Source organism: Peromyscus californicus, unplaced genomic scaffold (genome assembly GCF_007827085.1).
Source record: "Peromyscus californicus insignis strain IS unplaced genomic scaffold, ASM782708v3 Scaffold_13__1_contigs__length_99412109, whole genome shotgun sequence".
NCBI lineage: Eukaryota > Metazoa > Chordata > Mammalia > Rodentia > Cricetidae > Peromyscus > Peromyscus californicus.
Window position 1 is genome coordinate 3,131,374 of NW_026294424.1, and position 140,708 is coordinate 3,272,081.

The window sequence follows — 140,708 nt, forward strand, 5'->3', positions numbered from 1 at the left end:
CAGTTCTGTCTTAGCTGTCCAGTTATGCCTGGTAGGCCGACCAGACAAACTGGGAAGGCTGCCTGTGTGTGGTGTGTGACCTTACCTACAGAAGCGTGACGATCATTGTCATTATTGTGACTGAAGAGAGAGGCTGAGGGCCAGTAAGATAGCCAGGGCTCCTGGGTGTCAGTCTGCCAGGGGGCTTGTGCTACCCATGGGCAGGAGCTGGGTACTGAGAAGAAGGACTCACAGATTTGCAAAAGAAGCCAAGTGACTGTTCAGAAGCAGAAGCACAGATCCGAGAGGGACACAGCAAAGTGACAAGCAGGCCACAAGTGAGGACACTCAAAGGTGCGTTATTCTTGGGGCTTCTGTTACGACCTTCAAGAGGAGAATCTGGTTACCAAGGAGCATGGCTTGGGTGGTTCTCTACTTTGACTGATTGGTTGGGTCATATATTCATTTTTCCCACTGCTCAATCCCCTCCCATAATATATCTGATTTTTAATCATACATATGCCCAATTATGCATAGGCATACAATGGTAAATAGGGAATTCTCCCTAAAAGTTCACTTGAGGCCAGGAGGTAGTGGCGCACGCCTTTAATCTCAGCACTCAGGAGGCAGAACCAGGCGGATCTCTGTGAGTTCGAGGCCAGCCTGGTCTACAGAGTGAGTTCTAGGACAGGCACCAAAACTACACAGAGAAACCCTGTCTTGAAAAACCAAAAAAAAAAAAAAAAAAAAGTTCACTTGAAGACAGTTTGCCTTACGCACATGTACCTCAAACCAGTTCAGACTGGATGGACCTTTTCTTTCTGTACCCATATACATTGAGAATATAGGATAAAATTTTCCTACATTTGATTGTTGTTAGGGACAGAGACGCTTACCTCACTTTCCAGAGAGGGGTGTACATGTAGCTTGATGCAGGTGGAGTCTGAGGTTGCTAGATGCATTGTATGGTGAAGGGTGTATGCACAGTGTGTGCAGGCAATGGAGCTAAACTGTGTTATTAGAAGAGGCTGGTGCATATCCCAAACCAAAGTGGAATTTCAGGCTGCTAAGGTATTCCTATGCTTGCCTGTCTCTGTTGTAGCAAAGAGCCTCAGGCTGGGAGCATAAACACCAAGAATTACCAGCTCACAGCCTGGAGACCAGAAGTTCAAGAGTCGGGTAGGCGGGCAGATTACCTACCTAATTGAAATGTATCTGTGTATACCTAAAAAACTTAACTAACATGACTATAAATTTGATTATCATAGATGACTATTAATCTGTATTTCTTAATTATACATTACAATTTTAAATGAGTTGCATAAACATAATACCTCAAACAAGAGTAGAAATATATATATAGTATAATAAAATTAACTTTTAAGTTTATATCATAAATTAAAATCCATAGCAATGAAAAACATTTCAAACAAGTTGTTGCTCTTTAAAAGTAGATTCAATAATCTACCCTTTTCTCCTATCATATCTACATTACTGCTGAAGCCTCTCTCCTGTCTTGCAGAGAGCCATCTTCTCAGTGTCCCCACAAGGCCTTCCCTCTATGTGTTTGTCCTGAACGTCCTCTTCTTATGAGGACTCCATGGGGTTAGAGCAGGGCTTAACTTAGTGACCTCATTCAGACTCAGCAAACCCTGTGGCCACTCAGCTAGGGACCTTGGCCTGGGACTTTTGAGTGTGAATCTAGACACAACTCAGCTTCTCTAGCAGTCTCCATGGTCTTTAACCTGGGGAAAGACATGGGCCAGGGCCCCATAGTGCTATGGCCGCAGAGGACCCAGGACCCTGGGAACCTTTGCTTCCCCATCTTCTTTCAGGACAGTCTGTCCATGCTGACCCTGTAAACATTGCATTTCTGATGAAAAAGTATCATGGCAGTTGTGAGCCAAGGAGTATCACAAAGTCACTGCAAATATGCCAAACCACTTCAAGAAGAGCCCTATTCCACATCATCACAGCAATAATTAATTCCCAGAAGAGGTTCCCAGCACAAGTTGTGAAATGATCATTTACTTTCCCAGCCACCAGAGGATAGAGGTAAGCTTCCCTCAGGCCTCCCGTGATCAGGAGGCTATGCTTATTCCAGGGAGGAACTCGGTCATAAGTCTCCCAGTAAAACCCAGAAAGTTCCATAGGCTCACTGCCTTGAAGCTGTATCACTGGGGCTGTAGCCCTGGGGTGAACTTGAACAAATCAGTTTCTTTGGGTCCTGCTTCCTTCCTACATAAAACAAAGCCACAGGGAACCCTTTCAGACTGAGTGAGGAAATCCAGACCCAGAAAGACAAGCATGGTATGTACTCACTCATAAGTGGATATTAGCTGTAGAAATCTTTTGTATCTGTTGAAGAAATCTAGACAAGAAGTTAATAAGGCAGGGTGTAGCTAGTAAGATTAAGAAAAGGAGAAGAAGGGTTAAGAAGGGTAGTGTCTGGTTCCATATTGGACTCTCAGTGATGCACTGGCCAGAGGCATCAAGCTGTTTCTTACATTTTTGAAGATCCATCTGGAGTTGCTGGATCTTATCTTTTACTGTACGTCACTGGTTGACATAGAAGCAACATTCCTCCCTGAGGAAGAGACAAAGACCTCCTCTCTCTGCATAGGAGGTAAGGCCCAGTGAAGGAGAGATGGATAAGGAAGTTATAGGGAACTGAATCAGCCTCTGACAGCCTGATACAGAGTAATTTACTGACCCTATTAGGATGGGCCGTTGGTTGGAGGTGAGGGTCTCTTAGATGATAAACATCCATATGTAAGAAGTACCCCAGACAGGTGTAGATAAGAAGAAATAGAGGAAAAAGCAAGTTTAGATATAGAAGTTTTTGGATCACTTGTTTGTTCAGTGGCAGAAGCTGTCATCATTGAAAATCGAGCATGCCAGTTTTGCGTTTGAACTGCACTGAGGCCAGAGTGAGGCTTTAATAAAATTAGAGCCTGTGGAGGAAGAGGGGATGGGTTGAAAAGTGAACTCCACTGGAGGGGGTTTCTATAAGCTCCAAACGGGAGCTGAGAGACAGAAGAGACAAGGTTGCAGAGGGCTAAGCAGAAAGCTAGGGGAAGATGGCCAGAAAACAGAGAGGGTTCCAATAGGGCGAGAGGAGCAAGTATCTTAATAAATAGTTTCCCACATGGTGAGGCCGCGGAGGGTGTGGACGGCTCCAGGAGCCAGAGAGAGGACATTTATCAAGTAGGCGAGGAGAGATGGATGCTGAGAGCAGGTGGAGGGAAGAAGCAAGCTGAAGAATTTGAAACCAAATATGATCAGCGGTAGAAGCCAGCAGAGCAAATGGTCTGCACACATCTTAAGAGTCAAATCAGCAACTGTTTTGAATGTTAAGACATGGGCACTACAGGGTGAAGGGGAACTACTGCTGAGTTGGTAAGTCAGAGATGCTGAACCAAGCAGTAGGTTCCATTGGTTTGTGTTATTTTTAACTGGGAAAATGGGGGTATTAAAGAGAAAAGTGGGGAGCAGAAGATTCTTTAAGAGGTCAGAGATGAGAGGCTTTGGAGAGAAAGTGGGTATTGAGCCTGGGTTATATATTTGGTGGGTTTTGTAGCTGAATGATGAGAGGAAGGTGATGTTTGACTATCGAGGGGTTTTAGGTGTCCCATACCCAGGGATCTCCCTGAGAGGCCAGTAAGGGAAAAGGTGTGTCAGATCGTGTGATTTGGAGGAGAAGGAGGAAGGGGATGGCTGTCGAGTCTGGGGTCAAGTGGATGGGGGAACAAAAGAAATAGAGGCTCCCACTTTGACCAAGAGGTCCTTTCCCAGCGAGAGGATGGGACAGGTTGGCACCATTAGGAAGGAATGGGTGAGGGAAATACCCCTAAAGATACAGCTCAGTGCTGGGGTTTGGTGAACCTGGTGAGGCTGACTTCCTACTCTGACAACAGAAGAAAGAGAAGGAGAAGTGGGTCCCCAGAACTCTGTCAGGACCAAAGAAGTGGGCCCAGCGTCCAGAAGGAAGGAGATGGATCGCCCCGATACTGTGATAACTACCTGAGGCTTGCTGTCTGAGATGGTGGTGGCTGGGCCAAGGGAGCCCAGGCCCCTCCGTGATCCATGGCCAGACCAAGGAGGTAGAATGAAGGGCAAGCTGGGCTTCATGTCCTCATGCTGTGAGTAACATAGGGAAAATCAACACCCCGATGCCCTTCTTGATGGCACCTTGGACATGGTCTGGGTGGTTTGTGAGGGTTCAGGCCCAGGCCCAGTGACCCTCCTGACCACATTTGAAAGGAGGACATAGAGATTTTCGGGCTTTAGGAGACCAGGGAGCCTGGGCTTTTGCTTTGGCTGGCTGAGAAGCCTTAGCCACCATCAGGCATTTTTGTTTTGGGGCCTTTTCATCTCTCCATGGTACAACTTGAAGGCCACAGTTAATACTTCTGCCTGTGTAATCAGGGGTTCTCTCTCTAGCTGTTTAGGTTTGGTCCTAATATCAGGAAACTCTGGGAGAAGAAAGAGTCATAAGGAGTTGCTTCCCATCTGGGGTCTCAGGATCCAGATTGGTATATTTTAAGAGGGCCTTTGGAAGGTGGTCTAGGAATTGAGATGGATTTTCATGCCTTTCCTGGATGACTCCCTTGGATTTTTTCATAATCTACCACCTTAAGGGCAGCCTTGCAGAGACCAGTGAGGTGGTAACTTAAAAATTGGTTCCTAGCTAGGATGTCTCCTGGGGTACTGTAATCCCATTCAGGGTCCTGGTTGGGGACTGCCCTAACCCTAACTGGGTGGGTGTCATCAGTTTGGTGGATTTCATCTGCATGGGCCATAGCTTAGTCCCAGACTCACCTGCATTCCTCTGGGAGATTGTTGGCGAGAATTATATAAACATCATGCAAGGTGAGGTTGTAAGATTGCGTAATATACTGAATACCTGATTGGTTAACACAGAGCAGGGCCTTACACAGGCTAGTCTGAATACTCTACTTCAATGCCACATCCTCAGCCCTGACTGGGAGGGTATCCTATCACTGAGGAGGGAGAAAGAGAAACCAGAGAGGTTGGAGAGGAAGAGAGGGACTGTGAGTTGAGGCTGATGGGGGGGGGGGGGGCTTGTTAGTGTGATCGAAAATAGTGGAGGAATCATCTGGTTTGGGCTTCACAGCTAGGAGGAGTTGTTTCCTCCCTGGTTGGTTTATCCCCAAATGTCATCACACCACATGGATCCTTTAAGATTCCCTAAGAATAGATTTTTAAGTATCAATCCCAGTCTTACAGATTTTTCAGATTTGTAACCTTACCCAATATGCTTATAGATCTTGAGGTCTCAAGATTTATACCTTAGCCAAAGTTTTAGAGAGTTAGAACAAAACCAAGCAGGGACAGGATCCATCCTTCAAAAGCATGCCTCAGTGACTTGTTTCTTTTAACTGGGCCCTACCTCCTAATGGTTCCCTCACCTCCCATAATGCTGTCAAATTATGACGTCATCAGTGGATCCTTCAGAAGGGAGAGCACTTGAGAGTCAGTTGCTTGGCCACGCCCCTCTGAACTCTGCTGTATCAGGGACCTAGCCTTCAACATGGCAGCTTCCAGGATACAGCTCACATTCAAACAGTAATCCCATGCCTCTACATGTCCCCAAAGGGTAGCATTGCTGCCCTCAGTGACAAAGGTCAGGACATTGAGCAGAGGCCCCTGCAGCATTCCAGGGTCCACTCCAGTGCTGCCACACTACACAGATTCTATGGAACAGAGATGCCTTTAAAGCCCTCTGGAAATGACATTGTTCATTTAATAGGTCTAGAAAGGAGAGGCGGCTTTTGGCTTCTCATTTCTTATGATGGTTTTTAAAGAATTTGAACTCCAACAATAACAGTATGAAAAACACATCTTCCCCTGGCCAAACACTCCATCGGGTCATATCCAATTCCAGCATTATTCTGTAGCCATCTACACCTCTTGCCCACTACAGATCTGGCTCCAACCCTCTATCCTCTGCTTACCACTAAACACCCCATCCATGGTCATAAGGGGCAGCACAGGCAGCTCTATGCATGAGTAGAGACTACATACAACCCCTGCCCTGCTACAAGAGTCAACCAGGAAGAGAAGAAGGTATGGTCAAAGCAGTCTCTCTCTCTCTCTCTCTCTCTCTCTCTCTCTCTCACGCACGCACGCACACACACACACACACACACACACACACACACACACAGAGGAAATGATGACAGCTCAGGTCTCCCATGAGGGGGGAGTATGTATTCCTTGCACATTCCATGATGAGACCACAGTGTACCTAGGGCATAGTACCAAAGTGGTCCACCTTTCTCTCCAGCATCTGGACCCATTCACATCACTCCTCTACTAATTATTTGTTCATTCCTTTGTGCATTCATTCACTTAATCATTTATTTACTCACACATTCACCCACTCATCACCTAGCTACCCACCCACAAATCTTTCATCAATCCATTCACCCATCAACCAATGTGTCTACTCATCTACCTATCCATTCACCCATCCACCCAGTCATGCACCATTGACTCATTTACCTATCCCAACCACCCACACATCCACTCACCTACCTACTCTTATCTGTCCATCCGTTCACCCACCCATCCAGATTCTCCTTATTTACATGCACGGCCCATGTGTGCAACCTTTTGCTGGAGACAGATGATTAACACCCTCACTTCAATGGACTTCTACCCAGTGAGATCAATCCCAAAGCAACCAGAAGATGGGCTCCTGTGTTCCATGTTGTTGGAGGGGGTATGTCAACAATTCCTTTTAGCTATTGGGTCACAGGAAAGTGATGGGCTGCCATGGCTCTGATGCCAGGTGGATGGTCAGTCCTCCTTATACCCTTGCAACCATGTCCACCCAAGGAGACATGTATGAAAAGCGGGGTGGGGGGGCAGGGGGGTGCCAGGTCCTTAGGTGCTAGCCTAGACTGGAAAGGCTGTTCCCCAAAGATCAGTGTAGATATGACAGTCAGCCAGAGACAGAGCTGAAGACCAGGGCTACTGCTCAGGGCAGGCCTCAGGACACATAGCCTTCTTAGTAGGAACCACATAGAACACATCATTTGGCAACTCTGGTTCTAGAAGAAGCTCAGCTCCATGGTGGGCATGGGGGAAGCTGAGGGCAGAGCTATGTGTACTAGACAAGAAGAAAAATAGCACAAGGCAGGGCCACTCATCTCCCTCTACTTTGGGTCTCCATCAGATCCAAAGGTAGGCCCTCCCTGTCCTAGGACCATTGGCTGCTGACTTCTTCCCCAGATTCAGGCCTGGAAGCCAAACTGCCCAAGGATGTGGAAAGAATGGGCATTCCTCTGGCTCAAGTTCAGTCCAGTGGGCCATAGGTCTTTCCTGTGTCCCAGATTGTGTTTGGGATGTTGGCACACATTGTCTCAATCAGTCCATACTAGTCAGTGGGATGGCACTTGGTAGTTTTAATACAGAGGAAGTGAAGTGCAGAAAGGTCAGCGTGACCGTAGCAAGTGATCAAGCTTGGATTTGGACCTGGGCCTCCTGCCCAGGCCACGAGCCCACTCTTCCTGTAGCTACACCTCTCCCAGGGGCTGAAAGGAAGGGTGTCTACCTGGACAGTATCCCCTCCTCAGAGGATGACAGCATAGAGAAATCCTCCTAAAAGTTTAAAAACCTTGTTCTGGATCAACAAATTTTTAAATTTTGAATAAACATTAGGGCTTTTGCATAAACATTAGGGTCTTTTGCAAACTGAATTAAAAATTCTGCAGAGCAAAGTGACCAACAGATTATTAGGTGGTGAGCGGGGCTCATTCTGGGATTTTGTTTTCATGCCCTGAAGCACCCAGCCTTGTAAGTCTATCCATGGTCTCCTCCCACAAAGCAAACAGCACACTGGTCCCTGCTTGACTGTATTAAAACACTCTTGTGAACCCCATCAAAAGGACAAGCGGACTCCACTCCAAGCCCAGCACCAGTGGCTCAGCACCAAGCCACCCAGGAAGGAGTGCCGCCCTCAGTGTCATGAGCCTAAGTGTAAGCACAGGGGCCATCTCATACTTTGACTTCCCTTCATGCATGCATGCCTTTCCTGCTGATCCTCCCTTGACCACTGTACTGGAAACTTCTCTGAGCATCACATGGCAAACTGAGTCACTTTCCCGGCAGCTGCTATGATGAGGGCGAGGGGCGGTGGAGGAGGTGGTGATATAGAAACTTCCTTGAGTCAGTACTTGCACTTGCCTGGGAACAGGGCAGCTGAGCATTCCTGGGAAGCCACAGGGGACTCTGGATGGATTCTTCCCTGGAGCCGCCCTGACCTCTTGGACTTAAGATCTAAGCCCTGAGCCTGAAGGAAATGCCCTGATGTATGTTTCAGTGACAGCAAGTGGCTGCCGAGTAGGATCAGGACACAGCAGAGACTGCTCCAGGGTCACTCGGCAGCTGGAGTAACTGAGAGTAAGGATACTTCTGTCCCAAAGGAACAGAGGCACCTCTGTGGGTGCCTGTGCTGGGCTCACCTGCTGGGAGCAGCTAGGATGCTGGTAGCCAGAAGGCAGCTGCAGAGGAACAGAGTCCAGTGAGACACAACACTCACAAGCAGGCAGAGAAGTTTTGCCACTCACTAAAGGCAGCAAGTGTAACAGAAGGCAGGGCCCAAGGGCACTGGTAGCCAAGGCTCAGTAAGGCAGCCAGGGGAGATGGGTCCTCTCCCAGACATGACCACCTTGCATTACACAGGGGCTCTGAGGATGCTCTGCTCTGGCACCATGCAGCTCATGGAGTTTAAGAGTTGCAGAATATTATCTGGGCGGGAGGGCTGCACCTGGGCACTCCAGATGTCTCCTCTTAGAACACTGTATGCTCTCCACCTTCCACCTGAGACCTGCAGGCACAGGGGGACAGCCGGGTCAGTGAGGCCCCCCAGGACCTAGTGCTCAGAGCCTCAGCCTGCAGCTGTCCTACCCCTTTACTCTGCAACACTCGCGGGCTAGTTTCGGTCTTTGCTCTGTGACATCCCACATGCTGGCTCAAGAATCGGGTCCATAGAGGTGGCCCAGCCGAGACAAGGGGCTCCTCAGAGACAACGAGGCCACTCCCCCTGCCCCAGCATTGGAGTCAGTCTCTACAGCTTACCCTTAGCTCTGAGACAGTGACCAGAGTCCTTTGAAATGGTTAACTTATTTCTCACAGTGTTGTTGAGGACCGGCCCCCACCATTATGTACCCCAGGAACTCTTGAAAAATGAGGGATAAGAGACTTAGAAATAGGAGAGAAACAGAGAGAAAACACGGGATAGGCTTAGGTGGCCCTGGATCCTTATCCACTAGCCCAGAACTTTATTCCAAAGGTCTATTTGTAACAATGCCAAGGGGTGGAGCAAAAGACCTCCCCCTTGCTAGTTACAGTCACCTGGTACCCAGGCCCATGGTCCACTCAACCTCTTATGCAGTCCTGCTGGGTACAGCCACTAGGAAACTGAGTGGGCTCCAACACAGTGTCACCCAAACCCACCAAATGGTGAGGCTGGTAGAGGTTTTCCACCACTAGATACTGAAGTTAGTCTATGTACATGCCCCTAGCAAAGGTCAAAGGGCATTCCAATGTCACATGATGACACTGAAATTCCTGAGCACAACACAGAGAAATAGAAAGTTGGAATCCTTGGAAAATCAGCCATAGGACTGGAGACATGGCTCAGCAGTTAAAAGCACTGGCTACTCCTTGTAAAGGACCTGGGTTTGATTCCCAGTACCAACATGGCAGCTAATTGTCTGCAATTCTGGTTCCAGGGCATTTGACACCCTCTTTTGACTTCTGTGGGTACCAGGTAGGGATGTGGTACACAGACATGCATGCAGGCAAAACTCCCATATACACAAAACAAAATAAAAATAAGTAAGACAGACTGAAGAAACAGCCCGGATGGAAAGACAACCTTCCTATAAAGACAGACTTTCTCCTGGCGTTGGCCTGTCAGGTAAGCAGAACCTCCAAATGAATCCCAAAGAACCCTTTGGATCTGTGGGCTGGAGAAGTCAAGTTCAATTACCCAAGGGATTTCTGAAAAAGGTAAGAGATGAGCCTTTCCTTGCCACACTGAAAACAGAAAGTTGAGGACCAGAATACTGGAAGCAAGAGATGCTAAGAGGCAGGCAGATCTCCGAGGTCCAGGCCAGCCTAGTCTACACAGAGAAACTCTGTCTCAAAAAACAAACAAACAACAAAAGAGGGGGTGGGCAGCTAATGTGAAAGGGACAATACAACACAGAGGCACAGGAACACAAGAGGGAGTCTCACCTTCAATGACTCAAGAATTCAGGCCTGTGCATGATTCAACAAGCTGGCCATCTCAGTCTATCTGATCCCGACCACTCCCCTGTCAATAAATCCTGAAATGTACCCAACGACAAATTCATGAAAATGAAAACGATCCTGGCCTGAGATGAATTCCGATGTGTGACTTCCAAGGCTGGAGCACACATGCTTCCTGGGCTTTCAGGGTAGAAATAGTTCTTGCTTTAAAGCTTAAGCTATTTGAAGTCAATTGAGAAAGCTAACACATTGCAAGGCAAATGATGAAGGAAAAGAATTGACAAAGACTATCTAAGGTTTTCTACTTTCCATATATAAAAATGCTTTACAGATAGACTGGTGTGGTGGTTCACGCCTTGAATCCCAGCATTTGGGCAGAGGCGGGCAGATCTCTGTGAGTTTGAAGCTAGCCTGTTCTACAAAGCAAGTTCCAGGGTAGGCTGGGCTATGGAGACAGACCCTGTCTGAAAACCAAACTAAGAAACAAACAATTTACAGACACAACACTTGAGTTTGACTGCTCCCTTAGACAAAGAACGAAACCGGGAGCTAAGGGGATTGATTGCTCAGTGGGAAAAGGGCTGGTCACAGAAGCATGGAGATGTGGGTCAGAGCCCCAGAGCCCACATCCAGCTGTGTGTGGTCATGTGTGTCTACAGTCAGAGCTTCTACAGCAAGGTGGCAGGGAGGGACTCACATTCACGTGCTGTGCACAGTGACTCTAACGGTGGAAAGGAGGACTGGCCCCAGAGGTCATCCTCTGACCTCTACACGTACTCCGGGGTACACACATACCTGTATTCACACATACAAAATGCACACGCACCTAAATATTTTTAAAATAATCTAAGAACAGGTGCTACCACAGGGCAGCAAGAACAAATGGGGATGCATTGTAAGGTGAGAGAGGACATACAGGGGACCCACTGAGGCAGTATCAAGGGCAGATGGGAAGGTTTGCCGGCTGCTGGGAAATGCTTCCACCCTGAGGACGTGAAGAACCTGCCTTCCTGGGGAAGCCGCTGGGGAGGAGGCTGACCGAGTGCATCTCTTGCCAGCCTCTGACTTGTGAGCTCTCACCGATGTGCTGGTGTTTGTGCTTACACAATGCAAGCAACAAGGTGCCTTTCCTTACGTTGAGACTGGCCGCTGCTCATCCTGTCTCTACTCTTCTATGGCAACTTGGTATTCAAAGTCCTACAGCAGAGGGTACAGAGTGAGTCCCAGCAAGCCCCTTCTAAGAGCTAGCCAGAGCTAGCCACATGCAAGGACATAACAGGTGTGTCTGTGTCAGGCATAGTGAGATCAGAGTGCAAGCTTCCAGCCTCAGGTCTCTCAGGAAGAGGCTGATAACCTTGGAGGTCCATGTGGTTTGGTGGAGGAAACAGCCACACCATCCTTACAAGTGGGAAAAGATACCCCTACACACACACACACACACACACACACACACACACACACACACACACACACACACACACACAGCATCTAATAGGATGCATGCTAACATGACACCTGGTGATGCAAAGCCAGGCGATGATGGAGATCCCTGGGAGAGGCAAGAGGACCACACAACACAGGTCACTCCCACTGCTCCAGCTTCTCCTGGGTGGAGGGAACTTGACAGGAGCTAACAGACACAGAACAGGCTCTGTGCCTTGTGACCAAAGTAAATGAGTAAGGTGTGAGGTCGCCAGGAACGTGTTTTCTTCTTCGAACTCGGCTGTTGCCCAACAGCACCCAGACACAAGAGGAGAAATCAGGGCTTCAATTTCAACACTTTATTGCAATTATTCAAGTTTTTACTGCTGTTTATAAATGTTTCATTTTTTAAGGGACCTTTACAAGTCTGTCTTAATAATGTGGCTCCTGCCCACAGGCCTGTTTCACATGCCACCAGCCTCACCCTCAGAACAGGAGTGGAGCACATGCACCCTGGCAGTGACTAAGGATACAGGCTTCATCCTTGCAAGGCATGTGATGCCTGCAAGCTAACAGGACATCCATCGAAGTCTGGGTGTCCAGAGAGCCAGTCTCTGCCCCAGGGACAAAGACATACCCAATGGGTGGATATGAAAACACACACACACATTTTTAAAAAATCCATCAAGTCCTCTTTGTGCCTGCACATAAGCTCTCGGGTGTGTGAACATGCAATAGAGCATGGTCAACCCACCAGTGGCCACTCTTAAAAGAAAACTGACCCTTCCTCCCCCAGAAGTTATCACTGCTGATACATTTTTCATCACTTCAACTCTGTGGGCATCGGAGCCACCAATGGAAGCTCTGCAGTCAGACTGCTTCACCCCGGGAACCACGTGACTTATCTTAATGCCACACTCTACCGACCTTAGCCACTTCTGTGACATGCTGGTCAGCCTCCAATCAGACAGGATAGTAAACCAAGCTCCCCCCCCCCAACACACACAAAAACCAAGTCACCCACACAGGTGACTGAGGTGACCACTGTGCGGCAGGAGGGGTAAGCACAAACCCCAAGAGCTGGCAGGACCCAAGGAGACCTAAGACTTAGTCCTCCCTGTTGGGAAAAGCCACAGATCCAAGTGGAGGGGATCATCTGTGAACACATGGTTCCCATGTTCCACAGGGACTCCAGTTGGCGGTCCCCAGAGCCCACCCATGCCACTGGGCTGGAGTGGAACTCTGGGAGGGGGCTGAGCCAGGGCGGGGGGTGGGGAGGTTGACCAAGAGCAAGGTGCTGAAGACAGAGACTCGGGCTCAGCAAGCACCTGGGGCTCAGAACAGCCCATCGGAAAGGCTAAGAGGACAGGATCCTTCCTACAGCGGGAAAGGACGGCAGCACGGCCCCCATAGCTCTCAGAAGCACTAGGGTCTGGCGGTGGCCATGTAGCAGGGTCATGTCATGTGTGAATTTGCTGAGGGATGCTAGGTGGGGACAGATGGCACCGGGCATTGCCCCTGTTTTAGAAATAAAAGGACTGAAACCACTGCCACCCTGTCACTGACACAGTGGGGATGTCATGGTGAATAGGCTAGATGTCCCCACCACCATGCCCTTCCCCTGTGGGAGCCCTTCCTCGGTGGGAGCCCTTCCCCTGTGGGAGCCCTTCCTCTGTGGGGGCACTTCCTCTGTGGGGGCACTTCCTCTGTGGGGGCACTTCCTCTGTGGGGGCACTTCCTCAGTGGGAGCCCTTCCTCTGTGGAACCCTTCCTCTGTGGGATCCCTTCATCTACAGGGGCACTTCCTCAGGGAAACTTCTGGTGCCACCAAAATAAGTAATAAAGCAGTTTTCCCATAAAAATCTTCAAATGACATCATTCTCATGCTCCATGGTACAGAGCCATAAGTGACAAGTAAACAGAGGTATGGCCACAGCACAGAAGGGTTAAAGAATCAGAAGGCAGAATAGAGACTAGAGCTTTGCAAAAATCTCCCATGGACCCCAAAGTTCCCGAGCAGAAGCCTTCATTGTGAGCCCTGACTTTTCCTTCCTATCTGTATCCCAAGAGAGCATGGGTAAAATCCTTCACTAAAATCCCAAGACCCTCAGGGAGACACACTGTGCAAACTCCCTGACCCTGTACATGAGACATGACCTGTCCCCATTTGAAGTTGGGGGTGACAGGTTGACTAGGGACCAGGAAGAGGCATGGTGTGCATGGTTTTCAGCGTGGGTATCTTGGTGTCCTGGGTCCAGGCCTCTGGATCAGCCGCTTCTGCTGTGGCCGCCTCTCCCATCATGTCTACAGCTGGGACTTCAGCCTGCTGGCCAAGGGTTTGTTGGTAGTGAACTCAGGCCACCAGGTGGCACGCTCCAACACACCGTCCTGCTGCAGGACAGCTGCCCACAGGTTTTTATAGAGCTGCAGGGAGAAGCAAAGGCAGTAACTGGCAGAGGGTAAGTGGCCAGTGTGATTCCCTCTGGTTTTGTGAGGACAGGAAATATCCCACTGTCACTTTTTTGGAAATGTTAGGATGATGTATGTTTAATTTATATAAGCCTTTAATTTTTTTTAGTAGGAAGTAATTAAGGAAATTTAATTATAAAGTGCCATAAAAGCATTTCTGATGGGAACCATCCCCTTGTGAGATGTCCCTCCCTGGGAATTCTTTGTCCATGGTGGCCACCCCTACATCCGCATAGGCTCGTTGCCCCCACCCCTACCCTCACCTCCCACATTTGCCAGGACATGTTCTGTCTTCTCTGAGACCTGTCCCCAGCTACCCTACACCTCAGAAAGTACAAGCCAGGAGACCAGGGCAGCTGCCCCCCCCCCCCGCCCCCGCACTGCAGACCTGGCCTGCCCCCCCATGGAGTGTGAACTTGACCACATTTCACAATGCTGAGCACTCTGCTCTCTCAGATCCCCCCTGAGTCTGCGCATTGGAAGTCATGTCTACCTATGAGAGCTGGGTCAGAGCACCACTTCCTTATGCTGGGAGCGTGTACAGTTAGTCATCCTGCCAGGCACTGCCTCGGGCTACGAGATGAGCTGCAGCACTCAGAGCCAGAAGTCCCCCTCCATCTAGGGACAGCTCCTCTCCACCTCCAGCAGTTCCAGAGGGCATGTGCTGCAGCTCCTTCTGCAGGCGACAGGCCCCTGCATGGAGTGTCCTACAATACAGGTCCTTCTTACAAATGCCTGAGAAGCCTGTCTGCCTGGAGGGATCCAAGGGAGGCAAGCTCCACTCCTTGGTGCTCTGTCCATACCAAGTCCTTTGTCCATCAACTCTAACACCAGGGCCCAGACCTCCGCCCATGACTGGCTCTGCTGTGCATGGGCCCCTTGGCAGGCTTCTCTGCATCCTGGGCTCTTAGAAAAATGACGTGGTAACACAGTGGGCCATTGCCCTGCCTGCAAATGCTCTGATGCATCTGGGAACTCTTTGCCCAGTCCTGTCTGCTCCTGGATGCCCACCCTAATGCACATGCAGCCTGAGTGTGCCAATCTTGGGGTTCAGAACCACCCCCCAACAGGCCCCTCATAGGCTTGTGAAGCACTGAGTCCAGTGCTCTTAAAGACAGTGGGTTCCATGCCCTTACTATTGCCCTCCATCTCACAGGTGGCCACCATGGTCCTGGGGTGGGTAGGAGTTAAACCCATCCCACAGCTCACAACCATCAGACCTCAAGCACATGGCTGAAACACCCCACAGTGTCATGCTGCCAGAATAATGGGGGCATTGCCCCGTGGGTAACAGGGTACTGTGAAATGCCAGGCTGTGAGCGCCTTCCTACATGGCCATCACCTTGTGGTAGGGTGTCACACAGGAAGTGACTTCTGAGCTGGCAGGGCCACCTGGCAGAAGGATGGATGTTTGTTTGTGTGAGGGGGACAGAGCTGGCAGGGCTTAGGCCAGGCTGAGTGGACAGAGGGTGCTCCAGACAGTGGCGCAGCATATGCAAGGGCCTTGTGATGGGAACCAGCCCGGCACACTAGAACAGAGGGGAGAATGGGGTCTGGGGTTGGAGGGCCACAGCAGCACAGTATAAAATGGCAGAAGAAACAGAGGTCGGTATGGCAGGGCAGGAGGGTGCAGGGTGCCTGGCTGCTGGCGGGTGGGACACCCTGTGGATCGAGAGACCTAAGCCCACTAACTGCTTCTGCACAAACCATTCTAGAATTTGGTGGCAAGTGGGCATTAGGAAGTTAAGTGAGGGCTGTGGGGCTGTACAGGTAGGCACAGAGGGGCAGCGGCCCCCAGAGTTGGGATGGTTAAGGGGTAGTCAGCTGGGGTTGGAGGCAGGCTAGAGGAGAAACTGAAGATGCTCAAGGCTTTAAAAAGGAGAAAGCAGATTGTCTGATCTGAAAGGCCAGGGCCAGGGTGGCTAATGGTGTCTGTGACTGAGCTGCAGGGCCCATGTGGAGAGCAGGCAGGGAGGGGTGAGGAGGCTGAGACCTCAGTCTTCACAGAGGAACTGTATGTCACCCCAGGGCAGCAGTGTGACTTCCCTGTTCCATAGGGTAAAGGGCCATCAGGAATGGGAACCCAAGACTACAGAGCTGGAGTGGCAAAGAGCTGTGACACCACCTGATTTCTCTTGTCCCCAGAAAGCCCTCCAAGTGTGATAAGTTCTAGGAAGGCACCCAAGACTGCTCACTACCTTAGGACCCGCACAGACTCCGGCCAAGCCTCGGTGGCCGCAGGGGGCCACTCCCCTTACCTCACCATCAGCTCTGCCAATTGGGGAGCCCAGAACAAAGTCAGAAGGGGCGATCACGTCCACCAGAGCCACCGCATCATCTTTCAGCTGTTGGGAAACAAAGTCCGTCTACTTGGCGACACCCTACGGTCTCCAGGGCAACCGTGGAGTAACAGAGCCACTCAGCTGGTTGCTACAGTGCACTGGAAACCTGAGCAGGCGCACAGCGCTCTGAGGCCTCACCGGCCTCCTCGGTTATGGACTCCCTGGGTGTTTGCATATTTCCACCATGTCGCCATTCACTCAGGACGGCCAGCGTTTGCTATTGCAGCTAGGCTGCGAGGCTGGCAGAGGTGATGAGTGCAGCTTGTTAGCATGTCCCAGGAGGCTCATCCCAGCCTATGGCCAATCTGGCCACTGCTGTTCTGAAGCAGGAAAGGAAGTCCAGAAGCCACAAGGGCAAAAAGTGCTCCTGAGCTCCTGGGAAAGCTATCACACTTGCAGTTGAGACGGCGGTTCCGTGACCCCCGCTTCCTCACACATACTATTATGGAGCCCCACAGAGCAATTGGCTGTGGAGACGCCCAAGGATTTTCTTGAAATGCAAACAATTTTTTTTTCTTCAAATAACTCCTGCCAAGCACACTGAAGTTTAAGTTAACATTTGGGTGATGGCAGAACATGGGTGAACAGCCTCAGGATAACAGTGGGGGCCCACACGGTGCGGACAAAGAGGATCCCAACAGAGGTGAGGTGCCTCACCTGCTCACACAGTGCCAAGATGGCGTCCTCCATCGCTCTTCCTGCTGGTTCTCCAGAAATGTAGCCACCTGCAAGCACAACCTTGTCAACGGCACTTCAGAAGTGGCTTTTCCACTCAGCCCCATTAGGCGTTTTGGCCAGAGGTGTCAGGGTATCCCGGCACTGACCAGCCTACTGTGATGTCTCAGAAGAAACCTGCGGGCTCAGGGCCAGTTCTGAGGGGCCTTGCTCCCAGGCATGGGTCCGGCCTGGCTAAGAAGCTGGGAGGGAGGCAAGGCCCTGAGGCTCAGGGCTGGGTGGAATCCTACCACAGGAGGAACAAGGAATACACAGGTAGGCAGGTGTCGGCATCAGACTACACGGGTGTCCAGATGCACTGCCGGGTAGATGTGAGGAGCTGGCAGCCAAGAGGGGGCATGGGGCTGTGGGGTGTGGGGCACGCAGGCCTCTGAAGCCACCAGGGGACAGAGTAGGACACCCACCCTGCCCCTTGGTGTCACCTCAAGCCCACAGCAGCCTTCCTGTAGAAGCTCTACAGTGGTCTGTGCAGCTGGGAATATATTGGTGACAGGAGCTACGCCTGTGACGATTTTCACTAACGAGAAAGGTACCTAGTCACTAGGCCTTCTCAGACTGAGGTCTAAGCGCCAGCCTCACCTCGGTAGAGCAGGGCCATGTGCCGGCTCAGGGACCAGAGGCTGTAGAGCATGCTGAGCCGCCTAAGCACGGCCTGCAGAGATGGAGGCACGCTGGAGCTGTGTGTGTGCGTGTGGAATCGCTGTACCACAGTGAGCTCTAGGAAGACCAGGGCCAGGGGCCGGCAATAGTACACCTGCAAACAGAACAGAGGCTTGGTGTGTGCTGGAGGCAGCCGATCACTGTGACCGCACAACTGGGTCTCGTATGAAGAGAGAATACAGGGACCTGTAGACTCAAAACACAGATCTCCAAGTTGAAGCTAAGCCCCGCAAAGGGAAAGCTATAACATTTACACACTCCAAGACAGCCCACGTTCACTTGGCCCCATGCCCAACTCCTAAGAGACTAGAGGCCCAACAGGCTGTCACTACAGTACTGTGACACCAGCAAGTGGTTCCAGGGCATAGGACCTGTCCTCTTGTGTGCCTAGGATGGTGTAGGAACACAGGTCCTACTGGACAGGGCTAAGGATACACTGTTGTCCAGGGCTCCCAAAATGCAGAGCCCCTGTTCCGATACTGCGTGTGAGATTGGCGAGCGGCCGCAGGTCCTGTGGGATTCCCCTCTCTCGACACAGACTGGTCACCTCCCTAGAGAGGCTAGCCACCAAAGACCCCTTGGGCAGCCTTCTCTGATAACCGAACCGATTGCTGACGACCGTGAGAACATCTTTCCCGGCCCCCAGTGCAATGCCTCACCGGAACTTTTCAATCCACAGAGGATTAAAATGCACACATGTGAGGCTTGACTGTGAACCCAAGCACAGGCTGTTTCTGGGGGTGTGGGGGGACACCAAGCCAGGTGGCCGGGGAGTAGAAGGCACTGTGGCCCTTCCCAACTGAAGATGGTGGCTGAGAAGTGCTGAACAGAGGGGTAGGAAGGGGTGAGGGGTGGGCTGCGGAGGTGCTGCCCGACCGAGAGCCCTGACTGTGGGCCCTTGCCCTCCCTCCCCACACCCCACTCCAGCTGCTGCTCTTCTGGTTCCCAGCAGCCACTCTTGGCACTGTCAACCTGGCATCCTTCATCTCTCCCACAGGCGGCAAGGCTGGCAGTCATGGCCTTACAGGGTGGCTGACATCATGGCCCGCAACTGCCCGGGCGCTGACATCTCACAAGAGACACCAGAGCAAGCCGGACAGACGCAAACTGGGAAACGGACCTACCTGGCTGCTGTTTCTTGCTTCAAAGTCGCTGCCTCTGGACTTTTTCTCTTGACAGAATTTCTGATGACTCCCTTGGAGCAGGTAGCAGACAAGCCAGCGGTATGCTGCCAGGGGGGCTTTGGAGGGGACACAGGCAACAACTGAGAACGCCTGTCACCACACCCGTAAGCCTGGGCAGACAGCACCGCCGGCCACGTGTACCCTGGCGGTCTTCATGAGGACGGTAGAGGACGGGCGTCTTGCGGACAGGGAAATCTAGCACTGAGGGTAGCTGCCCGAGGCCCTCTACCAGGTGGCGTTGACAGGGTGGGTGTAACTGACAGCATTTCCACACTGTCATTGCAGCTTTGTGACTGCAGATCACAGGGCCACTCAGTCAGCTAAGACACAGTGACTGCCTTTCAGGGGCACTGAGGCCTACATGGGCATCAGGGTGCCTAACTGCCAAGGGTGGCCAGGGGCTGAGAGGATGGGCGCCTGTATTCCCATCCTCAGCCTCACTGGTCAGCTAGAGGGCTGTAGGTTGGCACTTGCCCTGCCAAGGCCTCAGCCTAGCATGCTGCTCCCTACAAGCTCCCCCTGGCAGCAGAAAGCCAGCTCCAGAGGCGGGGGGGGGGGGGGGGCGGACTGAGGTGGGTTACTGGGACCTAGCCAGCCAAATGGCAGAGAGGCAGAAGCGGGGCTTATCCTTCCTGCCACACCTGAGCTGACTTCCCACACTACTCAGGACACAGGGCACTGGTGAACTAGGAGGGCACACAGCCATGGACGGGAGATAGGTTCTGACCAGCCACGTGGTGGGGTCTATGCTCCACATCCTACATGCAGAGGGAAGCTGCGGCGGAAAGGTAGGACGCTGTGACTTCAGTCTCAGGTGTTCTAAGAGCAGGTGAGGCAGGGCTGGGGTCTGGAGTGGTACACCCTTCTCAGGGTCCTTCCAGGTATGCTGCAAACAGGTGGTCCCCAAATGTCTACCGGGTTCTGACCCCTGGAATTCGTGACTGGCTTTAAAAAAAGGGTCTGTGCAGTGGGAAGAAGTAGCTAATAAAGCGGTCACCCTGGATTGGGGCAGGCCTCAAATCCAACAACAAGGGTCCTTATTTGGAGGACACAAAGGATATCTTGCAACAACAGAGGCAGAGGGTGGAGTGTCATAGCCACAAACCAAGGGTGCCTGGAACCCCCAGGATCAGGGAGAGGCAAGGAAGGGAACTTGACTTTGGATATCTACTTTTACACTGTAAGACAGTGGATATCTGGTTCTTTCAATACCCAGACAGCCTCAGGACAGGATCCAGGGCTGCCTGACGGTCACCCTTGAACCTTAAATGTCATCCTTAGCATGTCAAACACCTGCATCAACTTCTGGAGGCCACAGCCGAGGCTGGGGTAATGCCCATCCATTCTTAGTTCATGAGGCTCACTGTTTAGGATCAAGTCCTGGGCAGCAGGAAAGGTGGGTACCACAGAGACCTTTCCAAGATTTATGGACAGCAACTAAACCAAGGAAATGTTGCAAGCCAGAAAAGCACCTGCCCCCATCAATGGTCACCCAGGTGTAAGTGCCACAGTCCCTCCCTGTGGCCAGATGCACTCCTGGCAGGAAAAGGAAAATGCCAGACAATGGAGGGGAGAAGGCTAGTACCTGCTGAGTCCAGCCAGTCAGCTTGGCTGGAGCCCATGAACTTCTGGTCCAAGATTCCAGGATAGGCTTCCAGAAAGTCCACTGTCTTGAGAGGGCTTGTGAAGGCAGCTCCATCTAGAGCACACACTTCAGTGACTTAGGAGAAAGACAAGGAGGCCCCACCCACAGAGCCTGGCCTGCTAGCTCATCCATCTCTGGATAGGTGCCTCTACTCTGCCTGCACCCAGGAAGCCCCTCTGCCACCAGGTGATGACCTTTATTCGCCCTGCAGATGGCCCATCTTTGCTTTAGCTTTTTATTTTATTTTATTTTTGGTTTTTCGAGACAGGGTTTCTCTGTGTAGCTTTGCGCCTTTCCTGGGACTCACTTGGTAGCCCAGGCTGGCCTCGAACTCACAGAGATCCACCTGGCTCTGCCTCCCGAGTGCTGGGATTAAAGGCATTCGCCACCCCCGCCTGGCAGCTTTTTATTTTTGAGATAGTGTTTTGGTTTGGTTTGGTTTTGGGAGACAAGGTTTCTCTGTGTAGCCTTGGCTGTTCTGGAACTCACTCTATAGACCAGGCTCTGCACAAACTCACAGAGATCCGTCTGCCTCCCAAGTGGTAAGATTAAAGGCATGCATGGGCCACCACTGCCCGGTGAGACAATGTCTTGCCTCTACCTTGAGAAGCTCCCTCCTTGGCCCCCTGAGTACTGAGATTATGGGACTGTGCCACCATGCCTGGCTTGAGGACACATCCTGACACAAGCTTAGAATCCCCCGAGACTGAGAGAGTCCTGTGCCTGCTGAGCTCAGCTCCTACGGAGCTGCCCACCTTGGAGCCGGCGCTCCAGGAAGCTGAGCAGGTAATTGCTGGTCTGTTGCAGCAGGACGTTGTTGTCACCTTCATAGGTGCAGTTTGGATCATTGTCATTTCTGAGGTCACCAAGCCGATTCACTGGAAGAAAAAATGCTACATTGTCACTCAAGATGCTCTGAGAGATGCCCCTCCCACAGGCCCACCCAGGCAGGGGCAGGAAGTGCTCGCCTCCATGCCCCTTGGCCCACATCTGCTGGCTGTTCCCCATCCTTAGGGAAGAAAAGTCACCTCCAGGTAGACTGTGGGATGGCACAAGAACACTCAATGCAGGGTTGGTGACAGTGAGGACCTAGGACTGTCACCTTCCTGCCTGTTGGGATTACCCGAGGAATCACCTAGCAGAGCTTCCCCAGAGCGTGGGGACCACTCCAGAGACAGGACATGGGGCTACTCTTCTATAGCTAAATGAAGCCTTAAAAAGCCAATGTCTAACCTGAGATTGCTTTCCCAGGGCCTGCGTGCACTTCATGAGATGTGCTTTGCCCGGGGCCTGCAACCTCTCAGGCCTTCCTCCGATGGAAAACACTCCCTCTGAGGCAGATGGAGGAGCCAGCCCAGCTCCCGGCTCCTCCACACTACAGCTAACACACGAGGTAAAGGTCTGGGGTGGATCTCCCGGGGGACCAGACAGCTGGCACGTAACCTCGATGTGACTCTTTACATTCCTGTTGACTTTGCTCCTTGCATCCTGGTAAGTCATGAGCCATGAGTCGGTCATGTTTGTCTATCGTGCTTCAAGATGTAATTTCCTTATTCTATTTAAAACCAGAATGCAGCTAAACTGTTTATGTGTTTTTGTGAGTCATAACAACAACTAAAAGCCCTACTGAGAACATTGTAGAAAGGACAAAAACACGTACACAAATAAATAACTCAAGACACGGCCACTGCGAGTCAGTGCCAGTAAGAGAGAGCGTGCAGGGGAGTGGAGGCTAGACCAGAACATGCTGCGTGGCCAGGGCAGGCTACTGGGAGCATCAAATCCAGACTGTCACAGGAACGTCCACAGCTCCACAGCAGCCTGCATCATCTCTCTGGCCACTGAAGGGTTGGCAGTTCCACGCTGTCTGCATCAGCAGTGGCCATCTTTGAGCAGCTAGCTATTAGTCATTTCTGATGTGAATAGCAGAGGTCCTGCAGGTGAGTGGCAGAGCGTGGAGGTCAGAGTAACCATTCTGAATTAATGGTAGAAAAGTATTACCCGGCCACTGCTCTGCTATAATACAGTTAGTACTGTATACTACAGTGATATAGGCCAGGCCCTCTAATCAGATATATGCACTGACTCCTCGGAAGAACCCACATGCTGTGTGTATAATTCCACCATCTTTTAATTAGAAAGCTGAGACACAGTGAGGGTAACCTGTCCCGTTACCATGGAGACCACGCCAGGCTCTGACTGGACCAGCTGGTTGTTCACCCCCAGTCATGTACTAGCTGCCTGTGTGCTGTGATGCTCGGCATCAGTAAGGCTCATCTTATCCAGGTTTCAGAACTACATTAAAACCAGTGCTGGTTCCCTACCAAGTCATCAGCCAAATGTCGCACTGAAATAACCTGCTAATTCCACTCAGCTGCATGCTGGGATCACACACATTTCACACTTCCTCATTATTCCAAATTCTGACCAGGAAGCCTGAAGCCTCAAAAAGTGAGATCTGACTAGGACAGGGGTTGGTGAACTTGCCCTGTGACAGGCCAGAGGGTAAACATTTGAGGTCTCTGTCATGAGGACTTAGCACTGCCACTTACGTATGGAAACAGGCAGAGAAAGGGTGTTCCTGAGTGTGTACGGCTGAGAGAAAGTGTGTGCCTGAGTGGGTATGGCTGTGAGAAAGTGTGTGCCTGAGTGGGTATGGCTGTGAGAAAGTGTGTGCCTGAGTGGGTATGGCTGTGAGAAAGTGTGTGCCTGAGTGGGTATGGCTGAGAGAAAGTGTGTGCCTGACTGGGCACAGCTGCATTCCAACAAAAATCTTATCAGAAAAATCAGCTGCACTTTGTGGAACCCTGGTCTAACAGGCCATGGGAGGGAACTGAGGATCAAAAACTGCCCCAAACTTACCGGCCAGATAGCCGTGTCCCCCACATGCCTCGCGGCACTCCTGGATCCCCTGTTGGGCTGTCCAGGAGGCTAGGGGCTTGCCAGCTGATGCCAGGGCATGGATCTCACGTCCAAGCTCTGCCTGTGGAGAGAACCCAGTGAGAAGAGGTGAAGACAGACTCACAATGCAAGTCAGTCCCCAGCTTCAGCACTAGTGTCAAAGAAAGGAAACCCACTGTACTGAAAAGGGGTCAGAACGCACTCGGGAACAGAGACCAGGTGGACAGCACCCCACGGCACAGGTTCACAGCATGAAAACGAGTGCATCTCGCCTCTATGTGGATAATCTGTCTCAAGGGCCGCATACCCACTACAGACGGCTGGAGAATGCCTATTACTTGGTTCCCACAAAGTTCATGGATGCATACTGACCATGCCCATCTGCAGAAGGCCACAAATCAGGGGCAGAGATTGGCACAACACTGTACAACCAATGCAGCCCTCTGAGGAGAGGGAGGGCTAGGACCATGCTCGTGCAGATGTTTGGTGAGGGCTTGGCAGCATGGGCACTCCTGGGCCTTCCTTCCTGAAGCTCACATCTGCTTCATACACATCCTCATTTCTACTTCACTGAAGGCAACGCCTGCTACACAAAACTATCCATTTAGCCAGCACTGTCTGTCTGAACTGAGGAGAGTTTCAGTTGCTACTGTGCCTGGCCGGGTTCAACCACATGGTTTCAGAAAGAAAAGACAGGCAGGTTACAGACTCACTAGGGAAAGCATGGTGGCCCCACCATGTCAGCAGCACCCCTAAGGAGCCTGTGCCTTTCCAGAGAACCATGCCAGAATGTGCAACGCTCCACCTCTCACTCCAGATCTGGGCTGGGCATCCCAATGCAGCTCTTCTGACCGACTGTTTAGGATAGAGTACGCAGCCGCAGTCTGCAGCACTTCTCATCCGCTTCTAGACCCATGTCTTTTGTTCACATCTGATTTCCACTCGGGGGGTAGCACAAGGAGGAACAAACACCCACCCCTAGGCTACCAACAGAGAAGCCGGCAACGGACTTCCCTGTGAGGAGCAGCTGAGCCAGTGGGGCTGCATGCTCACTCACTTCGGGCACAAATCCTGGGCTGTCAACTTGGAGAGAGTGGATTCAGAACTCTGTAGAGTTGTTTACGAAAAGACAAGAGCTGAGACATCCTCTGAGGGGTGGCAACGCACAGTGTGGAAACATTGTGCTCTCAGAAGCTGTGAGCTCTGCTCTGCCAGCACCTCCCTAGGAAATGGGGGGATGGATGTAGCCCAAACTGCAAGTCACTGGGCAAGCCAAACCCCAAGCCGGTGGGGCAGCTGAAGGAATTCCCACAGGCTCTCTTCCCACAGCCAGCTGCTTGTGTTTGGCTCCAGGGCTGAAAAGGGGCGGCTCAACCTTGGCAACGGTAAAACAGATGCTCACCTGCCTGGCACTGTGGTTTCCCTCGAGCAGGCCATACTGGAGCCCTATCAGGTCCAAGAAAAGTGTCTTAGAGAAGTGGTCCAAGGCATAGGCAGCTGCCAGGTATGGAAGTAGGCGCCATTGCTGAGGGAAACAAGACACACGACAGGTACTCAAGAGGGGCTGGCCCGGTCAGCCAGTCTACACTGACCCTGGGAACCTGGAGCCAGCTTCCTCAGGAAGGAAGGAAACCCACCGCTGGTGCCAGTTCAGTTCAAGACAGGCATCGATTTTTAATGCTTATTTTATGTGCATGAATGTTTTGCCCGCATGTACTAGATATATGCACTTCATGTGCACCTGGTACCCAAGAAGGGCAGAAGAAGGTAGCAGATTCCCCAGGACCTGGAGTCACAGATGGTTGTGAGCCACCATAACGTGCTGAGAATCAAACCCAGGTCCTCTGGAGGAGCAGCAAGTGCTTTAAACCACCAAGCCATCTCTTCAGCTTGCACCATACTTCTTGAATCCATGAAAGGTGATCAGTCCCCCTGGGGTGGGGGGACCCACACACCACACCTGACACACGTGGCATACACCCCCTGCTGGATGGACAAATGGAGGAGGAGATGAATGGGCTAGAGGGGACAGGTGGCGCCGAAAGGGACCCACTGAGCCGCCACCACGGCTGTTCCACGTGTGCAAAGTGTCAGGCATGATGTCAGGGGTTTCCACGTGCCTACTCTGTAAGCCTTCTGCAGCCCCAGGAAGGGGCAGCATCAGCGAGGGCTTTGGTTAGAGCTCCTTAGCCACTGGGCTGCCCTTGGCACCCAGAGTGGTCAACATGGGAACAAGGCTGACAGCATAGTAGGGCACACGGACCATCCAGGCAGAGTGACACCTTTCTTAAAAATATTTGCTTCCTAAACAGCGCAGTGCCAACATAAGAGGAAAGTGAAGAGAAAGGGTAATTCTGTCTCATTTCCTCGGACTGTCACTCGGACACTTAATGCAGCACTCAGCACAAGACCTAAGCCAGATTTAGCAACCAGGTCACCTACCTGACCCTTGTCCCCATAAAGACTGCCCCTCTGGCTACAAAGGGCACCCAATAGGACACCTTGAATAGGACAGGCAGTGGGGCTCTGACTGCACAGGGCAGGCAGTGGGGATCACAGCGGGTGGCTATGATGTGCCCCTTTCCACTTGTGGCCTCTCTGCTTTGCCCTGTTGCTGCCTCTGAGGATGCGAGGCTGGGTACCACTTCTGCTTTAAATGCCGGAGTGTTTAAAGGGCTGTGCTCACCTGCTGCTTCCAGAAATGACTTCCTCAGGGCCATTTCTTAGGGATGGGACAGATAAGTCAAAGAATGTAGCCTGACCCAGAACAGCATCACCTGCCAGGGCAGGGTGACCTCATCTGCACATTGAGCAGGCTTGCACCTGCCACCAGCATCCTTGGCTCTCCTCTGCCCGTGTGCCTCCTTTTGAGCATACATAGGCCTTTTTCATTAAAAGCCACCCCAAGGCCCTGGTGCCTGGCAGGTGCACTCTTGCCTACTGTCGGATTCTCAGGGCAGCCCCTAAGAACTCTCACCAACTCCCAGGGACCAAGAAGAGCAGAGAGCAGGAAATGATGCAGAGGGCCAGTACCTGCAGTGGATATTCAAGGACAGGAATTTCTTCCTCATCTGTGGGTCCAAACTGACACCGCGTGGCTGAGAATCGGATCGCTATGGACATGGCCAGCTTCAGGTTGACCACGGACATGCCAATAATGGAGATGCGTCCTGAGGACAGACTGCCCAAGGATGCTCCGAAACGTTGCCGGACATCCTGGGGAAGAAAAGCAGTGTCACATGTCAGCCAGATGTTATGCAGCCTCAGAGGATGCCCCAAAGATGAAGGTGTACCCCAGATGCATTGTGAGTAGAGGAGAGGCCTCCCAGCTGCCCAAGGAGGGAGCTCTGAGTAGAGAAGCACTGTGACTGAGCTGTGTGGGCTCCTTTTCTTTGTGACCTGCCAACTGTCCACCTGAGGGCACTGTGCCCTGCCTTTTCCTGGATGGGCACCAGAATGCGGGGTGGTCCAGCAGGGGCCTCCACATCCAACAGGCACTCTGCTGGGGCAATGGCTCCTTAGACCCCAGCTGCCAAGCCCGTGTTCCAGCCTTCACTGTCAACTCCACATCCATCCTGCTCTTCACCGTTAGGCAGAAGCTGTGCTCAGTGGTGGTGTGGGACAGCCTGGTGTCCTTGCTCCCTGTCCCCTGCTGCCGCTCTGTTTGGGTCCTTCTTCCAAAACAGTGTAGTGTTTGTATGACAGTCTTCCAGACAGGGAACAGCTGTCACACTCTCATGTAGAGAAGACAGTTTTGTTGGCATTAAAAGTGTTCAAATTTGCCAGGAGATGGTGGTATACGCCTTTAATCCTAGCACTTGGGAGACAGAGGCAGGCAGATTTCTGAGTTCGAGGCCAGCTTGGTCTACAAGAGTAAGTTCCAGGGCAGCCAGGGCTACACAGAGAAACTCTGTTTTGAAAAAGCAAAACAACCAACCAAAACGTTCACATTCAGTGGCACACCGGAGGGACAGAGGTAACGTGGTGGTTATTCACCTGCATCCGACAGCATGGTTTCTGAACTTTCTCTCTAATGGCCCTGTTTTTTCCTTGTGTGTCAGTAGATAGCGTTTCCTTCATTTCCTCTTTGGAACAACACAGATACTCTTCAGGAGTCTTTCTTTCTCTAGCTGGGGACATTTGTCTGTCACTTCCCTGAGCCTTGCTGTGGTAGGCAGGACACTCACCTCTCCAGTACCTCCCACTGCATTCTTTCTTCCAAGCCTCTGACATTATGGTAAATTGTAATTGGTTGTTTTCGTACTGTTCTGTCTTACGTGGCTACTTGGCTCACAGGGCTAATTTCCTCTCAAGTAATTTAGTTGCATTCATTCTTGCATTCCACCAGGCAAAGGGTGAGGGTTGTCTGAGGAGTGTCCTTCCTGGGAGGATCCTCCTGAAACTTCTCCTCTGAGGGTCAGCCACCTGCCCACCTGCCCACCACTCCCGAGCTGTGGGCATGGTTCATCTCCATCGACAGCCTGGCCATTCTCCACTATCACATCTGGTTACCCCATCTGGACACAGCTTTGCAAGTGGCCTCCTATGGTGCTATGAGTGAAAATGGCCCCCACAGGCTCATGTGTTTGAATACTATCGGTGGAACTGTTTGGGAAGGATGGCCTTGTTAGAACAGGTGTGTCACTGAGGGGGCAGGCTTTGGGGTTTTAAAACACACCATTCCCAGTGTGTCTCTCTGTCTTGTGAATCCAGATGTGAGCTCTCAGCCGTTCCTGCTGCCACACCTTTGCTCTGCCACCACAGGCTCTAACCTTTTGAAACTTCACTTTCCAAATTAAACCCTTCTTTATAAGTTGTCTTGGTCATAGTGTCTTATCACAGCAATAGTAACCAAGACAGCTTCCATCTAGATGCTCTGGGAGAGTAGCCCCCTACCCAAGCAGACATGGATACCCAGGCATAGCCAGAAAATGCTGCCAGATCCAGGTCACCCCTGCCCACCAACACTGTGGCTAAGTTCCTTCTCTGCTGAGGGCACCAAACCCTACCGAGTTTGATGTGTGGTATACCTAGGACCAGCTGCTCCTAGGGTGATCGCCAACACATAAAGACAAGACACTTGAGAAGTTCTGTCCACAGATACCCACAGCCCACTGGTACCTTAAAGGGGGTGCTGTAAGTGCCCTCGGAGGTGACATTCCCAGTCCAGTCCAGGAGGTTCTGTCGAGGAATTCGAACTTTGTGGAACATGGCAAATCTGTGCAGGAGAAAAGGTGAGCTTCCATCATGCAAGTCCTACAAGAGCCTGTAACATGGTTCCTGACCTTTCCTCTTCTCCCCAAGAGCAGCTTTAGGTAACATCCCCCCCAAAGACCAGGGGCATGTGTGACGGAGCCATGCGTGGCCCATCATGGCCCAGCTCTTTATTCCCCAGGATGGAGGTGCTCCCATGTCACTGGCAAAGAGAAGCTCCACTATCCACCTGTGCACAGCAAAGGTCACACACCACAGACAGAAGGTCTGGAGTTGGTTCTAAAGACTGCCACCACTGGTCCTCAGACTTCAGTCTCAAACCAGAATCCCCAGTACAGAGAGAGAAAACCGGCAGATGGTGCTTTAAAAATGCTAAATGAAACGGAAGAACCTGCAGTCCAGTCTACTGCTTGGGAACAGTGATCTGCTTCCCCTGAGCAGCTGGGGAAAGGGTCCAACAGGCGTTGCTAGGGACACTGGGCACTGGCAATCCAAGGCGTTCTTACAATGGCTTAAGGAAGAAGCTTGTGCAAAGTTACAAATCTATGTCAGCTTCAAAATGAAACACACTTGAAAATTTCAGCGGTTCCTGTAGCAGCGTGTCCGGCGGCTAAGCCGCTAGGCACACACAGAGGACCTCATCAGTCACCAGCGACCATCTGTGACGGTGGTAGGCAGCCTGCTGCTCCTCACCCACATCTGACTTCCTTTAGTCCCTGGTTGAGGCAGCCCCCTCCACCTGAGTTGCCCTCAGTAAACAGCAGGCAAAAGCAAAGTATTTCACAAAGGACACACCCTACTCAAGACTACCATGTTTGTGACACTCCCACCCGGCCAGGCTCTCTAATGACCTGTGGCCCTCCCTGCCTCTGCCCGAGAACCCTGGGTCTCCCTCAGAGTGAAGCAAGCTGCCATCTTCTCTAGGAAGTTCACACCATTTTCCAGCCATCCCGCAAGGATCACAAGGCAGACCTCTCTCCAGGACACCAGTGGGTGGTCCTAGTCAGAGTAATCACTCGGTTGTCCCTGTTCCCCAGGAAGCCATGCTCCTGCAGCAGATTCTTGGAATTGCCATATTTTTCTTACAAGTCTACAGTACCTGGCCCCTACCAGGAACTTAGGGAAAAGGAATGGAGTGTTGGGGTAGGAGGGAATCCTCCAAGGTGAAGGAGCCATCCCCACAAAACCATGTCCCGGGAAGACACAGCAGCCCTTCCCAGTACCCACAGGACAGAGCTAAGTAGAGCCCCGGGGTGGCAGACTTCCGCGCAGTACACCCAGCTAACAGAGCGCACTGTGTCTGGCAGCCACCTGGCCCGCGCCCAGCCTGCAGGCCGCAAACAATGCCCCATTTTTAAGAAAACCCAGCCTCAGTGCCAAGCCCGAGGTGCTCCAACTGTTTACTTGAAAGCCAAGGAATGCTTTTCAAGTACAATGTTGTCAACGGAAAGCACTTTTTAAGGAGTGGAAAATCTTCCCCCTTTCTGCCACAGAGGTAGAATGAGTCTGAACACACTCATGCTTGTGAAGTCTCCACTCTCGTTTAAGAGAGCAAATCTCACAAATGTTCTCTGGGTCACTTTTATATCCACAGAAATGGCCAGATGGGTCCAACTGGAGGGCTACTGGCACACCACGATTACGTTCTCCAGAGGGCAGGGGACGTGTGGACAGCAGAGGGTGACAGTGGGACACAGGGATGTGCACATAGGTGTGGTATGGGATGTGTGATAAAGGGCACGGGGAGGTTCAAGTAGGTGTGCGTGGGAGTATATGAATGGGGGGCTGAGGCAGCTCAGGGGTGTGTGTGTGTGTGCGTGTGTGTATGTGTGTGTGTGCGTGTGTGTGTGTGCGTGTGTGTATGTGTGTGTGTGCATGTGTGTGTGTGCGTGTGTGCGTGCGTGCGTGCGTGTGTGTGTGAATAACAGGACGGTGACACAGGATATCTCTGTGACATAAGGCATGTGGCATGGGGAAAGATGGAGTAGGGGGCTAGGGAGAGTGCCGTAAGCATGTGTGGATGGCACAGGGCAGTGACACGGGACATGTATATAACATGGGGCACAGGGTGGGAGTGTGGCAGGCATGTCGGAAGGGTGTAGAGTGTTTGTATCATATAACTTCTACCCTGGGTGTCCTGCTGCAAATTCCAGTAACTTCCTTCTCTGGAGGCCCCTCGGGAACCACCAGCGCAGCCCCACCTGGAGCAGATCCTCATCCTGGGCTCCTCGGCCTCTTCAGGGAGGACTCCCCAGGCCCAAAGGCCCAGCCTCACTATGATAACTACTGTGAGCACCTTGAGGGTTTGGCTCAGTGTCTCCTGGAAAGATCCTTGTCTTTAGAATGTTTGATTGAAAGTGCCCACGCAGCTGACTCTGCTCTGGATTCCCAGATAGTCTCGACAGGTTTGGGAATCTCATGAAAGAACAAAAGTTAACTTAGAAATGGACCCCAGTTTAAAAGCAGCACTAACTTACAGTGCTGCTCATTGAATTGAGGCCTAAGACCAGCAGAGCAGCCACTCAGTTCTGGAGCTCTAGCGTCCTCTGCTGGTAGCCTGTGGTCAGTGCAGGCAGGAAGCTTGCTTTAGTTTCTTCCAAAGACCCAGAGGCTTCTCCTATGGCCAAGCATGACAGAGAGGGCACAACAGGCCACTGGACTAGCCTGCTTTGCTGGAACAGATGCTCAGGCTGCCCTGCAGCGTCTCCATGGTGACTCTCAACCGAGACTTTGCCACACCTATATGCTGAGGCTCCTGTAAACGTCTGATTTGGTGCCTGTGAGATGCGTCCCAGGAGACTACCCATTCTCTAAAAACAGGTGCTGCTGTGATGGGGCCAAGTACAAGCTCTCTGTTATGTTCCAAAGTTACTCTAACTGCTCTAATCTGTAGGCCAGGAGGAACAGCAGACAGAGGCCCTGGGACCACTGGCTACATGTTACAATGCACCACCAGCACAAGCCAAGGCTAGCCAGGCTGCACACAGAGCCCTCAGCAGAGGAGGTGACGCTCTATGACTTCTGAGCCCTGATCTTTCTCCTTAAGTTTATTCTGCTAGGTACTGGTGCTTCTGGCCTCCTCCACACTGTCTGCTGCTGACCTGCAGACTCAGGAGGCCTAAGCCCTCCCCTGGCCTTGCCCTAGCCTTCTGGTGATGGGCAGACAGTGGAGTGTCCAGGAGAACCCAAATACACACAGAACTGAGTTGGCAAACACCCTTAACACAGCACAGGACACAGTGCTTGGGGATACCCTGTTTTGGCCTCCTCCATAGTCATGAGTTATCTCATAGACAGACAGGGGTCTAAGTGCACTGGGCCAGGCATCCTGGAGCCAGGTGGAGCCTGTTCACACTGACCCAGGAGAAGGCAGGAAGGCAACCCAGGCTGCTCAGCGGGTCCCTTGAGGGCTAGGCAAAGAAGCTGGACTAGAAATGATATGGATGACAGTGAGCCCTACCCTGTTGGATGCCACTCAGCTGCCGCCGCCAATCTAGGTCTCAAAGACAGATGCTCAGAGACACGGAGAACCCTCAGGAGCTGGCTTTACCACTGTTCCTCCACCTGGGATACCATAAACCTCAAACCACCCAGCTGTCCTACTGACCACGGGGACTCAGCCTGGTTAAGGAGTTAGCGAAGGTCCTTCCAGGCTCAGTCCAACCCACGGTTTTCACTCTCATCCAAGTGCTCAGTGCACACTGCTACAGATCAGCCCTGTTTCTGAGCAGCCCTAGGATGGGCGTCAAAAGCACCTCGATGACCATCACATGCCCAGCACTTTGCCAACTACTGCCTCAGGGACTCAAAGCAAATATTCACAGCAGACTTCACAGTGAACAGCTAAGGCCAACCATCAAGAGACCTCACAGAGGAAGGAAGGTCCGACATAGTTGGGCACCCCCACCCCCACCCCTGCTGCCAGCCTGAGGTTTCCCCCAGGCAGCAGGGGGCAGCCACAGACTGACCCGAGAGCTGGGAGAGTCACACTCTGAGAAGCTGACCCAGGGGGTGCTAGGGCAAGGTGGACCTCTGGGAATTGAGACTATGCGGGCCATGGCTGTTGCTCAAAGAAGTTCAGTGTTGGTGTCTACCATATCCAAGCCGGGCTCTGAGAAGCCCACACTTCTCAGTAGCCAGCTCCAGCCTAGGAAAATTCCTGGGGCCCCAGGGAGGTAGCATGTGTCTGATGAGGCCCGTGGCACTCACCCATTATCCAGGCCATTCTGCCCCAGCTTCTTCCCTATGTCGCCCACCAGCACCCCTGGCATGGGGAGCAGGGTCTTCGGGTCCCGAATCTGTACAAAGCCACGGGGAATAATGGCCAGTTAGTCTTTCAGCAGACAAGGTAGCATGTCCAGACAAGCTGACCGCCGACAGGAGTGACTCTGAACAGCTCTGGGTCACACTGGGTTCCCTAGAGTGATATGTCCAGGTCTGGGGATGGAGCCTTCTGTGGAAAATGGACCTCTGCAGCTATAATAAGGCAGAAACTTCAACACAAGATCACCTGGACTCCTGGGTGGCCCTAAATCCATGGTAAGTGTCCTTACAAAAGGGGACAGACTCACAGAGAAGCAGTGTGGTAATGAGGCAGACGCTGACCTGACATGGCGACCAGTGAAGGAAGCCGGCAGCTGAGGAAGGTAGGGGAGAACTTCCTGAGCCGTCAACAAGTACACTGATTCCTGACTCCAGCTCTAGAGCCCAGTGGCTCTCGTGGCTTAGTCCCGGCTACGGTGTGTCACTACACAAGCCACAGGGCGGGTTGAGGGCCCACACTGTTTAGGGGACATAGAGATATTCTGGTCATGCCTCAGACAGAGGACCCGCAGTGGGGTTCCAGCGTAACGACAAAATGGCTGTGCACATATGTGCTGTGGGAAGGACAGTCAGGACAAGCTATGTCAATCTCACCTCCCCAGTGGGTGACCACTAAACACGACAGGAATGCAGGCCTGACTGGCTGGAGACTCCTGACCTAGGGGCTCCGTGAAGAAGACGGGTTTCATTCCCCATGAAGCATGATTGCCAACCTTAGAGCAGAGTCCCCACTGCTTCTCTCCCCTCCAGGGGATGGGGCAATGTCTAGGGATGCTGCTGTTCGAGATGACAGACATCGTCAGCACGCAGTAGTAAGGAGCAACCACCGCTGCTGCTTACCCACCCAGAAAACACAGGACATCTCAGGCCAGAGGGCTGGAAGCACCGGGGTGGGGACACCCTGCTCTAAAGACACTTGGAGTCTGCGAACACAGCCCAGGGTACACTAAGGGTTTAGAATGTAGGAGACCTTGGGTCCAAACCCCAGAACCAAAGGAAAAAACTGGGAGAGCGGGAGGGTGGGTTGGTTGAACCTAGGCATGTGGAACTTAGCTCTTTGTATAAGTCACTAGCTTTTAGTTTGTGGATCTGATTTTTATTTAACTTTAATACATACATATATATATATATATATATATATATATATATATATACACGTATATATATATATATATATATATATACACGTATATATATATATATATAATACTAAGGCTAAAACTCAACCATAAGGCAGCTTTTAATTTTCTATAATCTTACAGTAAAGATTTAGACACAAACATTTTAGAAACCTTTTGAAAAAATGCCATAAAAACCAAACAATTAGAGAGATAGTGGAGATGACCAGGAAGAACCAAGGCTTGGCTCCTGGTCCCCAGAGGTAAATGGTTTGGTCATCAGCCCATGGTGCTGTGGGGAGGTGGGATAAGGCAAAAAGAAATCAGGCCGTTGGGAGTGTGTCCTTGAAGAGGCTACTGAGACACTGGCCGCTTCCTGTTTTTTTCTCATTTTGTCCCCAGACACAGCTTATTCAGCTCCATACCCCTGCCAGGATCCTGGGCTGCTCCAGGCCCACAGCAGCGCCAGTGCCAGAAGACCGTGGGCCGACACTTCAAAAACTGAGCAGGCTAACCCTTTCCTCCTCTGAAGTTACCCTGTTAGGACTTTAGTCACAGCAGCAGAAAGCTAACAGGAGCAGCAACTAACAGGGCAGAAACAGTTGGCATTTTTTCAAATAACGAAACAAACAAACCCACTAGTGGGAGCCGCGGATGGCTCAGCAGTTCTGGCAGAGACCATGGGTTTGGGTCCCAGCATGCATATCAGACAGCTCACAACCAACTGTACTTCCAGGTCTATGGCACCTGACGCCCTCTTCTGGCCTCCACAGGGACTGCATGCACATGGTGCACAGCACTCACAGACACATAAATTAAAAATAAATAAATCTTTTAAAAAATATATGAGCCAGGTGGTAGTGGCGCACGCCTTTAATCCCAACACTCGGGAGGCGGAGCCAGGCGAATCTCTGTGAGTTCGAGGCCAGCCTGGGCTACCAAGTGAGTTCCAGGAAAGGTGCCAAAGCTACACAGAGAAACCCTATCTCAAAAAGCAAAAACAAAACAAACAAACAAAAAAAATTATAAGACTAGGGCCAGTTTCCAGTTCATCTGGAAAGAATTCCAATCTAAGGCCATGCCTAACTCATAAATATTAATTGTGCAAATTCACCTGTCCATTTCCCATGATAAGTGTCAACCCTTCAGGGCAGCCTGGGCTGTGCCCTCTACACAGAGGCTCTGCTGGAGAGGAATGGCACGCTGCCCTGAGTACAGGCGTTCTGCTGGAGGGGGGGTGGTGAGATGTCACTGAGCTTCTCTACACAGGCCAGATTTGCCTCAAACTCACAATCCTGCCTCAGCCTCCGGAGTGCTGGGATGACAGATGTGTGCCATGGTGACAGGCCTGCTGGGTGCTTTTAGCACACTCACGGAGCAGCGTTGCAGCCCTGTGGTCTGAAAGTGAGGCATGCTGCAGGAAGCCGAGTACCAGCACAAACCCAGAGGTACAAACAAGTCTGTGCTTGACAGCACCATCACCATGCCTGTGGCTGCAGGTAACCGTCTACCTGGGGCCAGCCCCACCCAGGTCTTACCTGCACCAGGAAGGAATGCAGCCCGTGGCACTGGCCATCTGGCATGTGCAGCTGAGCAAACACCACCGCGTGCGTCGCTGTCTTGCCCATGTTGCCTACCCAAAATTTGGCAGCCTCGAAATCCGGGGACTGTAAGATGAACTCCTGTGAGGGGAGATGGCAGCATTCTAATCAGCAGCTGAGACCAGAGAATGGCTTTACCTCTGCACCAGGCTGACTCCTATGCTCCAAGCCTCTGAGCCAACAGTGAAAATGGACTGAACATTTTATTTCCTGTGTGGGCCAAGCTGACTTTATTTTTCTTCCAGGGTCACCTTACAGGGGAAATGGAAAATGAGACTCAGTCTCTCACACAGTGAACTGCTGGCTGGCGCTCGCCCGAGGAGGCTGACACTGGCCACACTCTGCCAGCAGAGGTCTGTTTTCTTTCTTGCCACATCCTCTCCTGACTGCTAATGAACGGTGCCCGCTTTCCATCTGTCACTTGGAATATATGGGCACCTGCAGAGAGCACTGTCCCTTTGAAAGGAACTTTGGGAATGAACAAGCGAGGCATCAACTGTACACGAGCTAGGGCCACCACACGTCATTGGCAGGGGTGTCTCTGGCTCTGTTGAGTCAGCAGTTTCCCTACAGCCTAAGGTATGGCCCCAGGGCCCTCTGCTACCAGTCAGCACGGGCTTCCCACCCATAGAAGATCCATAGAAACCACAGGCACCAGAGTGCAGTGGGACAGACAGGGCCAAGGAGTCAGAAAGACCAAGAGGAAAATCTTGGTCAAGAAGCAGGCAATGAACTGTGGGGGCCTATGTGCTGGCAGGTATGACAGCCTGCATGGCGGTCCCTCTCTCACTTGCCCCTGCCCTGGCAGGGCTGCACATGGTATGATCTGTTCCACTTCCACCATACAGCAGCTCAGGCCAGAGTCCAGCCAGCCACGTGGGCGAATCAGTGAGCAAGCGTTGAACACTGACCTTTATTTTCTGCACGCAGACCCTCTCTACCACACCCCAGCTAATGGGGAGGGGTGAGGCTCCCAATAGCACACAAAGGAAGGTGGCAGCAGGGCACAATCCTCAGACAAGTGGAGAAAGGGGGCTTCCACACCCCATGCGGCACCGGCCATCCCCGACATTTGAGACCCATGTCCCTCCCACCCTGCACACTAGGAGCTCCTGGAGAACCGGTTGTGGCCTGTCCCCAGTGTCTCCCTGCAGAAGGCAGCGTACACACAGAGCAGTGCCCAGCAATGCCCCACCAGTGGTCAGCAACGTGGGTGTCACAAGGATGCCAGAAACATGGCAAGGAGCAGAGATCTAGGCAGCAATGGGCAGACAGGCTGCTCAGCCACCTAAAGCCTGTGACCATGTAGGCAAGGCAGGCCCCAGGGCTGAGGTTGGGAAGAACTGTCCTCTGGAACACTTCATGAAGCGTGAGTATCTGGCCCTCTATGCTCCCCATACCCGTCTGCTCAGCATGGAAGGTAAAGGCTTCAAGCCTCAGCACAAGGCGCTCTCAGAGGCATCTGACATCGACCTCTAATGAGAGTGTGTAAGGGGCCAACACTCTTGATTAATTATTGTTCATTCACAACATATCATGTGTCCCACCCAGGGTCCAGGGGAATCTGGAACCTACCTGGGTGGCAGGATCGTAGTGAGCTGTGGTTCGCATGGCCTTGGTGTTACTCCCATGACTCAGTTCAGTCAGAGCAAAACAGCCAAAAATCTAAACAGAAAAGCACAAAGTGACACCAGGTGAGAGATGTGCTCCTGTCTGTATTCCTGCAGGGATCTTTCCATCAGGATCCCCGGAGGACTAAAACCAGGAGCCCAGGCACACCTCTTCCAGTCTATGTAACCAGACTATGGCAAGACCGAGAAATCCTGCTGCATTGGCTACCACTCCCACCTGCCGGCAGCAGCCTGTGTTTAGTATAGGCTGCAAAGACTTTCATAGTCCGAGGAGGCCACAGGGTCAGGAAAGCTAAGTCCACAGCCAGACAGAGTGGGCAAGGAAGAGTGCCAGCCTGAGAGCACTTAGAGAAGCAGGGCCTGGCCTCCCAGGCCTCTCCTGTGGCCTGCCTGTCCACGGCTAAGTGTGGTGATGGCACTGGTCTCACAGCTCACCATGGGCGACTCACCTCCATGTTATAGATCTTCTTAAGGTACTTGAAACGCTGCTCAGAACCAGAACTGAAAATTGTGGATCCAAAAACCTGAAATGTAACACATTTCAGGTAGGGTGGGAGTGGGGGTGGGGGTGAGGGTGGGGGTAGGGTAGGGGCAGAGGTGGGGGGGGGTCTTGCTGTTTCTGGCTCAGGGCAGGCACACCTCACACCTACCCCGCACACTCTTCACCTCACCTCTCCCTACGGGACTGTACATTTTGGATAAATATATTTTATCCAAGAACCCATGGGTACAAATCTGCACCGAAAGCTGAAAATCTGGTCTTGTCACTGAATCTTAAATCCTGAATATTTTAGGAGCCAATGTGGCTGCAGTTTCTGCCTGATGTGTGTGGCCCTGGGTGGACATGGGTTCCCTGCTCTCTACCACACACTCACCAACATGTGGAGGACACATTTGTTAGCCAGGGACCAGTCGTACATGCCCAGGCAGGTAATCAACGCTGGGATCTTCAGGGGTTCCTTCAACAGGTCGTCCATGTGGAAGAAGCCATACTCGAAGATCCGCTTGCAACGAAGGAAGTTCAGTTCCCGCTGCTTCTCTAGAGGCAGATCGGTCCCATACGAGCGGGCAAAGAGAGGGTCATTCTCCAAAGCCTCGAAGATGGTTTTCTGTAACACAGCGGACAGGGTGCCACCTTGAAGGCCAAAGGTGGGGTTTCACGTGCTCTTATGTCTTTGTTTTCTCTCGGGGCCGTGGCTGCCTGGGACCCAGTCTGACCCGGAATCCCCCAGATGAGAGCATCCATCCCAGTTGAGAGGACACAGGAATTCCAAAATCTTGTCCACTCCTTCCTTCTGGCATCCTGGGGCCCAACGTGGGGTCAGAGGAGACAGACCCACACTGTCCCAAGACCTACCCATCCTACAGAGCTTCAGGGCCAGAAAAGCCACCGGGCTTCAGAACTTCAATGTCACTTCTGTCGGGGAATAAAGACACAACCAGACTCCCTGCGGACCTCACCTTGAACTGGAGCACATCTTCGCCATCCCAGAAGAGCAGCAGCTCCTTGGAGCTGAAGGAAGCTCTTGCTCGGTAGGCACTCAGGGGGCCCTTGGGGGTGTCTGGCCATAAAGCACCATCTCTTCCTTCTGGGGTGGATCCCATGGTATTGTCAACCTGCACAGAGAACCAAACCTGCCACGTGACACCCCTGTGAACAGCCATACCATGTCAGAACAAGAGCCAAGCCAGCAGCTCCAAAGCAACAGCAGCAGAGGAGGCAGAGCATCAGCATGGAGGCACCGATGTCCAGAAGGGAGGGTGAGGCAGCACTCCCCTCCTGGACCGCCCTCCTGAATAGGCAGTGAGGACACAAGGCGAGCCGAACCATCTGCAGAAGGGTGGGAAGGAGGGCCAGGTAAACAGGCCGTGACAAGCCAGGTAGCTGTGGACAGTCCCGCCTGCGGCTCACTCTCTTGTTACAACTGCCTGCCTAAGGACACTGTGGTCTTTGGGGTAGCAGGAAGTTCAAGTCCCTCATGGATCACTAGGCTCAGAGCCAGGGAGCTTCCCCTCTGGAATCTGGCCATTTACAACACACGATGTCCCTGCTCACTCGGACATAGGCCACTGGACACAGAAGCTGTGACTCCTGTTGGTCTGTACTGTTGGTCTATACTCAACACTTAGGCATCCCACTCACAGAGCAGGTAGGTGCTTTTCACCAAAGGACTGTTCTGGAATTCTCTGGATAAACTGGGTCCTCTTGCAGAGATCTGATTCATCATGGCATAGAGGCAAAGGACCTATGCTCTGGCCAATGAGAATCTGAGAGTCATATCCAGGCAAGGAGGCCCAAGCACCTTTGGGATCCACTGAGAGGACTGTTGAAATGATCCAGGGCTGGACTCCAGGGGAGATCACAGTGCTAGTCATGTGGCAGGGAGAGCAGGGACATAGCATGGCTGAGCACCTGCCCTCACAGATCAAGTCCTACAAGACCCTCCTCAACTCTGAGCCAAGAAAGTGGTCCCCACAGAAACATGAGCCACTAAATCCAAGGCCTCTGCAAGGGAGGAAACACAGTCAAAGACGAGCAAGAGCCCAAAGGAGAGGCGAGGGGAGGAGAAGAGAGTAAGTCCAGGGATAAAACCATGTCCCTGTAAAGACTGACAGGACCGAAAACTTCCACCATCTGCTCCCAGGAAAGAGAAAGCTCAGATCCTGGTCAGGAGACAGAGGGGACATCAGGACCCATCACAAACCAGAGGCACTCCAGGAACACAGAAGTGGGAGTTAGCTCACGGAGACAGTAAGAGGAAAGAGGCCATGGAGAAAACTACCAGCTATCCACATAGGCTACAGCGGAAAAGGACACAAGGTTAAAAGGGAATGTACGGGCTAAAACAACGAAGCCAGGGCTGGAGAGATGGCCGGCCCAGAGTTTAGAAGCGCTTCCTATTCTTGCAGAGGACATGGATTTGGTTTCTAGTATCGCTATAATTAACAAGGCAATTCCACGGAGTTTATCTGGTAATCAAGAGAGGTTTATTTCTGGGGTAGCTTAGAGCCAAGAAGAGGTCGGTTACAGGATCCAGGTGAGATGAGGTACAGTCCAGCCTCCAGGACCACAAGGGATAGAGAGAGAGAGAGAGAGAGAGAGAGAGAGAGAGAGAGAGAGAGAGAGAACAAAACATGTACACACCTTGGGTCTTAAGGGGTCTCCTCTCGACCACGCCCCAGGGGCAGGTCATAGGCAAGTGTGGCAGTTACTTGCTGTCACACTAGGGGCAGCGTTTCAAGGTCAAGGCTGGAACAGCTACCCACTACATCTCCCCGCTTTTGTCTAAAAAGAAAGTTCTGACCTAATACAAAACTATATAAAATAGGAATGATTACCAAATATTGTCCAGGAGGAATAAAGTATAATGACCTAGACAAGATGAAATACATCAACAAGAACACCACCAAACAAGAGACACATACTAAAATCCAGAGAAGTCTGGAACATAGGTAAATGGCACGTTACAGAGATCATTCCAAAAGATGTCCTACCCACATGGTGTATATACATACACACAGGTGAACACACACATAAAATATATATGATATATTACACACACACACACACACACACACACACACACACACACACACACACACACATCCCATACCAGGAATGTGCTGTACACCTGTAATCTCAGCACTTCTGAGGCAGACTGGGCTACATGAGACCATGACTGAAGAAAAGCAACCTTTGCACATGCTGCCATTGGCTCCTGACCTAGCACACCACAGTAATTCAGTGAGGAGCAGCAGTCCTTCCAACAACTGTGGAGAGCTCCTTGTGAAAGGACAAGGTTCTCACAGACACAAACACTACCTCGCCATGACATAGACCCACATGTACAAACTAGACCTATCAAACTCTCAGAAGATGATGGGGAAGCCAATCTCTGTAATCTTATCAAACTCTCAGAAGATGATGGAGAAGTCAATCTCTGTAATTTTATCAAACTCTCAGAAGATGATGGAGAAGCCAATCTCTGTAATCTTATCAAACTCTCAGAAGATGATGGGGTAGCCAATCTCTGTAATCTTATCAAACTCTCAGAAGATGATGGGGAAGCCAATCTCTGCAATCTTATCAAACTCTCAGAAGATGATGGAGAAGCCAATCTCTGTAATCTTATCAAACTCTCAGAAGATGATGGGGAAGCCAATCTCTGTAATCTTATCAAACTCTCAGAAGATGATGGGGAAGCCAATCTCTGTAATCTCAGCTTTACAAAATATTCTTGGCTAAGGCATGTGATGGCTAATCCTGACTGCCAGCTTGAGTGCATCTACAATCCACTCAAACGCAAACCTCTGGTCATTCCTGTTCAGATCATCTGAAGCAAGAGAGGCCCTTCTGGTGCACCTCCCAGATAAAGGGACATGGAAGGAAACTTCTTTTTGCCTGCTTGCTCTCACTCTCACTGGCAAGTTCATCTACCCTGTTGCTGAGGCATTCCTTCCCCAGCACTAGAACCAGCTTTTTCAGGATTCCAACAAAGATTAAACCAGGAGCTCCCCAGGAATCCTCCAGGACTACAACCCCAAACTGGGACTGCTGAGCTATCCAGCCTTGTGGCTAGAGCAGCTACTGGATCTCAGAGACAGCCATTGTTATACTATCTAGGCTACATCTTGTAAGCCAATCTAATAAATTATATATTTAGTTTACATATATATATATATATATATATATATATATATATGAATATCTATTGAAAGGACTGCCATCGGCACAGGACACACCAAGACCAAGTTCTCAACACAAAGGAGGTTTATTTGCCCAGAGGGACAAAGACAGGGGATAGGAGACAAGAGAGAGGGGAGAAAAGGGGCAAGGGAGAGGGGAAAGGGATAGAGAGGATACGGATGTGGCCCATAGGCAAATGGCAGTTTATAAAGGGTAAAAGGGAAACCCTGTGTTAGGATGAGGTGTTTATTTTGATTGGACAGGTTAATTAGGGTAGTCAAAAGGGGGCTTTTGATTGCTGGACTTCAATACTTTGATAGCTGGATCTTGGTGGTCAGCCTCAGGGGAAGCAGGTGGCCAAATAAGGGTATAGACCTTGTTTCTTAACAACAGGGAGGATAGTGAAAGGCAAAACCTGTTGGCATCATGTTTGCCATGCTTGGGCCTGCTAGACCCCTTCCTTTATATTCATGCGATCAGTTATTTTCCTTTAGAGAACGCTGACTAATACAGGCCATCACAGGCAACAAGAGAAAGTGGATTTCTTAATTAAAAACATCTGTGGCAAAGGAGCAACATGTGTTGCTCTAGATCCCAGATCCTCGCCAACTCCCAGAGGTCCCGTGCCACCAGAGGTCACCAACACAACTACACTGTGGTACAGATGTCACAAACACAGCCCGCAGAGCCAGGTTGCCTTGGCTCCAATCCCAATGATACAGTTTACCAGTCCAGCAACCTTACCGAGTTGCTGCACCACCTGTTTCTCAGAAGCAAGGATGTGGGCACACAGGACAATATCTGCCTAGAAGGTTCCTGGGATGCAAATCAGGCACTTGGGATGCTTTCTGGGGTAAATGGCAGCTTCGATATCATTGTTCTGACACAGTTTCCTCCAGTCTTTCCCTCTATTTAAAATAAAACACGAGGCCTTAGTTTTGGTCTGAAGTCCTGTATGTACAGCCCCAACAGACCAGACCCAATCAACACTAACATTACACGTTGCATTATCAGACTGAAACTTTTAGGCCGCCTGGGAGATTCCTCTCTGCTTCACTCTTCAACAAAGTAGCTGGTGACTGCACCCTCACCAGTCTGTTTCTAGTCTCTGTTCCTCTTGTTTCTGCTTTACAAATTCAGTTTCACACCGGGCATAATGCACTAGTCTACTGTCCTGACTACGGCCAAGACTCATGGGCCAGGAGAATCGAGTTCAAAGCCAGCCTGGACAACTGAGACCGTTAGGGAGAATTAAGGTCTCGGGTGTACAGTGGCAGTCCACTTCCTAAGAATTCAAGTCCAGAGTTCAATGCACCTGAGAAGTACGAATAGTACTTCCTGCCCAGGCCCAGTGTAGTCCGTAAACACTACAAACAAATTCAATCTACAGCTAACTTTGCTCAAATTCTGTCTTAAGAGAGCCCCCTGCAGATTCTAAAAGCTGCAGTCAGCTCTTTCATTGGAGAGCATGACCTCCGGGCAGAGTGCAAACTCCAGCAGGCCCCCGTCCTTCCCTGAACCTCCCGGGTCCCGCATGTCCTCACCGCCGGGATCCAGCTTGGGGTCCCCGGTGCTAGTCACCCCGGCGTCCTGCGCACTCTGTTGATCAGGAGTGTCCGGGTGTCTGAGGGCGGGGCAGGCTGGAGAAGTCGGCCCCACCTCCCTCGACCCATCCTGGAGCGTGACGTCATCCCTCCAAGCCGCTCTCCTTCCTTCGCTCCAAGTCGCAGCAGGCTCGTGCTACGTCATCATTCGGTGCCGACCCGTAGCCAGGGAAATGTGGCTGCTTCGGAAGGCTCCGCTCAGATGCGGTTCCGGGTTTGGAGTTACAGGTTTCGTCGCGGTCGCTCTCGGCCTGGTTAGAGCCCTCGGGCTTACTCAGAAACTGCCCTTGAGAGTGTAATTTTGAACTTTTCTTGTAATGCCAGGGAAGCCGAGGTAGGAGGATCATGAGTTTCAAGCCAGGCTGGCTGACAAGATCATGTCAAGTAAATAAATCAGTCTGTCACTCTCAGCTCTGACCTGGTTTGCTTCAAGAACTCTTGGTAGCATTTGCCCACCTGTCCTCCAGCTCCTCTCAACTCTGTGGTCCCCTCCTGGGTCTTTGGACACTGCCTAGCCTGTGTGTGACAGAGAACTAACTCATTGGACACCTCTGTGTTGATCCCGAGGGACAATGAGACTGCAGGATGGGGGTGAGAGGAAGAACTGGACCATGCCTTCCTCAGCTGCAGACAGTGCTAAGGTCATCAAAGGAAAGAAAGGGTTTTGCCCTTGCCTCATTAGCTACTTCCTGATAAGCCCCCCCACCCCACCCCAAGGCTGCAGGTGGGATGGCTCTTTGGATGATTCCGCTGAGAGCAACCTGGCAGTGTCTACCTACAGGAGCCCTGCCAGCAGACCCCACCCCTGCTCCCTGGTTGCTCACTTTTGCCTCCATCTCATTCTACAGACCTGTCATGCCACCCCCTCCTTTTCTCGTCACTTGTTCTGTTGGCTGCACATTTGTGTCTGTTATGGGTGTGGTGTTTGAGACAGTCTCATGTAGCCTGGGCTGGCACCAAATTTGCCATGTAGCTCAGGATGGCCTTGAATTCTGACCCTTCTGCCTTTGTCTTCCAAGTGTTGAGAATACAGGCATGTGCCAATGCACTTGGCTGTGCATTGTTAAAGTTTACTCCCACACTCTGGTTACTTGTCTCTCCACATACCTTCCCTGTCACTACCACACCCCCATAAGTTCAAGACTCACAGGAAACTGATGGGGGAACAGTCACGGCAACACTCAGTGGAGAACATGGGGTGAGGATTCAGCACCAACCATGGCTGGTGAAGGCTCTGCCAGGGCCAGCCACACCAGCCCTCTTCTAGTTGTGAACTCCTGTACAGTAGTGGGTAGCCCAAAAGAGTGCTGGGTTGTAAGATGCACACACAAATGTTGAAGTTTAATCTTTGTGAATGTTCCCAGTGTAAACCAATGGAGGGAGAAAGCCTACTGTAAACACAACCATTCAATCCAATGGTTGTCAACCTAAAGCAGACTCACGCTCTCAGGAGTCAAAGAGCTTTTGTGGCCGGGTGGTGGTGGCACATACCTTTAATCCCAGCACTCGGGAGGCAGAGGCAGGTGGATCTCTGTGAGTTCAAGGCCAGCATGGTCTATAGAGTGAGTTCCAGGACAGGCTCCAAAGCTACACAGAGAAATCCTGTCTCGAAAAACCAAACCCAGAGAGAGAGAGAGAGAGAGAGAGAGAGAGAGAGAGAGAGAGCGCTTCTGTGGACCTAGGAGAGCATTGCCATCTGGCCATGCTTGGCCTGACTAATCATAGCATATCTGATGATCAGGTGACCAAAGGGAAGTTCACACAAACCATCTGTTAAAAGAGCTTGCTGCAGGATTTGGCATTAGCTCATTGGTGAAGATATATGATGTGTTTGTGTAGGATGTTTACCTGGATTTCTGCAATCTTCTCCCCATAAGCCATGCTTTAGGCAAACTTGAGCGGGCAGGAGGGAGGTGAAAAGCCATGCCTTTCGACATAGAAGTGATAGGAACCCTGAGAAAGCCCAGACTATCAGGGCAAGCATGGTTAGGCTTTTGGCCAACACTCAGTGGAGAACATGGGGTGAGGATTCAGCACCAACAATGGCTGGTGAAGGCTCTGCCAGGACCAGCCACACCAGCCCTCTTCTAGTTGTGAACTCCTGTACAGTAGTGGGTGTAAGATGCACACACACACAAATGTTGAGGTGCACAAAAGAGAAGGAAAAGAAAACAAATGCTTCGTGCCAAACCACAGATCTGAGTTCAGTGAGTTCTTGTATCTCAGGACCAAGCGTTGCAACAGGGACACAAGGCCAGAAATGGAAACAGAATCAGTTTATTTTAAAACGGGAGAAGAACTGGAGAGCTGGCTCGGCAGTTCAAAGTGGGTCTGTGGTGATATTTTATTTGCGCACCCCAATAAAACTTACCTGGGGATCAGAGAACAGAGCCAGTCACCAAATTAGACACAGAGGTCAGGCAGTGATGGCACACACCTTTAACCCTGTCATTAATCCTATCACTCAGGAGGCAGAGATCCATCCAGATCTCTGTGAATTCAAGGCCACACTAGGGACAGAGCCAGGCATGGTGGCACACACTTTTAATCCCAACACTTGAGATCTCATGCCTTTGCTTGGGAAACACACAGGCCTTTAATCCCAGGAGGTAATATGGCAGGACACAGAAAGGTATATAAGGCATGAGTAAACAGGAAGTCTCGCTCTGGAGGCTGAGGAGTTGGTGTGGTGAGGTTGGCTGTGGCTTGTTCTGTTTCTCTGATCTTCCAAGTTTCACCCCAATATCTGGCTCCAGGTTGTTTTTTTTATTAATAAGACCATTCAGCAATTCATCTTACATGAATCTCCTTATTTCTGGGTACTTTCTGATAAGTGGCCCAGAAAGAAGATCTAAGAAAGAATGTGTTGCCTGCCTGGCCAGTGGCATCCTCAGAGGGCAGACAGAAAAATTCCTCACCACCACTATGGCCACACTGGTCCTGGCCAGGCAGTTCTCAGACCCCTGTCTAGCCTTGCTATGTTACTAGGAAACTTTGGTAGCAGAAAGACCTTACCTCAAAAACAGACAGACAAAACCCCCAAAATAACAAATAACTACTTTATATTCTAATAGCAACTAAAATGAGAAGTGATGGCCAGCTTTATACCAGCAGCCCCAAGCCAGTGAAGCCTTTTCTGTAAACAATCATTCCCTCCAGAAAACTTTGCCCTTTACTTTTGGCAATACCAACAAATATGTGCATGAGCTGGTGTTCCCCATTGTGAAAGCCGCCGTGACCTGGACAGTCGGGTATTCTGGAGTCTGGCCTTTGGGAAAAGGCACAGATTTCTCTTTAAATTACTTGTCACTGAGTTTTCTCTCTCAGCACCTTTGAGATTAGGGGAGCCACAGTGAGTCACTAGCTTCTCTCTGTGTCTTTGCATCCCTTCTACACACACACACACACACACACACACACACACACACACACACACACACCTTTCACCTTACTTTCCAGGCTCAATGGATCCTGACTTGTGGGTCAGCCTCTTCTGCCAGCTGGCAGTTTCTCAGGGACAGTCTGCTTAGCTCTGTCTCTTCAGTCCCACCCACATCTGCAGCTACCATTGGTCACCGTTGATCTTTGGCTGTTGCAGCACAGCTAATGACCTTGAATAGGTTGGTATTACCACGCATCAGGCTGAGGCCCTTGGCTTTAACTGTATAAAAATCATGAGGAGACAAAAGGTTCTTCAAGGGCTGTCTGGTTTCGATGGCTTTTGTGTCCCTTAGTTTATGCTAACAGTGAGGTTATGGCAGCACAGGGCATGAGCAGCAACAAGTTGCGCCCTCTAGTGTTACATCTGTGTAGGACTTGGGACCCTGAGTCCTACAATGACAATTGTTACAGCTCTTATATATCGGTCTAGAGTGTCAGAATTCCACGCCTTTCCTAGCACTAGTGTTACAGCTCCTGGGTGTAGGGTGTCTGAGACCCTTCACTCTCAAGTCTCTGAAAAGCAGCCTTTAGCTTTTTCCTGGCTCTTTACAGCCTTCCATCCTTCAGCCTCAGCTCTGCACACACTCTTTATTCCTGATGTTCTGGTTTCTGCCCCAGCTACCCTCTGACTTTGCAACTGCCTCTGTTGCTATGACCACTGTCGTGACTGTGGCCACTGCAATGCTTTGCTGTTTTTCATGATGTCCTCATTGATGTTACAGTTGCTACCACCATCAATTCTCTGCTACTCACCCACTGCCAGCTCCTGCCATCCCTCTGCTGTCCCCACAGCTCCACTCCGCCACTCCTGCAGCTCCACTGCGGTTGTCATGGCTGCTGCTCTACCGTCTCCTTCAGGAGCTTCAATTTGCTTCAGCAGCAAGCAATTGGAATTGTTGTATGGCTGCTTCAAAGCCTCCATGGATCAGCCTGGTTCCCTGAGGGTCATCGTGAAACCCAGGAGCAGCAACAAGGTGAAATGTTTGCCCATACGGGTGTTGCCAACAGGTGGGGAGGTGAGGTTAAGGGGTGAGAGCTTGGCTCTTTGGACCACAGAGCAAAAGGCATGCTGTTCAGTGTGCTCCAACAAAAACACAGCTATCACCTTAAAGGGCTAAGAGATAGCTTAGTCTGGAGTCAAATATGAGTGACTATGGTTTAAATACCATGTTTCAACGTGATGAGTTCCATGCCGTTTTTACAGTAACAGAATCCATAAAGTATTTTTAAAATAAACTTGCACGTATGATCAGGTAGGTGGGTTAAAAAATTTGGGGAAATCGCTGATGACATTCTTAGCCTTCATGTCAGTGGAAGCTAATAAATAGTTTGTACATTCCAAAAGGATTTAACAAATACTTTGTTGGGGACCTCAGGTGCCAAGCCTCTGCTGTCGATTTCTTATGTTTTCGGATGACAGCCTTAGCTTTTGGGTTGGCAGAAGCTAATGTTCTGCCATGTTAATATATTTCAGAGCTTTCACTTTTAGTCAAGGATTTGGGCTCAGACACGAGATAGGCAATATACGGCTATGAAAGGGCCAAATAATCACTCTAGGTAATGCTGGCTTTGGATCTGCCTTCCAATTCTAAACAATCACGAAATTCTAGTCACCCAGCCTTGTAGAATCCTCCACATAAGTGTGGCTTTCTGCTGGGAGTCTCTGTTACGTCTTGTTTGCCCTCCCCATACTTCTCTCTGTGTTACTGTTAGCTTTGCCCTGGGAGAGGTAGGACCTATGGGGCCAAATTTTATTTGGGGGGCGTAAGATGGATGTACTGCTCCAGGAAAGCAAGTCAGAGGGCCAGTGCTGAGCGTTCAGCTGGAAAGGATCCCTGGAGATTCAGTTCAAGGAGGCCGATGCTCCGATGCTTCTCGTCGCCCTCGTCACTGCTGGGTGCAGGAGCCCCACCAGACGGTACCGCCCACTGTACAAAACAGAGTGGGCTTCCGGCTCTAACTCCGTGACGTCAGCGCGCTGCCGGCGCGTCATCTCAGCGCGCCGAGCACGCAGAGATGGCGGAGCTGGGCAGAGTGCGGCTGTGCGACCCTGGTGCTCTGCTTCCCACGGGCTTCTGGGCCGCCGTGGCCGTGTGGCTGGAGAGGCCGCAGGTGGCCAACAAGCGGCTGTGCGGCGCCCGCACGGAGGCCCGCGGGAGCGCTTTCCGGCCCCGCGCCCAGCCGGAGAAAGGACCGCGGCGGGGACAGGGACCCGGGCTGGAGGGGCATGATGCGGGAGAACCCGGACAAGCTTCTCCCGAGGGAGAGCCAGGGTTAGGACCTAGAGCGGGCCGCGAAGGCGACGCCTCCGCAGCTGACCTGGACTCTCTGTGGGACCGAGTCTCTCAAAGCCTCGTCCACGACAATCCGGAAATGCTGGCCTTCCTCTCTGGACCCGCGTTGGATTCTCAGCCTGAAGCCCCGCAGAAGCTCGACCTGGTTCTCAGAACCGTCATCCCGAAAGCGAGCCCTCACTGCCCGCTTACAGAGCCGAAGAAAGAACTTGTGGTGCAAGGTGGGAGCGTAGTGGGAAGAGCACGAATAGATTGAAAAGCGTTTGCTTATTTAGACAGGGCCATATATGGCCTGGAATTTGCTATGTGGACCAGACTGGTCTTGAACTCACAGAGATCTGCCTGCCTCTGCCTCCCAAGTGCTTGGATTAAAGACGTGTACTAACGTGTCCAGTCTGAAATGCATTTATTCACAAGGCTCTAACATAGCTGTAGGTCCTGTGTCTTTGCAACGTACAGAGGCCATGGGCATTGTATGGCTTTAAGAGATCTGTGGGAATGTGTGTCCTTAGTAGAGAATGGGATTGTTGAGCAGATGCTGGGGGGTCTGGAAGGCTTCAGCGACAGGTGAAGGATGGGCTGGGTGTTGGAGGATACTTTAGCATCTGTAGAGGTAGCTGAGGGGGAAGCTGTTCCTGGACAGATGACCAGTGACTGAGCCTAGTGAATACCACATATTCCTGAGTATTGAGCCTGGATGGATGGCAGCCCAGTGGTGGTTGTACTTCAGACGTGAACTTTTTGAGTATTCCTAGCCTTGAGATGTCAGAGGATCCCTGCTTTCAACTTAACCCCCACAGTGTGTTGACTTTCTAGTTACCTCTGTAGCAGATTACTGCAAATGTAATGGCTGGTCAGACAAATTGGTCCTTGCTCAAAGCTCTGTGGGTCAGAATCCTGGTGGACTCTGCTGGTTTCTAAGCACTGGACTCTTGCAAGGTCCAAATCCACAAGCTGGCTGGCAGGGCTCTTCCCAGGAGTCTCTGGGAAAGACTGGGCCTCCAAGCTCATCCAGGCTGTCAGGGTCCAGTGCTTAGGGTTGTAGAACTGGGTCAGTGTTCTGCTCCTAGAGGCCTCTTTGATTCTTTTGGCCTGCCCCTACATCTTTATGCCTGCAGCAGTGCCTGGCCCTTTGCATGCTTTGAATGGATCTCTGACATCCTACCCTGCATCCACCTGGAGAAAGTTCACTGCCAGTTGGTGCTGAGGGGATTGAGTTTGGTAGCCCAGAGTATTTTCCCTTATAATGTCTATCAAGTTCCACATAATACCACATACTCCTGAGTACTGAGCCTTAGGGTGTGGACATCTTTGGGAGACCCCTGTGGGTCTCTTGGGCTGTAGTCACTGTAGATGCTTGCTGCTTCCTACATACTATTGACTGTCTCTCTGCCTTCCCAAGACATCCCAAGTGCTGTGCTCTGGACCTTGGACCCTCTGGTCGAGCGTAGTTCTTCCACCTGTTGTCATTAATGTCAGAGCATTAATTCTTTTTCATCTCCCAACTCTCTTTACTGAGCGAGCTTAAGTGGGAGGTGGTGAGAAGGGAAGTATGCTGGCTGCTCGGTAGAGGGAGGCCAGACAGAATTTACCTTCCTTTCTTTCAGAGAGGCACCACCCCTCCATCAGCAGTGCTAGTATTAGGATGGCTTTCTCCTCAGGTTCCTGCAGGGAGACCCATCACAGTATTCACCTTCATGGGGCCCCCATGGCATGGCTTTAAAACTCTGATGTGCCCATTTTTAGATGTATGACTCTGTGCCTCCGTTTCTTCATTTGCAAAACTGAATACTAATAGTTTAATGAAATTGCTCACTATAAGGTGCTTTAAACGGTTGGTGGTACATGATACATACTTCTCAGTATGGATCCGGCACACAAGCCTGTCATTCCAGCACTGGGAGGTGGAGGCACAAAGATCAGGAGTCCAAAGCCAGGCTCAGCTACATAGCAAGTTTGAGGTCAGTCTGGACTACACAAACCTCTATCTTAAAAAACAAACAAACAAAAAGAAACAAATCACTGGATGTGGTGGCTCACGCCTTTAACTTCATTACCCAGGCGGCAGATCTCTGAGTTTAAGACCAGCTATAGCTATAACTACATGGTGAGACCTTGTCAAAAAAAGAAAGACATCTTAATGTAGACAGCCAGCAAGGTTACCAGTTGGTGAAGCACGAGGCCTCTGGCATACAATAGCTCTCCAGGTTCTTGGTCTACAGCAGAGGGTCTCCACCAGGGACAGTTTTGCTCTCTAGGAGTTTGTCACTGTCAGGTTGCTTGTGGACAGTTTAGCCTTTTATTTATTGCTGTTGTGTATGTGTGATCTCCTTGGCATGCATATGGAGGTCAGAGGACAACTTTGTGGAGTCGCTCTTCTCTTTCCACTATTATTATGTGGTTCTGAGGATTGAACTCAGGTTTCCAGGCTTGTGCAGCAGACACCTTTACCTGCTGAGCAGTCTAACTGGCTCTGTTGTAGGCATTTTTGATCATGTGCCAGGCTGGGCTAGGGAGTGGAGCCTGGGATAATGCTGGGCATCCTGCAGAGAAGTAGTCAGCTCCATAATAGATCTGCCCAGTCCCAAATGACAGGGGTGCCAAGGCTGCAGAGTGCCAATCTGGCCGGTGGCAAAATGATTCTACATTACAAAGTTACTGTGCGTTTTGAACGAGATGGTTCAGATTCAAAACAGTGGCCCACTTCTCATCTCGCGGTAGTGCTGCATTTGTGTCAGCTGTGAGGCCCTTTGTGGCCTGCATCCTGGTCCTGGTGCCCTTTGACTTCTCTCCTGTCCTCACCATTCACCTCTGTCCTTTACACAGCCTGAGGCTTTTGCCATTGTTCCAGGGACCCCATAGCTTACTCTGACCTTCAGCTCCTCTCAGAAGCAAGGTTCCCAGGGAAGACTTCTGACCGCCCTCAGTGTAGAGCACCCCCAGCATCATTTCCTGCCCCTCAGTCTGCTGTACTGCTGTTTGCATCCAGTAGGCCCCTCAGCTTCTGCTTCCTTTTGCCAGATCCTTCTAATGAAGGTGGATTTCAATCTGCATTCTTTGGTATATTTTCATCCCCATTTTGATTTGCTGTCTTTTTTTTCAATCTCAAAGGTAGGCATAATTGATTTTGAAGAAGGAACTGCATACCCTCAGACCTTGGTTTCTACAGAGATGTATATAATGCAGGTGACTCCAGCATAGGGATAGTTCTGCTTATGTTTTCGGGAAAAGATGCATGCGTGTCCCTTCATGTGGGAGGGCCCTGGAACCATGTTTGCTGTCCAGAACCAGCCTGGAATGGTTGAGTGTAACATGAATCTTAACAGGTCTTATTAATAAAAACAAACCCGGAGCCAGGTATTGGGGTGAACGCTGGGAGATCAGAGAAGCAGAACAGGCCACGGCCACCTCACCTTGCCAATTCCTCAGCTGATCCTGTTTCCTCAGACTGGAAGCTTCTGAGTCCTCATCCAAATGGATCTCAGCTGAACTGTGCTATTCAAAGCCTAAAAGCTTAACCAGCTCTAGTTCCTGGTCCTCACGCCTTAAATACCTTTCTGCTTTCTGCCATCACTTCCTGGGATTAAAGACGTGTGTCACCATGCCTGGCTATTTCCAGTGTGGCCTTGAACTCACAGAGATCTGGATGGATCTCTACCTCCAGAAGGCTAGGATTAAAGGCGTGTGCTACCACTGCCTAACCTCTCAGTTTAATATTATGGTTGTTCTGTTCTCTGACTCCCAGATAAGTTTATTGGGGTGCACAATATATCAACCACAGTTGGGTGATGTTCTGTGCCACTTAGGTCAGGGTCAAGATTGCGTGTGGCAGACACTCAGAGCGGGGGCCTCCTTCACCGGCCCACGTGGGCAGGCCTTTCCTCCCGGCTCACTCTTCCTAGCACTTGGCTCCTGAGAGTGGTTGTCCTGAGCCTTGAACTTTCTTTTTTTCTTTTTTCTTTCTCTTCATTAAGTTTATTTATTATGTGTTTGCGCATGTGCACATGCATGTGTGTCCCACATTCACCTTGTAGAGGTCAGATGACAACTTGTAAGAGTCAGTTCCTTCCTTCTATTACGTGAGTCCCAATGATAGAATTCAGGTCTTCAAGCATGGCAGCAAGCGCTTTACCTGCTGAGCCATCTTTGGTCCTGGCCTTGTTTGTTCGTTCGTTCTTTCTTTGCTTTTGTTTGTTTGTTTTGTTTTTTCAAGACAGGGTTTCACTGTGTACCCCTGGCTGTCCTGGAACTTACTCTGTAGACCAGACTGGCCTCTAACTCACAGATATCTGCCTGCCTCTGCCTCCCAATTGGTGGGATGAAAGGAGTGCACCACCACCACCTGACTCAGGCCTTGTACTTTCTGAGTGCTGGCTGAATAGTGTACAAAGTGCGGAGCCCTTCTCCCCAGCACTGCAGCCACTGAGGGTTGGAAAGCATCCTCCTCATATTCATTGCTGCTCAGTTCTACTTCCAAGGAGCTGCTTAGAGCAGTTGTGACCTGTTGGCGTTGTCTTTTCCCTCAGATGTCGCCAATGGTAGTGTCACCTTTTTACCCTTGGAAGAGGATGATGAGGGGAATTTGGAGGTTAAGATGAGCAACGTGTATCAGCTCCGGCTCCATCACAGTGAAGGCGAATGGTAAGAGCCGGATTCCGCTCTGTTGCACTGCTATGTGATGTCCTATCCCTGAGCAGCTGGAAGGTTCTGGGGGGCAGAAGAGCCAAGGTTCTGTGTTGGTGGGATGCTCTCAGATGTGTACTATAGTCATCACTCTGCTGGTTCCTGGTGCGGGTCCTGGGTTGGTGCTCGCATATTCTGTGAATTGTCCTCTGTCATGCACACATGCAAACACACACACACACACACACACACACACACACACACACACACACACGTATATAATTTTTAAAAGGTCTCAGAGGTTTTAGTTTGTAGTTGCTCCCCTCTGGTATCTGGGCCTGTAGTGAGGAGCTAGGAGCATGTGCTTTCATCAAGCCTCTCACTCAGGGCAGCCAGGAAGTTGACAGCAAGAGGGAGCCATGGACAGATTCTACCCTTCAGGAGTACACCCCCAGCTCCCTACCTCCAACAAAACTTCACCCTCTAAAGCTCCCGCCACTCCCAGTAGCCCATAAGCTGAGTCCGCCAATGAGTTAGCCTGTTGATGAGCTTGGTCCTCTCACGGTCCAGTCACCTCCCAAAGGCTCTACCTTTGAGCTAGGCTGAATTGGGGACCAAGCCTTGAACACAGGATCCTTCGGAAGACCTTTCAAATCTAGACCCTATTGATAGGAACTCTAATCCCATCATCATGCTGCTGTTTGTATAGCTTGGTCCAGAGGAGTGGGTGGCATGTCTTGTCCTAGTTTGGAGCCCTGCTTGTTATACAGTGCAGGCTTGTTACTCAGTGGCGGAACACTTGCCCATTGTGTGCCTCCACAGACCCGGGGCTTGATCACAGCAGCACATTCAGTGCACACACACACACAGTGAGAGAGAAAGGATATTTTAGTTGCTGCCCGCTTCTGGGAGATAAACTTATAACTTAGAATAAGAACTGGAGCCAGCTCTTCTCACTGGTATTTCTCTTATTTTTGAAGGTTCATATCTGTTTTAATTTTCTGTCCAGAGAGGTGGCATTCAGATGGCGTTGTCTATCCCAAACCTGCCTGGCTTGGAGAAGAACTGCTGTCCAAGCTGGCCAGGTGGGCCGTGGAGAACAGGAAGAGTGAATTTAAAAGCACGCTCTCCCTGGTGTCCATCCTGCGGTACAGCAGGATGTACCAGGCGCTCAAAGAGAAGTACAGAGACATGGTGAAGGTAATGCTAAGGAGCATCCGAGGTCCCCCCATTTAACAAGTGACATGACCAGTCCCTGCCAGGGAGACTTCCCTGTGGGCTTCCTATCGAGTTCAGGTACCACACTGAAAACCCACTGTGAGTGCAGACAGTGTAAGCCAAGTGGATGTTTCGGTACATTTTTAAACCCAGGAGTAAACTGTTTTACATTTTTCAGAAACTCAAAAGGGAAATTTTATTCTGAATTTTTATTCTAAAAATAATAAATAATAAGCATTGTGTTAGTTACTGTATTATAAAGTTTACATTTTGTTTAAATTTTATTTTTGTTTTGAGATGGGATATCTCTGTAGCCCAGGTTAGCCTGAAACTTATGGTCCTCCTGCCTTATCCTCTCAAGTGCTAAGATTACAAGCATATGCCACCATGTGGACCTGGCTAATTAAAAAAATTTTTTTAGCCGGGCGGTGGTGGCGCACGCCTTTAATCCCAGCACTCGGGAGGCAGAGTCAGGCGGATCTCTGTGAGTTCGAGGCCAGCTTGGGCTACCAAGTGAGTTCCAGGAAAGGCGCAAAGCTACACAGAGAAACCCTGTCTCGAAAAACCAAAAAAAAAAAAAATTTTAAATTATTTTTATGTGTGCCTGTCTGTGGGAATATGTGCACAGGCATACAGTTGCCTACAGGAACAAAACAGGGTGTCAGAGTTCCTGGAGCTGGAGTTAGGTGCAGCAGTGGTGAGCTGCCTGCCTTTGGTGGTTCTTGGCAAGAGCAGTAAGCTCTCTTAACCGTTGAGCTGTCTCTGCAGCCCTGGCTTCATTAACTTAAAGGTATTTCTAAGACAAGTGCTCCACAAAAGCAGCGTGCTTCATGACAACGTGACCTTGAGTTAGTCCTTGCGCTTATAAGGCAAAGAAGCCAAAACCACAGGCTTGGAGCCATAGTGATTCATTATAGAGATGTGGTTCGGGTCTGTCTGCACACAGCTGAGCTGCATTCTCCTGAAGACCCTGGCCTGGGGTCTTCTGTCCCCCTGTGGACTCTCCATACCTTCAAGAAGGTACTCCTATTTCTCAGCTTTTAAACTGTTCCCAGGACTTGTTTATCCATTATATCACTCACCGCACCTGTCGGTTCTGTACATGGTTGACTCTCAAGGTGCCTTGATCATCCTGCCTGTCAGTCAGAGCCTGGCCCTGAGCAGCTGGCCCAGCTCCTGAGTCCCAGTCTGTGTCTGCCTGCACCACTCCCATGTTTCTTTGTGTGAGTGCTCACATGTATGTGAGTGAGGATGAATGCACCTGTGCATACGCATGCAGAGTCCAAGGAGAGTGCCATGTGCCATGCTCCCTCACTAGGGTTTTACACTGAACTTGGAGCTAGGCTGGCAGTCAGCAAGTCCCAGTGACCCTCCTATTTCCAGTGTCCCAGGGCTGGGCCTACAGCGAACCACATGGCCATACATGGCTTTTTATGTGGGTGCTGAGATTTGAACTCTTACCTTCATGCAAAGCAAGCACTTTACTACTGAGCTTCGTCCCTAGCCCTGCCCTCCTTCCTCATTTCATTAGTCCTTGTCTTTATCCAGATAAGCTGGCTTTTCCCTGCATGAGTCCTTGTCTTTATCCAGATAAGCTGACTTTCCCTGCATTAGTCCTTGTCTTTATCCAGATAAGCTGACTTTTCCTGCATGAGTCCTTGTCTTTATCCAGATAAGCTGACTTTTCCTGCATGAGTCCTTGTCTTTATCCAGATAAGCTGGCTTTTCCCTGCATGAGTCCTTGTCTTTATCCAGATAAGCTGACTTTTCCTGCATGAGTCCTTGTCTTTATCCAGGTAAGCTGACTTTTCCCTGTGTCAGACATCTTAAACTGTACCGTTGGTGGTCTGGGTCACTTTGTACAGGACACTTTCTGTCCCGTCCGTGCAGTGTAGTAGCTGCGTTCTTGTATAAAGCACTTAATTGTAAGAGATCAACTGTGAGTTCGTGCCCCTGAAATGAAATTGTGTATTTACTATATGGTTAGTTTGGTTTGACTTAGGCTGTTTAGAGATACTTTAAGGTGTTGAAGGTAATTTCACAGCTATTTACTTATTCCCTGAAAACATTTTAGGTTTGGCCTGAAGTAACAGATCCTGAAAAGTTTGTCTACGAAGACGTGGCCATCGCCACATACCTGCTGGTAAGAGCACTTCACTGTTCACACTCAGGGAGTGTGGGAAGCTTGCCTCTGGCAGACGCTACTAGCTGGGGGTGGAGCATTCACCAATCAGATCTTATGGTTTGCCCTGCTGTGAAATGATTTCACATCCTGCTTGGCTCCTGCATGAGCACAGAGCATGCGTGCATCGGGAAGTTGGGGTGCGAAAGGATAGATGGGGCAGGAATCAGTGAGACACAGTCGTCACTGGAGGCACCAACAATCCAGTACCCGCCAGCTGTGGCCTGGGCCTCTCTCCCCTAGTCTGTCCTTGACTTGCTGGCTAGCCAGCTCAGTTGGACACTTCTTTAACACAGTACTCTTGATTTTCTTATCTATAAAGTGTTTAAACTAGAACTTCCCAGTTTCCCTTTAACTTGTAGCTCTCTTAGTTTAGAAAACAGGGTTATTTTGCTTGTCAAGGCATGCAGAAGTTAACGGACAAGGAGAGATGTCCACTGGATGTGGATGCCATTTTTCTGGTGCTGGGATAGAAACCAGAGCCTCGTGTGCTGGGCTGTCTCACTCTACCATGGGTACCACCGAGCCATACTCCAGCCCTGAATGAATGCAGCATCGGGAGAACAGTGCAGCGGGGGTGGGGGTGGGAGTGGGATGGGGGTGATGGTGTCCCAGTACCCTCGGGCCAAAGATCCCATCTGTTCTGCTCCTTTGTGTCACCTGCCTGGGATCCCTGGAGGCTTGGGAAAATTCTCTCCATCCTTCCCCTCCCACAGTGGCGTTAGTGTTTGGGTCCTTCTTTTTCTGTATACTTGGGCTGGAATCCAGGGCCTCACCCATGCCAGGCAAGTGCTCTACCACTGCGCCATTCATCACCAGCTCCTTTTCTGAAGTCTAGAGACAGGACCCCACCAGCTTTCCCAGGCAAGTCTTGAGCTTGCAGTCCTCCTGCCTCGTCTTCCCAAGATCACAGGCGTGTGCCTTTGCTCCATTAGGTTTGTTCTGGAACAGAATGAGTCAACGTGTGGGTTGTCTTTACTTTGTCTCTTTCCTCAGATCCTTTGGGAAGAGGAGAGGGCCGAGATGGGAGTCACCACCAAGCAGTCCTTCGTGGACTTGGGGTGCGGAAACGGCCTCCTGGTCCACATCTTGAGCAATGAGGGGGTGAGCATGGCTCTGCTGTCTTTTCTTAAGATTTCTCTAGGTTGAGTGAAGGGGCCCCCGTGTTTCTTGTTTTTAATTTTGTGAGACAAGGTTTCACTGTGTAACTTGACTAGACTAGAACTTGCTATGTAGTCCAGATTAGCCTCAGACTCACAGAGAACCACGCATCTCTGACTCCAGCGTATGCAGCCACACCCAGCTCCAACAACATTTCCTGATGCAGCTGCCTGGACTCAGAGTCAGCCTGGCTCAGAGTGGTGCCCACAGCTTCAAGCTGGAGCTTTCCTTGGTGTTTATAAAGGAGGCATTTGCAGTGGTGTCCTTGCGAAGACCTGGAAGCTGGGTGCAGAGCTGATAGGAAGGTTCCATATAGCCCTCTACCCAAGTGGGGAATGAATAAGGTTGCAGCCAGGGTGCAGGGACCTTGGTGGGGCTGATCACAGCTTGCCTTCCCCTGCGGGTTCCCTGGGTACTGCCTTGGGACACAGGCCACTGTGGTCCCTTTTGAAGATCTATGGTGATCACTGGTAGGGTGCAAGTTCTCACTAGCCATGCAGATGTGTAGTCTTGCCAAGAGATGAGAGCTGTGCCTCCCACAGATGCCAGGCACGACCTGCCCTTCCTGGGTGGCAGTGGCAGTGCCTGCAGATTTATTTTTTGCCAACTTACTGCAGTTGCCCAGACTTAACCCAGGATTTCAAAACTGCTCATTTCAGCATCCAGGCAGAGGGATTGATGTCCGAAGAAGAAAGATCTGGGACATGTATGGACCCCAAACTCAGCTGGAGGTACTGCTTTCCCCCTAACTCCATGCATTCTCTGTAGTTCTAGCAAGACTTGTCCCCTAAAGTCAGCTGTTGGCAGGAGCGCCTCTGGATTCAGTCAGCTCTTACTGCAAGTGTTCACTTTAGTTTGAGTGCTCTGACATAGGAAGGAAAGAGACGGGACAATTTTAGCTCTGCACAGCCTCTGGTTACAGTGACCTTGTCTGGAGGCCTTCTTCCCTGAGCTGTGCATGTGTGTGCATGTGAGCTGCTCCATGCTGTCTGCAGAGTGGAGATGTCTTTTTCCCCTTTCAAAGCCTGCTGCAGGAGTCTGTTCAGACACCCACTCTGAGTGATGATGTGCAGCAGCCCACCAGGAGGGTCTTCTCTTAGTTAAACCTCTCTAGAAATAACCTCATAGACCCAGAAGTCTGTTTCCTAGCGACTCTAAACCCTGTCAAGTTGGCAGTCAAGATTAACCATGTCAACTTGATGAGCACCAAGTATTCATCAGCAACTGCCACTATTCCTGTGTGCCCCCACTGCCCTAGACACTGTCTACAGCTGCTGCAGTACTGTCTGTCCAAACACTGCCCTAGACACTGCCCACAGCTGTTACTGCTTCATCTGCAGCATAAAGTACAACTTTAGAGACTTGCATTTTCTGTCACCGTATCTCTTTTTCAAGTTGAGATAATATGACAAAGACTTGAGGGTCAAGGGGGTTCACTGCCAACCCCTCAACTCAGTTCTTCCTTCTGTGTTCATGGTTGCTTTCCCAGGGATTCTTAATTGCTTATAGATTCACATTATAGGAAATTTTGCCAAGCAAGAAGGTGAACTTTTGTAATTCCAACACTTAGGAGGTAGAAGCAGGAGGATCAGCTGTATCATGAGTTCAAGGCCAACCTGGGTTGCATGAGACCCTGACCTTAAAAAAAGGAAAGAAAACTGAGGAATGTTTTTAGGACTGGGCATGGTGGGATATGCCTTTAATCTCAGCTCTTGGGAGGCAGAGGCAGGCAGACTGAGTTCTAAGCCATCTTGGTCTATAGAGTGAGTTCTAGGCCAGCTGGTGCTAAATAGTGAGACCTTATATCCAAAAAAAAAAAAGAAATGCTTTTAGTGTCTTGAGTTTGAGGACTGTTGGTAAGCTGGCAGGTTCATAAAGAGTCCTGCAGGTGGCTAGTTGAGATCTAAGTCCATAGATCTTCATGCCCGGTGCCTAAGGCTCTGGATTGTGTGAGACGGATAATCAGCAGGAGTAATTTGGTGATGTCAGCATCCCTGTGTCCCCAGGTCTTAACCCTCTGCTTGGAATGAACTTCAAACTGTCCCGCTAGTAAGTCCTGACTGAAGGAAGGGCTGGTTGATGTGAGGGGCTTTCAGGAATTGTATAGAGGTTTGAGCTGTTTATTAGAGGTCCCCAGCACCTGCCTCAGAGCTGTCAATGAGTCACCTGACTCGGGAACCCCTTCTAGCCTCAGTGCCAGCGCCGCTGGTTCTGGTGTTGGGTATTCCAGGTGGAAGTCAACTGTGATTCTGTTGCACTTTCTGCCTGAGCCTGTGGCCATGAGGCTTCACTGGAAGCTGCGTGCTGCTGGTATATTTCCTAGTAAATAGTTGTTTACAGCGGCATTTGTGTGATGTCTGTGATAGCTCTGCCTAGAAATCCTATCCATCTTGGCTTAAGCTTCTTTCTAATCCCTATTCAGTGCAAGTGTGTTTGGAATCCCTTGTTAATACGGTGCTGTGATGATCTCAGATTGTATTAAGTTTGTGCATCAAACAGGACGGTTGCAATTTGCTGTATTCAGAAGGCCTTTAGTGAAGCAAGTCTGACTGTTTCCAGGTCCATGTAGCCAGATAATGGCAATCCAAAGTATGAATAAGGTCTGGATTCATGAGGAGACAAATGGGCAGATTTAAATGCAGAGTGAGTGCAATGATAATAAATGTTGCTAAAGGTTTCTCCTCCTGTGTGACTCTGCACTTGGCGGTTGGCCAGTGTGTACTCAGCATCTCAGCGTCTGTGTAAACAGCACCAGAGTTGCTGTAACGCATCTTCTGTGAAGGCTGTGGGGCGCTAACAATGGTACAGTAAGGACTGGTGTAGAGAGCAGGACTGGAGAGGCAGACATGGTCAGAGCGGCACTCCATCCCCTGGGGTCTATCCTGCACCATCTCAGGTTGTGATGCACCTCCTTCCTCTCTCTTTCTCCGGTCAGTCTCTAAGATGTCACTTGTTAATTCGAGACTGGCTGCTGACCGCCAGGAAGGGTGATTAATGTGCAGAAACTCAGAAGGGCAGAGTGGTAAGGTGTCACTGCTGAGAGTTCCCTGAGCATAGTGACAGAATAGCCCAGAACTGAGAGGCCTTTCCTTCCTCTTCTCAGAGGAGACCAGTCACCAGCTGTCTCTCTGTTGGTTGCTTTCTGTGTTTATGCAGGAGGCAAGTTTTAGTCATCACCCAGAAAAAGTGCTCTTTTCGGGGGGGGACCCAAAAGTTGCCAGTGATTTGTGTCCTTGGAGGCCAACTATGATTAGGACAGTCATCTCCTCTTAGTAAGTTGGGCACAGTGGAGGCCTGGGAGGATCATGTGGTAGGTGGACTGTGGCTGTGAATCATGGCTCAGAGCTTCTGGTGCATGTACTGACTGGTTCATCTTGTGTGACATTCTTAAGGAAGGTTCCATCACCCCAAGTGACAAGACCTTGTTCCCTGGTGTTGACTGGCTGATTGGTAACCATTCTGATGAGCTCACTCCCTGGATCCCTGTCATTGCAGCCAGGTGAGTAGGAAGGGCAGGTGGCTGTTGCTTCCTGTGCACACGATGTCCACGATGGCAGCCCCTCACCGCTGTGGCAGTGTGGCATTTGACATGGTAACTCAGAGTGTTGAAATGACAGTAGCACAGATACAGTGAGTAAATTTAAATCTACCTGCTTTTCTTTGAAACTGTGACTACTAAAAACCTGAACCACACACATGGTTCCTCTCATGTTCTGTTAGCCACCACTGACCCCGGTTACATCATCTCTGGCATTTCTATCCCATGTTGAAAGGGACATACTTTTTTGGAAAGTGTTCTGATTTTGGAGGGTTTGGCTTCAAGGGAAAGTCTTTGCTTAGACAGATCCTTTGCAGCAGTCCACACCTTTAGACAGCTCTTTGACGAGTGTGAGACGCTGTGTGTACCTTCAGCCCCACCTCCCTTAGTCTGTCATCGGGCCTCTCCTACCACCACCAGGACTCTGGCTGTTTGTGCTCCTAGCTCCACTCCAGGTCAAGTCTGAGCTTACCTTTGCTGTGCCTGCCTTGGTTTCTGATTCCTACCTGAAGTTCCAGCTCCAGAAAGCTGATGTCACAGTGGGCCAGAGTAACTGCACAGGGAAATTATTTTTTATTAATTCAGTTTCTATTTTGTTGAAAGGCACAATGTGTTGCATGGTTTTTAGAGATCCGTAAGAAACAATCCCAGTGTGATGACTGTGCCTGTAACCCCAGTACATTGAAGGTGGAGACCAGAAGTCAGGAATAAGTAGTGCATTTGAGTACATTTGCACTGTAGTCTCAAAAAGTAAATAAGAAAGACCCATTGCTTTAGATGTAAGAATAGCCAGGAGCAGCATAGATACTTGGCCTTCTGCTGCTTGTGCATGCTGTGGTGCTCCTGCCTACCTGGGTCTCTGCTGGGCTCCTCAGGTTTTCCTGGGTCTCTGCTGGGCTCCTAGGGTCTTCCTGGGTCTGTGCTGGGCTCCTAGGGTTTTCCTGGGTCTCTGCTGGGCTCCTAGGGTCTTCCTGGGTCTGTGCTGGACTCCTAGGGTCTTCCTGAGTCTGTGCTGGACTCCTTGGGTCTTCCTGGGTCTCTGCTGGGCTCCTCAGGTTTTCCTGGGTCTCTGCTGGGCTCCTAGGGTCTTCCTGGGTCTGTGCTGGGCTCCTAGGGTCTTCCTGGGTCTCTGCTGGGCTCCTAGGGTCTTCCTGGGTCTCTGCTGGACTCCTAGGGTCTTCCTGGGTCTGTGCTGGATTCCTAGGGTCTTCTTGGGTCTCTGCTGGACTCCTAGGGTCTTCCTGGGTCTCTGCTGGACTCCTAGGGTCTTCCTGGGTCTCTGCTGGGCTCCTAGGGTCTTCCTGGGTCTCTGCTGGGCTCCTTGAGTCTTCTTTGGTCTGTGCTGGGCTTCTTGGGTCTTCCTGGGTCTGTGCTGGGCTCCTAGGGTCTTCCTGGGTCTGTGCTGGGCTCCTAGGGTCTTCCTGGGTCTCTGCTGGGCTCCTCAGGTTTTCCTGGGTCTCTGCTGGGCTCCTAGGGTCTTCCTGGGTCTCTGCTGGGCTCCTAGGGTCTTCCTGGGTCTCTGCTGGGCTCCTAGGGTCTTCCTGGGTCTCTGCTGGACTCCTAGGGTCTTCCTGGGTCTGTGCTGGATTCCTAGGGTCTTCTTGGGTCTCTGCTGGACTCCTAGGGTCTTCCTGGGTCTCTGCTCGACTCCTAGGGTCTTCCTGGGTCTCTGCTGGGCTCCTAGGGTCTTCCTGGGTTTCTGCTGGGCTCCTTGAGTCTTCTTTGGTCTGTGCTGGGCTTCTTGGGTCTTCCTGGGTCTGTGCTGGGCTCCTAGGGTCTTCCTGGGTCTGTGCTGGGCTCCTAGGGTCTTCCTGGGTCTCTGCTGGGCTCCTCAGGTTTTCCTGGGTCTCTGCTGGGCTCCTAGGGTCTTCCTGGGTCTCTGCTGGGCTCCTAGGGTCTTCCTGGGTCTCTGCTGGGCTCCTAGGGTCTTCCTGGGTCTCTGCTGGACTCCTAGGGTCTTCCTGGGTCTGTGCTGGATTCCTAGGGTCTTCTTGGGTCTCTGCTGGACTCCTAGGGTCTTCCTGGGTCTCTGCTGGACTCCTAGGGTCTTCCTGGGTCTCTGCTGGGCTCCTAGGGTCTTCCTGGGTCTCTGCTGGGCTCCTCGGGTTTTCCTGGGTCTCTGCTGGGCTCCTAGGGTCTTCCTGGGTCTCTGCTGAACTCCTAGGGTCTTCCTGGATCTGTGCTGGGCTCCTTGAGTCTTCCTTGGTCTGTGCTGGGCTTCTAGGGTCCTCCTGGGTCTGTGCTGGGCTCCTAGGGTCTTCCTGGGTCTGTGCTGGGCTCCTAGGGTCTTCCTGGGTCTGTGCTGGGCTTCTAGGGTCTTCCTGGGTCTCTGCTGGGCTCCTAGGGTCTTCCTGGGTCTCTGCTACGCTCCTGAGGACTTCCTGGGTCTGTGCTGGGCTCCTAGGGTCTTCCTGGGTCTCTGCTGGGCTCCTTGGGTCTTCCTGGGTCTGTGCTAGACTCCTTGGGTCTTCCTGGGTCTGTGCTGGGCTCCTAGGGTCTTCCTGGGTCTCTGCTGGGCTCCTAAGGACTTCCTGGGTCTCTTCCTCCTCCAGGTCTTCCTACACCTGCCGGTTTTTCGTCCTGCCCTGTTGTTTCTTTGACTTTGTGGGGCGATACCGCCGGCGGCAGAGCAGGAAAACACAGTACCGAGAGTACCTGGACTTCATGCTGGAGGTGGGGCTTTCCTGTGGCTTCCACATGCAGGAGGACTGCCTCAGGATTCCTTCTACTAAGCGGGTATGTGCCAGGGCATGTGCAGGGTCAGGGAATATGCTCTGCTTGGGGTTCCTTCAGAAGTTTCCTTCAGAGCTCATCCTCAGGCTGGCACCATGTTGGCAAGTCTTGCTCCTCCAGGTTGGAGGTCAGAGACCTGTGTTTTGCACCTACCGTTCACTGCTCGTCATGAATAACCAAGGAAGCTCATGCAGTCTCTGACCTGGTGTTACAGTTGGGTGGTATGGGAGGTGCCCAGTAAGTGCTGGACAGCCACACAGCTGGTGGGACTAAACACATCAGATGCTGCTCTGCTCCAAACCCAGAGCACATGGCAGGGCTGGGTGACCCTAATGGAATTCCACTGGCTCCCTTTGCTGGTGTGCACTCTAACTCTGGAGTTAATGACCAGAGGGAAAATGTGGAGGACGTTCCATAGATGCACTGGGCACCTACATTGTTCCAAGTGTCGTGCTAGCAGGTTAATATACAGCCTGTTCTCTCACAGATCCCTGGGGACTCTCAGAGGTAAATTGTGTCACCCCTGGGGCAAAGGCAGGCCTAGTAAAGACAAACAGAGTGAAGCATTTTGAACCCCGAGCTGACTTGCACCTTCCATAGATCTGCACCCACATTCCTTACCAGCTTTTATTGTTAGCTTTTTTATTTTTAAATCATTTCTGTTGGTATTTCAGGGCTTAGGGTAGACCTCAGTGGGTAATGTTTCCCAGCATGCGCAAGGCCTTGGAGTCCATCCCAAGTACAACCAAAAAGCTAAAACAAGGATTCTTTCTTCTTATGACAGATTGCTAAAACTTTGGTGTGAATTGTTCTTCAGCACAAAAGTGCTCCATGGTGAATGTTGTAATACAATGTCTCTTCAAACACAGGTCTGCCTCATTGGGAAATCCAGAACATACCTGCCTTCTGCAGAGGTCTGGATGGATGAGCAGAGGACATGGTACCTCCACAGCAGACAGGGCCACCCCCAGAGCTCGCCTGCTGAGGGACACGCGCCTTCTGTACCCCAGGTTGCTGCCCACGATGCTGATCACCAAAACAGTCACAGGACCTTTGACCTTGAGGCTGAGTGCATGCCTGATGGCCGGGCTGCTGAGGGAGGCGCAGCCCCAGCCCCAGGGCTCTGGATGCCTGGGTTCTGCCCTAGAGAAAAGGCTGAGCGTGTGAGGAATTGTGCTGCCCTCCCTCGAGACTTCATTGACCAAGTGGTTTTACAAGTGGCAAATTTATTGTTAGATGGAAAGACGTTAAACACGGAGAGCTCTGAGGATGGGAGTCCGAAGACCTGGAATGGAGGAGGTAGGCCCCACCCTCCAGGGCAGGCTCACTAGCCATCGTGGACTGTGGGTTTTTGTAGCTCAGCATACCCAGAGGCTGGGAATGAACAGCTCTCCATAGTTGCTGTTCAGGGGAGGAAGGTGGAGGCCAAGGCTGCTGGTGTTTAATCCTTAGAAATGATACAACCAGAGAGCAGGTCACCGAGTGTCAAAAGCCCCACTTCTTGAATGTAAATTCAATACTTTCATCCCTAAATACAAGATTGTTGCCGTGTGAGAGACAGTTCCATCTGATTGCTCATTGGCTGGAACCTGCCTGTTAGAGAGAAACAGGCAAAGTAGGGTTGCTCTTACATGCAAAGTTGAGGCTGTCAAAGCTTTCAGCTGCACCCCTTCCTTCCACCTGTCACCACCAGAGGGCAGTATGGGGCCATCTGCTGACTAGAACCAGGTTGCACTGGAAGCTGTGGATGTTGTCTAGTTCTCACCCTGCATGGGAGCAAGTAGCCCCCAGCATAGCTTAGAGCAGAGTGGCAACACTCTCATCCCCCATGCCACATCCTCATCTGTGACTGTTGGGTCCAGGTTTCTTCCCTTTACCCTCTCATCTCCCACATGTGACATGGCAGGACCTTCTTATATTTTCTCCTTCAGAATTAACCAATCCTGGGAGGCCCTCTGGGACACTGGCCAGAGTGGCCTTGGCTCCAGTGGCCATGTAACTTGAAGAACCATCACTCTGTGGTTTGGGGCTAGCTTTGCTGTTTAGATGCTAATATGGGGTCTTTGCAGAGGGAGGCAGACAAGGTTTCCCAGCAAGGCTGGAAGAACACAGGGCGCTGGGATGGTGTGGAAGTTCTTGAGTGTGCTGTGTAGCAGGATTCCTGGTTTAACAGAGGAAGTGATGGGAACTGGGGGCTTTGGGCTGTGCCTGGGATGGAAAGCCCTGAGCTAGCTGGACCCTCCTTCAGACCTAGATCCAGTACCAGGTGGAATACCAGGGTACCATTCCTTCACTGACAGGTGTCCAGAGGCCTAGGCTCATTGGAGGCTCTCAGGTGCCCCTGGGTGAGAAGCATCTCTATAAGGAAGGAGTGGTCCTGGGCCTTTGAGCCCACAGACAGCCTCTCCCCACTCTGCCTATTGGAGGCCTGGGCATTCTCAGTAAGCCATTGCTGGACACTGGGCAGGAGTCCCTCAGGTCTGGGTCAGGTAGTGCTGCTACTGCCTGACTGCTGTGGAGACTGAGCTGTTTTTAGCCTCCAGCTTTACTGGGAGACACAGGTGAGCTGCAAGATGCAGGAAGGTGATTCTTGGCAAAAGCACAGGGAGACCCATTGTTACCTTAGTCGGAATAGACTTCATTGTCACTGGGTGTCTGATCAGAGTGTTTCCACGTGTGAGCAGGGTCTTAAGCAGCATTGTGAATGGGAGAGACCTCACTGATACCTGCAATTCTGTGTCACACCTCCCACTCCAGCCCACCATGTGGGCAGTGCCCTGCAAAGCTCTAATGCCAGCTTGGCCAGGAGACATAACAAAAGGCTTGCCTGTTGGCCCTGCCTCCTCAGCTCTGGGCTGTATCTCATTTGTATTGTACCAAGAATGTGGGGGCTGGGCCACCCCACCAGGTATTGGTGGACGTACTTGATGCTCAGCCTGCACAGTGGAAGCGTGTGGTACTGCATGCTGGCACACTGTGTCACTGTGACTGGGGTGACGGCCGCCTCATGTCCTGTGGTTGTAAGATGTGGTTTCGTTAAACTGTACACCAGGATCCTGCACCTGAAGCAGGCAGGGGACTTGAAGCTGCAGGATAGGGTTTGGCTTTGGGACCTGACAGTCTATGCTGGCTACAGGCTTGTAATCTGTGCTGTTTGCGGATACCTGCTTTTCCACAGGGAGCCTTTCCCTGGCAGAAGTGGCTGCGGAACTGAACCCAGAGACCCTGCAGCGACTGAAGCGGGAGTGTGGAGGCTTACAGACCCTGCTCAGGAACAGCCATCAGGTGTTTGAAGGTAAAATCTATGAGGTCACCATACACTGTCTATCCTGCTTGTCCCTAGCAGTTCCTCTATGTGTACTCTGTAGAACTCTGCTTTCTGTCCCCAATGGCTGTGATACTTAGGGGCTTGTCAGAAGAACCAAGTGGACATTATGGCGGCCCTGTGCCCACCTAGGCCACCACTAGCCTGTATCTTAAGGTGAGGCCATCCTTCTCTCTAGGCACACTCTGGCCTCGGCTCAGGCTCCCTGTGCCTTGGTCCGGGTGGCTCCTGTCTAGGATGTGCTCCTGAACCTCCGTTGCTTCTGTGGTGCCTATTCCTCATATAGGGCTGGTGGTCAGTTGCAAAGCTTGCTGGCTGCATCTTGTATCACTACAAGAACATCTGTTCACCTCTGTCTCCTGCAACAAGAAGCATGTGGAGCTGTAGAGCCCATCAGGCAGGTTGGGGACATGAGCCTTCTCCTAGTCTCTGCTTGATGCCTCCACCTTATGGGCCTGGCACAGGGACTTGGGACTCTCGAGTGGCCCTCCTGGTAGACTGAGGCTTGACTCTGCTTCAGCACTGGATTCCATAGCTCCAGAGATAAAAGGGCGCATTCTCATTTGTCATGGCTCCATCCCTGCCCTGTGGGAGTGTTCAGTCTAAGGACAGGGAGTGGAGTATGACAGCGGCCACCCAGAAGCCTGAGGTATAGACAGTGTCATGAGGTCATGAGTGTGTAGGACTCACACAAGATGGGAAGAGCTGCAGGGCCTGAATCCTCTCACCAGCCTTCCCACGGGCCACTCCTGCTTCACGGAGTGTGCGTCTCCCTTTAAAGTACATTCCATTCTTAGGTAGGGTTACCATTGCTGTGATAAACATCATGACCAGAACAACTTGGGGGAAAGGGTCTGTTTGCCTTATGTATCACAGTCCATTGAGGAAAGCCAATGCAGGAACTCAAACCGGGCAGAACCTGGAGGCAGCAGAGGATGCAGAGGCCGTGGATAATTGCTGCTTACTGGCTTGCTCTCGATGGCTTGCTGAGCCTACTTTCTTACATAGAACCCAGGACCACCAGCGCAGGGGTGGCCCCACCCCCAATGGACTAGACCCACCCACATCAGTCACTAGTTAAGAAAATGCCTTACAGGCTTGCCTGCAGCCCAGTCTTCTGGAGGCATTTTCTCAGCTGAGGTTGCCTCCTCTCAGATGACTATAGCTTGTGTCAGGTTGACATAAGACTAGCCAACACAGCCCACTTGGAGTGTATTCACCCCACGTGCTTCCTTGTACAGCATTAAACACAACAGGCATTGTCTTTCTCTTGCTTCACCAGTATGCCTTCAGCACAGGTATCCACTTGGGCTTAGTTACTTAGAAAGGCTTTCCTTAGCAGGTGATGTTCCTGTTGGGACCGGGAGGAGAGGAGTCTGGGAAGTGAAGAGGCCCAGGGGAGTTTTGGTCAGTGGGACGGTGTATGTGAGGGTCTGGATTGGGTAGTAAGCTGCTGATGCAGGGGCCAGAGAACTGTGGCTTCTGTGACTAGCATGGAGGGTTGATGCCCAAGTTGCCCGGGAAGGAGCAGCTTGGCTTCTCGTCTCTGCTTCTGGGACCTGTGGCCCATTGGCACTCAGACTGCAGCGTTGAGCTCAGTGGATCTAGGTGATGGCATGAGATGCTGTCAGCTCAGCACTGGTTCTTTGGTGTGTCACCAGAAGCCGCGAGGCCAGCACTGTGCACCTCATCCTAACAGTCTGGGACTTGAGGACTTGGGGTCGGCCTTAGCTGTATCCACGAAGGGCCACTGACTGACAGTGATGAGGAAGGGGCCTTGAAGGGGACGCAGGTGTTGGAAACAGTGTTCCCACCTTAGATCTTAGACTAGGGATTAGAGGGTCCCATGTTCCTCTCTGATGTCATCGTCTATGAGAACAAGGTGTGCACTGCCTCATATTCGAGCACAGATGTGTGCTGTCCCATGTACGTGAAAAAAACCGCATGAGAACATGGGGGTCAGGTGCTCCTGAATAATGTATTTGAACATGTGTGTACTCGCTGCCTGTGTGTGTACACCTGGGAATGTGGGTGTCAAGTGCTGTCCCATGTCAGGGCATGGCTGTGTAGGTCTACACACCTGCCCTTTGGTGGTCCAATTGTCCTTGGGAAGTTGGATATGGTTCTGTCCGGCTGACTGGCCATCACTTGGGTGAGTTTTGTTCACGGGCAGGTGCAGGAATGGCCTGTCATAGTACCCTGGAGGTGTTGCTGAAACCCAGAGCCCCACACCCAGATATCCAGATGAGCTGTCCAGTGCCTGGAATCTGTGCTTACCTACAAAGCTTTAATCCGTTAAAATACTACAGCCTGAGGGGCCTCTCTGTTTCCCACATGTTTTCTTTGATTTCGTGAAGGACCATTGCTCCTGTCCAGTGTAAATATGTGTGTATGGGGTTAACTGCTTCTCTGTGCAGTTCACTTTGGGGGCAGTTAGTTTTGGAATCATTCCTGAGTAGGAGACTTGGGGATCCAGAGCCACGTGAGCGTTCTTTGCGGTCATGCAGAAAGTATGTGCTGAAGCTGGGGCTTATCTCGGGATGGGGTTTTGTTTTGTTTTTAGCCACTGTGACTCTGGGTCATCTGGAGGAGTGTGTGCTCCAGAGGAAGCCAGCTTTCAGATGGCTTAGGTCAGCTCATGTGAACACTATGTGTCCATGCCATGTCAGGACTGACCCGCCTCAGCTCCGCCCCTTCCCAGGGCCTGCATGGTTGTCTCTTCCTGTCTGCTGGTGAAGCAACCTCCTCATCTAGAGGACTGGACATAGCTCAGAGGAGTTGGTGACTTACCCAAGGTCCCCAGCGAGGCTGACCATCCAGGCCAGTTGAGCCCTGGCGTTGATGCTCCTGAAGACAGGACACACCCTCAGTGCTCTTCCTGTCCCCTGGGTCTCAGGAAGTTCTAGCCAGAGGCTGCTTTGTCCAGCCGCTAATGGGTGGAGAGTTCTGTTTCTCTGCAGTCCCACAAGCCCCCAGCAGGAGGCAGGAGCTGGGGGGTGGGGAAGACAGCAGATTTGTGCCTGTGATTCCATTTCAAATTAGTAGCACATTTCCTAGAGGAGAGCTGTTGGTGGTCTGACTTGAATGGCTGGCATGTGCCCTGGAGGGCCACCCCTCTAGCTCCTGACACCATCTTTCCCAGAGTGATGCCTGTGGGGCCAACAGGGAGCTGCCTGGCATCCTGGTATAAACTGGGCAGATTGGCACACTGTGTATACTCGATGCCTGGCTACTGCCCTCTCCAGATTCCTGTGTTATTATTAGTACTCCCATTTGATCTTTATACCTATGACTGGGCCTGATCACATAACCCTGCAAATAGCAACCAAAAGTGTGCCTAGGCATGCTACTAGCTCATAGCCTTCTGGGGAGGTTCCCCTGCTGGCCACTATGTCCGTAGAGAAGGCCTAAACCAGCATTGAGGGCAGGCTTCATGTCCACTGTGGCTTGGCCTCAGATTGTTTAAACATGTCAAAACTTCCAACAGGGACAGGGACTCCTGGCCACTTATAGTCAGGTATCCTGTTTCTGGAAGATGCCCCTGAGGCTCCTCTGAGCACAGTTCAGAGAGTTCTGGGCCCACAGTAACTTGAGTTGTATCCTGTGCCACACTGGGTGGTTCTGCTCTGGGAAACGTCTCTAAGTGTCCTGAAGTGACCTTAACTTGGGCTTTAGTTCAGGGAAGATCAACCTCAGCCTGAGGGAGGTGGTTGCATGTGGTGCCACTTGACCCTGGGGGCTTCAGTCCATTCCTGAGGATGAACCCCTTCCTGTGTTCTAGGTCCATAGGGTCCTCTCAGGACTCATTGCTCAGGTTTCCAAGGGAAATATTTACTCCCAGGCTGCTGATGGCAGCAGCCAGGCTCTCTGGGGCCATACCACAGGGGATCCCAGAGCCGACAGGAAGCTGTGCTCACTCAGACACTCAGTTCCGTTTCAGTTCTGGAAGTCGGTGAGCCAGACTGCCTCAATGAGGCACTTTTATTCCCCCGCCATGCTGGCCACAGGTAGTTTTACGGCACTGGGGAGGCCAGAGGTTTGGTTGCTTTGGCAGAGTTTCACATGGTGCTGTTGGCTCCTCACAGTGAAATGGCAGAGGGCAGTGGGCCACCCTGGCCATTTCCTGATTACTGTACTCTGTGCACCCAGATCCTGTCCAGCAGGACTCATGGCTGGAAGTCCTCCCCTTGACCCTGCACCCCTCTGTCAGGACTCCCCACAAGCTGGTACTTTTCAGTCTCTGTACACTAATGACACTCGGGCCTTTTGTTCTAAACCTCAGTTAGGAATGGGCGAGTTCACATCCGTGACTGGCGGCGGGAGTTGCAGAGGGAAAAGCCTCCAGAAGCCAAGCGGAGTCTGCCTGCAGAGGTGTTCAAGACGCGCATCTGCTGGTTCTTCACTCACCATCCTGATGGCTGCGTGCTGCCTGCTGCCCGCTGCCCCTTTGCCCATGGCCCTGAGGAGCTGCGCCAGTCTCAGACCTCGAAGAAGCAGAGGCAGGCTCCCTGAGTCACTTCCTCAGTGATCTCTAGCTGGTGGCTCTGTGGGCTCTGCTACCTGTCTCCCCTGTCCTGATGGCACCCTGTTGGGGCCGAATTGGCTTTGGTGTGACCTGTCAGTGTGCATAGCCACCATCAGTCCCTGACACACATCTCCAGGCTGTGGAGCCTGCTCAGCCCTTCTCGGACCACCCTGACGCCAGAGCCACTGTGTCAGCTTCTAAACACATGGCCTTCTTATTCTCAGGGCTCTGCCCCAGGTTCCCTCTGCAGGAACAGGAGCTTGCTGCAGGATGATCACAGGCTCCTGTAAGCAGAGGTACAAGACTTTCTGTGAGGCCATTAGCAGAGTCCTAGAGAGAACAACTTCCAGAGTCACACTCTGTGGACTCAGAGTGAACACTACCTCGACCGTACCCTTCTCTTTGGCACCCTATCCCCAGAAGTGCTGGACAGTTTTTCCTTTGAGAAAAAAGTTATTTCCATTTACATTTATTTTTGGTCTTACACAAAAGGTGGCACTCACTTTATCTCTGCTGACAGTCCTGGGGACCAGCCTCTGAAACTTGATGTGGTAGAAATATCCCAATGTCATCCGAGTGAAAAGAATGAAGTTTATTCTGAGAGCTGAGGGCTCTGCAGCATCCTGGGGCAGGGCGGCCACCGTGGAGTCTTGAGCCCAGCTGATGAGAACCCACAGGGCTTGCTCCCTCCTCTTTCCTCGCCGGTTTGGCAGCCACAACTCCAGAGCAGTGAGGGTGACCTGCACCCAGGCAATATCGCCACCACTCCCTTGGACAGGCTAGGCTGTGTGTCCTCAGGAACCAGGGCTCACTCAAAGCGGGGCAGCCTCTGCCTTATCTCCCAGGTCCATGGGGGCCCCAAAGCTACGGAGCCCTTTCCCAGCCTGGCTTTGTGTCTGAGGAGGCAGCGTTTGGTCTCAGACCCTGCAGGTGCCTGGAAATCTAACCATGGTCCTCAAGGATGTAGTAAGGCAGGGCCCCCATTGCCAGTGTGTTTGGCCCTCCCTCAGATTTCACTGGAGCCCCAGGTTAAGGCAGCTAGACAGAGGGGGGACAGCAGACTTAGGTTTCCCCCTTTTCTAGTTCACAAAGTCTCATGCTGAAGCCTGGGTTCTGGGGGAAGTCACTGCAGAACTCATTCAGAATGAGCTGTGGGCTCACTCCCTCCCCATGACTGCATTCAGTGAGGACAGCTTCCAGAAGCCCCTGCATGGGAAGAATGTGAGCAGGTTAGGGAAGTGTGCATGGAGGAGGTGGGCCATGCCTATGTCCCCTGACAAGCCTGCTGCATTGGGCTTTCTGTTAAACCCATATTCTACCACACTAGTGACAGGACCAGAGGAGCAGGTAAGCGAGCGAGAGAGCTCAGAGGTGAGGAGGAAATGCCCAAAGTCACGGTGCACTAATGGCTGGTGAGCATGCATCCCAGGCTAACTGCGTCCAAGCACACACTTGTGCATAAACTCAGGGTTTGCCTGGAGTGTGACCACCTTGGGACCATCAAAGACGTTTGGCTTCTGAGTCTTCAAAAATTGTGACCCACAAGATGAGAACTCGGCGTTGTTGGTGAGGGCTGCTGTGTTTCAGAGCACTTACCAGTAAGGGCCCTGGGTACCTTTCCTGCCTTGGGTCAGCAAGGAGGGACCCTCAGATGATTTGTCATTTGATGTGCAGCAAATGGCAATGAACCTGGTGACTTAGAGCAGTACAGCAGGGACAAGCACAGCCTTGGTGGACTTTCATGCTCAGGTCCCTCCTGGCTGCATCCAAGTTAAGGCCCAGGACTGAGGTCTCAGCAGAGGTTAGACTGGGGAGTATCCGTGTCCATGTTCTCGTGGCACTCTCCACAGGCCAGCTGGCAGCAGCAGGCCAGTTCCCACCTGTGTCACATCACAGGGGTGATGGCCTGTTACTGGTGAGCGGCAGGCCGCAGACCCTGCCCACAACCAGAACAGGCTGGTCAAACATGAATACCATGAGTAAGGATTGAGGCCCAGTGTCTGCCAACCACACCCCATATCCAGACTCTCCCAAATCCAAGCACCTGAGGATCTGTCAGTGATGGCCACCTGTCAAACACAAGCCTTGGGGGTCATGCACATTCACACATAGCAGTCTCCTTTCCTTTTGACACCACCTCACTCCCAAGTGGGTGAATCAGGTCCCCCCAAAGCTCAGATGCCCATAACTTCAAATACAACCTGGTTTGGAAATGGAGCCTTCATAGATATGATGGGTTATGTGGGGTTAGGGTGGATCCTTACGAAGTGAGTGTCCCTGGGGATGAATAGAGACACAGGAAGAGGCTGTGGAAACGGATGAGTGATGGCCACAAGCCAGGGATCCTGACTGACACACACACGCACACACACACACACACACAAGAGCTGGAGGAGGTAGGAAGACAGACTAGAACCTGAGACAGCTTCAGAGGTCACTTGGGATCAGACACTGGCTGGCTTTGAGCTGGCACAAGTAGGTCACATGGGACAGGGCACCATCTGCTGAAACTGCAGTGGGGGACTAGAGGTCATTCCAGCGTCGGGGACTATGGCCTAGTGATCTGTCCTCCCCACATGTACAAGCATGGCCTCAGAGACCTCCAGTGCAAGACTAGCCAATGTAAAGGCCCCGGATAGCCAGCAGAGTGTCAGTGGACCTGGATCTTAGGCTCAGACTCCTTGGTTCTGAGGGAGGTGGGAAGCAGACCTACCCTTGCCATTCTGGACTTAATCCTGAGCCAGCTGGATGGTCTGAAAGGTAGTATCTTTGCTGTTATCCTTCCATCTAATGAGAAGTTGCAGACACAGATGGCAAGGCATTTGCTCAAGGCCACACGGTAACCTACATCACCAGAGCTGGTGCCCAAGCCTGCCTAGGCCCATGTGCTCTGGCAGTCAAGTGAATTGGGGCCCGCCTGAGACTCGCAGGTTCAGGGGGTTGTGAAGCCTCCTGTGAGCAGCCCCAACACCATGCAGGCACTGGGTGCAGAGATGCCTTCAGAGCAGACCAACCAGAGAGGTTCCTCAGGGCGTTCTAACTCTTCCCATTAGCCAGCATTCTGACTAGGCCTTGGGTCAGCTAAAATCAAAGTGCAAGCCAGGGCCGTTCCCCACACCAGACAGAAGCAAGACAGGCTCAGAGCACACAGTATGGCCAGGACCCCGCACTACTCGGTGCCCACTGACCCAGCTTGCCTTTGATTCTGGACTGTGCCACATCCCAGGGTCCTCATGTGACCTGGCCAGTCCCTTCTACTCCCTCGGCCAGGGACACAGCAGTTCTGCTGTGTGAGCAGAGAGGCCAAGGCGGGAGAGGGCTGCAGGCCTGGCTCTTAGCCTCTCCAACAGGAAGGCTCCAATGGGCCCACGTCTGCAGACCTCAAGCCAGTTTTTGGATGAGTGAAACATTTGGAACTCCAAATGGAGATGATGCTAGCCTGGTTGGGTGGGGCCTGCCTGCCAGCCCAGCCCACTGAAGCTCCCCTGCAGAGGGCAGCTGGGAGGAACAGGAACTGGCCTGGGAAGGAGCTTCCCCATCATGACCCAAATGGCAACCAGTCAAGGAGTCAGCCTGTGGCCTGGCAGGACACACCAGCTTCTTGTCTAACCTTCAGGACCAGCAATTACCCACTACCCTGGTGATACCTCCAGGACCGAGCCAGCAAGGAGCCAGAGACAAGCTGTGCCTTCCTATGAGTGAGGCTGGCTTCCACAGTGCGCTATGTATGACCTTTCTTCCTACCTGAGCCCGAAGGAGTCTCTGACCACCAGCCAGGCAGCATCTCCACTGGGAAGTGAGCAAGGAAGAATGTCTCTAGCTGCTTGACTCTCCAGAAATCCTGGGCCATGTGGCAATGATTTGTTCTGCTGTGGAGCACTCCAGAGCAGACAAGGCAAAGCCCAAGAAGGAGGAGTGTGAGAGGAGGAGGCCCAGAGGCAGAGGGTGACTCCAGAGAGCCACCCAGAGCCTCCCGCTGAGTTCTGAAGCCATCTCCTCCTCCGTATTTCCTCCCCTCCTTTTCTCTTCCGCCCTTCCTTCCCCCCCTCTCTCCCTCTCCTCCTACATGCAGAGTTGAAAGGGCACTAGGATGGATCCACTCATAGCCCACAGGCAGTTCTCTGGGAACAGGGCTGGGATTAGGTCTGTATCCATGGGGGTGCTGCCTTGACCCTGTCCTCCTAGTTGGGTGAGCTGCAGCTCCAGATAGGACAGGGAATTAGGCCTGGCTGGCAGGGACCTCTAAGAATCTGAGCTGGGATTGCCAGCCTGAGTCTCCTACTCCCAGGGCCGGGGAACCTGAGGCTGTGTCCCGGGCTGAAATGACTCTCCAGCTCAGGGAAGGGAGACAGGCTGGGTGTCACTCTACATTGTCTGAGACCTCACTGCTGGAGTATCCCTTCTTCCTGCCTCCTGTGAGGGCCTAAGCTTTACTAATTGTGCTGGCTAGTTTTATATCAACTTCACACAAGCTAGAGTTATCTGAAAAGAGGGAATCCCAATCGAGAAAATGCCTCCATAAGATCTGACTTTTTCCTAAATAGTGATTGATGGGGGGGGGGGGCATTGTAGGTGGGGCCACCTCTGGGCTAGTGGTCCTGGACTCTACAAGAAAGCAAGCTGAGCAAGCCATGAAGAGCAAGCCAGTAAGCAGCATTCCTTCATGGCCGCTGCATCAGCTCCTGCCTCCAGGTTCCTGCCTGAATGGAAATGTATAAATATATGGTCGCTGCATGCTTGTTTAACTTATGTTGGATGTCTGGATTTGTGTGTTCTGTGTGTATTGGTTATAGTTCAGCTGATTATTATAACTAGCTGCCCAGGCACGGGATTTGCCACTGGGCTTTGCTGAATCTAATGATACACCTAGCGGGTTTTGTTCCCCCAGTCAAACACCTTTAGAGACCTGAGAATATGACATTTAATATAAAAGCTTTTTTATGATAAAGGGACTTGTCAGCTCCTAGCAGCATCCTGTATCTTCTCCAAGAAGATGGATGGCTGCAGAAGAACTTACACCTGGGGGATTGGCTTCGGGTGTGACAAAAGGCCGGCCATGCAGTGAAAAGCTGCCTTACACTGCTGCTGAGATCCTGTCCAGACTAAATAAATGGAACAGTGGGGGATCTATTGCCCCATGTTACAAAGTCAAGGTGGTCAGTCTCTCCAAATTCCTACCCTACAAAAATCTGTCAGATCTTTTGGGCTTGGCAGCTAGCTAAAGGCAAATACTGCTTTTGGGGCTTGTGTCCCCCAAAGACCACGGAGAGACTTGGGATTGCTGCCTGGGTGGCTGGAAGACATGTCTCTCTTCTGCTTAAATCTATCCTGCTCAGATCTGATGGTGTTTGATGACTAGGGTACCAGCTTAACAGCCCCCAATTCCAAGGTTGCAAGCACCTTGATAGTTCATTAATAAGTTCCCTGTTAAAAATACAGACAGGTATGCCTCATTCACAGACTCCATACAGGACAACTGGTTTATAAATGCAGTTTTGATAGACTGGTGAGCACTGACCACAAACAGTTTTTAGGAGTCCTTAAATTTCTATGGATTTTTAGCCCTTTTGCTATTACACCAAGTTGTAAGTCCGTTCCAGTTGTTTTACAGACACATATAGGTTACACCAACCTGGACACATCACCCCATACCCTCAGGAAGTAGCTAGACTTGAACCATCACCCCTATACCCAAGGAGTCTGGAATGTTCTAGTGGAAGCTCCACCTCAACTCTCCTTCTCCATCTCTTTCCCCAAACTCACCCTCTCAGAGCCTGCGAAACACAGCTCCTCCCCTAGAGGTGCCCTCCCATTCCAGACCCCCGCCCCCTCAAAGCCCACCAAAAGCCAGCCCCCGTCTGGGGCTGCTCAAGACCATGCCTACAATGTACTTAAGGCCGGTAGCCATATTTGCCATGTAACTCTTCCCCCGTGACCCTTCCCACGATTGCTTTGCTCATTAAACCTGGGTTAATTAATTCAGTTTGATTTGGCTTATTACATCAATGGTGGCAGGAACCCAGCAACTGGGGATTTAAAACTTATCACTGCCCTGTTTGAGTTCCTTCAATGATGAGCAATGATGTCTAAGTATAAGCCAAATAAACCCTTTCCTCCCCAACTTTCTTTTGGTTTTAGTGTTTCATCACAATAGTAATCCTAACTAAGATACTACTTCATTGAGTTGTCAAGGCAACCATCTGCCACAAGCACTGCTGACCCAGTTTTCAGATGAATCAGTTGAGCCCAAGGAAGACAAGGATCATACCAGGACTAAAGTCCAATGACCTCTACCTATATATGTATGTGCCCATCATGTATGATGTGCCCATCATACACAGTAATTGCTGTGGATATCGCTCTATATAAATAAAACACTGATTGACCAGTGACCAGGCAGGAAGTATAGACGGGACAAGGAGAGAGGAGAATTGGGGAAACAGGAAGAAGGAGGGGGAGACACTGCCAGCCACCGCCAGGACAAGCAGCATGTAAAGATGCCGGTAAGCCATGAGCCACGTGGCAAGGTATAGATTTATAGAAATGGGTTAATTTAAGATATAAGAACAGTTAGCAAGAAGCCTGCCACGGCCATACAGTTTATAAGTAATATAAGCTTCTGAGTGATTATTTTATATGTGGGTTGTGGGACTGCGGGGCTTGGTGGGACCTGGAGAGAAGCTCTCCAGCAACAAGTAATAATAAATAATTTTAATTAAAAATCAATGTAATTTGCTACATTAATACATTAAAGGTGAGAATCTACAAAATCACTTTAATAATCATGAAAAAAGCTTTGACAAAATCTGACTGTAGGGGTGGTTGCCTGTGCTTTACCCCTGAAGTACCACCCCCCCCCCCCAGCAGGCAGCAGGTAACTGCTAGGTACCTGCCTCCCCCACACAGGGTGTGGCCAAGCGGGGACCCCTCAAGACCTGGAATGCATATGTGCTTGCTCTCTTGGCTACCTTGTGGTCTTAGGTGCTGGATGCTGGTACTGAAGACTAAGGCAGAGTTCTTCAGAGAACCTGGTTGGACGGCACCTCACCCCATCTGGACTCCATGACCAACTCCCTTTTGCTTGTTATAAGTTAATCCAAAATAAACCCCTTTGATTATCAGATAAGCTCCATGGAATTGCCTCGTTATCTGAGATCCACACTTTTAGTTCAAACAGGCTCGCATTGTAAGGCCCTGATTTGCCTTGAGTTAGAAATCTTCCTGTCTCTTAATATTGACTTGTGGTTTGTTTTGTTTATCGTTTTGTTTTTGAAACAATGTTTCACTGTTCGGGTCAGGCTGGCCTGAGTGCACATGCTTCCTGTCTCAGCCTCCTAAGCACTGGGACCATAGGTCTGCAGCACCCTATCCAGCTCTGCATCTGCCCCTCACCAAAGCTCCCCCGAACTCACTAGGAGCGGAAGAGAATGTCTTCTTTCCCAGTGCCCCTAGAGGTGGGGGTGAGCCGAGGGTGTGAGCACCCAGCACTTCACATCACACTGCAGGCTCAGGCAGTGCAATAAAACAAGAAAACCAAAAAGATGCAGAGGAGGAGGAAAACTGTCTTTGTGGGCAGAGAGGCACAGAAACAGAAGATTCTATCTGCTATCAGGGATCGGTAAATTCGGAACTTGAAATGACCATTTGGATTCACATTGACACCGCAGCACCTAGGGATGAACTTAATTAACATGGGAGGAGCAGGGACTGGAGTACTGGGAACCGTAAGACCATCTGTGGACAATCTGTGAAGTCAGTTCTCTTCGGGGATAGAACTCGGGACTTCAGGCTTGGAAGCAAGCACTTTTTCTTGCCGAGCCATGTCACCAGCCCACCCTGGCTAATTCAGCCCTGTTTGCATGGAGTAGGGTGGGCAGAGCCTGCTGGAATGAGCCTTCCTCTTCTGGACTTTGATTCCTACTGAGAGATCCCCTAAACTTTCCCGGCCCCAGCCCTGCCCCTGCCGGCCTCTTTGGAAGGGGATTACACCAGTCGGGTGACAATGGCTTCACTTTTATTTATTTTTTTTTTAAAGATTTAATCTTTATGCATATGGGTATTTTGCCTACATGCATGTCTGTGCACCACATGCATGCAGTGCCCACGGAGATCAGAAGAGGACATTGGATTCCCTGGGACTAGAGTTACAGATAGTTATGAGCTGACATATGGGTGCTGGGAACCAAGCCTGTGTTCTCTGCAAGAGCAACCAGTGCTCTTAACCTCTGAGTCATCTCCCCACCTCTTCATTACAGCTGGTGCACTCCGAGTCCAGTGAGACCATTTAAGCCCAGGGCCAAGTTCATGGGCCTTCCCTATGGGGAGCTATGGCAGCCAGAACTGCCTGTGACCTAGCCTGGCAGCCAGCATTAAGAATACTTTAGTGCAGCATCTGAGCTGTTTCCAAAACCCGACTTAAAAATAAAAAATAAGGCTGATATGGTAGTCCCTGCTTATGCATGGGAGCGTGTGCCAAGACCCTAATGGGCACCTGAAGCCACAAATACTGTCCAATCCTGTATATGAACACGGGCATAGGACATGGAAACAATGATAACAAGCAGATGACTTAACAGGAGGGTAGTCCACACAGCACGGATACTCTGGACAAAGGCACGGTCCAGGCTGTTGAATGTGGGTGGACAAGCCTGAGGAGGATGGATGGGAGTGGGTGGGCTTTCCTCTCACTCCTGTCTGCCTGTCTTCTGGATCTCAATCTTATCAGGCCAAACAGCATTGTTAATTTCGACTCTCTCACACCACCATCCCCACAGCCTTGCTGTGCAGTGAGTACTGCTCACCTTACAGATGGGGAAATCAAGGCACAGCTGATGCAAACAAATGAGCAAATAAAAGGATGGATGAGTTGCAGCAAAGCTGGGCGCATCACTGAGGCTCCACCTGTGCCCTCAAGAGCTGTGTGACAGAGGGATTGGATGGGGCGGGCGGGCTGCTCCTGGGCACGAGTGTGCTGAGCCCAAGGGAACCCAGACCCTTCGGGCTGAGAGCTGCCGGTCTGTCACTGTGACTGGCTGCCCCTCAGCTCCTCTGGCAATGAGACTGTGGTCAAGGACTTGGGCCGGCACTCACAGTGGAAAGCAGGATGGGGGTCCCTAAACCACCCCCTATTCTGTTCCTGTGCCAGGACTGGACCTAGAAAGGACCCAAAGGAGCCTCAGGAAGTGATGGCTACAATATAAAAACGTTCACGATTTGACTTTTAAGTCACACCCTGGGTCCTGTGCTGAGCCTGCCCAGTGTGCTAGGCCAATGGGGCCAAGGACTGACCAGGACAGCCTTGCAGGGAGGTCTCTGCAGCCTGAGCCGAGTCTCCCACTTCCAGGCTCAGGGCTATGGTAGTGAGCCCAGATTCTGGGAAGGTGGAGAATTCCCTTCTGGCTCACCATAGCCTTGTGCCTCCAGCGGGGGAGGAAGCCTGGGCTTACGTCCCACTGTGAACTCTGGAAGGGACAGAGGTAGCCCCGTGACAGGAGTCTGGTGTCCCTGCCAACCCCAGGATGTCCTGTAGAAACCATTCACACCCCACCTTGTGGCTACTCTGGTTAGCAAACACTGAACGTCCATGGCAGGCTGGGCCCATGCACAAACAAAACAAAACAAAACAAAAAATACCTCATCCCTGAACTTAGACACCAGGAGGTGTCAAACCTACTCTTTCATTTTTGGAGGCTCCAACCCACTCTTGGTCTGGCCATCAATAAAATGAACGTAAAATTCTTTTTGTTTGTTTTTTGAAACAGCATTTCTCTGTGTAACACTGGCTGTCCTGGAACTCACTCTGTAGACCAGGCTGGCCTCGAACTCAGAGATCTGCCTGCCTCTGCCTCCTGAGTGCTGGGATTAAAGGTGTGTGCCACCACTGCTCAGCAGAAAGTTCTTTCTTGTGATCAAAAGTCAACTAATGAAAATAGAAGAAATATCCAGGCAGGCATGTGGCACTTACTGATAGTCTCCGCTCTTGGGAGGCTGAGTCAGCAAGGTTGCCGGCGAGTGCTGGGAGTGCACCATTACCACCAGCTTAAAACTTAATTGGCTTGGTCATGGGGTTGTCAATAACTGTCTCATGTGTCATTACACTAGTTAGAAGGTTGGCTTGGCTTCCTCGCTCATTCAGCCTACATTCTGGTGAACAGGCTGGAGTAATTGCTATCCAAGAGACAATGAAAATGTGGCAGCCATTCCTTACGTCATGGACAAAAATTAAACTCTGGACGGATCAAAGCACTAACTGTAAGGGCAAAAGCCAAATGTTTAAAGATGCACTGGGGGCTGGGGAGACGGCTCAGTGGTTAAGAGCACTTGCTGCTCTTGCAGAGGACCCAGGTTCTCATCCCAGCACCCATCCACACAGTGCTCACAACCATCTGTACCTCCAGTTTCAGGGGATCTGACACTTTCTTCTGGCCTTCTTGGGCACTGCATACACATGTTGTGCATACATACATACATACATACATACATACATACATACATACATATAAACGCTCATTCACATGAACTAAAAATAAATCTAGAAAGATCCACTGGAGAAAGTTCTTACAGTCCTGACTCAAAGTACAATTTCCCATCCAGGTCCTAAACGTCATCTTCCAGCGTTTCCCCACAATGTGGTGAATCCTCCAAGCCAAATGCCCGGGCAGCCCTGGAGTGGAGAAAGCCTGCCACACGCACAGCTGGGGACAGACAGGTCCAAGCACAGAGCTACAGTGCACTTGTAGAGAGCCAGAGAATGTGATCTCCCCTCCCCCACCATGCTCCCCAGCAATCTCCTTGCTGCAGAACTCTGCTCTTAGGGAAGACAGGGTGGAGAGGGGCATGACTCTGGCACCCCACAAGTGAGGTGTCCTGTCAGTGTGAATCCAGCTCACAGGTGAGCCTGTCTGCGTGACGTCCGTTACAGGACCACCATGACAAAGGCAGAGTCCGTGCAGACACTTACAGGTCTCACCCTGTTGCACGCTAGTTACTGGAAATCTTGTTGTAACTCCTGTACACATCTGTTTGTGTGGATAACTCCGACCAATGAGCATGCCTGTGTTTTAAGGAAACTATTTACAAAGCCACAGCTTGCCAGCCCCTGTTTACTGCAGGGGAACCCTGTGCTAAGAAATAGTCACAAGCTCACTTACTTTGCTGAAAGAGAATGTGTTAGTCTCACAGCGAGTGCCAGGGATGGATACGAAGAGGGGGTAGAGCAGGGGTGAGGAGGACGTTGGCCCAGGCCAGCTTGCTGGGATGGAGGTTCCAAGGAGAGATATCTCTAGGAGGCATGCTTTAGGGTCCTTGCTCATGGAGCCTCTCCCCACCTCCAGGGTCCCTGGAGTGGAGGTAGAGAATCTATCCCAGGGTCCCAGCTCAGAGGCCCTCCTGTGCAGAGAACAGTGGGAAAGATACATTTCAAAGACGGCTCAAGAATTTGCTGGTTAGGCAGTTATTTTCTGAGAGGTTCAAGGGTGCCTGGTGGAATCCAAAACATTCCAGTGTGAGGAATGCCGACTTGGCCTTCTGAGCCAGCAGCTGGAAGCCTCTGAGATGGCCAGTCTGAACTGAATTCCTACAAGGTTCGGGATGAAAGGCAATGGGTCAGTCTGCAACATCCAGACACTGCAAATCAGGCAATCGGGGCAGGGATGTGGAGCGCCACATGGAAACTATCACTGAGGGTGGCTGATGCCCTTGGGCCTCCTGGCCCTGTACCCGCTCCATCCCCCAAGAGCCATGTGCCAGGCACAGCTGTCCCACCATAGGCTCTTAGGCAGTTGGGGATGAATTCATTCCTTTCTGACCTGGCGACCAGCACAATCTTGGGAAAGCGCTCTGCTTTGTGACTAGCCCTGAACTCCGTTCCTCTCAGATGTTTCCTCATTTCCACACCACAGGGGCAGGAAAACTGCTGCTGACGTCACTGTGACCATGTGTGTGTCCCCTACTTTCTGAGCCACACCACAGTCTTGCCAAAGGCATTTTATTTTCTTTAAACGTTGATTTATTTGTGTGAATTTCACCATACACAGATGTGTGCATAAACGCCACAGTATGTGTGTGAAAGTCAGAGGACAGCTTCCAGGATTTCATGCTCTCCTACTGTGAGTCCCAGGGATCGAACTCACGTCGTCAGGCTTGGCAGCAAACACGTTTACCCACTGAGTTATCTCGCTGGCCCACCAAAGGTGTTCTAAATGGCCACGAGTCATCTTGTCTTGGCTGCCGATGGTGAGTAGAACCCAGCAGTGTGAGTGAGGCAGACAGAAAGACATGGAAAATTAGGGGGCAGGAGAAAGAAGAGAGCACCCTCATCCCTGAGTCTGGCTGAAGTCTGCTCATGGCTGAGCATCAAGAAAGACAACATCAGCACCATCTGCTGTCAGGGCTGCCAACACAGGGATGGTGTCTGTTTTCTAAGAATGTAAAACAGTGATGGGCCAGGCTTACAGCCCGAGCTGTGTGGCCTTGCTCCATCCCAGCTGCCCTTGTCTAGGGGAATCACACCAGGAACTCCATTTACTGAAAACGATGAGTCTGAAGTCCCTTGTGGGCTCTGGTGACCCATGGTTTCATCTTATCAGACTGAGTCCCCTCTAAGACACTCCCAGAGCCACTTGGGTGGCCTCAGAATTCTTAGCAACTTTTTGAGATGTAACTAGAGAGCCATTAAAATGATGCACATAGCTAACTCTGAGCCACTTTTTAAACAGGACTGGCCTGGGAGACACTGACACAGATTATGTTCCTTCCCAGCATCTTTCCTTCTATTGACCCCTGAGCCAAAAGCCTAGGTTTTAAAATGCCTTTTTTTTTTTAAAAGATTTATTTATTACATATACTGTGTTCTTCCTGCATGTATGCCTCCATGCCAGAAGATGGCACCAGATCACATTATAGATGGTTGTGAGCCACCAATGTGGTTGCTGGGAATTGAACTCAGGACCTCTGGAAGAGCAGCCAGTGCTCTTAACCTCTGAGCCATCTCTCCAACCCCATAAAATGTCTTTTTTTTATACTCACTCATTCATTCATTCATCCATTGTGAGTGAGTACAGGTGTGCATGTGTGTGTGTGTGTGTGTGCGCGCGCGCATGTGCGTGCATGCATGTGTGCGTGCATGCATGTGTGCGTGTGCGTGTGCGTGTGCGTGTGCGTGTGCGTGTGTGTGTGTGTGTGTGTGTGTGTGATAACATGCATGTGTAGGTCAGAGGAAGTTGTTTCTTTCCTTCTACCATGTGGACAGAACTAGGTGGGATGTTGTAACACATGCTTGTTACCCCAGTCCTAGGGAGGCAGAGACGGGCAGAGCTGTGGGGCTCACTAGTTAGCCTAGTCCACTTGGAAAATTCCAGACCAATGAGCCCCTGTCCAAAAGAACAAGGTCTGTGGCTCCTGAAGAATGACTCCTGAGGTTGTCTCTGCCGTCCACCAGCACTGCACACACGTGTGTATCTGTACACACAAACATACAAGCACCCATTCACACCACATACACCAAAAAAGCAAGCAAACAGGCATGGTGGGGGTAGGACCCCCCTCCTTTGGGGTCTACATGGGAAAAACGCATGGAAGGTCAGAAATGCTGAGACTCCATTTTCCCTGTATGCAAATTGAGTTGTGGGCCCTAGACTTTCCATAACAGTACTGTAGAGCTGGGCGTGGTCTAACTCTGGGCTGCAGAGCAGGGGTGTGGAGTTTGGTAGAGGGACTGAACCACTACCTGGAGTCTGGGCCAGGCTGCCCATGTGGCACGGGCTGCCACCTCAGCTGTGCCCAGCATGACTGGGTCTCCAGAATAGCTGCTTCCTGTGCTGACTGCTGCCCTCCCTCTTCTGGGACAGCAACCAGCTCCTGAGGTGGGAGGGAGTTCCAGGCTGGCCCAGCAGCCACTGGTGGCCATGGGCTGCCGATGGTGGGAAGTGAGACTCGGGTAAGTCCTCATGGAGGGGCCTGGCCTCCCCTTGGCTCCCTGGGTTCCTGGGTCCCCCCACTGTGGGGCATTGGCAGGCCTGGGCGGGCTCAGCACTGGCAGCAGTTGGTATCTTGGCAGGATGGAACTGTGTGGGCAGCTGTGCAGCAGCTGGGACCAGCCAAGGGAGACTCAGGAGTCCTGGCCACAGCCCTGCAAGTCACGACCATGTGGCAGCAAACCCAGGCAGGCCTCAGAGTCGGGGTTGGAAGTGCTGTGGGTGGCACCTGACAGGGATCGAGAGTGGTGCTAGTGAGGCATAGATTGTAGTGGGCAGAATTCCTAGATAGTCTCAAAATTGTGTCCTCTAGTGTGTGCCGGGAATTACCACCTCCCTTGGACTATGGGTGGGAACCATGGACCTGGTGGGATTCTCCTTCAGCCGGGACATGTCCTGTGCTACAACTGACTTTAAGAAAGATGAAGGTCCATCCTGAGTGGGTCTGGCCTAATCGATCAAGCCACTAAAGAGCCCAGGCTCCCACCCCAACAGGGACGTACCTAGGGGGTGTTCTCTGTGCCCAGCTCTAAGGATGGAAGGGGGTCCATGGCCAGGATCTAGAAAGGGCTTTTGCTGCCAAGGGCAAGCTCTGGGCAACAAGCTTGAGAAACCAAATACTGCCCATAGCTCTGGGAGCCTGGAAGAGAACCAGACCATAGCTGTCTGTCCCTGACCTGGAGTCCTGAGCATGGAGCTGGCTTAGTCCCACCCAGACTTTGACCTGAGGGGATGGAACTGACCCAGTGGGCACTGGCTGTGGTTGGTCATGAGCTTCTCAGCTTGGAGAATGCTTCAGTCAGCCCAGGCTCTGACCACTGCCAGGCTGAAGGGCAGAGAGGAGAATTCTCTAGACAAACTTAACATCTTGCAGGTTCCTGGCATGCTGGGTGAAGGCTGGGCAGTGTGGTCCGTGGGCCATTTTCTTTCAGAGATAAGGGCACTGAGAGTCTCTCTGGCCACAGAGCCCTGCCTGAAGCTAGTCATCTGTACCTTGTGCTGGTTTGGGTCCTGAACCTCTGTGAAGGTGCACAGGCCACCAGGGGGTAGCTCACTATAACTTTCAAGCAGTGGGCAGAGCCAGGCCTGGCCTGGAGGTCAGACTGCATTGGTGGGCCCTGGTGAAGGGCAGCGGATAGATGCTGCAGGTACTCAGGTCCACCTCATCTGATGGGTGATGGGCTTAGCGTCACTCAAGTCAGAGACTTCAGTCCTTGCTGCCTGCTGGTGCAGAGACTCAGAGAGAGGTTACCAGCCCATATATTCTGGGAGAACTATGTGTCCTGGCACCCCCTTAAGTCCAGGAAAAGAGGGGAGGACAGATGATAGACAGCTAGGTGGATATCCCACTTGTCCTGTGAAATGTCAGCGACACCATAACTGGCTGTGCTTGGTGGTGGCTGGGACAGTGACTTTCTGTAACACTTTTGGCAGGTAGTGGTCGTCCAGCAGGGTACTGCAGATTCCATCACACATGTCCATGCACGGGTGTGGTTAAGGCCTACAAATAGTTGGCTTTCAGTAAAGGGAGTCACTCTGGACCACTGGGGGAGGGGCCTATGGAGAGGCCTCAAGGATGGATGAAGTAGTCTGAGGTCAGCTGCTCTAGCCACCCCTTGTCACAGACTTCTTTCCAGTTAGCTCCACAGCTGGATCCAGAGACTCTGATTGCCCAGCAGTTTAATTGCAACCTGGCCCTAGACCCCTCTAATAACCTCGGGTCTGTGTCTCTGGCTGACCCTTGCCTCAGGTGAGGGAAGGATGGTGCAGAGTTGTCAGAACCTAGTGGTGGGCACACCTTAAAAATGCTTTTTTGTTGTGTGTTTATCCTCTGCAGACTCTGAAGGGGCCCAGAATTCAACAGAGGTAAGAGTTCACAGCCTTCACTGGCACTTCAGGGGACAGTCATTGGGGGAAGGACAGGCAAGAGCCACTGTGTTGTCTGGGGGACTGAGATTAACTCTGAGTACATCTGGGGAGCCACCTAGGAGCCCGGCATCAGGTCACAGACATTCAGGTCTTGTGGATTAGTTATTTGTCTCGTGGCTGCGACCAACACCCGAGAAAAGCAGCTGAAGGAAGGAAGTGGTTTTCTTGGCTCACAGTTTGAGGGTGGTCTGTCGTGGCAGGGAAGCCACAGCTGCAGGAGCCCAGGGCAGCTCTTCACACTATGTCCATGTCAGAAAGCGGAGGGAGATGATTGGCTCTCAAATGACTTTCTCCCATTTTTTTTCCCAGTCTGAGATATTAGCCCATGAAACAGTACCACCCACAGTTAGAGTCTTCCTGCCTCAATAATCTACGGATTCCCTCACAGACAGGCCCAGAAGTTACTTTCCGCGCGGTGAGTCTTTCAAGTTGACAGTTAGGATTCATTATCACACCCTGAAAATCCCTTTCCCTCTCTCCTACCTGCTGCACCCTTCCCATTGTCTGTAATGAGGTGACCACCTCACTGAAGTAAAGGCTCTCTAAGGCAAGTGGTAGACACACAGCCTCTCTCTGCCTTCCTACCCACACAGCTGAGCAGCTGCGCAGCCTCGAGGCTTGCATCTGGTTTTCTAATGTTGTAGATGGGGTCTGGGGCCGGTTTTCTTGCAGCCTGCCGGTGTTAGGGCTGCATGGGACTGAGACATGAGGCAGCCACAGCTGGAGGGAGGGCCCGTGTGCTGGTCAGTGTTTTGTCAAAATGACACAAGCTAGAGTCATGTGGGAAGAGCGAATCATGGCTGAGAAAATGTCTCCATAAGACTGGCCTGTGGGTGAGCATATTTTCTTAATTAGTGATTGACATGGGAGGACCAGCCCATCGTGGGTGGTGCCACCCCTGGGCAGGTGGTCCTGCATGCTGCAATAAGAAAACAGGCTGAGGAAGCCATGAGGGTCAAGTCAGCAAGCGGCACCCTGTGTGATCTCTACCTCAGTTCCTGTCTACAGGTTCTTACCTTTGTTCCTGTCCTGGCTTCCTTCAGTGCGGGACTTAGAAAACTAGGAGGTGAAATAAACCTTTTCCTCCCCAAGTTGCTTTTGGTCATAGCGTTTTATCAAAGCAATAGAAACCCCAAGACAGCTGGGGGCTGAGTTGCTGTGGGCTTTGTGAATGTGCACTAGGGAACCTGGGTGGGCAAATAACTTCCCCAGCCCATGTCAAATCAGTAAGGTCACTGATCTCTGAGCTGTTGGGGACAGGTACAACTATACCATATTAGGCTTCTTCCCAGAAAGAGCTGGCACCTGGAGTCAGTGGGGTAGAATGCAGAAAGCCACCATGCCTAGGAGTCCATAGCCAGACCAGCTCACTGACACAGGGCAAACTATATTCCTAGGAGTCACTGCCCTGAGCTGCCCTCAGTAAATGCTCACAGAATGATGAATGGAGATCCGGCCTATGCTTGCTGTAGCTGTCCAGTCACCTCCCGACCTCCTTCCTCTCTGGAGCAGCCATGTGTGGCCTGGGCTATGAACTTTGCCTAGGTGTGGCAGGTACCCTGTTCCTTCCCCCCTGGCTTCAGGCATTCTTGTAACAATTCAGGAAAGAAAGCAACTTCTGTCTCAGCTCTGACTACCTCAGGGCAGCCTTGGTTGAATCTTTAGCCACTGTATCCCAGTTTTTCAAACTTTAAAATAGAGATCATAGCCTCTACCTCCTAGGCATGAGCCCTGGGCCTGGGCAGGTGGAGTCCACATCTGCCTGGCTTCTGGGATGATGGACAATGTGACATGTGGCAAGACAGCAGCCTAGGAGGGGCTGGCTGAGGTAATCACCATTAGAACAACTGTTGACAAAATCAGACGCGGGAGACCCCTGTGGTCTTCCCCCATAAACATATGTATTTTAACACTCCGTCACCAGTAGGTGGAGCTGTTTGGGGAGGTTATGGATCCTTTAGGAGGTAGGGCCTTGCTGGGGGAAGTATGTCACTTCCGGTCCTCTCTTTCTGACCCCTGTGTGTGATTAGCCAGCTTCTGGATCCTGCTGCCACATCTTCCCTGTCTGTTGTCATATCTGTCCCCCCAGGAGGGACTCTACCACTCTGGAACTATAAGCTAAAAATAACAATAACAATAATAAAATCTTTCTTCCCCAAGATGCTTTTTGTCAGAGTATTTTTTTTTTATCACAGCCACAGAAAGACACTGATTTACCCACCTTACCTGAACCCCAGGAAGGGCTGGCTGGTGCCATCGCCTTTAGAACAACTGTCAACGGGGTGAGAAGCAGGGGTGCCCTTATCTGGGGTGCCTGAAGACTTTCTGCTGAAGGGGGCTCTGCCTGAGTTGGCCTGCTCATTCTGGCCCTGGCTGGCAGGATCCTTCAGGGCATGGGGCAAAGTCCCTGTGTGCAGGCTGGCTAGGTGTACCCCAACCCACAGGCTTTCCTTCCTGTCCTCAGCCCAGCCACATACGTTGTCTGAATGCAGGCTTGAGTGGGTAAGGGGACAAAGAGGACATGTGTTTAAAGTTGTACTTCCAGGGGAACTGAGCTAGGGGGGCCGGTCCCAAGAAATCTCCTCCCACCAACTGTGCCGCCTTCTTTCTCCACAGTGGTACTCTGTGGAGTCTGTCTCCAAAGGGCTGCGACCAGGTGGAAGGAAGTAGCCAGACAGTGTGGAGGGAGAGGGCAGGAGGGGGCTGCCCACCCCGTCTCTGCTCCCTCCACAAACTCATTTCCATGGAAACAGACCCGCTTGTTGACACAGTGACCGGGAACATGGGATCAGGTTATGTCACCATCCGACTCACACCCACTTTCCATCTGCGCTCAGGTTCTGCCACATGATCCCAGGCCATCATCCAGGCAGCCATCTTGGCAGCATCTAATGAAGGGAATATGCTGAACTTCCTGCCAGCCTGGCCTCTGTGAGGGATAGACAGCATCGTTCCATCCTTGCAAAGCCCTTTAGGACGTGTGACCAGGTCCGAGTTGCCTCTAGCGTTTGCAGCATGTTCCCATAGGGCCTCACCCCCCAGCTTCAGTGCTGCCTCCCATCCTGGCAGGTAGAAAGGGGGTGATGTCTGTCCTCACACGCTGGTGTCCATCGATGCTCCCACTGCAGAGTTCAACAGTTACTCAATCAGGACCATGACGTCCACATTTTCTCAGTGGATCCTCAGGGTAATATGGCCTGTGAGGATTGTACACCCTCTACCCTCCTCCTGACCCTCTGGAACACTTGCTGTCCTCAGGGCGTTGGGCAGCCCCCCTCCTGGAAGCAGATGCCTATGGAATAAGGGAAGAGTCTCCTTTTTTTCCCCTGTGACCTCACTGCCCATGGGTGAGAGTGTTTAGGCAGGTGCTGATACTCATGACCTCATTTAATCCTCCTAAAGGGTACCATGGTTCCACTTAAGAGAAGAAGATGGTGAGGCTCAGAAAGTCAAAGCTTGCACAGTGAGCAGGAAAGAGCCAGAAGCATCAAGCACTCTCTCCTGATAGGCCCTACCAATAGCCCCTGACTGAAGAGTCAGTCCCAAGGATCTCCCATCCAGTGTCTCTTGCCCAACTGAGGCTTCTAGATCTCCCCTAGCCTCTTACTGCCGAGGCCACCAGGGTGTGCCACCTGGGGTCTGAGCTTTCTGTGCTGGGGATACATCTAAAGACAGAGGATCCCCTACACTCCTTTCTAGTCCTGCCAAGCCCCTATCACACTCCAAAGCTCCTGGGACCTGATCTAGTTCCTAGTGTCTCATAGCAGAGCATGCTCGGGCCTGCCCCAGACACAGCCCACAGCCTAGAGATCTGGTCCATCTACCCCCATCCTTTTTATTTAATTACCTCTTTCTGGCCCCTCTGGATCTTACTCTTCTTCCATAATCGTTTCTCCTGGGAGACTGGGATGGGTCAGATGCCACCCTTGCCTCCCCCACCTCTGCCCTCAAGATACCAATATACTCAAAGCCACTCAACTAGGAATGGGGAAGAGATCAGATCATCCAGTCTGTCATTCTCCAGGGCCATCTGTCTTCTGTCCAGCCGTCAAGCATTGGCACAAGGGATCTCTGTCCCCCACACTGAGCCCATTTTCTCCTAAGGAAGAGAAAGGCAGGCAAGAGCTTGCAGGCCAGACTTGGGGGAGAGCTGTATAAGGGAGGAGATGCTAAAAGCATCCAAACATCTCTCTGCAAACAGTGGCTTCCAGGCCTTCATCTTTCTCGGTTTCTGTCACTTGGCCACTAGGAGTTGGAAGAGTCCCACTATGTTGAGGAACAGGAAGAGAGGACAATGGATGGGGAGAGACACACTCTCCCACACTCAAGGGCATCCAGAGCCACCGAGTTGAAGGGCTCTGTGTCCCAGGGTTGTCCCCATGTGGTATCCCTTTGAGAATGTCCCTCCCAAACCTCCCCCTTCATTCTCTCTCCAACCACTGGGCAACTAACCACTGGGTTGCTGAGGTTTGGTGCCGGCTGGTGAAAGTCGAGGTGTGGAATATGAGAAGAAGGAATGATGCATCCAACTGCTATTCCTACCAGCTTACACCTTACCAGCTTCAATCTCAACTGTATGGTTCAGAACCCAACAAGCTCAATGGTGGGGAAGACATGACTACTTCAGGGGGCCAGCCTGATTGACGGTAGAAGGGCACAGAGTTCTTTTCCCTGGGATATCAGAGGGGTCAAAAAGACAGTCCTCCCACTAGTTTGCACATTGGGAGAGTGCCCCGGGCAAAAGGATGGGCAATCACATTCAGCACCCAGGACAGCGCCACTACCTGTGGCTGTTCCCAGCAGTGCCAGTTACCCAACACCACACAGTGTATGCAGCATCCTGTCTGGGTGCCTAGACCCCACGCTTGCCTCACTCGAGCTGTTCTGGACATCTGTCTGGCTCGGAATCTCTGGGAAGCTGCAGTGCCTGCTCCACCGCAGAGCTCTCCCTGGACAGCTCCCGGATTCCAAGCAGGAGCACAGTCCTGCTACCACCTGTGGGGATCCTGGCAGCCTGGTGTTGGTGATGTTGCTGCTGTCCAATGCTCTAATGCTGCTCTGCTGGGTCCACAGTGCAGACCTTCAGGAGATGCTGCCTCCGAGACGCTTGCTGCTGGCTGCTTTGGACATTCCCTTCACTATGTTGGATAGGCTGTGTTCATTGGCTTTCTGGACCGTTGACTGGCATCCATTGCTGTGCTGACTGAGCATTGGGGAGCTGACTGCTGACTTCTCACCATGCTCATGGTTGTCTATTGCTAGACTGTGCATGGGGACAGTCTCTGCCCTTTGCAGTCCCCACTCACCTGCTCTTGTCCTGTTTGCTGTGCATGCTGCTGGTGCTGAGCCCTGTGCCTTGCCACCCTTGCTGCTGTGCTTATTGTCACCTGATTTGTGTCACCACAGGTCATGCTCTGCTTCACGCCACCCAAGGTGTGGTGGGTGGGGCACAGCCACTGGCAGACACATCAATGCTGTCGCTGTGAAGGTGCTGGTACTACTCATGGACCAGCACCCACGGTAGCATGTGGCCTGTCACCCTGGGGACTGTGTCTGTGCACTGAAACCTTCTGGTTGCCAGCTTGCCAGAGTTGGTGGGCATCGTTCTGACAGTGTCACCCTACTCCAGTCATTCAGCCACCCTGAATTTCCATGCTGACTTTTTCCTGGTCTCTGCTTCTGACCATATCTGGAGGAACAAGCGCCTCTTGTAGCACCGGACACAGGGGCCTTCAGCAGGAGCAGAGGCCTGGGTCAGCAGGAGCCCTCCCGGGGCTCAGGCAGTCAGCCACTCCTTTCCCGGTACTTGTAGGGATGGGTCTGAACACCCATCGTTGCTGCCCGATGCTCACCCACTGTCGTTGCCAGCCTGAGGTTGCGAGCCGTGGGAGGGTCTGTGTGGGAGGTCGGGTCACCTCTCGGCATGCCCTGGTCTACAGACTCTCCAGCAGGTGTCACTGTTGCTCACAGTTGTCTCCCTGGATGTGTGCAGCTAGTTGTCCTGCCCCAGGGAGTGCTCTGAGGTGGCTTCTCCCTCCCAGGGGATGGCAGCCCAGCATGTCTCTCGGCACAAGGCAAAAGAAGTGAGAAGTTAGAGGTGGATCATAGAGAATGAGTAGAGAGAGCTGGCCAGCATGGCGAAGAGGGTGTGTGTGTGTGGCCAACGTGGAGAAGAGGGGGAGCCGGCCTTCCCCATGTTGTCTCTGTAACAAGAAGAGAGTTAGTGCTTCCTTTCCACCATTCTTCCTCTCATCCTGGCCTCTGCCATCCTCAGCCTCAGTGTGGGCATCTTCTCTAACCCCTCATACTCCTGTCTGGGCTCCAGCCTCAGGCTTTGCCTAGTCCCTTCCCATCACCCTGACTGCTGCCTCCTGTCCTGCTGTGTTCCAGCCACGATGTCTCAGTGAGTGGAAGAGGCACCACCAACCAGCGACTAGAAGATTAGCACCTCTTGGGTTCATCATCTGCTTTGCCCCTCCATTGTGACTAGGGGCATCCCGACTGAAAGGTCTCTGTTCTGGGAGCCCTCAGAGCAGCAGAGGGTTCAGCCTCAGATGACTCCCAGCCAAGGATCTGGAGGGAAGTTGGCACTCACAGGTCTCCTGCCATGTCTGAGGTGCCAGGGACATTGTCTTGTATCTGGTTACAGAACCAGCCCCGTATCCAAGCTCATAAATGAGGAATCTCCCTGTACAGGGAGGTGGAGCTGAGCATAGGTCAGTGCAGTCTGTGTGGACAAGCACTTTGCCTTTTGCAAGGCAGGATGCTTCCAGAGTCAATCAGGTAACCTTGGGCTAGCCATGCTTCCAAGGCCACATCTCCCAACATGCATGGGAGACTGTGGGTGGGAGGCAGAGACAAGCCGTGGAGAGAGGGACAATGGTACTCCCCGGCTCCTTTCCCTGGAGACCTACACACCTTTCAGGCCAGGTCTGCCTGAGCATCAAAAGGGGCTGGAGACAAGCCTTGTGCTCTTGTCCCATGCCCACAAGGGCAGCATGGCTCTGATTCTCCATGTAAGACTCTTGGAGTTCTCGCTTGTGACCAGACTCATGCAGCAGCCAGGCCTCTTTGTGGTTTCCCTCACATCCGGCCACAGCAGAAGGCTACCTAGTGGAAGCTGCTCCTGGGAAAGCTGGCAGGCCTCAGCCTACGGAGCTGAGTTGATGTGCCTCAAGAGGAAGGTGTCACAGGACTCAGCCCCATTTACCTCACACCCAGGACATGGCACCAGGCAGGCTCCAAGGTGTCTTCATGCAGGGTTCTCTTGAGATTGTTGAATTCAGGATGGTACTGTCTCCCTAGGTCACTGATGTGTTACCTATGGCTGGGAGGGGACACGTATCTCCTGTGGGGATCCCTAACATGTCAGGATCTCCTCTCTCAGGCTCCCTCTGAACTCTTTACAATCAGAATTCACCAGGCTTAGGACCATGGAGCAAAGATCACAGATCATGGGCAAGCATGTTCCTCACATGGAACCTGACAAGGCCTTCTCTCGGGCCGGCTCTTCTTTTAACCTGAAAACCCCTTTTCACGCACGTTTGTCGTAGCCAGGGTTTCTGTTGCTGTGATAAATATCGTGACCAAAAGCAACTTCAGAAGGAAAGGGTTTATTTCACTTACCCTTCCATATCATCAACGTCATCAAAAGATGATGTCTTAGTGAGGGTCTCTGCTGCTGAAACACCATGTTCGAAAGCAAGTTGGGGAGGAAAGGGTTTATTTCATCTGACAACTTACAAGTAGCATCACAGAGGGGAGCCTGGGCTGGAACTCCAGGCAGGAAGCTGGAGGCAGGAGCTGATGCAGAGGTCACAGAGGAGTGCTGCTTACTGGCTTGCTCCTAATGGCTTGTTCAGCCTGCTTTCTTATAGAATCCCATGTCAACCCACCCACCATGAGCTGGGGCCCTCCCACATCAATCAAGAAAGGGCCCCACATGCTGGCCTATAGGCCAATCTTGCAGATGCATTTTCTCAATTGTGGTTCTCTCTTCTCATATAACTCTAGCTTGTGTAAAGTTGACAAAAACAAACAAGGAAAAAACAAGAAAAAACAAAACAACGAAGCACCGACTAGAACATTGCATGGCAGTGTTCATTCAGAAGGTCCCTCCTTTCCCTAAGCGGGGGCCAGGGCACCTCCACATCAGCCTGCAGCTGACCATTCTGCCTCACTGCCTCTCATGCTGGCTCCACTGACTTCCAAGCCACATGGCCCAGGCAGGCTGGCTCTCATTGGTTGTTCTGACCCTGTGGGGCTGGGTGTGTCAGAGGCTCCCACGTGTGGCAGTGAGACAGGGCTGAATGACACAGGAACTTATGGGCTCTCAGAGGCCAGAAGAGGGTGCTGGACCCCCTAGAACTGGAGTTCACAGATGGCTATGAGCCATCATGTGGATGTTGGGAACCAAACCCTGGTCCTCTGCAAGAGCAGCCAGTGCTTTTAACCTCTGAGCCATTCCCCAGCTTTCCCACTTTTAATAACCCCCAGATTGCTTCACATTGGTTTAAGCTGAAACTGTTTTCTGTGCCAAACCCAAGGATCCAGTTTTATCTGAATTGAGGTCCCTGAAAGATCAAGGGAACTCCCCTCAGGCTGCTGAGGGCAACAGAGCTGGGTCTCCTTCCTATCACTGCTGACAGCAGGAAGCAGAGACCCACAGGCCTCACAGAATCCGTGCTCAGTTATTTGGGGGTCAGGTATTGTCACTGAATCTCCTTGTCAGGGGCAGAAGGGTCGAGAAGCAGAGGCACACTCTTCCCATGCAGACTGTCTCAGCCTTCTGAGACTGTCAGTCCCCGTCTCCAAGTCTCCAGTGCTACCCAGGCCTATGGCAAGCACATCTCACCCTGTCTCCTGGTGCGCCTCACTCCAGCCCTCCTTGGGCCTCGTCTGGGGTTCCCATGGATGGTCACAGCCTCCACAGATACTCAGCTAATGCAAGCTGACCTGGAGACCTTCAAGATCCTAGTTCTGGCCCCACTCTATCGCCCAGCCCTTCCTCTCCGTCCAGTGAACTAAAGTTCCCAGGGGGAAAAGCCACACCTGTGTTAAAGGTTAGAGGATGGTTTACTGATTAAAATTTACTGATTTTGGAGAGTTGGACTATTGCAGGTGCCGAGCCCAATTGTCTTGGACTATTTTTAGCTCCCTTATTGGCTATTGGTTGCTCAATTGTGTCTGACCTAGCAACTTTGTGACTACCAGTGAAACCTTCTAGAATGTATTAACAGACCACTAGCTTCCACCAGCCCACAGACTAATAGGGTTAATGATGTCATCAGACAGCATCTGAGACCCACAGCAGAGACTTCCCCACTTACTATCAAGGCATGCGGCAAGTACCTTGATTAGTGACTTTCTGTAATTTCAAAAGCATCATGGAACTGTTTCTAGTCAGATGTGCTGTCTGGGTCATGATCACTCAAGTGTGGCTCAAGTGTAGTCCCGCTCTTGTTGCTTTTGGGGAGAGAGCTGTGTTGTGTATGGACAGTCCCCCCCCCCTCCATTCCTGTTCACCTGGTCCTTCTCTAAAGCTTTTGCGGTCAGGGTTTTCAGTCCTCTCCAGGGGCTCTGACTCTGGCCTTCTTGGAAGGAGCCACCTCCTTCTTCCTGTGTGTACCAAGCGCCTTCCCAGCTGGCCATGCTCAGAGCCCCCAACCTAGGTATCAGGCAATTCTCATGGGCACCTATACCCAAACAACCTCCCTTGCCACCTGGTGGCTGTTGTCTAAGGGCTTTCTGCCCCCCAGGGCTTTGTTTGGTACTGGCCCTGGTATGAGCACTCTGGAGGCCACACATCCACATCATTGGGGGCCAGGAAGTGACACATCCCACTTATGTGCTCTTACTAGTTCCTGTGCCCGTCACTTTAAGTCAAAGAAGGCCACAGATGCCATTGTCAGTGGACAGTGCCCAGACTGGCCAAGCAAGACTGCGGGTCCCTTCACTGGGGATATGACTAAGCTGGGAGATCAGTGGCAATGTTCTCTGTGGGATCTAACTCCCTGCTCCAGGCTTTGAGTCTTGTGTAGCATCTGGCTACTCAGCTCAATCCTGGTGATGCAGCTTTGTGCCTTGAGGCCTCTGTTGTGGCTGCCTGGTCTGGTCCAGGGCTTCTGGCAGATGGAGAGGCGGCAGCCTCTTCCCCACTGGAAAGGTGCAGCCTTGTCTGTGACTTCCCCATGAAGAATCACCTAGTGGAGGACTGGGCTGTCTCCTGCTGATGAGCCAAGGTTGGATTAGAGGGGAGAGTCTGGCCCCAGGACAACTGGGGTTGGAAGAGCAGTGGTAGCCCAATGGAACTTATTTCATCAAGTCTGAATGGCTGTGGACTCTAAGTTGCGTGGGTTCCTGTGAATGACTGAGGATAAAGAATAAGTCCCCACTGAGGGCTGCACAGCCAGATCTCATAGCTGCATGCTTTGTGTGCATGAGAATCAAACCCACCGGCAGAACATGACAGAAGCAGACCCACAGTTCCCATGGCATTTAGCCTGCACCCTGCCAGCTAGACTCAGAGATGAGAGGCTGAGCCAGGAGCCTCCAAAGGGAAGGCCAAAGGTGGGTTTTCAGGAGGCTGGTGGGCAGACCTGAGTGCCCTTGGAAAACAAGGCTGAGCCCAGATGGACACTCATGCTGCCTTGCAGGGCTCCGACTTGACCAGCTGTGGAAGTGGTCCGTGCTCCCTGGGGGTGGGTCTGCTCCATAGAGGGACTATAACCTCTCATCTGTTGCTTAAGTTTTCCTGCCTGACCCACAGTCAGGACAAATCTTTGTCACCTGCCAGTTCCACAGCCGCTCAAACCCGACCAAGTAAACACAGAGACTTATATTGGTTACAAACTGTATGGCCATGGCAGGCTTCTTGCTAACTGTTCTTACAGCTTAAATTAATCCATTTCCATTAATCTATACCTTGCCACATGGCTCGTGGCTTACCGGCATCTTCACATGCTGTTTGTCATCGTGGCGGCTGGCAGTGTCTCTCTGACTCAGCCTTCCACTTCCCAGTTTTTTCTCCTCCTTGTCCTGCCTATACTTCCTGCCTGGCCACTGGCCAATCAGTGATTTATTTATTGACCAATCAGCAACACATTTGCCATACAGAACATCCCACAGCACTCATCCAAGGCTAAGTGGCTCGTCCAAGCCTCCAGCTGTCCAGGACAGTTGGTAGAGAATGTCCATGAAGGCATATGGCCCCTAAAAGTCATCTGGGCCAAATACTTCAGCTGGGGACAGAGCTAAATGTTACCTTGGTGTCTCACAGGTGCTGTCTCCAAGCTTGTGACAGGTGCACACTGACTGGACCACAGCAGTGGGGCAGTGATAAGTGGTTGGCAGGTAGATGTGCATATAGATACAGCTGGGTCTGTCCTGCACCAAATGGTGAGGCCCAGAAGGAGAGCTTATGAAACTCTAGGCCATCTTTTTTTTTTTTTACTTGTGTGCTGGCAGCCCTGGGGATCTACCCAGGAAGCTACAGGTAGGGAAGGCAAGGGCCAGGGGACCAGGTGTATAGGAAGGATGCTACCATTCCCCCAGAAAATAACCTGGAGTTTGGTCACCAGTGGGCTGCCTCCCCATCTCATGACATTGCCTTCAGGTTACCTTTGGGGGCGGGGGGTGGGGGAGGTAGAACAATCCTTCAGGAGGGTCCTTGAGTTAGGTCCTTGCTGGGCCCTGCAAGGGCAGGACTCAAAGTCCGGGCAATTTGTCTGGACCACAGCCCCACACAGAGGATCGGAGCAGTGCCAGCGCCCAGGCAGGGGTGCCATGGTACCACCACCTTTGCTCCACAAACAGCTTCCCTGGGAGAGAATCTACACAGGGCATTGGCACCAGAGTCCTGACCGACCTCATTTCACTGGCTCTTGACCAAGGGCCTGGCTCACTTCCAGCTGGGGTCAACTCTGGGCCAGGACCCATCTCCACTTCTGGTGCAGTCTCCACCCACCCACAAATCAAGGTTTTCAGGCCAAATCAGCAGGGATTTGATGATCAGCTCCCCAGAGCCTCCCACAGGAAGGCAAGTCCCTTTCTGGGGGAGGCGGGGCTCCCGGAGGGGTAGGGGGCAGGTTGGCTTTTATCTGTCTTTCCTCCTCCTCCGCAGCATCCCTTCTCCAGTGTCTGGCGCTGCCTGTTGTAACCCGACTCCTGCTCCGGCTCCTCGCCCCCCTCCCACCCCCAAGCCGCCTAGCCCAGCAGCGCCACCCGCGAGTGCCACATCACTACACCCTCCAGCGCATCTGCGCGCCCACCATGCCTACACCGCCGCTGCTCCTGGCTGCCCTGGCCACGCTGGCCGCTGCAGCGAACCCCAGCTGCTCACCTGAACGCAATCCCTCCGGTAAGGTCCCAGCTGCCCCTCTGGGTAGATGTAGACACCCCCCCCTCAGCCCACCTGGGATCTTTTCTCTCCCTGTGGGTCTCGAAACTACCACCTGGGTATAATGTCCAAGGGGTGCCACCTTGTGACCCTTAGGCAGTAAAGAGAACTTTGCCGGGGCACCGGGTTTTCTCCGCAGCCGAGCCAGAGACCCTAGGGAGAGAGCAGAGCTGGGAGGGACACAGTACCGGCCAGTGCAGAGCAGGCACCTGGACTGGTGGGATCTGCGAATAGGTCAGCGTGAGCAGGTGCCAGGACTTCAGTACAAGGCAGTCTGAGTCCCCTGTCCTTCCAGGAATGGGGAGGTGCCGGCTACAGCGGATTCCTGACCCTTCCTTCGAAACTCCTGGCCGCACTGTGGATAACTTGTCTTTGGAAGTGGCCCAGAGAAGGGCGGAATGTTTCTGCAGGGACAGGACAGGGATAAGGGAGGGACCAGGGACACCCAGGGATCTCAACTGAGGATCCTGAGGATGGGTCTGGAGTCCTGGACTCCTTTCCGGTGCCACTGCCCCTCCAGAAGCTGGGCTCCAGTTTCCCTCTTACTTGGGGGTGCATCTAGTTCACATTCTCGGGGTCTTTCAACAGCGACCCCCTGAGTCTAGCTGGAGCCCCCAGGGTCTTCAGAGTCCATGATATCAGATGTAGAGTTTTAAGAGCCAGGATTTTTGTAGTCACCTGAGAGTCTGCTTGCTCTAGCCAGGTGGATGTTTGGAACACAATGTCCCTTTTCTTTGCCCGCAACCTGGCCCCCCCCCCCCCCCCCCCCCCCCCCCCCCGTCTCCCCTGGCCCTCGATCCATCCCGCTGCAGAATGGATAGTGCAGGCCGATTGGGCAAGTGTGTACGTGTGCAAGTCTGTGTGGACCAGTGTGCAGCCCGTGCCTGCCTCGCACCGCTAAAACTTGCAAAGGAGGGCCCTTCTCTGAACTCCTGGTGTCTCAGAAAATGCATAGAGTTAAAAGCTTGTTTGGAACCACTGCTAAGGAAGCCTTTCTTGGCCTGCCCCATGCCAGGAGCACTACCCCCCAGACCCCAGACCCCAGACCAAGGCTGTTTTACAGACACCTGCTTCCTCACTGGGGCAGGGCATGCAGGTGAACTCTGTCCCTGGCTGACCTGAGCACCATCACAACAGGTCTAGGAGTATTTCAGGAGGGAGTAACTTCTTCAGGTCCAGTCCCCCTCCCTGGGGACAGGCATGGAAGTTTAGTAGGCTTTCAGATCGTGGAAGCTTCTGGGTCTGCCTGACGGTTTCAGCCCAGGTTTCACACCTAAGGATGGCCACAACTCCACCCTCCACCCCCACCCACCCCGTCCCCATGTCCCAGGGGCTTGGAGCAAGCCTGACATACACCTCTCTGCGAGGTCTTTCATTGACAAGAGAACTCTGGCTCTTCACGGAGCCTAAGTTTGGGTTCCTACTCTGACTCCTTTCCTCGGCTGTGTGAGTGCGGGCAGCTGCCCTCATCTACCCCAGGCCATTCTGACGGCTCTGTTAGAAGGACTAGCCAAGAGCCTGATGGGCAGTTGAAGAGGGAAGGTGGGACTGAGGGTGACTTCCAACCCAGCCTTGAAGAAATGCTGCCACCTTGTGGTTGATATAGGTCAACCATGTGGACTGCAAAGATGGGAAGAAACGGGTGAGACTGATTTTAAATAGTACAAAATTTAATTCAATCATCAGGTATACGACTTCAATATTCCTTCATTGGCATAAAAATATGAGTGGAGTATGTTCTAGTTTGCTTCCTACTGCCATGATAGACGCCATGACCAAAAGCAACTTGGGGTTTCTTTGGCTTACACCTCCTGAGGGAAATCAGGACACAAACTCAAGGCAGCCTGGAACCCGGGCAGGAGCTGATGCAGAGCCCACCGAGGAGTGCTGCTTACTGGCTTGCTCTCATGGCTTGCTCAGCTTGATCTTATACATCCTAGGCCCACCTGCCCAACAGTAAAGGGAGACTTGTCCAGGCTCCCACTGCGTGGGCAGATGAACCCAGAGCCGTCCAGTCCAGGGGCTGGACCCTTTCCCTGTTCTCCATTGCATTGGTTCATGTACAGGGTTTTTTACAGTATGATTAGTGTGAGGAGGAGAGTATTGTCCTGGGGTGCCAGGGCCTTCTTGTGGCTTGGGTGCACTCCCAGATCCACACTATAAAAGAGCCTGTGAGTTCTCCCCGTTGGTTAAGAGAGTAGAAATTGGGCATGGTGTGCACTCCTGTAATCCCAGCATGTGTGAGGGAGGCAGGGGTTCGAGACTACCTGTAGCCAGATGGAGAGTACAAGGCCATCTGGGCTACACGAGACCCTGTCCCAAACTATCAAGAACAATCCCCAAACTCAAAGATGGTAAAAACTCACAGCTACCCTGTGAGTGCCAGGCAGAGGGATGGCGTCTCAAAGGTTGCCTGTCTCGTGACAGCCCGGGAGTGGGATCAGTATTGGGGCAGCCTGACTCACAGTAGGTACACTGAGCTATTGGTGAAATTTATTAAGGCAACTCGACGTAGTTAAAAGGGAGGTTTATTTTGTGGGGTAACTTACAAGTCGATAGTTTACAGGGTCTGGGAAAGGTGTAGCACAGTCCGGCAGTGTTCTCTGGAGAACTCTGCTCGGTCTACCTCCAGCGTCCAGGGTCCAGGAACCAAGAGAGCCAGCGCATCCAGATCTTGGGTCTCCAGGGTCCTCTCTTGGCCCTGCCTTGTAGGCGTGGCAATTACCGAAGCCTCAATGGGGGTTGGAACTTCCAGATCAAAGCTGGAATGGCTACCCACTACACTGAGCACAGTGGTTCTGGTAACCAGAGTGGGGGTGAGCCCCTTGCGGCCTCCTCTGTAGGTAGCGGCACAGGTGACTCACTCCTACGTTCACCTGCTGCATGACTCTAGGTCTTGTGAGAAGCCTAAAGGTGCTGTACCAGGCACCTGGTCACGGCAGGTTCCACCTGAACAGGACAGAGTCCAGGCATTTGCCACAGTTCCTATGCTCACAGAGTCCCTCTCTTCTCCCACGCATGCACACCTGCTCCAGAGAGACTCCTCTTTTGGCCATGGTCAACCTACCACCCTTCTGGCCTTTCCTAGCACAAGCCATCAAAGTCCTTCCTGGCCCTACCTCAGGGCCAGTCCAGTTTGAACAGGATGCAGTGTTTCCTCCTTGGCACCTTCTCCTTGTGCACAGGGTGCCCAACCAGCCCTTGGCCGAACATGGCTGTTCCAATGGGTTTTATGGCCCTTTCTGGTTCTTACTGCAGAGTTCACGAGGCCTGGCTCTTAGGAGGCCCTTGAGACCCCACAGTTGCAAAGGTAGTTTTGTGTGTTGATTTTTTTTTCTAGAAAGGGGGTCCCCGCCTCACACAGCTCTGAGACCTCACACTCTTTCAGTGTCGCTGGGACTGGGAAGTCTGTTTGGATGGCTCTTTGAATGATTTTCCGTCTGAGTACAGTGGTGGTGGTGGGAGCCCTGGGCACAGTCTGAGATTGATAGCTCGGGTCACTGTGGGAGCCGATGCATGGCTGGCTGCGGGGATGTGGCCGCAGGGCCCTCTAGGTTGGTTCCAGGCTGGGTCAGAACAATGCCAATGCACCCGCTTTCTCAGGCAAGTCTTACAGTTCGTCAGACTCCGGGCTCCTAACCTGGGAGACAGGTGCCCCTTCTGCTTCGAGATTAGATGTCAACAGGCAGACCAGCGGGGTGAAGGTGACAGAGAATGGAACAGGGCTAATGCCCAGTGAGCCCTCTGCAGAGGCTGTGGAGGGAGAGATGTTGTGTCTGTTGCTAACTCAGGGTTGTCTCTCTTCCCAGGTAGATGTCAGAGGCTGGCCTCCACACACAGTGGTAGGTACCACCCCGCCCCTGCTTTGCTTTGTAGGAACTCCACAGTCCCCTGACCTCCATGCCGTCAAAGCAGAGATGCTGGCTTCCGGTGTGGGTAGCAGAGCAGGCCCGGCAGATCCAGCAAAGTTAGACCAAACAAAAGGGTAGCCTGCCCTCCTGCCCTGCCCTCCCTGCCTGCCCTGCCTGCCCTGCCCTGCCCGCCCTGCCTGCCCTGCCTGCCTACTTGCCCTGCCCTGCCCTCCCTGCCCTGTCTGCCCTGCCCTGCCTGCCCTGCCCTGCCCTGCCTGCCCTGCCCCACCTGCCTGCCCTGCCCCGCCTGCCCTGCCTGCCCTGCCTGCCTACTTGCCCTGCCCTGCCCTGTCTGCCCTGCCCTGCCTGCCCTGCCCTGCCCTGCCCTGCCTGCCCTGCCCTCCCTGCCTGCCCTGCCCTGCCCTGCCCTGCCCTGCCCTGCCTGCCCTGCCCTGCCTGTCCTGCCCCGCCTGCCCCGCCTGCCCAGCTCTGCCACAGGGCATGCTAGGGGTCCCTCCAAGGCCAGCCCTGCTTTTGTCTCTTGCTGTAAGACTCTTTTCCTCTTCTTGGGGAGGGGTGTTACTCAGGATGGAGCCCACAGCCTCCTGCACGTTAAAGCACAGGTTGTTCTGATCCACACCCCAGCACAGAGAAGCCATCCTTGGCTTCTGGCTCTGCAGGTCCAGCTGGGCTTGTGAACTTGGATTTGTCTTTTCCCATGACCCCCAGGTTTGGTTTCATCCTTCCTGAGACGATGAGGAATAGAGCATCTCGATGAAACTATGCATTTAAAACGCTCAGGGCAGGCCTGAGGACACAGCTGGTTTTTTTTTTTGGAAGAGGCAAACCTCTCTGATGTTAGATGTGTGCATCCGGTGTAGTCTATGTGGAGAAGATTTGCAAAACCATGGAGCGCTTCCCCCCAGAACATCCAGTGTCACAGCTGAGCTTGGTGGCTCATGCCTGTCATCTCAGCATTTAGGAGGCAAAGGAAGGGGGATGACCATGAATTTAGAGCCAACTTGGGCTACGTAGAAGTTCTAGGTCTGCCTGGTGGGCAGGCAGGTGTCAGGGGTCTCAAAAAAAAAAAAAAAAACCAAGAAACTGGCCTGACAATATGGCTCAGTAGGTAGAGGTGCTTGCTGCCAACACTGACCACCTAAGTTCAATCCCCGGGGCCCTACCCTGGGGTAGAAGGAAAGAACTGACTTCTACAAGTTGTCCTGTGACTTCTACACTCCTGCTGTGGCATGAACCACCTATAAATAAAGGAATTTAAAAAAATCCTAAAGCCAGAAAGTAAGACAAAAATCAACATATCTAAAATGCTTTGAGCAGAAAGAAGCTGAGTTCGAACACCTGTGCCCTTTTGCACACCGTGACTTGGTGAAGTGGCAAGATCTTAGGTCTGCACCACATGATGTCTCTGACGGGGGTGGAGGAACAGGTGACAGGTGGCAGAGGGAGAGACTGGAATGAGGGTACAATCTTGTGCCCAGCCACCGCTTCCTGGGCTCCTGGAGAAGTTTAGGAGGTCCTGCCTGGCAAATGGTGGGCTGCTGGAGGAGAGACAGTTTGAGCCATCCGTGCTGGTCCAGCACAGTGTCCAATATCGGAGGAGCTAGCATCCTTTGGTCAGCACTTTCAGTAAGAGGATAACAGAACCAGGCCTGCCGGGTGCATTTCTGAGGGGACTTAACCTTGTCCCCAGAGGACAGGACATCCCATGTGTGATGTGTTCTCATGGACATCTCTCCTTGGGGGCTGTCTTGAGGCTCGTTCGTGCTTCTACTGATCCACTGGCCTCATCATGCATCCCCAGGCAGGGCAGGCTGCCTGCTCCCATTCTGTTGGTGTCCTTGCCATCCTGTCCCATTTGCTGATAGGTGGCTGGGTGCAGTCAGTTCAGGACCCCCACCCCAGTGCTCTCCCATAGACCCTATTTTTTCCATAGTAGTCCTATCCTTACCTCTCCCCACAGACTGAGTGCTCCATCATTGCAGGCCCTGGTCTTAGGTAGTATCTACTTGGGCATGGGTCATCATGTGACCTGCTGACTCTCTTTCTCCAGCCACCTGTGTGGACCTGCATCTCAGGACCTGCACCGATGCATCCTACAACCAGACATCGTTCCCCACACCCCTGGAGCACCGGTCATGGGAGGCGGTGGAGTCTAGCCCTGAGTACATGCTTCTGGGTGTGCTCCACTTTCTCCTTGAGGGCCAGTGCAACCCTGACCTGCGGCTGCTGGGGTGTTCTGTGCTGGTTCCCCGATGTGAGGGAGGCCACACCCAAAGGCCCTGCCGGCATGTCTGTGAGAGCCTTCGGGAGGCCTGCCAGCCGGCCTTTGATGCCATCGACATGGCCTGGCCCTACTTCCTAGACTGTGCCCGATACTTCGCACCAGAGGAGGAAGGTTGCTATGATCCTCTGGAACAGCTCCGGGGTAAGCCAAGGCTTTGGGGTGCTCCAGGCTTTACATTAGCTTTAGGGGTTACTGTGTGGGCAGGCAGGTGTCGGGTCCTCTAGGGCCAGGAGACAAAGGATGGCACAGACAAGAGAGAGGAGCCACATCCTGGTGCTGTCTTTGCCCTCTGTAGAAGGGGACCAGTAGGGCCATATGAAGGGTTGCTAAGGAACCATTTCCCAAAGGCTCCTGCATCTATGGACTCAGATTGAGGGGGTGAAGCGCCACTTATCCAGAGAGGGAAGTGTCCCAGCCAGGGTTGGGAAGGAGGCTCCCCACAGAGAAGCCTTTGCCCAGCAAACAGATGGGGCATGGACATGGCAGACAGAGTGCTCAGCTCTGGCTTCCTTCAGAAAACGGCATTGCATTGGCCATGCCACTGGGCTGGCTTGGGCAGGGAACTTCTCACCAGACTTGCTGGCCAAAGCTGAGCCTGAAGGATGACACAGGCTATGTGAGTCTCCTCAGGCCGACTCTGTGGGATGGCGGGAGGTGTTATGAAGGCTGCAGAGAGAAGGGCGTAGTTGTCTCCAGGGCCAGCCTGTAGCAGAGGAATCGGCCATACTGAATGATGTGTGTGGAGTCCCAGAGGTCTGCTTGGCACGATGCTTTAGTGAGCACAGCCATGTCTGTCCCTATATGCACCTTTCCAGCTGGGTCTGCTCTGTACACAGTGGTTAGAAAGAGGGCTCACCAGGATCAGCACCCACCATGCAACACTGGCCCAGGGAGCTTTCTGTGAGACAGACACAAGTCCTTCCGTACTGTCCAAGGCAGGAGTCACTAGCTGTGAACTTAATCTTATTTCACTGTCATGAGTTTAACAGCCCCACGTGGCCTGTGTGTGGGCTGGTGAAGGGCAGCAGCTGGACTGCTTGGGCCCTGGCATCCCGTGGCCTTGGTTTGCAAGCCCTTAGTCTTCTGCTGCAGTTGGGGAACAGAGGCCCAGGGAAGCAGACAGTACAAGGACTTCCACGGGAGTCACCCTGGCCAACCCTTGGTAGATGGGCTGGTTTGTCCATCCTCATCTATTGAGTGCCTACTGTGGACATAGAGGCTTTGGGGAGGCTGTGTGAGCGGCTGGTAGGAGGTGCTCCACACTGAGCCTGCTCTTGGAGCCTGGTACTCCTCTGGGGAGGACTGGCCGGGTTCGAGGGCAGGTGCAGCGGGTGGTGGAAAGTGCTATGCTGGCAGGCAGGACTGTGTCCACGGTGGATTCAGAGGTGGAAGTGTGGTAAGCAAGGTTGGTGAGCAGAAAGGAAGCCAACCCGCTCTGGCTGAGCCTGTTGCCCCGAGAGAGCCCAGGCATTGTCTCCTGGAGAGGGATTATTTTGGGCCTGTCTACCACCAAATTGCTGGTTTCATCTGTCCTTTCTCCTCAGCAATTACTTTGAGCAGGAAGAAAACCTCAAGTGGGACACGAAGGGACTGACATTAACTCTTGGTGGCCCGGGTGGTCTGCAGGGACCTGTCTCAAGTTTCTGCAGCCAACGGGGCTGAGGAGAGTCCCCGGGGCTGCTAGCTGCTGGGCTTTCGCTCTGGAGAGGAACAGGGAAATGGGGAGGGGCGGGTATGGTGGGGGTCACACGGTGACCTATCACTGTCCCAGCCCTGTCTTCTTTCTGGTGGGAGCTTCTTCCTGGTGGGAGTTCTCCCTGCTGAGGAAGCATTTGGGAGCGATGTCAGCAGACTGCAGACTGTGGGGAGCCACTCTGAGCCATGCTGCCTGGCTCATGCGAGTGTTAACACCGTGTAGGCCATGGCGCCAGAACAGTGGGATGCAGAGCTGTGTCAGGGCCCCCATTACAACAGGGTTATGACAGACAACCAAGGCTTAGAGGAAGAAGACAGCCTCTCAGTGATTTCTGTGGGTTGAAGATAACTAAAGGCACCTTCTCTTGAGATCTCCTTTTCACATTTGAAAGCTCCTAGGCAAGCACCTACATCTTGCTGTTGTTTATACACTGGGACTAGAGACATGTTCCATATGCATCTCCTGGGCACCATCACTGGCTGTCTGGTGGCGGTGCCATCCAGGACACCTACGTGTCATCTCCACACCCCGCTTGAATAGCAGCATAATGGGGCTGGGGATGAGGGTTCTGGGAGAGGCTAGCGAGCCCTCCGAGCCATGAGCAAATGTGCAGTGCGCACTCCAGCCCAGGTTCCACTTCCTTCCCCAGGAGAGCTGGATGCCGAAGAGGCCCTGCCCTCGGGACTGCCACCTACCTTCATTCGCTTTGCCCACCACTCCTATGCTCAGATGGTCCGGGTCCTGAAGAGGACAGCAGCCCGCTGTTCCCAGGTGGCCAAGACCTACAGCATTGGGCGCAGCTTTGATGGCAAGGACCTGCTAGTCATCGAGTTCTCAAGCCGCCCAGGCCAGCACGAGCTGAGTGAGTGACCATGTGAGGCCTGGGTGTGATTCTGTCCCTGGGAACAGAATGCAGACCCACTTAGCCTTGGGGTGCACAAGCTGGGAGTGGCCATTTGGTGTCTCCATCCACTTACTCACCCGTGATCACCTGGATATGGTGATCCTTTGGGGGCTGTGATTGGTGCGTGACCACAGCCCACAAGGACAGTATTAAAAAGGATTTCTCCAAGCTGGGCATGGACGTGCACACCTTTAATCCCAGTACTTGGGAAGCAAAGGCAGGAGGATCTCTGTGAGTTGGAGGCTAGCCTGGTCTACATAGTGAGTTCCAGGACAGCCAGAACTACATAGAGAATATTTATAATTTCTACAGAAAACCTATATCATTTGTGAGTTTGGGAACATGGGAATGGAAATGAGTTGGTCTCATCCCAACAGAGACACTGGTCTGAGGAGACTGAGTAATAGCAAGATAATAAATCACACACGATTGACAGTATTGATACTTTGTCTCCAGGGAAAGTGGGTGAAAAGTTTTCTGAGAGGTTGATGACTGCAGGGACCAGGGCAGGTCCTGGAGGGGACACTGGGTCAGGCAGGGTCAGTGAGCAATGGCTGCCAGAGCTTTGGTTCTAGAGCCTTAATGTAGAGTGTCTCTGTCACCACCACTGCTGCCCTGCAGTCTTGAGAGTCCTGGGTCTGTGCAGGTCTGGGTCCTGGTCACTTTCCCTCTGCTATGCGTGTCTGAAGCACAATTTTGCTAACCTGTTGGTGTGAACACAGTGGGTTTTCCTTTTCCAAACCAAGGTCCAGTGACACCAGGTGGGGAGGCCTGTTCTGAGTTGTGGAAAATGCTAGATGGCTCAGGCCCTTTGAAGCTTCCTTGCTGTGGTGCAAATTAGGAAATCAGACTTCGTTACAGTAATTACTAGTGGCTCCGAGCTGGAGAAGAGACACCAAGCTGACTATATCTGGGGCTCTAGAATGTTCTAACAAAGATTTGGCTTGGGCCTCCATCTCCTGTGTGAATAGGCCATGGTTACCCTAAAAGTGGTTACTCACAGCATTGAGAGCATCATTAAGTCCTCCCTTGGCCCCATCGCCAGCCTAGCTGTCCTGTAGCCATCATGATGTAATAGGGCCCATCCTTTCCTCCAGTCCCAGCAGTCTTTGAGTCTGTGAACTTAGGACTCTGTGGAGCTGTCCACCTCTACCCAGTTTTAATCTTGTTGGACTGAGCAGTGTGGACATCATAAGCTCAAAAACCCTGTCTCCCGTAGGGGCTGGAGGTCATCAAGTCACATTTGGCCTCCAAGACCAAACCTAACCCCCACTTCTACAGACATGGAAAGTTCCCTGTCATTTATACCCTGGGCATGGGCATTTATACCTACAGCTGATCCTGGGCCAAACGGGTGGAGTGGGAGATTCTGTTTTCCACATGAATAACGTTAGATTCAGCAAGGAGGGGTGACTTTCCCACAGCCACACTGAAGAAGGCTGCCAGGCGTAGTCTACCGTTTCTACAGTACAGCTATCATCTTCTCTTTCACACATTTGTCAGTCCATACATCTACCCACCCACCCACCCATCATACCTCCTCATCCCTCTATCCACCATTCATTATTTATTCATTCATCTATCCATCTATCCACCCACTCATCCATTTTTCCGTCCATCCACCAACCCATCTACCAATCCATTTATCCAACCACCCATTCATCTATCTGTTTATTCGTTTGTTCTTCCATCTGTCTATTTAACCATCAACCCATATATTCATCCATCCATCCATCCAACTACCCATCCATCCATCATCCATCATCCATCCATCCATCCATCCATCCATCCATCCATCCATCCACTCATCCACTTGTCTAGCCACTCATCTGCTCATCCATGCATCTATTCATCCTTCCCTCCCAGGGCCAGCTGTTTTATCTATTAAACACTGATGTGTTTGACTTGTTGCACAAATATGGACAAAGAATGTCAATAAAAGTCACGCAAATCAATGGCACCATATATGATTATAGCATCCTTTACTTATGCTAATAATTGTGGTTAAACATAAGAAATGAGCTCAAGAAATGAGTGCCTAGATACCTCATTATGCCCGGAGACTCTTGAGTCAAAACAAGCAGGAGTCAGCCTTGGTACACCTGGCTACCCTTGCTGAACCCAGTCTGTGAGACAGCACCCCACGTCACAGTTTTTCCCTGCAGTGGAGCCCGAGGTGAAGCTCATTGGCAACATCCATGGCAACGAGGTGGCGGGACGGGAGATGCTCATCTACCTGGCTCAGTATCTGTGCTCTGAGTACCTGCTGGGCAACCCCCGCATCCAGCGCCTGGTGAACACCACCCGCATCCACCTGCTGCCATCCATGAACCCTGATGGCTACGAGGTGGCAGCTGCAGAGGTGGGAGCTCCTGCTGCCTGGAGATGGGCTGCTTCCTCCAATACTCTTAACCTTTGACTTGCTTCATCATTGCGGAGGGTCTCTTTGCAGCCACCTCTCCAGGTGACCAGGACTGAGCCAGCCGCAGTACTGTGACATTCTGCTTGATGGGTGGGCAGGGTGGGTACTGACAGAGCAGAGCTGTGGTGCATTGTTTCAGGACAGGGCTGAGGATGTAGCTCAGGGGTAGAGTTCTTGCTAAACATGCAAGATAAGGAAAAGGGTCACAACAAGAAAGTGTGCTGCTGGGGGGTAGGAAAGCTCACAAGGAGGGACAGAAGGACATGGGTGAGAGCCAAGGGAGGCAAGGGGCCGGTGGCATGGGCTGCTGAGGGGAATCCAGGCATGGGAGAATAGTGTAGGGCCATGATGCTGAGGGGTGGGGGAAAGGCTGTGTGGAGGGGAAGGAGGAGGGAGGGAGGGCAAAGGGTGATTCATCCTGAGCTCATCGCATGAAGCCACAGAAGCCACAGTCCTGCTCGACCCTCAGTCCAGCTGAAGCGTGGGCTGGAAGAGGTGGGGAGGGAGTTGCTGATCCTTGGCTGGGCCCATGTGTTCAGGGTGCTGGCTACAACGGCTGGACCAGCGGGAGGCAGAACGCACAGAACCTGGATCTAAACCGCAACTTCCCTGACCTGACGTCGGAGTACTACCAGCTGGCCTCGACTCGTGGTGTGCGCACAGACCATATCCCCATCTCACAGTACTACTGGTGGGGTAAGGTAGGAGCTGTGTGGCCAGGGCCCCCTCTCTGAGCTAGGACCTCCAGGTGTCCCTCCCGAGGGCACTGACCCCTCTGAGCCTCAGTACTTGGCCTGTGAGGTAGGCTCATGCCTTGCTGGACCAGGGAGCAATGTATTGAAAGCCCCCCGGTCTCCAGCAGGGCTGACACAGGTCTGCATCCTGCTGAAGCACTCATGGCCCAGACACTTTCCCAGAGTCCCTGAGTTCCCTCTCAAGTGTGAGCCAAGCTTGACAGGAGCTTTCTCCTCTGTAGTCAGTAGAATCTGCTTAATGTAAGAGCAACTTCTGAAGCTAGTCGGTCCTACTTAATGCAGGAATGGGGCAGTCAGGACCTGAAGAGGTGGGATGCTCCTCGGTTACCTAGAGAGGTGACCTGACCAGGAGGAGCCAAGTGAGCTCCAGGCTGGAAGACAGATCAGCATGGACTCCGTGGTGTCTGGAGGGAACTGCAGTGGCTGGGCAGGAGTCCTGTTGGGTCTGGGGTGGGTGGGAAAGGCATGGATGTTGGGTGGCCAGTGGAGCAGGCATAATCCTGAAAGCAGTCCTCCATCCCCGGCAGGTGGCCCCCGAGACCAAGGCCATCATGAAGTGGATACAGACCACCCCCTTCGTCCTCTCAGCCAGCCTGCACGGGGGCGACTTGGTGGTGTCCTACCCTTTTGACTTCTCCAGGCACCCGCATGAGGAAAAGATGTTTTCCCCCACGCCCGATGAGAAGGTGAGAGATGGACCCGGTGACAAGCCTGAGCAGGTGTCCTCTGCCAGCACCGTCTCTTCTGTCCTAGCTCATGGAGACGTCGGTGTTGTTGAACCCTTACCTCAGCAGCCTCTTTGCTTGCTGTCCCCACCTCCAGGAAGTGCCCGGTTGGTCGGAAGAGCAGAGGACAGCTCTTCCTTCTCAATGTCCCCAACCTCAGGGAGAAGCTGTGGCCTGTCCCTGTGTTGGTGTGTCTCATGTAGTTCCAGACCGCACCAGCAGGGGGCAGTGCTACCACATGCATGGTGCCCAGTGGGCTCTAAACTGAGTGCAGCGGTTAGGGGTGGGGCTCCCCCTGCTGTTGCTCACAGGGGTCCTTGGGTAAAGAGCCTGGTTCTTTAGGCCTGTTTTCCTCACTGTGGGTGAGACTAAGTGACTTTGGGACCCTTCCGGGCACTCTCCCCCGTAAAGCCACTTTGCTATGCTACCCAGCCCTGTGCTTGCAAGGGGACAGGTAGCTAATCCCTGCCTTGTGTGGATGAGAAAGAATGCAGGGGAGGGCGAGTCTGTTCCTGGTGTCCCCAGGTCTGGGGCTAGCCCTCCATTCCCTCCTGTGTCACTGGAGGCTGGAGGCTCCTGCCTCAGGCAGGGCCTGTGCAGGTCTGAGCTTGGTCTCTAGTCAGGCCTCCTGGGGGGTCAGATGGGTGCAGGGAGCCTGGCCTACCCTCCAGGGCAGTTTCCATGGCAAACTTGGGGGAAGGGATCTACAGGTAGGGACCATGCAGGACAGACAAGGGCCAGACACCAGGCTCTCTGATCGCTGAGCCATCTGGCCGTGGAACAGCTGCCCCTACCCCTGTTGGACACTTATACATCAAACTGGTCTTACCCAGTCTCTTCCCTGTTCCTGGGCCACAGTGGCAGAGGAGACAGAGATTCCTCTGTCTATGGAGGAATCGAAAAACAAAACAAAACAAAAACCCAAGCCAAACAACAACAACAAACAACCATAACAAGCAAGCAAGGACAGGACAGCCCAGCCTCCATGAAGGGTCCGGGAGGTGGGCATAGTGTTTGTAGACATGTGTGAACACAGGTGCATTCATGTTTGTGTCTGCATGCCTTTGGGAGCATGTGTGCATGCTTGTGTTCACATGGGTGTGGGGAGGAGCCCCAGCCTGGCCTAGACTTAGAGAGGGCTTCCCTGAGGTTGGGGCTTCTCCTGGTGGAGCACTAGAGCGGGGGTGAGGTGGAGATGCCCAAGTGTGGAAGGATGCTTCAGGCACAGGCCGCCAGAGACCATGCTCCGTGCGCTCGTGCTCGTGGGCAGCAAGGGCTGTGCCAGCAACCTGTGTCCTCTGGCGTCTGGGTCCCCCTTCTGCCCATCAGCTCATTCATTCGCTCAATCATTCATTCACTCACTTGCTCATTCATTCATTCACTCACTCATTCATTCACTCACTCCTTCACCCACTCACTCTTTCACTCATTCACTCACTCACTCCTTCACTCATTCATCCATTCACTCACTCATTTATACTCACTCTCACATGCATTTGCATACTCATTCAGTGTGGGGGTCTCAGATCTTGTCCCTTCATAGAGCAAGTGTATCCCCTGAGTGGGCAGCTGTGCTCTGAGCAGCAGGAGCCCCTTCATGTCAGGCCAGCCTCCCAGCCTCAGCATCTGGGGATGTCCGTCGGGGGGGGAGGTTCACCTCAATGGGTCCCACTAGAGTCAGAAGAAATGAGTCTGCTCCCCAGCCATCAATCCTCAATCAATAACTATGCAGCCTGCAGCCGGCAGCCGGCTCTGTGGAAACCACAGTCCCAGGAGAGGTGGGAGGGGGGGTGAGGAAAGGAGCCAGCTGGGTGTCCCTAGGTACACCTTTGCCAGCGTTCAGTCCTGCCAGGGAGAGCCATCCCTGGGAGCCGTGATCATGCCCTCAGCCCCTCCTACTTGCCACAGGCCTAGGAGTTGGCACAGCTGCAGCTCACCATGGCACTCGCTCAGGCAGCTGTTGAGAGGGCAGGTTGCTGTGCCCAGTGACCTGCATTCCTGGGTCTCTGTGGCTGCCCTGCCCAGCGTGTGGCTACTCTGTCCAGCATGCTGCCTTGCTTCTTTCTTTCTTTTTCGTTTTTCCAAACGCAGCTTCTCTATGCAGCCCTAGCTGCCCTGAATTGCTCTGTAGACCAGGCTGCCCTCGAACTCAGAGATCTGCCGGCCTCTGCCTCCTGACTGCTGGGATTCAAGGCGTGCGCCACCATGCCCTGTTCTAGCTGCCTTGTTTCATGGGTGGTCCTCATGTCTATGTCCCACCTCCCCACATGGCCTGCAGACAGGCCACTCCACTGCACCCCATCCTTATTGTAAGCTCGACCTGAGGCTCCTGTGCCCAGGATTTAGGGGATGATGGCTACAGCCTCCTTCCAGGCCTCCCCGCACCGGACAATAGAGGAGAGGAACATAGGTTGGCGGCCCCAAGGCGAGGATGGGGAAGAAGAGTGGGAGGATCAGACAGTCCAGGTGTGTTCAGGTGGATGGGGGAGGGCTGCAGAGCTGTCACCTGCCTTCCCAATCTCCATCTCCAGATGTTCAAGCTGCTGGCCAGAGCCTACGCTGATGTCCACCCCATGATGATGGACAGGTCGGAGAACAGGTGTGGGGGCAACTTTCTGAAGCAGGGGAGCATCATCAACGGGGCGGACTGGTACAGCTTCACTGGAGGTGCGCCTGCACGGGTGGGTGGGGCCTTCCTCCACAGAGTCAGGGTCTAGCTTGAGTTTTCACCACCTTCCCGGAGAGGCGGGACTGGGAGGAGCTGGTCCCATGACTGGCAGCTACTGTGAAGTTGATTTTATAACACCCATGTGGTGATTCCACTCATCACCAAGCCCTTGCTGCTTGGTAAGGGTCAAATAGGGCTGGTACTTACAGTGGCAGAGCCCCCAGAGGAGCTGACATTTCAGGGACAATGAAGGACCTGTGTAACAGGTCCTGATGGTTGGGATTATTTACTATGTAAGATCATGGGACACTTGTACGCTAAGGCTTCTGGGCTTTCCAAAGCTCAGCATTCACTGGGTATCTGAGTCCTCACTGGCTGCTGTGCTCTGAGGGAAGGCTTCACAGCTGCACTGTGGGGCACAAACGCTATGCATATCCGGGGGCATCCACTGAAAGGCCCACACACATCCTTTACAACCACCCTTTACCTGATTCCTGCTGTACCCAGCACACTTCCCACACGGACCATTCTGCAGATGAGGGCAAGAGACAGACTCACGAGGCCTTTGTCAGCAAGGCTGGGGCTCACCTTGCAACTCTGTCTCCCACCAATCCTACCCAGGTGGCAGAAAGCTACCCTTCTCACGTGTTCCAAAGCTATTATCTGGCCCTTCCATGCTGCCAGTGACTGACACATGGCACCTTTTGGGGCATGACAGCTTCTCTTGCTCCAAGGCTTCAGGTACATTGGTTCCCCAGATGCCAGACAAGGTACTATTATTGAGGCTTGCAGATGTCCTACGAGAGCCGGACTGGAGAGGCCAGCAGGCTTCCTTCCTGCAGCTGGCAGGGCCATGGGGCAGATGGGCCCACAGACGGACAGTGGCAGCCATGAGGCTTGTGGGCAGTGATAGCTGCAGCCACAGGGCTGAGGAACTCTAAAGTGCTTAGAGCAGAGAGCAGGGAGAAGACATTGTAGTCCTCCTGCTCAGTCTCCTGCAAAATGGAAATGATCAGGTTTCCCTGGGCTGCTGATGGAACTCTGGGCAACTGGATGCTGTGGCCGTTGTCAGACTTCCTGGGGCTGCAGGCCCGATAGCTGGGACACAGAGCTCATGTGGTACCCTGACTGGCTTCTCTGGGAGAACAAGATTCTAATCCCATGTACTCTGCTACCAACTTGTCTGGAATCCAAGTTTGCCTCTGTGGCCTTGCCAAGGCCTCTTACTCCTGTCCTCAGGGATGTGAATGAGAACACAGTGCCAGGGTAAGTCATCCCTATGTGCAAAGCAATGCTGGACCCGGGGTCTTGTGCCTTCCCCAGGGTCTCTGCCCTTGACACCCAGCTGCTCATCTCACAGGTATGTCTGACTTCAACTACCTACACACCAACTGCTTTGAGATCACAGTGGAGCTGGGCTGTGTCAAGTTCCCACCAGAGGAGGCGCTCTATGGCCTGTGGCAACATAACAAGGAGCCGCTGTTGAACTTCCTGGAGATGGTGAGCCCCGCCCACTGGAAGCTTCCCACGGTGGGGGTGGGGTCCAACTCCACCCTTAGTCTCCCTTGTCTCAGGCTCTGTCTGGGGCTCTGTGGAAGTGTCTGCTCATGACTTCTCTGACCATCCATTCAGAATGGGTTGGCATGGTGTGTGTGTGTGTGTGGGGGGGCACTTCCTAACCACTTCTCCCACACACCCTGGGGAGAATGCCAGGTAGATGCCCTTTGGGTAAGTAGCTCATACCTGACAAAGCATGGTTGCCGAAGGGAGCTTAGGGGCTAGCGGGGGGGGGGGGGGTCCCCAAGCTGTGGGGATTACCAGGAGGCAGCAGGTAAATCAAGCTGAGTCTTGAGAGAAGAGAAACCAGACAGGAAGAGGGTACTCTCTGAGAAGAGGGGGACTCAATGAGGCACTTGAGACCTACAGGGTCCCTCCCTGTGACTGGAGTGAGGTGTGGTTGTAGGAGCGAAGGGGGCATTATGTACGGGAGGGTCTCAGAGATGATGGCTCTGGATATAGCCTATTCACATATCAGGCCTGAGGCTGAAGACTCCCTGAGAGTAACTGCCTATCTGCATTGAGTTCATCTGGACACAGGTGATCAGGCCGTGACAGGGATGGCTGGAGATACCCCCTCAGAAACCCCCACAGGATCCTTAAGCTAGGGTCTGCTGAGTCAGGGCAAATGGGCTCCTGAGCCCAGTGATTCACCCAGCACAGCTCACGTGAGTGCTATAAAACTATGACGCGGCTTGGCGGGTTGTAGAGAGATAACACCTCCTGAGGAAATCAAGCCCGTTCAGGGGCATGGTGGCTATGAAAGTGCTTCACAGTCGGTCCCACCCCTAAGTGGATCCCATCCCTGGTTTGCCCTGCCCTGGGCAGCCCCACCCTTAGGTGATGGGGTTTGAGAGGACCACTGTGGCCACAGGGGCCCATGACTATGACAGAGGAGGAAACAGAGGAAAAGGAGTGACCGGGCCTGGCAGCTGCCTGGAGTTTAGGTCTAGACTAGGTGTCCCCAAGGCTCCGTCCTTGAGCCCTGTCCTTTCTAGAGAGATCAGGAACCTTCCCCTAGGTAAGAGCAGGCTGAGTCTTGTTAGAGCAGCAGCCATGGGGGAACCCAACCCCAGGTAGCACACAATGTGGCCGTGTGGCCAGGTGTCTCTTCTGTGGTAGCTGGCTCGTCTGTCAGCCAGGGTGTGTCTCCTCCATAGGACAGGACTTGGGGCAGAGCTTGGGGCACAGGCCGATCTGTAGTTGTCTGGGGAAAGTGAGTTAGAAGGAGCCTTTGATGGGGCTGGGATCGCTCCATGGATATTGTTCGTGAAGTATCAGTGTATGAAGATTTAATGGCAAGCAAAGTGGAGGCCAGTCGGACAGCACTTGGCCCACTCCGAGACGGATGACCCCCAGGAAAGCAGGCGCGGGTCCTGATAAGGATCAGGTCTGTCATGGCCAATTGAGGCCACTTTCCCAGTGATCCTAAGCAGGCCCAGGGGTGGGGAGGGGTGAGATACAGAACCAGTTCTGCTTCCTGCCACACAGCTCCAGGCCCCGGGGTGGCAGGAGAGGACCCCAGTTGAAGTGCAGATTGGAGACTAGCTCCCACGGACAGGCCCTGTTCCCTTGAGGAACAGAGGAGACACAAGAGCCAACTCAGTAAGGCCCAGCAAGGAGAGAGAAGCTGGGGCTGCGGGGTCAACAGGAATGACATCCTGGAGGCTGAGGAGTGAGCCTGTCTGGAAGTGGGAGGAGCCAGTGAGGGCTGATGGCCAGAACATTCTAAGAGGGTGAAGGTGAAGGGCAGAGGGACACATGGGTGGGAGCCGGAACTGAGCAGTGACCACTGACTCAAGGGCCAGCTTTAGCCAGGTCAGCTGAGCTGGCGCCACATGCAGGATTCAGGCCGTTCTGTGGATAAGGAGGAGCAAAGGAGGAGCTGGGGGACATGGAGGCATCTGCACCATCATCATCATTTCCCCCAACACCTCCCGGTGGGGGAAGCTTTGCATTTGAAATCCCTTCTCTTGCTCCACGGGATATTGTTTTTGGGTTCAGCTCCACAGAACAGCAACCCATGCCTAGGAGCATCCAGGCGGTGGTGGCCCATCCAGGTCACTTTTTCCGTGTTGGGAGAGTTGAGCTCCTATCCTCGCCCCACGTTCTACATGCCCTCCTTTCCCAAACATTCAATGCTGTTTTTCACTAAAATGTAGGAGAGAAGTGACTTGATTGTTGTGTCTCCCTTGATGCCACTGAGGGTCAGGAGAGAGGGTGGCAGCTGCCGAGAGCCTCTGGCTTTGAGCAGAGGGGACTCTAGGGGTCATTAAGCTCCTGCCTTTGCTGATCTCAGAGATACTGTGAGCCCTAGGTGTTGTTGGCAGCTTTGGCTCCACTTGGACCCACTCTGTAGCTGAGGAAGCTGAGTGTGAAGGAGCAAATGGTTTGCTGGGGTCAGGAGGCCCTGAGGCAGGAGCCTTTCTTTGTGTGCAGAAGGCTCAGGGTTGCGGCTGGGAAGCCACAGGGCTAGTTCACAGTTGGCTTGAGTGGGTCCAGACCCACTCCTGGGTGTTACTCTGAAGATATGGGCAGGGTGTCTGGTGCATAGACACATACATGCAAGAGTCAGTGGTGGGTTCGGGCCCAAGGCCCCTGTCTATGTCGTCACCAGGCTTCCTTCTAGAACCTCCGCTCAGAGGGAACCATGAATGCCTGTGGAGGCTGGGAAGGTATTGGAGCTCAGAAGCACCTAAGGGTAGACAGTGAAGGTTGTCTTCAACGTCTGAGGTCAGGAAGGAAAGTGAACAGGACCCCTAGGCAGAGTGGCAGTGTCAGTCAAAAAACACAAGAATGTTCTAGAACAGGTTACCAGAGATACCCCAAATAGGAAATAAGGCCCAGAGAGTGACTTACTCAATGACACAAGCAGAACCCCGACTCAGAGGAACCTGGGGGGTGGGGCACTGGTGAAAGTGACCATTAGAGGCAGGTGTCACCTCTGTACCTTCTCTCTGGTGCCTCCAGGTGCACCGGGGCATCAAGGGTGTGGTGACGGACAAGTACGGAAAGCCAGTCAAAAACGCACGAATTCTAGTGAAGGGCATCCGCCACGACATCACCACAGGTGAGCAACAGCCTTCACCCCTCTGTGGGTGAGGCCAGCGCAGGGTTCCCACTTCACCAGGCGCTCCATCCATTCTCTGCCAGCTTGGTTAGGGAGGGTGGCAGCACGTGGGGACCCTGTCTGCCTCGCGCTGTGTCTCCTGCTGTTTGCCTGGGAAGAGGTGGTCCCGCTATGGTTGCTGTGTTCCTTCTCAGAGGTGGCAGCCTGAACCACCTCCCTCCAGGATCCTATGCATATGGGCCCCAAAGTTCACCCTGGGACCCCGAGTGTAGGGTACTTAGTTATGTAGCTTGTGATGAAGTCCTGGCAAGAAGCAACCTCAGGAAGAGAGGGTTTATTTGGCAGAAGGCTCTCCCTCCTAAAAGTTCCACAACCTTCCAAAATGCCACCACTAACCCGGGACACACACACGAGCACACGGAGGACACTCCGCATGGAACCCACAGCACTCTGAAAAGTTGGTTTTGTCTCACACTGGCTCTGGCTGTCCTCAGGCCTTTCCCAGCGGGTTAAAAATCATAGTCCCTGGTGCTGGAGAGGTGGCCTCAGGAAGACCGTCTGTGGCTCTTGCTGAGGACCCAGGTTCAGTTTCCAGCATATATGGTGGTTCATAGTCACCCGTAACTCCAGTTCCAGAGGATGCGATGTCCTCTTCTGACCTCTGTGGGCACTATGCCTGCATGTAGTGCAAATACATACGTGCAGGCGGAAGATTCATCCACATACAAAACAATAAGAGAGTAGATACCTATAACATGGGACCTGGTAGCATCACTGTCCAGTGGAAGGTAGACTTGCTGACTAAGTTGCTGGGGACAGGGTGAATCCTGCCAGGACGAGGAAGCACCTAAGTAGGGCTTTGAGGGATGAATAGGGATCTGACAGGAGAGGACATTCTAGGTGGAGGCAAACGCCCATTCTAATGTGTGAAGGCCCTTGTATCCCCATCTATCATGAAGCCTCCTCCCCTCAACTATCACACTTCTGCCTCAGCCTGGGGCTGAAGCCCTCTGAGGGTTGTTTCTATTCTCTTTGAAGCCCCTGACGGTGACTACTGGAGACTCCTTCCCCCGGGTTCCCATATCGTCATTGCTCAGGCCCCTGGTTACTCCAAGGTGATGAAGAGAGTCACCATACCCTTGCGCATGAGGAGGGCTGGCCGTGTGGACTTCATCCTCCAGCCTCTGGGGACAGGACCTAAGAACTTCCTTCCTGGACCCGCAAGAGCTTTACCCCGGTCCCAAAATCCACAGGGAGAGACCACACAGCTGGATTTTGAGCCCCCCAGGGCGCGTAGGCAGCCAGCTAGTGGGGGCAAGCCCTGGTGGTGGTCTTACTTCACATCGCTGAGCCCGTACAAGCCACGCTGGCTGCTCAAGTACTAGCACCCCTCTCGGGCCCTGCCTTGATGTCCACCTCCATGGCCTCTGGACTTCTGGTTCTGGAGTCTCCCAGCCACAGACATCACACATGGCCTCTGCAGCTTATTAAAGATGTTCACCCACTGTGATGAAAGGCTCCGTGCAGAGAAGGGAGCAATGGGGTCCTTGGTATTGAGGGCAGCTCGGACGGGTCCTGGCAAAAAGACCCTGGGTGGTGCTCTCCCTGTCCCCAGTAGCAGGACCCTGAGGCCTTGAAGGCTGAGCTCTGGATCCTGCTGTTGCAGGTTGGATGGCAGGGAGTCACTTGGATGGGAAGAGTCAGGGATACACAGAGGTGACTCCAAGGCAGGCTCAAGGCCTCAAAGGCAGAAGAGTTGGTTAGCACTGGAATCCCTGCAGCTTGGCTGAAATCTGCCCTTGGGGGCTCACAGGCTCCGTGGGGTTCTGATTCTGGGGCCCAGTCTTCCTTGGCCCTTCCTTTATCCTTATGCTGCCACCAGCTCAGGTCCAGGGACCTTCCACGGGCCCACACTCCCCATAGGTGCCCTCTTGACCATCTCTCATACTATAAGGGGATTCGCCCTTTCCGGGGTTTTCCAGCCTGGGAGTTCTGTAGCTTCCTAAGAGAGTGCTCACAAAGAAGTGCTAGCCAGCTCGCACTGTATAACGAAGTCAAATTGAGGTTTTTAACGACAGAAGTTTATCACAGCCTGGTCCTGGAAGGGCTGGTTTCTCTCCACTTGCTTTGAAGGTCTCTCTCTTCTCCCTGTGTCATACGGGGTCATGACAACACGACTGTCACCAGCACTAATTTGTTCCATGGCCTCTTGGCAGACTAGACCGTGACCCAAGTTTTCTTCCTTTCCTTTCCTTTTTTTTTTTTGAGACAGGGTTTCCCTGTGTAGCCCTGGCTGTCCTCGAATTCACAGAGATCACCTGCCTCCACCTCCCAAGCGCTGGGATTAAAGGCCTGCGCCACCACTGCCTGGCTTTTGTTTTGGTTTTGTTTGTTTTCAAGGCCACAGTCTACATGCTTCCTGCCCTGGCTACTGATACGTGGTGGGGCCTAAAGCCATTAAAACATCACACCAGCACTACATTCACAGCTGCTGAGCGAGGTATGTGAGCCTCCAAGAATGATCTGGAGTGTTCGTTGAGAATCTTGTCAAGTTTGGAGTCCTTGTGCCCTGCATCTCCAGGTGTCTGATGGTCAACAGGTCAGCCTTTATTTGACCTCACTGTATACAGAACACCATGCTGATGTCACTGTACACCCTGGAGCAGGGACCCCAATGGAAGACCATGTGGGTGCAGCAGAGGGAGCTGGCCCAGACTGCCAGGATCGTAGTATGTGTTGGTGGCAGCCAGGTCCTTCTGGCAGGGTATGAATAGGGAGCTCCCCTGCAACTCTCCTGTCCTGTTCACACTGCCTGGAAGAGCAGAGCTCAATGCATATGGAGTGTGGAGCTGAGATTATCGGCAGCCCCAGTCATGGCTGAGTCCAAGTGTTGGATCCCCAAGGAGAGGCCTGATGGAAGATGATCAGGGAGCCTCAGCAAGGCTGTGCAGGGTTGGGCAGTGGCCCAGTCAGAGGTGATGAGGCCGCAACACCTAGACCAACCCCCTTTCTTTATCGATGTTCATATCACTCTGCCATACCCTTCCATAGCCCCTGGTTCTACTGATGGAATCCTGGCCATCCTTAGTGACATCTTGTTATCCTCTGGTACCCTGTCTTATGAGCACTATGTGTGTGTAGGCTCCTTGCTTCCAAGCTGCTCCCCACCCTGGGCCTTGTTGCCAGGCAGGTTATAGGGAAGCACCTGGGGGCCATTGGAGTATAGAGGCTGCAGATCCAAAGGACATGAAGTTCCCGAAGGGACACTGAAGAATGGCACATGGGTGTATCCATATTGAATTCCCCCAGGCGAAGAAGCAAAAAGCTTCTGTGTGAACTACAAAATGCCTGAGGTGGTCTAATAAAACCAGGGACTTCCAGGAAAGGCGCAAAGCTACACAGAGAAACCCTGTCTCGAAAAAACCAAAAAAAAAAAAAAAAAAAAAAACCTGGGACTTCAAATACACAAGAGGAAGAGACTCAGGGAAAGTCAGACCTTGTGGGACAGGGTTCAAAGGAAGGAAGACTGAATTCAGAGGCTAGCCTGAGAAGTCCTGAAAGGTCCCTGCTGGGCGTTCAAGGACGCTGAGATGGGTCACCGGGGAGCAGGCAGTTATTAGAAGTTATTAATGCTGTAGTTGGACAGAGACAGGCAACGGCATGGTGGGCGCTTTGGGGAGAGTTCAGGTCCTAGGACCAGAGACAGAATCATGGGGAGGACTCTGAAGAGAGGGAATCGGGGCCCACGCAGCAGAAGTGGGGCCTGTTCATCGGGTCCATTCTGAGAATGGTTTCACACACATGCCTGTAGCCAGGCTTGCTGATTCCCAGGCAGCAGGCAGGGAAAGGGGGTGGGGTGTTGGCCACCAATACCTTCTTTGATGTAAACTCACTTCCTAGGTGACAGATCCTGGGACCTGGGGAATCTGTTAGCTAGGAACTCACAGACAAGGCACCTGCCGGTACCTAGGAGAGGGGAAAGGCTTCTGCAGGTTTTGTGGTCTGAGCAACAACTGGATCTTAATTGGGAAGCCTCAAATACATGATGGACATGAAGACCAAGGGATTCATGACTATGGTAAGGAAGCATTTGAAAGAAAAAGTGAAGCCTAGTGTGGGGCCATGCCTGTCACATCAGCACTTGGGGTGACACCCCAGCACCCCAGAGGGCCAGGGCTTCAAGATTATCCTCAGCTGCAGAGTGACCTGAAGTCAAGTGCATTCCAAGGGGAAGGAAGGGGGGTCATGAGAGTACTGTAGGAGGGGTCTGCTCTGCAGAGGCTTGAAGAGGGAGGTCCCACGGATGCTGCAGAGCCCCAGAGATGGGAGGAAGGGTCGGGGACACGTGGAATGAACCCCTAATGGCCACACTCAGTCAGTTTGCTTGTGGAGCAGAAGCAGCCTTTGCTGGAGTGGAGGAGGGGCCTTCGGGCCTTCAGTGTCCCCTGGGAATGGATGGGGACTGAGCCACATCAATAGCAAGAGGGTTTGGGATGATGGGCATTGCCGTGGTAATGGGTGCTGCCCATTGTTATTTACTACCCATCTGGCTGCCCTTAGTGCTGACTTGGGGGCTAGAGAGAACCCTGGGCTATTGACTCTGGAAGCACCTAGAAGGTCACTTATAGACACCTCTACTAACTGCGGTCTTCCCTCCTACCCACTGATAGCGGGTCCAACTCTGCTTATGACCTAAGGACGGGAATGGAGGTCATGCCCCTGCAGGGAAGCTTTTGTTGTTGTCTGGCATGCTCTCTTCCTCCCCCAAGCCTCTGGTTTTATGATGTTTTACTGACTTTTTAGGGAATATAATGCCTCACATTTGACATGAAGAGTTCTAGGCATGCTGGGATGCTTCCCCGTGCAAGCCAAAGTGGGCTACCCTGCAATGGGTGTCAGAAGAGACTCTGCACGGCTGTAGGCTACACATGTTTCTTGCTGTTCCCGTGATGCACTGGTTGTAGGGTGCTTTTCCATGTGAGAAACACTTCCTTCAAGGCTTCTTCGCTCCTTTAAACCTTCTGCGGAGCTCCCTCCTCTAAGGTGGCCCGACTGGCCCTCTCCCCTCCCTCTGGCTAGCCTGCCATCCCAGGCTGATCCTGTGACCTCACGGTGCTCTGCAAAGGTCCATGTCCCCTGTTCCTCAGACAGACGATGTACAGACAGAGGACAGCAGCCACAAGACCTCACTCCACCCGGGCACGAGAGCATAAACCACTCTCCAAAGACTTTATGAAGGTCATTTTTTCCCCTTCCATTTTCGTATACAAATCTAATCTTTCGAGAGTCCACTCCCTTCTAACTCATTCTAACTCACAATATTACAGGCTTTCATCAATAATAATATACGATCAATTACTCAAATGTAATTGATTAGTCAAGAGAACCACATTTCCCCTCTTAGCCTGTGTCTGATTGGACATAAAGCACAGCAATTGCCCCCAGAGGGTGGCCTTGCCCTTGGCTGTGGACTGTCTTGGCTTTTTAGCTGAGATTGAATTTATATACAATTTGCTAATGTTAGCTTAAGAAAAACCCAAAAGGGCACTTTATGTCCCAGCCCTACCGATGACACCATCCCAGGGTGCGATAAGCTGCCCGTGAGGGGGATTAGTGGCCGAAATTGCCTCCCGAGCTGGCTCTGAGCTCCGTTTGTCTTTATTTGGTTGTACAGATAATTTTTTTGTCATCAGAAAGTTGAGTTCCATAAATACAATATCGTCCAATTTAATAATGAGAATCAGAGCCGGCTTTGTCCAGTCTGCATCTCTCTCGGCTCAGGCAAACCCAGGATGTTTCTCCAAGATGGCAGCAACTCACTTATTTCTAGCAAGGCCTCTCTGCACAGGGCAGGGACAGGCTACTGCCCGCTGGGCTGGATCCCTCTCTCTGCTGACCTGCCTGCAAACTGCAACATGGTGACTGGGTGCCATGGTGGCTGGGTGCTGTGGCGGCTGAGCAGTGTGGTGACTGGGCATTGTGGTGGCTGGGCAGTGTAGTGATCGGGCATTGTGGTGGCTGGCTGCTGTGGTGGCTGGGCACTGTGATCCCCCTCAGTGAGGTACCTGGTTTGACAAAAGCATTGTGGGGGTGGAAGGCATGATGGGGACTGGAGGCTTCTCTTCCTTCCTGGGGCAGGACAGATACTCTGCAGCTGATGCACCATCAGACCTGGGGGCTCTCGTCCACCATCCATCCTTTCTGTGAAGCCAGCCTGGAGGAAGCTGGCTCCAGCGCCTCCCTGCAGGCAAAGACTCAGAAAAGCCCTTTTCTAGACAACCATTTCACCAAGGCCCCTCATCGAATTCAGGGAGGTGACAGCTCCAGCATGCAGATGAAAAGTGGGTGGTGGTTGTTAAATCATTCACTGGATGGAGGCAGGGAGGGGTGTGGGGGTGTTGCAGGGCCTGAGCGACCATGCCTCAGTAGAACCTCCACATTTTTCTACACCCTAACCTTGTGATACTTAGAAATGGAGCTTTTGGGGGGGGTGACTGGGGCCAGATGAGGTCATGGGGGCCTTCACGAGGGGATTAGGGTTTCATAAAATGATATACTGGAGGACCTGCCCTTTCTGTCCCCACCACCTGAGGATGAAGATCATGAAGTCTGGTTGGGAACAGAACCTGTCAGCCTTGTGGCCTTGTGTAGCCAGCAGTGCTAGGAGGCACAGGTGTCCTTTTTTCTAGCTGCCACCCATAGCTCTCAGTGACTGCAGCCCTCAGGGACTGTGGCCCATTGACTGAGGCTCCTGGAATCCTGAGAGCTGATGGCTCTCTGAGCAGTATCTAGTGCTGGCCTTCTCTGCAGAACCCCTGTCCCATGAGGGCAGGTCAGGCTGGGGCATCTACAGTAGACTGGCAGGTGTCCCCAGAGAACCTAGAGTGAGTGGCCACATGGTAAATACCAGAACCTACGGCTGCCTCCCCACTGACTTTGCAGAATAAGGCCTCTTTGTAACACCCTATCCCCACAGTTGCCTGAGCTCAGCTCTGTGGCCCCCAGAGACTGTGATCAGCTGGTGGCAGGACTGTGTAGGTCCTAGTTCCTCAGATGTGCCTTAGAAAGTGCCCTGTCTGCCCAGACCTGGACTACAGCCTCCAGCCTACAGAGACTCTAGGCACTGGAGACCACAGCCGACCTGAGAAAGGAAGCCTCTTCGGAACTCTGTGATGCTGTAGCTTCAGTTTTGAGCTCCACAATCTGAAGGTGCTGTAAGGCCCAAGAAAGGCTCGCCCTCTTGCCCTGCCTCTGCTTCCATTTCGTTCTGCCCAGAGGCCGCTCTGCCCTTTGCTTCTGTGGGTGTCTGACATGTTTCCCTTGTCCTCCTGGGCTGCAGCTGAGGAGAAAACCTGAGACAGGCAAATGGGCACAGGATGCTTTTGTCCTGCTCTGGGCAGGCCTTCTGCAGGAACTGTGGGCTCGGGTCGGCCACTTCACTCCTGTGGAGGAGGTGAGGGTCACGGAACCCCACACTGTGACTTGAGCAGGACTCCTGAGAGACTCCCCTGCAGACTGTACTGGTCCATGGATTTTGCTAGGGTGGGATCTGTCCTTAGAAAACTAGATTGACTCTCTAGCCCCGGGACTCTGGAATGTGACCTTAGCTGCAGAACTGAGCTGGGGTCTCCTGTCTCAGGCCTTCCAGGGGCTGAGCCGGAAGGTGAGTGACCAGGTGCCCATCTTTCAACTTTTTTTTGTGGTGTGTGTGTAGGGGGGGGGTTTGAGATTGGGGTCTCTCTACATAGTCCTGACTGTCCTGGAACTCACTGTGTAGAGGCTGGCCTCAAACTCACAGAGATCCTCCTGCCTCTGAACTCCCAAGTTCTGAGTTCTGGGATTAAAGGTGTGCACCACCACACCTGGTCAATCTCTTTTTAATGGTGACAGCTTCTATATTCCAGGACTCACTTGTCACCACAAAAATTACCCTCTAAACATAATGTCCACCTTCACAGCCCAGGGAGGAGGCAGCGGCGACCGAGGCTTAGATAAGAGCTACGTGTTCACATGTTCTGTGTCATCCTTGCGGTCCAAACCGAGAGGGTTTGTTCGTTTGTTCGTTTGTTTTACCATCTCTTGTTGTTCGGTGACTGACGTGTGCTCCTGTGTCCCGGCTTCGTCATGGGAGTGCAGGGGCCACTGCTCAAGGCTGCCGGCCCATCTTTCTCCTCCCCAAGGCAGCATCACCAGGTACATAATGGGGAGTGCTCAGGGAGACCTCCAAAAGCCGTACCACCTCTGCAGGAGAGGATCCCAAGGGTGGGTCTTAGCCGCCTGGCTGTGGCCTGTGCTGCCTGCTAGGACCACTGTTGTGAGCCCCCCAACCCCCCAAAGCTGCTTCTAAGGAGCCAGCCGCTTCTCAGCAGCAGCCCATTTCCACAGTTAAGTCAATTTGTCTCCACTGAGTGGAGAGAATTGCAAAGCAAACAGATTATGCTCACACCATTGAGCCGCCGGCACTTGGCCTCTGAGGCTGGAAGGACGCTCTGCCCTCCTCCTACCCACCGAGCTGCCAGCTTGCCTGGAACAGACTGGGGGTTGGGGTGCTCCCAGGTTCTGAGGCCCCTAGACCCATTCTCCTTTTCTTATCCCCTGCAGAAGTGACATCTGGCCCTCTGGCCCTTAGATGAGCCCGGGAACCAATGTTTGGAAGAAATGACTTGAATGCCTGGCATACCATAGGTCCTCAAACCTGGCAACTACTGTTGGCTGCTCACTTGTGGGACCCCAGAAGCATCCTTGGCCATGCCACGTGGGTTCTGGTATCACCCACTGGCAGCAAAGGGCACCCTTCCACAGCTTTGGCTTCATGTCTCTTTATCACTTACCCCAGGTTTACCATCAGTGGGATCTAGGGACTCAAGAGCTTTTAGGAATGTCTGAGCCTGCGTTCCCAACAATTTGAGCCAGCTTACAGGGACACCATGACAAGGCCAGATAGAATTAATCAATGAGAGGATTTAGGCAAAGGGAAAATATGAACAGAAAAACAAGATAAAGTCAGGATGAGGAAAACACTCAAAATCACCAGTCAGAACCCCATGTAGGCTTGAAGGAGGGCTGAGTTTCAGACCGAGGGGTGGTAGATGCAGCACAGTTGCTGCCTGAAGGAGGTGAGCCTTGCTCACTCAGGAAAGCAATGCCCTTATCCTGGGCAGGGAAGAGGCGGAGGCGGCAAGTGGCGCCTCACCACTGTACCTGGCAAATATTTAGTGTGTGTCCACTAATGCATTGTATTTGCCTCAAGATGTGTACTAGGGCCTGGGTAATAGGCTGTAGAGGGCTGGGAATGGTGGACATAGGCTATGGATGGAGCATCTAGGCTATAGGCAGGGGATGTGGGCTATGGATGGGGAAACATGGGCTATGGATGGATCGTATGAGCTATGGACAGGGGATGTGGGCTATGGATGGAGCATGTAGGCAATGGATAAGGGGATGTGGGTTATGGATAGGGGACGTGGGCTGTGGATGGGTAAGTGTAGCTGTGGGTAGACTCTGTGACCACATGTTGCTCATGTTCATCCACTGTCCTAAGCCTGACACCGGTTCCTCCAGCTGGGAATCCCTAGCCTTGCCTACAGTCGACAAGTACAAGTGTGATATTAGGCTAAACCCAAGAAGATGGTGTAGACAGAGAAAAGAGAGTTCTGAGCCCAAAACTTAGCCTTTGTGTACATAAAGCCTTCGATTGCAGACGCCCTAGCCAGGCCAGGGTCTCAGGGTCAAGCCCATGCTGCAGAATTAATGTGCAAGATAAACAGAGCCCCTCAGGCTGCATCACAGTCTCTGGCAGGTCAGAGGTCTGCTCCTGAGGTGTGAGAAAAGGTTCAGAGGGACAAGGTCAGTTGTCTGCAGCCCACACTGGCCTACAGAGGGCTGGCTGAGCCTCTCCCAGCAGGTCCCTGGCTGTGTGGGGGCAGGGAGCAGCCAGGGTAGACTGATTACTGGGAAAGGCCAGGAAAGCAGCTGCCACTCTGGGCTGCCTGAGTCCATCAACATCAGCATACCCCTCCTCCTGCCCTGGCCCTGCAGCTCCAGCCCCCAACCTGCTGTGGCCTGGGGGAGGGGACAGGGGCGCTGGAGAATGTAAGGGGTTGAATGGTAGGGCAGGAGAACTGGGGTTCCCAGGGTCACAATCCTGAACAGGTGCCCTTCCCAGGGTACTTTGGGGGTCCTCAGCTATATATGAGCTATTATGGTTTGATGGGGTTTAGTTCTTACTTGAGTGTTGTCAACTCAGGACAGGAGCTGGGCCCAGGTTGGGTCTCTATCCTCATTCTATGGCCAGCGATGTGACCAGGTCTTGGGGTCCTGTTTCTCAGCCAGGAAGCCAATGAAGAAGGGCAGGGCAGGCAGGCTGGAGCTGGGAGAAGGCCTGACTTTGCTATTGGGCCTGGGCTATAGCTGGAGCCCCAGGGCTGCTCCCAGCCTCCCTCGTAGGAACATGGGGTACTGGTCCCCATCTTCCTGGGTCAGCTTTGCTGTGTGGCTGCTGCTCTGCCCAAGTTCTTCCTGGGAAGCAGTGGGAAAGAGGCAGGGGCACATTGATGAGGCCGGCACAGAGTGTGCAATGTCAGCCTTCCCTGGTCTGCAGGAACCCAGGGCAGGAGGAGAGGGAGGAGGTCAGGGAAGTGTGTTCCTGGGACACATGTCCCCTTAGTCACCTTGTTCATTTCTGGTGCACATTGTTACTGGAGAGGCACTGAGAAGGAAGGAGGCTAGCCCCTGGCCCAGCCTCTCCCAGAGGGAACCCAAGAAGCTGCACCTCTTGTGTCTGCTCAGGCTGGTCATCCACCTCAGAGGCACAGCAGGCATACACCTTGTTCCTCATTATCCAGCCCCCATGCTCCTCCACACAGAGAGACTAAAGCAAGATCAGAGACCAGTGTTCATATCAGCCTATCCAGGCCAAGGGCTGGACTCTGCCCTCTGGGGGCCCCAGGCACTGGCCTCTCCCAGCTTCTCCAGCGAGGCTCCCCAGGGAAAAAGGGGTGTGAGGATCTGGGAGTAGGGCCATTGTGAGGTAGTGGGCCCGGGAGACAGGCTAGGCTCTGTCTGTCTAAGATAGTCATGGAGTCTGACGAGGCTGGTGAGGGCAGGAGGCAAGCTTCACAGCTGGATGTCCATTCTAAGGGCCATGTTTGGAATCCTGGCCTGGGGTCCCTGCCCTGCTGGAGCCTGCCCTCATGCCTACCCTGACACATCAAAGCACCTGCCTGTAGGCTGAGCAAATACCTCCTGCCCACTGACCAGAATGGCCCTCTGCTTCTGACCCTTCTCATAAGGCCCAATGGGAAGCAGATTCCACATTCCCAGACCAGGGACTCCAACCCAAGAAGTTGGAGAAAGAGGCTGCTCTCCCGGAGACAGGGGCAGAGAGGTGTCTGGTTCCTTTTCTACAAAGGCATCTGGGGAAGGGAGGCTGTCCGGACAGAGGCTGGGGTGGGAAGGAGCGGGTTTTCCCCTTCTGCAGTCAGGCTCCTTCTGTCTCCCTCTTGATTATACTCAGCATGGTGAGGTACGGGCTCCAACGTCCCAAGAAAAAAACCCTTTAGATTCTTGGGCCCCTGTGGGATGTGGAGCATGGCTGGCAATGACCATTGTGAGTTGTTTATTTTTGCTCTTTTGGGAGACCTGCCACCTAGCTCCCAAATAAATCACAAATGGAGGCTTATTCTTTATTATGAATACCTGGCCTTAGCTTGGCTTGTTTCTTGAAGATTTTTTTAGATTTTAAATTAACCCACTTGTCTTTTTCCTCTGGGCTTTTACCTTTCTCTATTTTTGTATACCTTTTTTTTTTTTATTACTCTGTTGCTGGTTGCATAGCTGGGTGGCTGGCCCCTGATGCCCTCCTCCTTCTCTTGCTCCCAGACCTCTCCTCTCTCAGGTTTCTCCTTCTAGTAATTCTTTAGCCTGCCAGCCCCGCCTGTCATTTCTCCTGCCTCACTATTGGCTGTTAGGCTCTTTATTAGACCATGAAGTGTTGAAGCTGCAAGTGAGTCAAGCTGCAGGCTCCATGTGCTACCAGACAGGCACAGTAACACAGCTTCACAGAGTTAAACAAATGTAACAACATTAGCAAAAGTAACACACCTTAAAATAATATTCTCCAACAGTTAGTTGTGCCTTCCTCTGACTGTACAAGGCCTCTAGGGCACCCAGGAGAGGGTGGGAGCTAAGTGATGCAGCCACAAGCCAATGGAAATCAGCAGCCCCGAGAAGCTGAAAGAGTAGGAATGGATGCCTCTAGAGTCTCCATCAAGAGCCAGCTCTTCTGATTCTTTGACTTCTGCTCCGTGAGAGTCGTTTCAGGTCTCTGATCGGAACTATAGAGACTGCACTGCATCTGTGTTATTTGAGCCTGTTTGTGGCAGCGGCCATGGGAACTTGTACGAGAAGCCACGCCATCTCCTGTCTTTGTTCATTTGTTTCTTCCAAAACCAGTAATTTAATGAACTTCTATACATCTTTCAGTGCCCCATCGACAAACATTTCTAGCCAAGATCCACCAGCTTTCTGTGTGGATTGATGTTCACTTCTCCACTGTGGCCACGGCATTTGGGAGCAAGCAGCTCGCCCTTCCTTCCGTTTGCGCTTGCACACACCGGCAACTTTCACCCTAACACACTTTCTCACCTCTCACTCCAGTCAGGCCTTCTGCTTAATACATACACAACCAACTCTAGCCAAAGAGATCGATGGACTGAAGACACGAGATCCACCCGGCGGAGTCTCCCTGCACTCTCGTAATAAGCATTTACAGGGAGAGATTTATGGGTGTGGGAAAGATTTATTGCTGAGGCCCAGACCAGCAGGGTCGGAGTCTGCTGGGTAGACTATGTCCTGGGAAAGCATCCTGAGCACCTTAGGGAGGGCTGGGGAAGGATGAGCTGGAGCCTGCAGAACTGGAGGAGGTGTCCCCAGCTGCCCAAGCTCCAGGCCTTCCAGCTGGTGTGATGTGAGCATGTCATGCAGGGCCATCTGCTTCCACATGAGGTTGAGTTTGAGGTCCTTAGGGTCCAAGAAGCTGATTCTTGTATGAGGGACAGCACTCAGCAGTACACCTTGGGTGAGTCAAGCTGCAGGCTCCATGTACTACCAGACAGTGCTGGCTCCTTTTCCAAATCAGGGTGAACAAGTCCAGGGTCAATTTCACCCACAGGGTCACTCCATCCCACCCCATGGAGATCACAGCAGGGGCTCGGGACCCTGGCTGCCAGGGGAGGGCTGGGTGTGCTTGATAGACAAAGTCCTTGCCTGCAGGGACACACTCAGATGTCCTAGGCAGCAGTAGGGGCTGGGTAAGCTGAGAAACTGAGGCACAGGGCATCAAGAGGCTGCCACTGAGAGAAAGCACCCCATCTCAGAGCCTCCGTGGTACCCTCTGCACTGTGAGGCCAGCCTGGATTACTCCTTGTCCCATCCCAATGCACCTTCAAGGGTGTCTGGGCCACTCATGGGTCTGCTCCTCTCTGACATTTTACAATCATCGTTAAACTTTATTTTTTCCAATCCCGGCGGTTGAGCTGAGGGTCTGGTGGGCTGGGCTGAGGGTCTGGTGGTGGGCTCCATCCCTGAGCCACATCCCCAGCCCCCGCATCGTCTTATTAAGTTACAGAGCTGGAGGGAGGCGTTGTGTGGTGCGCATGTAGGGAGCCATCCATCAATTTGAGGAGGACAGGCATCTTTACGCTCAGGAGTCCTGCCTTCCAGGATTATTGGGGTCCCTGGGGCCTGCTATGCTCCCCAGGCCTTTCCCATGGGGACTATCTTGAGTTTCATCTCTGAATGTTTTGACTTTGCTGTTGCCAATGTGCCTATTACATTTTCAGCTTGCGAAGCTTAATCTGCTTGTCTTTATTTTTTTTAAATTACATTTATCTATTTGCTATGTATGTTGGGAGGGAGAATGCATGTATCTCAGCCTTGTGTGGAGGTCAGATGACAGCTCGTGGGAGTTGGTTCTTGCCATCCACCATGTGGGTCCTGAGGATTGAACCTAGGTCCTTAGGCTTGGCAGCAAGCCCCTTTATCTGCTCAGCCGTCTCACCTGACCTGATCTGCTTTTGAGAGTCTGCTGGTGGAGTGTTGTAATCCGCTCACCTCTCACTTGTCTCAACATGGCTCTGCAGTTTGGTACGAGGGCAACTTGAAGTCTCTCTCTGGGTCTTCACAGCCTCCCTTTCTCGTGCTGAGCCAACTGGGTCCTGCCAAGCTCATCTGGGAGGACTGAGGAGGAGGGACTCTGGCCTGTGCCTGGAGCCAAAAAGCAAACTTCTTTAGACAGGTCACCTTCTAGCATGCTACTTGCCCAGGGTTGGGGGACTCTTGTAGTTGGCTAAAGAAATACTCTCCTAGGCTCATTGGTTTAAATGCTTGGAGTGCCAGCAACTCTGCCTACATTGATGTCATCTGTGAAATGGGAATGTTCTCACTAGGACAAAGAGGTCAAGTTGTCTGCCAGAGGCCACACACTAGAGCAGTTTTTAACTATAGGTTCCCTTAGGTCCCAACAAACCTGTTACCCGTTGCAGGTGCCCTGGAGTCCCCCCCTGGAAGGTGACCATCCCACCGAAGGAAGACCATTGTTTGGTACCCTCTTCCTGGTGCTCAGCAGCAAAAGATAAGATTACAACAGACCAAAGAGAGGGCTCAGCAGTTAACAGCACTGGCTGCTCTTGCAGAGGACCGAGGTTCAGTTCCCAGTACCCACATGGAGGCTCACACATGTCTGTAACTCCAGTTCCAAGGGATCTGATGTCTTCTTCTGGTCTCCACAGGCATCAGGCACACACATGTGGTATATGTGCATGCATGCAGGCAAAATACTCACACACATAAATCAAGAATAAATATATCTTTTTCAAAAAGAAAGAAAGTATCTTACCTTGCGTTCCTGCCTGGGAAGACGTCAGGATTCCAGACTCTGAGTGCAGTTTCTACTGAATGCCCTGTCACTTTTGTGTATTGTAAAAATTAAGCTCCTTAGCCCAGCCATTGTAAGCCAGGAAGGAGTGGCCATTGCTGTCTGCCCTGTCACAACACAATGAGAATAAAGCAAAAGAAAGGGTTTCAGCCAAATCCAGATCCGATTCTTTGAAAATAGTCAAACTCCACGCAGACTGCTTGAGAGGAGAGAAAAGGTAAGGATGAACGACACCGGAAACAGAAAGCCACTGGACGCCACAGCACCCGGGAAGGGGACGAAACCACCCACAGCTCCGTGCTGTGACTGTTGGAAAATTCAGAGGCAAAGTTTGGCTTATTTTTAGGAAAAACAAGTCACCAGATTGATTACATATTTCTGCACTGGGTCATTGAATCCAGGGGCTCGCATATGCTAAGACGTGCTGCACTCCTGAGTTCTGCCTCAGCCCTTCTTGTCAGGAAGGAGTAGAAAGGCCCGCTGCTGGCAAAGGTGACGCCCATAAGAACGGTCAGTGCGCAGTCGGCGGAGCCATTACCCTAGAGGAAAGAGGGGCTGAGGAGCCCCTTCCAGGAGCAGGCAGAGCGTGAGCTCTCAGGTGCCCCCTGGAAACCTGTGCAGCAGCGGGGGATGGAGAGAGACAGCATGGGCACTAGGCAAAGCTTTGGTTTCTAGTCAGGGTCTCACCGTGTAGCCCACACTGGCCTTAAACTCAGGGCCTCCATCCTCTGCCTCGTGGATGCTGTGGTTACAGGTGCGCCCTCCCATCCCTGGCACAGACATAAACTCTGAGGTGACTAATTAACATGTTAATAATTAGCAGCCGATCAAAAACATCCACTGTGGGAAACCAAGATTTGCCTAAGAGTGTGCAGCTGTTTCGGGCTTTAGAAAATTTCCAGACAGAGCAAAGCCCTGCATGAAGAAAATGAGTCCGTAAGAAGACAAAATCCAAAGCCAGTTCTGAAACATTGAGCTGAGACACTTGGAGTAATTGCTGAAGGCATCACCAGGAGTCCATTCATCACTTTAAAACTGTGGGAAGGATGCTCAGGGGCAGACAAGCAGCTGAAGGAGACTGGATGGAGGTATGACGCACAGAAGCAGGACTTAACTGGGAAGGGCAGAGGGGGCACAGAAATGGGAAAGGGCTGAGATCAGCGGACTAAAGGAGCAGGGAGAGAGAGCAGGGTGACTTCCCTTGCTCTGTGGGTCCTCCACTGGCCTCAGCCACAACCAGCAGCTGCCTGCTCACCCACGGGGGTGACAACTCAGTCTCATGCTGAGAGACCCTGACTGGTGCTGCTGTGCTGAGTGTGACAGAAAATCAGAAACAACCTATATGTCTATCGGGCGGAGTCAAGGGAGGACTGTCACAGAGTGCGGCACCAGCACACCAGTGAGGTGTGACTTCATTTTGCACAAGATTTTAGACATGCATCGTGGGATGATGGGTTCTTTACAATACAGTGTGTGTGGACGGGGAGAGTGACTACTGTGGTGCTCACCTGTGGGGTAGGTGCGGCTTCAGGGGGCAAACGGGAGAACAGTAGAGCCTGTGACCATGCTGCCTTCATCAGAAACATTCCAAAACATGATTGTGTGAACTCCAGGAGCCAGCGCCCTGGGTGCATTTTTTTTTTTCCTCTGTGCTTTTTCATGCCTAGAAATTTGTTTTCTGTTCTTTGTTTTTTTTTCCCCCAAGAAGCACAGGAGGGGAAGGGGCAGTACAGATGAGACCAAAAGTCAAAGGGGAAGGTGGGGCACTGCTTCCCTCACCCTCCCAGACCAGGATTCACCAGGTTGTCAGCTATGGCTCTTCAGTGTCTCTGGTATGGATCAGAGGTTTCTGGACACAAGCTCCTAGGGTGGGGGTGGGGAAGGTGGTGGGGATAGTGTCCACAGCAGGAACAGGAATCATTGAATTGCCACCACCCGGTGTAAGCCAGAGTGTAGAGGGCCTAGGAGGGAAAAGGTTGGCCTGGGAACTCTACATCCTCCTCATACACTCAATGAGAATTCAGGCTCGCTGGTGATCGTGAGCAGGTCACATGACCCTTTTTGGCTACATCCTGACTAGGTGCAGTCGGGCTGCCTCTCAGAATGGTTCTGAGAGCACCCGGGTGTCTTCATCTTCCTATCATGATTGGAAGGCTGAGGAAGACATAGGAAATGTTTGCTTGGGGTCTGGAGGGATGAGTAGGAGGTTGTAAAAGAGAGGCAAGAGCTGGGCAGTTGTGGCGCACGCCTTTAGTCCCAGCACTTGGGAGGCAGAGGCAGGCGGATCTCTGTGAGTTCGAGGCCAGCCTGGGCTACAGTGTGAGTTCCAGGACAGGCTCCAAAGCTACACAGAGATACCCTGTCTCAAAAAACAAAAACAAACCAAAAAAAAAAATAAGAGAGAGAGGCAAGAGGACAACGTGGAACAGGGAGTTAGCGTTGACAAACTGTAGAAGCTTGAAAGGACCTGGCCAGCTTAGTAGGCTGCAAACAAGGGAAAGATGGGGTGCAGTCTCTCTGGTCCCCAGGTGATTTTTCGCTGGGACCCAACACTGGAAAACAAGAAAGCAGCCTGTGTTACAGAGACGCCCGTTGTTGCCCAGGACAGCGGCCTTGCTTCTCGGGTGCTGTCCAAATCGATACCCAAACTGCGGAGTCTAGACACATAAACGCCAGGCAATTTAACAGAGGCAGCCAGTGCAGAGAAAACACTTAACTGGCAATCCAGGGTTCTGCCGAGCCTCAGAGCCGCTCATGAGGATTTATGGGAGATAAAAACAGTTTAACTAAGCTGGAGCCGGCCCCGGCGGCCCACGGGGCCATCGGCTTTCTCTCCCTCCTGCAGCAGCTGCTGGTGGGGGAGGCAGGGAGGCCCCAGTTCTTTGACTCTTTCCGCCTCAGTACTACTAATCGTGGCCGGTAACCACCAGGCCTCTGATGTAGCAGCCTTACCACAGCCAGCTCTGGGTTCCCGGGCACTTGCCCACCATTATCTATCAGTCTAACAATAAGCAGGATGTATACAGGTGGTCTCTGCGGTTGGGGCACACACATTACCTCACACGGCCTCCCCAGCCAGCCTTGGCAGGGATCTCATTTCTGCAGCAAGCACAGGAGCCCATGCTCAAGGTCAACTCCAAGTGGTTGCTCAAGGCTGGCACCGGGTTGGTACCCAAATCCCCGAAGCAGCAACCTGTTTTCTGCTCACTCGTATGCTTCCATGTCCAAATGACGTTCCAGGCTGAGCATCCAGTCCTGCAGCATTGGTCCCAGACGGTTGCCAGAAAAGCAGGGGTAAGGTCCCATGAGTCCCAAGTGCCTAAACTGCCCACCTGCTGCTCAGTGGGGTCAGAGGTGACTTTTTAACTCTTGGCCATGACTTTAGCCCTATCTACTTATAGCTACTCTTAACAAGGAGCCATAAATCACTTTAAGTAGAAGGCTGGACTTGGAGAACAACTCAGTTTTCAGAGACCACAGGGCCATGGTCCTTTTCCCCTTTTAGGGAAGACAGACACCTCCCCACTCAAGGCCTCAAAGTCAGCAACACACACGTTCTCAGGACAGATGGATAAATCTGCCATGGGGCCTGGGCGTTGCTTCACTTGCAAAGATTAAGGCAGACAGTCCCCCAGCAGCCCTGCCAAGGGCCTCATGGCAGCCGGTGGCTTTGACTACCGGAAGTGGGTCCGGAGTGGTGTGGGTTTCTTGGCTCCCGGCTGATATGCATGTGGCAGCCTCTGCAGCTCATAGAGGAGGTGACTTTGCTTGTTCTCCAGTGGGCAGAGGCCCCTCAGCTAGGCTCAAAGTGGCCCTATGAGGAAGTGTGTCCAGCTGGAGGTCATAGGTGTGCTGGGTAGTTTTTATGTCAACTGGACACAAGCTAGGGTCATCTGGGAAGGAGGGATCAAAATCAAGAAAATGCCTCCAGAGGACTGGCCTGTAGACAAATCTGTAGGACAGTGTTTTGACTGATGATGTAGGAGGGCTCAGCTCATTGGTGGTCCTGGGGTATTTAGGAAAGCAGGCTGAGCAAGTCATGGACAGCAAGCCAGTAGGCAGTGTTCCTCTATGGCCTCTGATTCAGTTCTTGCCTCTAGATTCCTGCCTCAAGTTCCTTCCTGCCCTGACTTCCCTGGATGATGGACTATAAGCTGTAGGATGAAATAAACCCTTTACCCCCAAGTTGATTTTAGTTATGGTGTTTGTCACGGTGTTTGACTGAGTCAATAGCAAAAAGTGGCCTTAAAGCGTCTCACACAGCAACTTATAACTGTCACAGCACACCAGCACACCAGCACTAGTCAGCCTTGGGATTAGACTCCAAAGATGGCAGTGGTGGAATCACCTGGTGATGAGTGAATGTGCCTTACAGCCTTAGAGAATTAAACGATGACGCAGGAATCTCAAGAAGGAGCGATCAATGTTGACCACGTGATCTGATCTGAGAACCAGAACAAAATTCTAGATGTGAAAAATGTGGAATCCCAAAGTAGACACTTGCCAGCAGAGTGAAGGCCGTTAGAGAGAGAATCAGTGAAAAGTGGGAAGTCTCACGAGGAGACTTCATGAAGAAGTCTCACAGGAGCCACAAGCAAGAGCAGTGACCCAGAACACGGGGGGGGGGGGGGGGGGGGGGGGGGGGAGGAGTCAGGGCAAGCGGAGGGGGGACATGCCTG

General features: G+C 52.3%; 3 protein-coding genes across 7 annotated transcripts; 2 read left to right on the forward strand and 1 right to left on the reverse strand.

Annotated features, from left to right (window-relative positions):
* Positions 1–12,032: 12,032 nt before the first annotated feature.
* Acox3 (acyl-CoA oxidase 3, pristanoyl) lies at positions 12,033–43,879 on the reverse strand. Of its 4 annotated transcripts, XM_052736127.1 has the most exons (19): positions 43,743–43,878; positions 42,943–43,106; positions 38,973–39,128; positions 38,387–38,620; positions 37,961–38,035; positions 37,456–37,545; positions 35,818–35,961; positions 33,048–33,136; positions 28,746–28,842; positions 26,658–26,840; positions 25,027–25,149; positions 23,586–23,706; positions 21,479–21,601; positions 20,664–20,777; positions 19,019–19,134; positions 17,814–17,988; positions 17,157–17,224; positions 16,416–16,502; positions 12,033–14,112 (listed from the first exon to the last, which is right to left on the reverse strand). In XM_052736127.1, the coding sequence occupies exons 3-19, from the start codon at positions 39,114–39,116 to the stop codon at positions 13,993–13,995; spliced, it is 2,103 nt and encodes a 700-aa protein (XP_052592087.1). In that variant the 5' UTR covers positions 39,117–39,128; positions 42,943–43,106; positions 43,743–43,878; the 3' UTR covers positions 12,033–13,992. The 4 variants fall into 4 exon arrangements, with proteins under 4 accessions (XP_052592087.1, XP_052592088.1, XP_052592090.1 ...); XM_052736128.1 differs by lacking the exon at positions 42,943–43,106 and having other exon boundaries at positions 43,743–43,879; XM_052736130.1 differs by lacking the exon at positions 38,973–39,128.
* Positions 43,880–49,236: 5,357 nt separating this feature from the next.
* Trmt44 (tRNA methyltransferase 44 homolog) lies at positions 49,237–77,591 on the forward strand. Its single transcript, XM_052736131.1, has 11 exons — positions 49,237–49,758; positions 54,064–54,178; positions 55,141–55,360; positions 57,453–57,521; positions 58,557–58,664; positions 59,381–59,452; positions 62,114–62,220; positions 64,812–64,995; positions 65,862–66,291; positions 68,171–68,287; positions 72,600–77,591. Exons 1-11 carry the CDS (start codon positions 49,260–49,262, stop codon positions 72,827–72,829), a joined length of 2,151 nt encoding a protein of 716 aa, XP_052592091.1. The 5' UTR covers positions 49,237–49,259; the 3' UTR covers positions 72,830–77,591.
* A 23,219-nt stretch (positions 77,592–100,810) lies between these two features.
* Cpz (carboxypeptidase Z) lies at positions 100,811–122,599 on the forward strand. 2 transcript variants are annotated; one of them, XM_052736132.1, is made up of 11 exons: positions 100,811–101,102; positions 104,951–104,983; positions 107,064–107,438; positions 109,643–109,855; positions 112,063–112,259; positions 112,859–113,020; positions 113,602–113,760; positions 116,331–116,466; positions 117,828–117,967; positions 120,995–121,094; positions 122,133–122,599. In XM_052736132.1, exons 1-11 carry the CDS (start codon positions 101,015–101,017, stop codon positions 122,477–122,479), a joined length of 1,950 nt encoding a protein of 649 aa, XP_052592092.1. In that variant the 5' UTR covers positions 100,811–101,014; the 3' UTR covers positions 122,480–122,599. The 2 variants fall into 2 exon arrangements, with proteins under 2 accessions (XP_052592092.1, XP_052592093.1); XM_052736133.1 differs by having other exon boundaries at positions 100,816–101,102; positions 104,955–104,983.
* Positions 122,600–140,708: the final 18,109 nt, after the last annotated feature.

Bases quoted from the DNA above. Each gene is read 5' to 3' on its own strand.
- Acox3 (XM_052736128.1), bottom strand. From the start codon at position 39,116: ATGGGATCCACCCCAGAAGGAAGAGATGGTGCTTTATGGCCAGACACC. The intron at 19,135-20,663 runs GTACTAGCCTTC...TCCCCTCCAAAG, and splicing joins TGACTGGCTGGACTCAGCAG to CCCCCCTGGCAGCATACCGC. The intron at 16,503-17,156 runs GTGAGGCACCTC...GTTTCCCAACAG, and splicing joins TCTTGGCACTGTGTGAGCAG to CTGAAAGATGATGCGGTGGC.
- Trmt44 (XM_052736131.1), top strand. From the start codon at position 49,260: ATGGCGGAGCTGGGCAGAGTGCGGCTGTGCGACCCTGGTGCTCTGCTT. The intron at 59,453-62,113 runs GTACTGCTTTCC...GACATTCTTAAG, and splicing joins GACCCCAAACTCAGCTGGAG to GAAGGTTCCATCACCCCAAG. The intron at 68,288-72,599 runs GTAAAATCTATG...TCTAAACCTCAG, and splicing joins CAGCCATCAGGTGTTTGAAG to TTAGGAATGGGCGAGTTCAC.
- Cpz (XM_052736132.1), top strand. From the start codon at position 101,015: ATGCCTACACCGCCGCTGCTCCTGGCTGCCCTGGCCACGCTGGCCGCT. The intron at 101,103-104,950 runs GTAAGGTCCCAG...CTCTCTTCCCAG, and splicing joins ACCTGAACGCAATCCCTCCG to GTAGATGTCAGAGGCTGGCC. The intron at 112,260-112,858 runs GTGGGAGCTCCT...CCATGTGTTCAG, and splicing joins ACGAGGTGGCAGCTGCAGAG to GGTGCTGGCTACAACGGCTG.